This window comes from Lygodium microphyllum, chromosome 21 (assembly GCF_053477565.2).
Source record: "Lygodium microphyllum isolate KBCC chromosome 21, Lygodium_microphyllum_v1.1.10, whole genome shotgun sequence".
NCBI lineage: Eukaryota > Viridiplantae > Streptophyta > Polypodiopsida > Schizaeales > Lygodiaceae > Lygodium > Lygodium microphyllum.
The window spans coordinates 67,387,337-67,531,515 of record NC_141155.1 but is presented as its reverse complement, the minus strand read 5'-3'; the positions used below and the strand labels follow the sequence as shown (position 1 = coordinate 67,531,515).

At 41.3% G+C, this 144,179-nt stretch overlaps 1 protein-coding gene across 1 annotated transcript; it reads left to right on the top strand.

Moving 5' to 3' along the window:
• Window positions 1-33,901: 33,901 nt before the first annotated feature.
• Window positions 33,902-92,267, top strand: LOC148018108 (sm-like protein LSM3A). The gene is made up of 3 exons (XM_087661616.1): window positions 33,902-34,081; window positions 34,157-34,252; window positions 91,858-92,267. Exons 1-3 carry the CDS (start codon window positions 33,965-33,967, stop codon window positions 91,936-91,938), a joined length of 294 nt encoding a protein of 97 aa, XP_087517742.1. The 5' UTR covers window positions 33,902-33,964; the 3' UTR covers window positions 91,939-92,267.
• Window positions 92,268-144,179: the final 51,912 nt, after the last annotated feature.

The following is a 144,179-nucleotide window of genomic DNA, read 5'->3' as shown; positions in this document are numbered from 1 at the left end:
TGCTGTCAAAGACGAGATTGATAAGCTGATGAAAGCGGGATTCATTTACGAAATTGAACACACAGACTGGGTGTCACCCATAGTCATTGTGATGAAGAAGAATGGAAAAATCCGAGTGTGCGTCAATTACAAGAAGGTAAAAGTTGCTACTAAGAGGGACAACTATCCATTGCCATACACTAAGCACATGCTTGAGAGAGTGGTGGGCAAGGAAGCCTACAGTTTTCTGGACGGCTTCTCAGGGTACAACTAGGTGCAGGTGCATCCTGCAGACAGGTACAAGACTGCCTTCGCCACTGAGTGGGGAGTCTTTGCTTACATAATCATGCCCTTCGGCTTAACAAATACCCTTGCCACCTTCCAACGTCTCATGTGCACCATCTTTAAAAACATTCTTTGCAAGGAGTTGGAAGTCTTTGTCGACGACCTCTGTGTTCACTCGACCTGGACCGAACACTTGGACAAACTCCACGCAGTCTTTGAGCGGTGTCGCTTATATCGTCTCTCCTTGAATCCCTTAAAGTGCCAGTTTTGGATAAACCATGGATGCATCTTAGGGCACGTGGTGTCAAAGAACGGCATTGCCACTGACTTTTCGAAAGTCAGGGTTATTGTCGACCTTCCACCCCCAATCAACTACAAGGGAGTTCAATGCTTCCTAGGCCATACAGGGTACTATCGGCGGTTTGTACTAAACTATGCATTAATCGCGAGACCCTTGTGCAAGCTATTGATCGTCTTCAAATGGACCAAGGCATGCCAACAAGCATATGAAGAATTGAAAAAGGCTCTAACCATAGCACCAATTCTACGAGCCTCAGATTGGACCATTACTTTCCACGTGCATATCGATGCTTCTAAATTTGTCGTGGGGGCAGTATTGTGCCAACTTAGCGAACACAACTTAGACTATCCCATGAGCTTTGCTAGCAGACAACTCACTGAGACGGAGATGAACTACTCGATGACAGAAAGAGAAGGGTTAGCCATGGTGTTTGTTGTTGTGAAGAAATTCTGGCATTATCTATTGGCCACACCTTTTACCTTCCTTGTGGACTATCAAACCCTGCTCTATCTAGTAAACAAACCTTGCGCTACAGGACGTATAGCTCGGTGGCTCCTTCTGCTCTTGGAATTTGACTTCTCCATGGTTGTACAAAAAGAAAAACAGCACTACAGGGCTGACCATATGTCGTGCATTCCCACAGGAGAGGCCGCTGGACAAGGCATTATTGACAAATTACCCAACGCCCATCTCTTTACCCTGTCCAATGAGAGAGAATTATTCAAGGCTGATCTAACGCCATATTGGGTGGATGATATAGTCCAAGTGCTGGAACACGGACTACCTGATCGATCGATAGGAAAAGCCCGACTTAGGCGATTAATCCTAAAGATCTAGCCCTATCAGCTGATCATAGGCCGACTCTATAGGCTGGGACATGACAGATTGCTGCGCAGATGCGTATGCGAATATGAGATGCACGATGTGCTCTTAGAAGCACACGGCGGCATTGCTAGAGGGCACTTTAGCGGAGACACGATAGCACGAAAAGTGTTGCAATCTCAACTATGGTGGCCCACGCTTTTTCGCGATGCAACCCGATTCGTCAAGCATTGTGACGAGTGCCAATGGACAAAAGTTCCGATTCGCAAGGACCAGATGGAATTGACCCCTGTTATCGCATGACAACCCTTCGAAAAATGGGGAATTGACTTCATCGAACCCATTAGTCCTGCTGCCCAGTATTCATAGGCCAAGTACATCATTATGGCCACGGACTACCTCACGAAATGGGTAGAGGCAAGAGCGACACGAAAAAATGATGCTAGGATGACTGCCAAGTTCTTATGGGAGCAGGTGATCTCACGATTTGACTGCCCCATCAAACTAGTCAGTGATCAAGGCGGCACGCACTTCATCAACGAAGTGATAGCACATCTCTTGTCCACCTTTCTCATCATCCATCACAAATCCTCGCCATACTACCCTCAGGCAAATGGCCAGGCAAAATCCACGAATAAGATTCTTATAAATGTCTTGACCAAGGTGGTCTCAGTCTCACACAGCGACTGGGACAACAAGCTGATGGCAGCTCTGTGGGCTTACCGCATAGCTTATAAAACGGCTGTCGGTCAATCCCCCTTCAGGCTGACCTATGGAACTGAAGCGGTTCTACCATTAGAATTCTTCGTTTCTAGCTTGAGAATAACACTTCAAGAACAATGGGAAGGGAAGGAGGCATGGACGCAACGCTTGGTCGAACTCGAGCGGCTCTCAAAGACTCGCCTTCTAGCCACCCATGCGCTTATATGTGAGAAGGCACGACGCAAGACTTGGTTTGACAAGCATGTCAAGCAACGCGACTTTGAACATGGCGACTTAGTGCTCCTCTACTCAGTTAAGGGGCACAAGCAAAAAATGAAATTTAGAGGCCTTGGACCTTTCAAGGTTTGTACCATCAGCTGCACAGGAAATGTCGAGCTCGAGACCTTGGATGGTGAGGGCATAGGCTTCTTCAATGGCAGTCGTATCAAGAGGTACTACCCTCCCACCCATCCTTTGCACGAGCCCCCAATGCTAGAATCTCCTGTCAAGATATGGGTGGCCACAATCACAGAGGTTGATGATGAGGATGAGGAAGCCGTAGAGCCCGCATACCTCCATATTACACTCAGGCAAAACAAACATGCGCTTTCAACGCCTTGATCGACGAGGGAGCTGACTTCAATGTCTTAACCCATGATCATTGGACTCAACTTGGCAGACCACAACTTCAATCCACTAATGCAAAATTAAGCCCATATGGGGCCCATTCCTACACACTTCTCGACAAGTGCAGAGCCGCCATTTCTATGGAGTCTGAGGCTGTTCCAATGGTTTTTTACGTGTTGCCAAATGCTAAACATGCAGGCACGGAGTCACTGCTGGGGCGAACTTTCAAAAAGTAGACTCACTGCAATGTTGATTATGGGTCGTAGCGCATCCACCTCGCAATAGGCAACGTTCGCATTGTCATAGCCTTCAGTAAGGGCCGCGCGACCTCATCACTATCCACAACGCCACTGGTAGAAATGTCCGTAACCAACTCCAAGGAGGGGGGTAGTGCGCGACCACCACTGCCCAGATTTCATGAATCATAGGCCGCAATAGCAAGACCTAAAACCCAATAACCTAGATCTCAATGGCAGCCTAAGCAGCCGCAACCGCTACCTAGGAATCATCGTTCCTATCCTCATAAAACCAAAAATGCTAAATCTAAGAGATCAAGACGCAGTCACAATAAGCGTCGCATGATCAAGAAAAAATGGGTTCCTAAAACCCTCTTGCACGCGCAAGGCTACTACGTGGGCAACACTTGGATGTGGATCCCTAAGGCCTACACGGCCAAAGGCGCTACTTGTACGCCGCCCTCAAGCTTGATCAATCCAAGTCCCATAAGCCCTCCAAACCATTCGCCGCAGCGCCCTCCAAAACCACAACCATCCGACCCATCCACGCCTAAACCCAAGGAAGTCACACAAGCCTATCGGCCCAAACAACTGACTCTGTCACATGAGTCATCACCCGACCAAGTCAACCCGGCTCCTCAAAACCACCTTGAATGTAGCAGCCCGTCCATCATGGCTGCCCCTAATCTACCCATAATCCGAGTAACCCAACCCCAGGCTCAAACACAAACCCAACCGCAACTTGTTGTTGCCACCAGCACTAGTTCTAGCAAATCGTTACCGCCCGTCAGCCTTACGCCCTCCTATGAATGCAAATCCTTTTTAGCACTGGCCGTCGACCTCGCAGAGGACACCGGGGATAATGTGGTGGAATGCATTAAACGACTAGACACCACCTTCATGTCGTTAGCACTAAGCTACGATTGCTTGGACTTAGGATTATTGGAGGAACCCTTTGCAACTGAAGTTCAAACCATGCCCTGCTCCTGGGAAACCTTTGAATTTGCATTCGCAAATGCTTCTCGCTCTGGTGCTGAATTGCTCAACATCAAGATATCCAAGGAGCAAGCCATCAAGCAGCACCTCATCACGTCATACGATCAGTGAACCACTTCTGCGATCACTAAGCAAGAAATCACAAAGTTATCAAAGCTCACTGATACCGACTCCCCATTCTTGAAATGTTGGTACACTCTTAGGCTACAATGGGAAGTCGAAGGGTGCCACATAATGGCCAACGCTGAGCAGCGCTGCGCTATCAAAACAACAGAATATGACCCCACATATGTCGCACCAACCTCGTATCGAGTGTTAACCACTCTTCAGGGTCGTCCCATAGAAGAACACATCAAGGGACACCCCTACCTCGACCGCTTGTTGACTGAGGAAGAGTTACACGTTGCTAGCCGTGTCAACTCTGGTGACTTCCTAACAGATGTTCTCACATATATCACACAAGTGGGGATTAAACCCTCTGATCTGGACCGCGACGCTCATTTAGAGTACAACCCCCAATTCTATGATTGGCTCCTTCACAAGTAACTCCTACGCCACCATGCCAAACGCCCTTGCCTTTTTGACCCTCAATCCTAGGAAGGATTATTCTCAAACTGGAAGGGGAGGGGGAATTAGTGAAACACATGAACATATATTATGAAAAACAGGCAAAAAGTTAAAGGCTGAAAATGAAAATCTACAATGATTCTTAATGAATTCATTCAAAAAGCATAGAGTTTCTCTTTTTCAGCAGTCAGCAAATTATTATGTGGAAAGCACTAATGAAAATTTCGGTTTATGGTAGGAACGAAAAATGTCGTAGCAAAACCGAGCCCACCGATTCCCATTCATGGAAGAGGAGAGAACGCAGTACAGCATCACTCTGGAGAGCCGCGCTGACAACCGATTAAAATTTCGAACTATTCATAATATAGAGGGATTAGTGGCCAAAGAAGAGGCGGCCAGGAGAGTCGTGGAAAGCTGCAACTTCAAGAAGTACCTGGAAAGATTCACACAAGAACCCGACCACACGAGCTATGTGGAATTTCTCAGGTCCTACAACGCCGACAACGAATGCGGCACTGTCACAATGGGAAGGGGGCAGAATGCCAAGCAAATATTGGTTTGCCTAACCCTGGCCTTGGTGGAGAAGGCACTAGGACTAGAATCAAAAGTGGAAAAGAAGCAGAAGAGGGATGTGTACGCGATGCTAGGGATGAGAAAGGAGGACGTGCTGACAAACGACGGCATCAGCATCCAAGACATCCCCGATGCAGAGACTAGGTTGCATGCAAAACTCATACATGCGCTCTTTTCTAACTAGCACTACAACGCATTGATGCACTGGGTCAGTGTGCCGATACTGGAGAATATGGCGGCCCATACCCTGCATGAAGTCGACTGGAACGGCTACGTGCGCAAGACCATCGACCAGGCAGCGAGAGCGCTAGCCTTAGGAAGCATGCCCGCAGGAGAAGAATCCCCAGTGTCTAAGGCCACAGAAAGAAAGAAGGCCTCCTCCAAAGCCTCGTTCATCGCCTACAGGATCATCCTAACGGCACTCATCCAGGAGGCCGTGAAAGAGACGCAAGAGGCAGAAGAGGGGGGGGGGGGGAAACACCTGACAGGTCACCCCCTCACCAACACCAGGAGAGGTCCAGTGATAGGAATGAGACCGAGGAAGAAGGGGAAGAACAGAAAATCAAAAAGCAGGTCAAGGAGACCAAGAAAAAGGCAGCACAAAAGAAAAAGAAACAGGATGAAGGCCGCAAGAAGGAGAAGGAAGACTTGGAGAAAGCAAAAAGACAATCCCTCAGGGAGGTTGAGGAGAGAAAAAGGAAGAGGAAGCAGGAAGAAGAAGAAACAACAGAGCAAGTCAGGCGGGCTAAAAAGGCATCAAAGCAAGAGGCTGAAAGGAGAAGAAGAGAAGAGCAGGAGGAAAAAGAGAAGCTAGAGGAAGAATACAAAAAGGCCGAAAAGGAAAGAAAAAGAAGAGTCGCAGAGGAGGAAGAGGAGTTAAGAAGAAAGGAAGAGGAGTACTTGGCCAAGGCTACACGCCGATCCATCGAGCAGCAATGCAGGGCAGATGATCCAGAAGCTTGGAACCAGTTGAGGGAAGAAGAGCCTAGCTCCAATACCATGCAGGCACCAGAACCCGCGCCACTCGCAGTTTCGAAAGAAAAAGGCAAAGCACCCCTCCATCCTATCCCCACCCTCATGGCACCCCCCGCTGAACCCACTATGCTCACCCCTAGCACCCCCACCAGCTTGGAAGTGTCCAACCTGGTGGCCTGGATGCAATACTTCATTAGTAAAGAAATGGCCCAAGGGAAGAGTATGGAAACCATGACCACGGGGCCAAAAAGGCCAGCCACAGATGCAGAATCGAGGCAGGACCAGAAGCGTCCTCGTATGGAGGCCTCAACCACCCCCACCCACGAAACAATGACGCCACCAACCAGTTACGATGAATATGTCGCTGAGCTGCTCTCCCAACTGGAGAGGGCAAAGGAGGAAAAAAGAATAGCGGTGTGGCTGAGTTGGTGACAGAGAAAGAGTCAGTGGCGGCCGTCCAACTAGAGAAAACCCGCGTCATCGCCATTTAGCAACGCCAAATATTTGAACTCAAGCAAGAATTGAAAGCAAAAGAGGACACTGAAGAAAGCTACAAGCAATGACTAGAGGACGAGAATCGAGAGCTTGTGCAAATGCAGTGGGAATACAAGCTCCTCCTGATGCAATATAAGGAACTGGAGGCAAAAACCGCCACCATTGAGTAGATGATGGAGGAACTAAACGCCAAAGAAGAGGAGAGAAGACAAGAGAGGGAGCAATAACGAAAAGAGCAAGAGAACATGAGCAAAGAACTCAGAGCCCAGGAGCAGGAGCTCGTAACCCTGGCACAAAAGCAGGGGGAGAGCATGGAAGGAATGCGCAAAAGGGCCAAGGAATGGGCCACGCAGAACAAGAAGTGGGTAAAGGCACTGGCGCGGTGCCTCGCCTTGGTGGAAAAAGAAAAAATCTTGGTAGAAAGCAAAGCAAATGCTGCCCAAATAGCCTTCACTACCCAGCAATAGGCCTTTCTCAATACACTACTTGACACAATCCAACCTGAGGGAAAGGAGTCGTTGGAGGTGGTGCAGAAGAAACTGAGCATCGCACACAGAGCCTTGCATGCGGGGCTACAGATGCCACCCCAACCTACGGAGGTTAGGCTGGGCTTAGAAGAATAGCAAAAGTACCTGCTATTGGTCGGCCTAACCCCCCAGGAGGCAGATGCACTCGGCTTCGAGGAAGGGGCGCAGCTAGATGACCGGCAGGGGGAGGACACTGACATTGAATTCGTCATAAGAAGAACCAGCAAAAAAATAATCCCACAACCCCCCTTGCCGCGTGATCAGGAATAGCAACAACTCGACCTGCCCCTGGACAGACAAGCCATGCTCAAGGAGCAACGAAGAAAACTAGTGGAAGAAGCCAGAAGGTAGCTGCAAGCCAAGCTAGTCGTGCGGCTATCCACATCCCTCCCACCATGCCCCGATGACCTCCCAACGCAATTCCACGCGGAGCTGGTGATCTGGGAACGGTAGGAAATCAAAAAGGACCCTTTTTCATTCAGTTTCCTTATGCCTAACAGCCTGAGAAGGGTCCTGCCGATTAAAGTAATGGAGGAGGTGATCGCGGCTGGCAGCCGACTGGGCCAAAAATGACTGGAAGACAGGGCAAAGACCCCTACTCTGTGGGGGACAGAGGAAGCAGAGTTTTGGCAGGACAAAGTGTTTGAGGTGCCACACACTGTAAGGGGTTACAATTGCCAACCTCTCTAGAGAAGGCGAATATGCGATATTAACATGCTCGCCTGGATGGCATTTTGCAACACCCTACCCTACGAGAGGAACAACCCCACATTCATGGCATATCCTCGTAGGGTAGGCGTGGATTTTGTGGCCACCCTCCATGGGCGACATGACTTTCCCATCATCTACAATTCCAACGCCACCTCCTTCGAGAATGCGCTCCTTGTTGATTTAGGAAGCCTAACTGACTCCATGACGCACTTTCTCACAGACTTCTCCTCCTGTCCCGATCCCGCCTTTATAACTACATGTAATTACCTTAGGCTTCTTAAACTATTACTCAAGGAAGATCCGGCACTGTAGGAGAATGGCTTGCCCCCCCTCTTTTTTGATCCCAATGCTATTGATAGCTGCGCTATGGCACGCTTAATGATGAGAGCTAGTGTACTCCCCTCCTTTTGCCTAGCCCTCCTAGAGGACATGAGTGACAGCCAATTTACTAGGTGTAATCACCCCTTCCTCTCCACCACCTCTCTTCACATCCACATGAACCTGAACGGGTACATGCAAAGCCACCAATTTTGCACAAATCCATCCGCCCTCCTTCCCACCCTCGTTCAAATGAAGAAGATTAGGCCTGGCTGTCATTCATTCCACTAGTGGCCAAAAAAAAAAGGAGACAAGACACCATCACCCACTTGCAGAAGCACTTACCACCACATGAAGCACGATCACTGCATCTAGGGGCTCTTCAGTTAGGCGTGCCCGGTGGCTTCGGTCGGTCGGCTCCACTCCCAACCCCCTAGCCCTTTTTGCTCCCCCACTTCACGCTTAGGGCACATTAAGCACATGACACACCTAGGGAGGTAACACTCACCTATGGTTAGACCTGTCACCCTAAGCCACTTGCACCTCACCCCCCTTGGCACGAATGGGGTCCTCAAGTGTGGGACATCGCCCAAGCTCCCACCTCCCCATTCCACTAGCACGAGTACAATGCACTAACACGCTAAGATAAACACTCCCCTTAGGCACAGCATCGCACCTTCTCCTTCCAAACATCAGAGAATAACAAACCACTGACTTCAGAGGCCCCATCAACCACACAATGCCCATTTGGCTCCTCTGACAAACAATGTCATAGCTCCTACAAGCACCTAAGTCTCCAAGTGGCCCTCACCATTACACCACTTGGCCAATTGCCTGCCAACCTACAACACAAAAGTGCCATGGGATTGGCACCCGTCTAGGAGGGGGGTATTGTTAACCCCAAATCGAGATGGCCCCAGGTCGAGATGGAGGGAAAAGGAAGAAAAAAAGCAGATAAATATAGAAAAAGAGCAAAGACACGCAAGCGATCTCCAAAGACAAGCCAGGGAAAAAAAGTGAAATTTTAAATGAAGGGCGCCTCAAAAAACTCGGAAAACTCTTGTAAAAGAGTACCAAGCTCCCTCCTATGCCAATTGTAAAATACTAGACGAGTGTAGGCTAGAGGCATAAGACTAGAAGAGGGAAATGGAAAAGACCTTGCCACAAGGGCCGGTCATGTAAAAAAGGGGATGGGTGCCCATGGGATTTTAGGGTTTGTATACATAAAGTTCAAAAAGTGAATGAGAGCTCATTCTTTGGTGTGTGGCAACAAGAGTCTTCTTCTTCTTCTCTTCTCCTCATCTTCTTGCTTCTGTGTGCTCTTGAGAGAGGGAGTGTGAGAGTGTGAGGGAGTGAGTGTGTGAGAGTAGGGATCAAGAGGGTGAAGCTCTTCACCATCTCCTCTCCTCTTCTTCTCTTTTCTTGCGCACGCGACAATGGAGAATGGAGCTTGGAGGTGGAGGAGGCTTGAGGATGCTTGAGCTCGCATCTAGGATCGTGGAGCTACCGGTGTGTGTGAGAGATGAGGCAACTCGTATCAGCATCAAGGTAAGCTCACTATACTCATAGGATCGAGGGCGTGTCAGCTAGGTGAGAGATAGCCATTAGAGCTCGCTTGGAATGCTTGAAACAATAAGCGGTCCGTGGGTCTTGGCCGTTGAGCAAAAGCTCCCACAGCCATCTTGGCTTTAGTACCCAAATCCAAGTATCACCCTCGTGGTAGCCTCGTTCTTGTAATAAGGCCTTGGGAACCCATTGTAGCTTGACCATTCATCGATACCTATGGGTTCTTCTATGCTTCCTAGATTTCGAATATGAGTTTCTAGCCTTGCGAGGTCATGATTGTGCGCTTCTAGGCGGAGGCCCTTGATGTTTAGGCCATTTGAGCTATGATTCCTAGGCCTTAGCTTTGATATTAGTGGTTTGCTGGCTTTTAGGTTCTTCCTTTGTGTGACTTGTGCTTTAACACTTTTTTTATTTTTTCTTGTGCTAAGATTAGCATCTTACCATAGGAACCAAGACTCAATAGGTTGCAAATTATGTCATGTTGATTGATTGTGGCAAATCATCATGCTTCAAGAAAGCAATGGATAGGAAGGATGGCTAGAAATGGCATAAGGCTATGTTGTCATAGATGGAATCTCTTGAGAAGAATGGTACTTGGGACTTGGTGCATTTGCCTAAAGGGTAGAAGATACTACCATGCAAATGGGTTTATAATATGAAAGTCGCTTTTGATTCCTCATCAAAGTACAAAGCACAGCTTTTACCAAAAGGGTACAAGCAGAAACATGTAGTTAATTTTGATGAAATCTTTTCTCCTGTAGTCAAAATGTCTACTTTGCGGACCATCTTGGGCTTGGTTGCATCTAATGATATGGAACTCATGCAAATGGATGTAAAGACTACGTTCTTACATGGTGATCTACATGAGGACATCTATATGCAGCAACCAGAGGGTTTTGTGGTAAAGGAGAAAGAGCAAATGGTATGTAAACTCAAAATGAGTTTGCATGGGCTAAAACAAGCACCTCAAGAGTGGTAACATAAGTTTGATACATTCATGCAATCAAGGCTACAATAAGAGTCAACTGGCTCACCGCTTGTATACCAAGAAGACAAAAGAGATGGCGGATTGATACTCTTGGTTTTGTATGTGGATGATATGCTGATTGCAAGGAGGAATGTTCATGCCTTGGACACCCTGAAGTTAAGCCTCCATAGCAGTTTTGACATGAAGAATCTTGGTGAGGCAGAACATATTCTTGGGATGCAAAAACTCAAGGACGGGTCAAAGGGTCTTCTCTATCTATCATGGTAGGAGTATGTATCCAAGATTTTGTAGTGTTTTAATATGGAGGGAGGGAAGTGATTGGTGTTCCATTGCCTCCATATGTGAAACTTAATGCAAAGGACAACCCTACATTTGATTATGAAAAGGTTGAAATGACCAAAATTCCATATACTTCGGCTATTGGCAGCTTGATATATGCTATGGTTGCTATACGACTTGATATTGCTTTTGCAGTGGGAGTGGTTAGTAGGTACATGGCACACCCTAGCAAAAAACATTGGAAAGTAGTAAAGGGTATCATGAGATACCTTAAGGGCACAAGGGATTTGTACATCTGCTTTGGGTAGCAGAAGGCATATGTGGATGGCTTTACGGATGCATACTATCCTAGTCATTCAAATTGTAGGAAGTCTACTTCAGGGTATGTATTCACCTTCACAGGAGGAGCAATCTTGTGGATATCCAAGGGCTACATAAGTGTGTTGCATTGTCTACTACAGAGGTAGAGTATGTGGATGCCCCTAAGGCATGCAAGGAGGCTTTATGGCTCTCACATCTAGTGGGAGAGCTTGGCATTATAGAGGTTCCTATCCTCCATTGTGATAGTCAAAGTGCTATCATGTTAGCACAGAATCCTATCTTTCATGCAAAGACAAAACGCATACATGTGAAGTATCATTTCATCAGAGAGGTACTTGATAGCAAAAGCATTGAGCTTGTCAAGGTATGTACAGATGATAACCCTGCAAACCTTCTCACGAAGGGTCTTCTAGCAGAGTGGTTTGCTTATTGCTACCAGATGATGAGAGTTGGATACGTATAGATTTTCAACTTTGTACATACTTACACTTAACTTATTCTTTCATTGGCTTCATGCATGTTGCCTTTAGGTGGGAGGCTGTTGAGAATAAAGGGCCACCATGCCTATTCCCACACTAGGTGTGAATTATGCGATATTCACATGTTGCCTTTAGGTGGGAGGTTGTTGGGATACCTATCTAAAATGAATAAGTGGTACACATTGAAGTACCCAAGAAGATAGCTCTCTCTCTCTCTCTCTCTCTCTCTCTCTCTCTCTCTCTCTCTCTCTCTCTCTCTCTCTCTCTCTCTCTCTCTCTCTCTCTCTCTCTCTCTCTCTCTCTCTCTCTCCCATTAAGATACTCTTGAAGCTCCATCAAAGACTAGTCTACAACAAGATAGAATGGAGTAAACATATTTTTTTTAAAATGCAATGGAGCAAATATATCACAACACTTCACTTCCATTTCAATAATGAAACATAGAATATAATGGAGATAAATTATCATAACACTATCATCATCTTTATAAAAGTTAGAAACTAAAGTATCATCAAAATGTATAACTTTGCATGGTTATTAGTTACCATGAAGTCAACAAAACTCTATTTTCTTTTCTTTTCACATTGGCTATGTCATATTCTAGAAGCATTTGCCATGTGCCTAAGCCGTATCCTCTAGATAACATGGAAAATATCTACAATAGTTTTTTTTAACAAAAATAGAAATATCAAGATACACTTCATAAAATGGACTTGTTCACTTACTTGACAAATGGAACATCGCACATCAATGCTTCAACATCATCCCCATCCTTAGTGTCGACATCCATGGCGAAGACTGGATTTGTGTCATAGTATCCATTCACAAAAAGGAACAACTACTTATCATATATCTTATCGTCACTCTCAATTACCATGTAGACATGCCCACTATGCATAGCTACCTTCATGTAAGGTGAAGTTCCACCTCTCCAAGCTCAAGCACACAACCATTAGGAGGGCAAAATGCCTCCATAAATAACAACATATGTGAGGCACTTTTCTTTAATGACCCACTCTTACCATCACACTATGCTTTTAGAGATGAGGGTAAGTAATGGTGGATGACATATTGTGTCAAATCCTCCTTCAATGGCCTATGCTACCATACTACATGATTACCTTTTTTGTAATCAAAGCCACCATTGAAACTCATAAGCAAACAATGTTATTGCATAGTGTTGTACAAATTATTGTTCTCTACGTTTGAATTAGCTTTTATGTTATATTTTGGACTCTTTCTGACCTTATGGAAAGCCATTACATAAAGAACTCAACTCTATGCAAACATACACAATGGTTAGATGCAATATAAATTAAAAAATAGAGCTCATAAGCAAATGAGAAACAAGCAAATCACTTAATTAGTACCTTAAATGAGACTCCATATTTTATTGTGGTTGAATAAGGCTCTAAACACTTCATTGCCCATTGGAGATCTATCTCCAATCCTGCACTTTAAGTGAGCGTCCAATTACCGAAGAATTGAGGCATGGAAAGAATATAATGCCGAGGCTAAACAAGTGATGTATTGATTGTTTGTAGTTATTGAAATAGTATGTTGGGTCATTTTAGAAATGTAGAGAATTTCCATGTAGCTTGGAACATCTTCGAGAATATATTTTCTATAAATACAAATGCCAGAAATATCTAGCTCTAGTAAGAGCTTAACACAGTGAAGGTACAAGAGCACCTTCATCTATCAATGCATCATGCAACTGAGGTATTGACACTGTTGTCTTTTAAACAAATATAGCAAATCTTTAGGCCAACCTTTGGTGGTGAATACTAACTGAGAACAATGTAGAATCCTCACAAGAGTAAGCATGATGTGATCTAAGTTCTTTTGATGCACTTGTAGTCCAAACCATTCAACATCTACAACAAGGTGGCCTTGCTCTTTTTCCTCAATGACAATCTTTGCCCTAATTGGATGCCTCTTCTTCTTCTACTGCATGTTTCGAGATCCATTGGATGGATCAAGATTTGCACTAAACTTGGCTAGGACCTTACCTTTTTGTTTTCTATATTAGGTGGTGATGTTGGGATGTCAAGCTCAACATGAGCTAACACTCATGTACCTAGATGATTGTTTCCACATTCATATCACTGGAGTCGTTGATACCTACATCAATATATCCTTCCAAATGATACTTTACATCTGGATAATAATTAGTCCACCCACCTAAGTTATAGGATATCTACCCGAGTTATATTTCTAGTAAGCATGTTTACACCATGGACAGCATGTGTATTATGTATGTTGTACTCTTTCTTTATTAGTGTGGGTCTTTGGAATGTTGAGCGTCCAAGGTATGGTAAAGTCTCATTATCCGGGTCCATCACATAGGAGAATGCAAAGGCTACTACATTGATTGAATGTCTCAGTAGAAAATTCAAATACATAATAAAAAAAGGTGGTGAAATACATCTATAGTGAAAACTAATGCAACATGGTGTATGACAAGGTGAAGGGAAGGGTCAAAATGGGCACATATATGAAAGCATGTGTAACTCCTCCTTAAACCCTTTTTAGTAAGTTTCATACAAATAGAGCTTCTTTTTTAGGTCAATCTTTATTTTATATTTCCAGTGCTCTATATTTCCTTCTTCTCCTAAATAGTGCCCAAGAGTGGAATAAATAGGCACACAAGGCAAGTGCAACCATAACTTAAGGACACTCAATAGGTGGCAAGGGCCCCATTCAACACCCCAAGCTACAAACCAAGTGACCTAAAGCACTTACTCCTCCTCCTCCTTCTCCTCCTTGTCAGCTCGTCCTTGTTGTTGCTCCAAAACCAATGCAATTAAGCAAACCCAATCTCAGTCCCCCCTACCTTAGCCCCAGTAAGCATAGAATCAACAAGTTGAATGAGGTCTAGCTAGATGAATCCTAGGGCAAAGGCTAAAGAGGAGAAAGAATTATCGTAGACTTCATGGAAATATGCAAGTACTAGAAGAGCGTAGTGATGTTGATCAAGAAAGTGCCCTTCACACATATAATGAAGGAAATTATTTGGTTTTAGGGAGATGAATTTCACATGTAAGGACTAGCACTAGAGGCTATCTAGGAAGCCTTGGAAGCTTACTTTATTAACCTTTTTAAGGATGCATACTTGTGTGCAATTTCATGCCAATTGTATCACTATCATACAAAGAGACATATAATTTGCCAAAAGGCTAAGAAGGGAGAAAAATTAGTGATGCCAGGTGCTTAGAATTTTGAATATATCTATGTACATATGCAAATGCATTTGTTTAAAAATAATGAGAAGAAAGAAAACGCATAAAATTGATACACACACACACACACACACCCAATTTCTTGTTCCCTGTTCCTTTCGTTTTTTATTCTTAATCTATTAAAATAGATCCCCTTGATTTGGGCCGTTTGCTTTGCTTTTGGAAGGGGTGGTAGGGTCTAGTTTTCCTATTTTATTAATTTGGTTTCTTTATTAAAAGAACTAAACTATCCTATCCTCTCTCTCTCTCTCTCTCTCTCTCTCTCTCTCTCTCTCTCTCTCTCTCTCTCTCTCTCTCTCTCTCTCTCTCTCTCTCTCTCTCTCTCTCTCTCTCTCTCTCTCTCTCTCTCTCTCTCTCTCTCTCTCTCTCTCTCTCTCATATTGCCTTCCTCTTCTCTCCCTCTCCTTAGGGTAAGGGGCCAATTAAGTGACGGCCCCTTGAACTAATGCAACAACCTTCCCAATTAACTATAATAAAGTAGGGAATTTAGTGAGTCACACCTTTAAAGTTAATGGCAAAAGCACTAATCAAATTAGTTAGATTTCATCAAAAAAGAAGGTATATGTCTGTCAAAAAATTACCCCCATCCCTGATACAAAAAAATGGGTGAAAAAAGACAACAAAGAGATTTGTTTGCACTCCTACTTTCTCCCTCCTCATCCTCCACTCTCTCCCTTCTACTCCACTTTTCTTCTTCTTCTTCTTCCTCCTACTCTTCCTCCTTTCCACCTCCACCCTCTCTACTCCTCCTCCATCCACCCCTTCTTCCACTGTCCACATCTTCCTCTTCCTGTCTATTTTTACATTTGCATGTGTTCACATGCTACATCATTAGTTACGGGTCTATGAACTTCTTGAAGTGGTTTGTGATGTGCATGTTCTACATTTCTTTTTTTGGTTCACGACAATTTGTGTGTAGTTTGCATGTTAATTTCTATGAATGTTCACATGCAAGTTCATGTGCCTGTCTTTGGGAGTTCTTTTTTATGGTTGTTCACATGCAAGTTACATGTGTTGAATTTTCATGGATGTGTGGTTCTTCACATGTTTTTCTAGTGTTCTACATGTGACCATTCCTCATGGTTTGAATGCCACCATTCATGTGTTGTATTTCGAGTGTGTCCCCTTGTCATGTTCGCTCCTTCATCTTTTTGAGTACCCCCAACTTCCATTTCAAATTCAAAAAATTTAACCAAAACCAAAACACACACACACATACACCCCAAAAAAAGAGCAATATTTATAATTTTTTTAAAAAGGAAACCCTCACACACAATTTAACACCAATACACCAACCAAAAACAACAACAAAACCACAAAACAATCCAATATTGGTTAAATACAAGAAAAAAAGATAAACACAACCAACAACAACAACAACAAACCCAAAAGAAACACATTAAAAACTAATCATGAAACCAATCAAAATAAAAACTTGAAAACCAACAAAGTAAGATAAGAAAACAAAGAAAGAATAACAAAATAAAATAAAAACTAGACCAACAAAACAAAACAACCCCACATCCACACCAACCCACACACCAAAAATAAACATAACAATCCCAATCTTACTTATTTTTCTTTCACAAAGTTAAAAACACAGCATCACGCAAACACCCATCAACTTCCAACACCCAAATATGGGCATGGACATTTGAGACACAATAGCATTTCACTTTTTTCTCCTTCTCTTATTGACCTCCCAATATCTCATCACAAACCTCGTTCCCTATTACCATTAAAATATAAAATCCACACTAACATACACATGACCCACACTCCCCTTTTTTATTTGTGCTTTTATTGGATTATTCTATTTATCATTTTCATATGATCTTCTATTCTATAGTTGATCCATTGTTCTTCTTTTTCATATGACTTCACATGTTTCTTGCAGATTTGTGGGGCATGGTCATCTTTCCATACCATCCGACTATTAGGATGTGTCTCCAGGTTTTTTTTTTTTAAATTCCCACCTCCACTTACATTAACTATAACATACAATTAATTTTTAATCAACTAAACCCTTGTTATTGCACCACGAAATTAACGTAATGCATCATAATAAATTTTAATAACATGAACCAACCATTAATCTTTGTAAAAGGGATTCTCACTATTACATGTGCACTTTGCACTAATAACCACTTAATTGTTAACTTAAAATGGCCCATGCCATTCACTTATACACATGCACACATGTCACAAATACTAAACTATAATTAAAATAAACTCTTATTATCATGATTGCATATGTTATGCGCTATAGGTAATCGAATGATAAGAATAAATTGCATTTTAGAGGCCAACCTAGTCATATATGAGTGGGGGTGGGCTTATTTAATACCAACTCATCTTGCATTAACAAGCTAACTTTAATAAGGAATTGATGGTTAGTTTTTCACCTAAATAAGGAACTCATTTACTTTGTAAGTACTCAATGTACTATACCTTTTGCATGAAGGGATATGTGAATGTGGGTGGGGTTATGTTGCACTATCTTAGTCCCTTTATGTTTATCATGGTAGTCCCTCCTTTGCCCCCGATCCTTTTTTTTGGGGTAAAGGCGCCTCTGCCTAGCCGCCCGTGTATTACTACACTAACAGTAACTGCCTCTGCACACTAAGGTGGCGAGCACCCATCACCGTCGCTTTATTCTTTATTCTTTTAGTGACAGTTTAAATAAAGGAAGGCCCAATCACGCATTGTGACTGTTGGAGTTCCCATTTGCTCTCTCTCTCTCTCTCTCTCTCTCTCTCTCTCTCTCTCTCTCTCTCTCTCTCTCTCTCTCTCTCTCTCTCTCTCTCTCTCTCTCTCTCTCTCTCTCTCTCTCTCTCTCTCTTTCTTGCTTTTGCTCTCCCGCCATAGCTCTTTCAAGCAAACTTTGATCCTTCTCACCTTTCAAATGGTATCAGAGCATGGATTCATGACTACTCGAGCTTGGTTCGTGGTGTCTTCAGCTTCCTATTGATTACCTACACTCATTGGGTCTCCTTCCCGGCAGCCATAACAGACTCTCTTGAGCTCCCGTCACTCCCCGACTTCTCGAGCACCTACCCAACCCCTTTGGGCACCCTCAAGGCATTCCAAAAAAGTTATTTCTTCATTTTCTTTAGGGTTTCATGCTGGTTATAGGTCTACAAGTCTGAGAAGAGAAAGGAGGCAGCACCATTGAAGCTCTAGTGCTCCATATCTTGACATAGGCTTTACTAGGGCATCTCGGGCTTGTTGTGTGCCTTATTTGGCACCCACTTGAGCTTCCTACCACTCTGCCCAGCTCAAAAAATGTGAGCAACAACCCTACGTAGATTTGTACCATTTTTCCAAGTGCATTTACAGCACGTGATCAGTTGTTTGATCTCCTCCAACTCATTCCAGTCATTGGCAGCCTCATTTGGGTTATATGCACTTGGTTTATGCTTGGCATTTGATCCTGAGCCTTAGCATTGACCATTGATGTGATTTACTTTAGGTTTGGGACTGTTATACACAGTGTATTGGCAGCCCACAGTAGTGCTACATTAGCATTTTATGTCTGGACCACTTTGGCATTAACATTGGTTGCTCGGTTGGTCCCGAATGCTCCCCAAATTCTAGGGGAATGTATACCTATGATATGAGATGCTTTTGGGGATGAATTTTCTCAATCATTGACTATTTTACAAAGTACACAGGCGGCCCAAAACAGGGCAGCCCCCTGTCATTACACTTTATGCTCATACTACATAGTCATTTGATGCTCGATCATGTCCGAGGTTGGTGCCTATACATATGGGAAAGTATGCCTATGGTTTTGAGCTTGGATTGAGCCACTGTTTGCTCAATTTTTGACATTTATTTGCTACTGGAATATCTAGGGCTAAAGCTCTTTTGCTTATGTTTGAATATGCCTACTACATTCGGGCTATGTCTTAGATGTATACAGTGATGTAGTGACTCTCGGAGATCGACATAGAGCTTGGATTTGCTCTTGAATCATTGTTTGAGCTTGAGCTCACTTCGCATAGCATTTGGATCTCCATCTTTGATGTACTTATGGCATGTACTTTACTTATGTCTGACCAATCTTAATATGCTTGGCCTATGCCATTACTACATCCCGTTACATTATTTGGAGTTGGATGCTACTGAGCCTTGCTTTGGCTTGATATTTGATTGCCCGGAGCTTACTTTGGCTATTTCTTAGCTTGCCAGAGTCATAGTTTGGATGTACTTGATGTCTATGGATGCTATGTACGGATGCACACGGTCTATATGCTCGTGAGGTCTTATTGATGCTTAATCTTGGATCCTCTGGCACTGGTGCTATCATATGCCCTTGTTGAGCTTCTTTGCTTGATATTTACGGCTTTTGTGCCAGTGGAAGTGTCTCGCTTCATAGACATTGAGCACTCAGATACTTGAGACTAGGATCTTCACTTGGATATTGCATGATTGATATGCCATGGTCCTCACAGATATACTTGGGTTGATTTGGGCTTTGCACTCCCTGAGCATACACCTCTTTGTGTCAGGTCTTACTAGTGTTGTGTACACTTTGCCCTATTACACAGGGGGTGTGTCGGCTTATTGACGGATTCATTTGACATACTTGGGTATTTGCTTGATGTTTGTATGACTATCACATGCTAATTTATGCCTACTTGATGCTGGTTATGCTTTGATAGTTAGTGGTTGACTTAGTGCATTCATTTTGCCTACAGTTTGCTCTCATTGTACACGGCTGTAATTTATTATAGCAAGTAGTTATGCATGGACTGGCGTGGAATTTTCATGCTGAATCATCCTAATTTTATGTACTTTTGATGGTATTTGGTAGGCAGCATCATTAGCTATCAATTCGTGATCATCTTGCCTTGGTTTTGGTGGTATTTTGGCTGTTTACAACAGAAAACAACAAGCAGTTTTGAACTATCTGTACCATTTTGGACTGCAGTATGGCATCTTCTTCCACTGACAGTGCTATCTTCAACATCTCTAAGCTTGATGGTATGAACTATGCCTATTGGAAGAGCCAAGTTTGGTAGGTATTGGTGCAGAAATCTCAGATCAAGCCACTAAGGATACATGGCGAGCAACCTAAAACTATGACTGATGATGAATGGGATGAGCTTGATGAGTTATACAAGTCCACCCTCATCTTGTCTCTCATTGAACAGGAGCATTACAATGTGGTTGAGGAAGCACATAGTGCTTGGCAGCTTTGGGATAAAATTAAGAACCTCTATGACAAGAAAAGTCCAGCAAGTTAGATGTATTGGCTGAAGTAGCTTATGGACCTACGCATGAAGGAGAATATGACAATGTCTTCTCATTTGAGTTAATTCCATGTTACTCTCAAAAACTTGACTTCACAGGGCATTACCTTTAATGATGAGGTTACTCCATTGTTTTTGCTTGGGACTCTAAGTGAGTCATGGGATGCATTCCGCACTGCCTTATGTGCTCCTGCTACTATTTTGAACTTGCCTGATGTAGAGAGTCATGGGATGTATTCCGCACTGCCTTATGTGCTCATTCTACTATTTTGAACTTGCATGATGTAGAGAGTGCTCTTCTGTAGGAAGAGATCGACCGTAAGAACTTGGATGCCTCTCGTGTGTTGCATGCTTTGACTATTAAAGGCAGAGATGGTAATGGAAAGAATGACTATGGGTATGGATGTGGCGGCAGAGACTTGCAAAAGTCTCGGTCTAAGTCGTGGTAAGTCGTGCAGCAAGTCTCCTGGGAGAAATGCTAATGTAACATGTCATCATTGCGGCAAGAAGGGTCATATCCGCCATAGTGTCATGAGTTGCACAATCAGAAGCGCAAAGAGAAGGGGAAAGATAAAGTATAGGAAAAGTCCTCTGATCGCACCATTTGCTTGTGAAATCCAATGTGAAAATCGAGGAGATAAATGTCATGTAGACTGATGACTCCGATGGGGAGTACATACTGCAGCTAGTTCTTGTGATGCTATGCCGTTGACCGAGGTTCACTCTATGTATGCGCAATGCTGGCTTTTGGATTCTGATGCTTCATTTCATGTTACACCATGCCGTGAGTGGTTCCATTCCTACTGCATTGTCTACAGTCAGTTCGCTTGGGTGATGATAGGTCACTAGCTATTGTTGGCATTGGGGATGTATGATTACAGTTCTCCTAGTAGACTAACATGAAATACGCTGTGAACTTTTACATTTTCAGAGAGTTGAAGTTTGTAAGCATTAGGTCCTAGGCTTTTAAGGATCCTATAAGGCCCGCAATACCTTGGGCTAAGCTTTTTAAAATCTCCCAAGGATAAGGAACTCTTCTTGGGTTGTACACTAATGAAAACCATATCCCCCTCCTTGAAGAGCCGCTCTTGCATGTTCAAATCCGCATAAGCCTTCTGCCTATCCTTGGCGACTTTGATGTCTTGCCTAATGGCCTTAACTTGTTCATCCATTTCTTCTAGCATCTTCTTGGAAGCCTCTACCCTTAAAGTAAGATCTGAGAAATTTAATGGAGAACGGCAATCATGCCCATACAATGCTTGGAAAGGTGTCATTTGAATGCTTTGCTGGAAGGAAGCATTGTAGGCGAGAACTCCACCAAGGGTATATATTGGATCCACTTCTTGGATTCGTGACAGCAATATGCTCTAAGCATATCTTTAATCACTTAATTGTTGACCCTTTCTGTTTGGCCATCAGTTTGAGGATGATAGGCCATACTAAAACAGATTTGAGTCCCAATAGCTTCAAATATCCCTCTCCAAGAACGAGATGTGAAAAGGGAGTCTCGATCACTGATGATCCTTTTAGTAGACCCTCAAGTTTGAATATCTCCTTAATGAACAGTTTGGCAATATCTAAAGCCTTATAATTTGTCTTTACTGGGATGAGATGTTCAACCTTGGTGAGCATATCTACTACAACCATAATTGAGTTGTACCCACCTGGAATTAGAGGTAATCCAACAACAAAGTCCATGCTGATAAATTCCCACTTCATCTCAGGAATGTCCAGGGATTGCAGCTTCCCATGCATCGTGACATGCTCTGCCTTGATGCATTGGTAAGACAAACATTCTGTGACATATTTGAGTACATCTCCCTTGAGTCTTTCCCAATGATAGCTCTTCATGACCATGTTAAGAGTCTTAGAATATGCTGGATGACCAAAGAAAGGGGAATCCTAGTAGTACCTTTCCGTTACAGGATGTATGTAATGTACATGTGCTTACAGGCAGTCTTATGTCTACAGGGAAGCTTGATGATGTTGGGTTTCATGTTTCATTTGGGGATTCTGCTTGGAAGATCACATGTGTGCTTGCTAGAGGTGCCAAGGATGGCAGCCTCTATCCTCTTGTAGTTGATGGGTCCTCTATTGACCATGTTTTGTTAGTGGGTTCCATCCCACATGTATCTCTTTTGCATGCCCGTTTGGGCCATATGTCTTTGAAGGGAATGAAAATGCTTTCTGGTATGCAGTACTTACCATCCCTTGACTATTCATGTTTTGATTCGTGTGAGCATTGTCTTTATGGCAAACAAACTAGGAATACGCATAAGAAGTCTGGTCAGACACGCATGGGTGAGCCCTTGGCATTAGTACATTCAGATGTTTGTGGGCCTATGCCCTATCAGTCTATGGGTGATGCAAAGTATTTTGTGACATTTATTGACAATTTTTCGCGTAAAGTCTGGGCTTATCCCATTAAGCTTAAGTCATATGTCTTGGTTGTGTTTCAGAGATGGCTTGCATTAGTTGAGAACCAGAGTGGGCATAGGCTGAAATGTCTTAGGACTGACAATGGGGGAGAATATGTGTCATGTGCCTTTGAGCAACTATGTGACAAGAGGGGTATTAAGCATCAGTTGACCGCCCCCTATACCCCATCCCATAATGTTTGGTTGAGCAGATGAATAGAACCATCCAGGAGCGTGTACATAGTATGCTTAGCCATGCAGGCCTACCACAGAGCTTTTGGGCTAAGGCAATCAATACAGTTGTACATATCATAAATAAATCACCTTCCAATGGTTTGGATTTCTAGGTTGCAGAGGAGATATGGACTAGGAAACCTCCATCTTATGCACATCTACGTGTCTTTGGATGTGAGGCATTCTGCCATGTGTCCAAGGACAAGTGTAGTAAGTTGGATCCTAAGAGTGTCAAATGCATTTTTCTTGGCTATGGAGATGTAGGTGAGATGGGTTACCACCTCAGGGATCCACAGATGCAGAAAGTCATCCACAACCATGATGTAGTCTTCCATGAAGACAAGATGCATAGGCAATCTAAGAAGGTGGTAGAGATACATAGGGTTATATTCCAGGAGGAGCCATGTGCTCCTGCATAGCCAATTGGATAGCCTGTAGTCGTAGTTGGTACACATGGCTAGGGTGTTGGACAGGATGCTAGACATGCAGCAGAGCCTGCAGTGAGATGGTCTACTAGAGCTAGACGTCCACCTAATCGATTTGAGCCCTCAATGCATTATGTCTTGGTTATAGATGCAGGAGAGCCTCTCACCTATGATGAGGCTATGTGTAGGGGTAACAGTCACTCCTAGGAGAGGGCTATGTAGTCTAACATGGACTCCTTGCATAAGAATATGACTTGGGATTTGGTTGCATTGCCTAAGGCAAGAAGGCTTTGCGCCACGCAAATGGGTGTACAAGCTGAAAAGTACCCCTGGGCACCCCAAGTCGGCTTATAAGGCAAGACTTGTTGCTAAGGGTTTTGAACAGGAGCATGGAGTTGACTTTAATGACATCTTTTCTCCTGTGGTCAAGATGACCACCCTTCGCTTGGTTTTGGCCTCAATCGCGCAGCTTGACTTGGACATGTATCAAATGGATGTCAAGGCTACATTCTTGCATGGGGATTTGCATGATGAGATTTACATGGAGCAGCCCAAGGGCTTTGTAGAACCTGGGAGGGAGCACCTAGTGTGCAAGTTGAAGAAAAGTCTTTATGGCTTGAAGCAGGCACCTAGGGAGTGGTATCATAATTTTGATGCCTTTATGCAGTCACAGGGCTATTGTAGGAGTACTATGGATCCGTGTCTTTACATGAAGACAGCCCGTGATGGCACATTGCTTATTTTGGTACTTTATGTGGATGATATGCTGATAGCAGGAAAAGCTCATGATGAGCTGGATGCTCTTAAATCTCAGCTGAAGAAGAGCTTTGAGATGAAGGATTTGGGATAGGCCGCTCACATTCTTGGTACGTGCATTAGCGCGACAGGCATCAGGGACTACTTTACCTCTCACATAGGAAGTATATTCATAAAATCCTTGAGCGTTTCCAAATGCAGGACATGAAGCCTATTGGATGTCCATTGCTTTCTTATGTGAAGATTTCACATGCCGATTGTCTGCAGACTTGTTTGCAGACAGATGAGTAGAGAGTTGAGATGGTCAAGATCCCTTATGCATCAACCATGGGCAATTTGATGTATGCCATGATAGCCACTCGTCCAGATATTGCCTTTGCAGTTGGTGTTGTGGCACGCTATATGGATACACTTGGCAAGAAATATTGGGATGCGGTGAAGGGTATCATGAGATACCTGAAAGGCACAACAAATATGTGTATTTGCTATGACAGGCAGATACAGGAGTTGTGGGGTACATAGACTCCGATTATATAGGACATGCAGATAGTAGGAAGTCCACTTCTGGCTATGTATTCACCTAGGTTGGAGGTGCTATCTCTTGGATGTCCAAGGTTCAGAAGTGTATGGCTCTCTCTACCACTTAGGCTGAGTATGTTGCATCCCCACTGAGGCTTACAAGGAGGCCATATGGTTGGGCCGTTTGGTTCATGACCTTGGGATTGATTCTATACCTACACTGCATTTGGATTCTATGAGTGCTATTCAGTTAGCCACGAATCCGGTCTTCCATGCAAAGACGAAACACATTAAGGTGAGGTATCACTTCATATGTGGGGTCGTGGAGGACAAGTCTATTGACCTTGTCAAGATCTCCACTGACAAAAATCCTACACATCTACTCACACGAAAAGCCTCACTATTGAGCGCTTTGCCTTCCTCAAGAGATTGATGGGCATTGGATGAGATGATGTTTTTCGTCATCCTGTTGTACATGTGTACATTGTATTGTCTTTTTCTTTTCGCTTCTCGCCAAGGCAAATTCGCCTTTAAGTGGGAGGTTGTTGGGGCTCAAGGCACCTCTGCCTAATTGCCCGCGTATTACTACACTAACAGTACCCGGCCACTATACACTGCAGGTGGCAAGCGCCTGTCATCGTCACTTTATTCTTTATTCTTTTAGTGACAGTTTGAATAAAGGAAGGTCAAATCACATATTGTGATTGTTGGAGTTCCCATTTGCTCTCTCTCTCTCTCTCTCTCTCTCTCTCTCTCTCTCTCTCTCTCTCTCTCTTTGAGAGGAACAGAGTCATCAGACAGGAAATATGGCATATTTATATACAGAGGACATGGGTCAGCCCTGCACAGCCACTGCCATCAAAGATGGCACATTATTATACACAGTTCTTGAGTATATCAGAGCAGGGATTCATAGAGATTTCGAGATATATGCAGATCTATATGCCACATCAATTGAGAGTTCTTATTGGACAGCTCAGGGTATCATCACATCAGCTTATGATTGAGAGTGGCAGAGCCAGTGGCATCCCGCGGGAGGAGAGGATATGCCCCCTTTGCAGATCAGAGGTGGAGAGTGAGGAGCATTTTGTTCTCAGATGCCCGGCATACTCAGAGTTGAGATCTAGATACACATTGAGCAGCTCACTTCAGGGATGTATGACTGATATGGATCAGAGATCATTTGGTCGTTTTCTGGGAGAGGCATGGCACATCAGAGAGCAAAGCACACAGCGGATCCTAGTCAGACAGGGGCCCACCCAGACGACTATTACACAATTCTTTCAGACAGACAGAGTGAGAGCTACTGTACCAGCCTCCAGCCAGACCTCCGGGCTCACACTACAGTAGGCTGAGGACCAACGTACCCGACGCCGCACGAGGATCCATGGGTTTCGGACCCCACAGCCACACCGACAGGAGATCCGGAGGATTCTTGATCTACATCGACAGCAGACTGAGATCCGATGACACTCGACACATTGGATCTCAGATCTCCAGTTTGCTCTTTCTCCACCGCCGATGTACCACATCTTGCATCCAGGAGGGATCACCTGCTATTAGCGACTTCGACGACTGCTACTATATCCCAGGATAGTATATCTCCCTGCATCTATTACATATACACATCGCACCACTTTATCACAGCCGACAGTTGTTCCCCTATCACAGCCGACATTTGTTCCCCTTTTGTAGCCATTATCTGGAGTACTAGAGCTACATACGCACATACACATACACGACACTTATCACACTCACAGCACCGTATTTTCAGTTTCCAGTTTTTAGCTTTTCATTCAGCACTTTTATTTTGGACAGTTGGACCTCATCAGTTGTATCACAGTTTGTCTCATAGGCCAGTTTTGGTCTTTAGAAGACGTTAATATAACTTTCTTTCTTTCTTTCTTTCTCTCTCTCTCTCTCTCTTGCTCTTGCTTTCCCGCCATAGCTCTTTCAAGAAAGCTTCGATCCTTCGATCCTTTCACATTCTTCTAGTGTCTAGCCCTATGGTTGTTAGTCTCATTCTATCATGATGAGTGTTTGTGTTTTAGGTTTAGTATGTTTGATTTTCTTTTCTTTATGTGCTTGATTATAGGGTTTTGAGTGCCTATTTGTGTACACAACATGAAGCTATTGGTCGCATATGTGCACAGGTCGTGTCAAATTTCTATTTTTGGTAATATTGTTTTCTTATGGAATATTTTACTAAGTCGTGTCAGTTTGGGTCCTTTATGTAATACTTCTGAGTCTCACTTATTTTGCTTTTTGTAAGATCCCCTATTTTCCTAGTGTTTGTGTGTGGTTTGAATGGCAACCAAGCTCATGGTTTAGCATGTCTCACTCCCTATCCACATTTATTCTTTTCTATTAAAGTCTACAAGACTTTGTAGCCTTACAATTCCCTCCTCTTGATCCTGATCTTTACTATAATCTCTTATCCACCTATAAGCAATAGAGCAATTTGCTATAGTAGAAGCATTTTTACCTCTCCCATGGCAACATTAGCAAGGCTCTTTCCATCCCTATCTCATCCAGTGCCTATTAATGCTCATTTGCTATCTGTTGAGCATATCGTGGCTGGTTTTGAAAATGAGACATTTGATCCTTTGATACCCATTCAATTTCTTAGCAATTCAGAGGTGTCTATGGCTATAATTTCTGATTTTCTCTAAAAGTAGCTCTGTAAGTTCCTTCACGATCAGTTTATACCCACATGAATCATGTCAATGTGTTTGTCTTAGGAGATGTTCACTACTTCTCTTCACATTTTGGATGGCCCTATATTTAATTAGGTCTTGTTTCACTTCACAAAGATGGATCAAAAGGCCAAGTTAGTAATGTTTCTTATGGAGCATTCGTTTAGTGTGTCATTACATTTTCAGCTTCTCCAAGTGGAGCCCATGTTCTAGATCCTTCTCCTCTACAATTGTAATCTCCACCTATAGTTCATTTCTGTCCTATGACATGGGTTACCTTAGATGGTAATGACTCTCAATCATTGGTCATTTGCATGAAGTGTTCTTCCACTGTCCAAGCTATATTAGAGGCAAGTGTCACTTATTGTCTCCATCTTTGTACATAGGAGTCTATAGTTCACTATAGGATAAGGTGGATTCTTTAACTCTCCAATTGAGAAAGGCCTTGGAGGATTTTGCTTCAAAAAAGGCTACTGTGAGTGACATTCATAAATAGATGATCGCATCCGTTGCTATTGTATGGATTCACAAAAGGCTAGTATTTAGGATCTCGAAACTAATTTAGTAGCCTATAAGAAGATGGTATCACCCTCATCCAGGAGCATGATCATGCTCTTTTTGAGATAGTTGGTTTAGCCATACAAAGCCCAGGATTTGTGAAGGTGAAGTTTAGCAATCTTATGATTCTATTTCTTCTTAGAAAAAGGAAATTTAGGAGTAACAGAGCTATATCACTACATTATCAATTCATTTCCCTACTCCTATGATTTCCTTGAGATGGTGCTTCTAATTGATCTTGATAATCTTCAAAGATAGGCTTGTATATGCTTTGATTTTTCCCAAAAGGTGGAACATGTGCAACTACCTATGGATCTCTTTATGAGGATTTTTTGAGCTATTCTATTTTGGTGTCTCCTCCTTGGTCCTTCTAGGTGAAGTATCAATAGCAATGCTATGCCTTTTGTATGTATCTGAGTACTATTGATTAGCTCCTCCCAAGACAAGGATGGATGGGGAAGTCCTTGGTCCAAAAGCACATTTTGTATCCTTTCTATATATCATGGTAACCTTAGCATTCCAAATGATTAGCATACGAATGTATATGTAGGGGATGTTATTCTTCGAGTTGCTCATTCTTTGGAAGTGGCTCTATTGGAGACTCATCAAACGTATATCCAATGTACTTCATGATGTGGTGAACTTTGGTGGTGCATCCCCCTTTGGATGATTCTGTTATGGTCTAGCACCATTGATGAGCTACTTATTATGTTTCAAACATCCAGCCTTTATGAACTACTATCCTTATGCATGTTAATTCTCATCCTCCTTTTTTTTATATTTTCTTTCAATTCTTTAATTACTGTAGCTCTCGTTATCCACCCTAGACTCCCATTTCTACTTACTACTAGATAGCTCACTATTTTGCCCATTATATTATCATTCTTATCTCCCATCTAGATACTATTTCTATTTTACAATTATGCTTGGCCTATCCCTAGTGGATCTTCATGCCTTGATTTTGTCAAGGGTAAGGTGAGACCTATGTTTGTGTTTTGTTGTGCATTGAGACCATAGAGTGTCCGATGAAGTCTGCAAGTAAGATTTTCCTTATGTTTGGCTATAAATCGCTCTAGTTGCTCCATGTATCTCTTTCTTTAAATCACCATTAAGAAAATTAATTCTCACATCCATTTGGTGAACCTCCAAATCAAACTCAATAGCAAAAACTAACAAGACCCGAATACTGGTAAAATGAAAAATAGGTAAAAAAGTTTCTTGATAATCAACTCCTGCAATTTGTGAGAAACCTTTGGCAACTAGCCATGCTTTGATTTTGTCAAATGTTCCATCTTCTTTTTTTAAAGCCTTATAAACCCACTTGCATGTAATAGTAGTATGTCCAAGTGGTAACTCAATTAGAGTACTGATGCAAGAGAGCACAGCAAAGCCCCTGCTCCACATAGAATCATATGATGCTCCTTCCCTATATATTCTATAGCTATCTAATATTTATTTTTTGCATGAGCCTCATGTGAGAGAGGGAATACTTGCATTTGTTTGCAAGATCAATGTCAACAACAAGGCCTTTCACGAAGAAGTTTATGCACGAATATGTTTAAAAACACAAGAGCATGAAATGGGCATTGAAATTGCAGCAATGCATGAAGCCAAATGCATCCCATCCAAACACTTGGGTATTATTGCCACATTAGGTCTAGTTTGTAGTGCTAAGCAAAAACTAGTGCTTATCTTCAAGTACTAGAATGGAAACCATTTACAACAATGGATAGAGGTACTTAAAGGAGATGCATCTAAGCATATATCCAAAGATTTCATAGTGATGCAAGGGAGTCTGCAACAAGTACAAGCTAATATATGCTAATAACCTCTTGTGTAGTATTGAATTTATTCCAAAAAATTATTATACTATGATTTTTATGCATGCAACATTTTATTGCATTTTGGCATAAATGGCAAAGTGTATACTTTTCCCTGGACAATTTGAAAATTTTTAGTAGAAGAGATTGGAGGACAAACTATTACAATGTAGCTCTTGAACGTATTTTGACAAATTCTCCGCCTTATAATAGGCACCAAGAGATGTATAGCATAGCCTTGTCTATTTGGATCAATGAAATGCTTTTTCTAGTGGTATTTAATATTTTAATTTTAGCATTGTCTTTTTTATTATAATTGTTTATATTTTATATTAAAAAAAGATGTAAATCAAAACGTCTTTCACTTAATTTATTAAGTTTAAAATGTCACATATTTGTGTCAATAGAAGCAAGCTTGGTCAACCTTGTCCTCTTCATGTGATCTAGAGGATCTTATTGTACTTTTCTCGAAAGACTCCAAGCTTAAGTACACTTGGCACAACATGCATATAGGACTCACTTGGAGAGGTAGTAGATTAGATAGGTTTTGAACTACACAATGAGTGTGGTGGTTGAATGGAAAAGTTAGATACATGGCTCTAGATGATTACGTGGTATCAAAGCATATATCATTTCTAGTGTCCTTAAAGGCCACTCTTATAGCAAGTAGAAATGTAGGCTGCCTCCATTCCAACTTATTGAATTTTCACCATTCCTATAAATATACAAGCTAGAATATGAGGCACATCTATTGAAGTTTATGCTTTAAAAGAGTGTATCTATCTACTATCAGCATCATGCTCTAAGGGCTTATCTCAACCCGTACATTGCCTTTTTCAACTTATAAAATTTGTTTCTTAGAATTGGGGGACCTCAAACTTTGGTCATTGAGCCACATGCACCTCCTCATTTAGGTCCCTAATCAAGAATGTTGATTTAACTACCATTTAGTAAACTAGCCACTCCTCGTGAGTGACACTGCAAGTATAATGTGAATCTACCATTAACCTTGTAGTTTACCTTCCACATCCACTTGGTATCCATAACCTTTCTCTTCTCTATCGATCCACTAGCTCCCAAGTGTCATTCTTCATTATAATGTCGTACTCATCTTGCATATCTTCTTTCCATGTTGAATCTGCAAGTGCTTCTTCCAAATTTGCTTTCTCCTTAACTTCTCTTATGATACCAACCACCAACAAAGCTATATTGACTATGTGAACATAAGCCTTTCTTTGCTCTATTCTCTAAGACCACCTTGGTCCATGTGCCTTTTCTCAACAATTTTAGGCATACAATTATTTTGATAATAGAGCATCTTTACCAATCATGGTAATGGCTTTTTTGCTCTTTTGATTGCAAGATGATGATCTTTATCCTCACCATTTGAGGATGATGCTTCCTCCTCCTTAAGGATAGGGATAGCTCCTAGAATAGTGGAATGCTTCTTTAGTTGAAGATAAAGTAAATAAACTTGCATTTTCTATTTCATTGTATGTAGTTTCTTATTGAACACCACATCACAACTCTCTATGATCTTCTTTGCCTCTTAGTCATATAATTTATAAGCCTATTGCTCATCACTATAATCGAAGAAGATACATTTTGCACTTTTTGGTTTTAACTTGTTCCTCTTATCCTTTGGAACATGTGCATAACATTCACATCCAACAATTTTGAGGTGTGTTACAAATGGTTTCTTGCCAATGTAGACCTCACAATAAATTTTTCCCTTGAGAGCCTTTGTGTAGCTCTTATTGAGAATGTAGACTATTGTAGTATTAACAAGATTCGACCCAAAACTAGTTATCCAATCCCTTGCTCTTAAGCACACACCTTGCCATTTCCACAATGGTGTGATTTCAATGTTCAACAATACCATTCTATTGAGGTGTCTAAGGTATCATCAATTGATACTTAATCTTGTTGTTCTTGCAAAGGTCTTCAAACCCCTTTGATTGAACTCTCCATTGCTATCTTTTCTAAATTTCTTCACGCTTTTCCATATTTCGTTCTTGATAAGTTTTAGCTATTCTTTAAACTTTCGAAAAGCTTGAGTCTTATCATGAAGAAAATGCACCTACATCTTCCTATTGTAGTCTTTGATAATCAACATAAAATAAGAAGATCTCCTCAAGGCTTGTGTAGGCATTTTATTGCACAAGTTAGCATGCACCAAGTCTAGAGTAACCTTTACTCTGTTCTTGCTTTCTTATAGAAATACATTTCTTTGTTGTTTTTCCATCATAAAAACTTCACATGGTTCCTTCATTTTAGTCTTTCAGGTAGGTGAGCAAGCATACCTTACTTACGCATCTCCATTAACATTGCAAAGCCAATGTGACCAAATATTTTGTGCCAAAGTTTACTTATTCCACACTAGTGGTAGCCATAAGAGCACTTAGCTTATACACGCTATTCCTTTTTTCTCCTTTGCCAATAACTTTTCCAACACTGTCAAGAATTTCTACACCTATCTTGGTGGATCTTACTTCACGGCCAATATCACTTATGGAAGTGACTGATAACACATTTCTCTTATCTTTGGAACATACATCTCACTTAAAAAGATTTTTCATTTCACCATTTGCAACAATAAAGGAAATATTACATATGCTCTCGACATGGCATTTTGCATCATTTTGAACTGTCACAATGATGGATTCTTATATTGGTTGCATAGAACTATATGAATATTTCTTATTGGCCATGTGATGGAAGGCACCACAATCTAATAACTATGAACTAGTAATAGATATTTCTTGCATCAAGGAATGCATTTTCTCAATGATCGCCATGAATAACACTAGCTCTACTTGAGTCATATTGGTTATCTCCTTATCTTTACTTTTTAGGGTGCTATTCTTCTCGTTTTCCTTCTTGACACAATAATCTACAATCATATATCCCTTTCTCTTACAATAGAATCATTCTCCTTGAATCTTTTTCTTACCACCCTCTTTCTTTTTGTCACCATTGGTGGAGGAACCACCTTTAACTTTTATGTTGATAGAGAATGAAACATCTTCACTATTTCTTTCTTCTCAAACTTTAAGCCACAAATCCTCCTCCATTAGTAGTGCGCAAAATCCCTTAAATGTCAAAGCTTGAGATCTCACCCATCGATTGATCTCCCTCATCTCTCTTTGTTATAGCCTTTGTGTTTGGTAGCCCAATCTCTATGGTTGGCGTGTTGCTCTAATCTCCTTAGCTCTCTAGATTTTCACCCCCTGTTGTGTTGATACTATGTGTGTAGTTTTCATTTGCAAGAAGTCAATGAACTACGACTACCTGCCTCCCCTATGTGTCATGCCATGTGCTAATAGTGATGTACTAGATATCTCAATCAAGAACTAGCATAATCGGTGCTAATTCGGTGACTCAATGATTGATTTGAGAGAAAAGTCATCCCTGAAAAGCGTGGGATATTTACCATGAACCCTATTCCAAGCTCAACATTTGCATACATAGTGCCTTTCACTATCTATCTCCATCCAACATAGTCCATAGATCCATTATGCACGAGGGATATGAGTTGTTCTCCTTGTCTTGATCTCAAATCAATAGGACAAGACATTAAGCTAGCCAATGGCAACCCACATTTCATGCGGCATGCATACATCCAAATATCTAGGCCTCACAATACTATTGTCCTCATAAAATGGCCTTTGTAGCAGGACATCTTTGTAGGGAGGGATTGTTGAGGTGAGATCCTTGTGTGGTGTATGTGTAGCTAGTAAAGATCTTGTCGCATGATTAGGTTCCTCTCTAAGTGAGAGAGGTTTATGGAAGGGGAGTCAAGGTTGTGCTAGCTTGATCCATAGAGTGTAGTCCATTCCATAACCTATAAGCCATTACTCAACTTGTGCTGCCTTGATCCACAGAGTGCAGTCCATTCCATAACCTGTACTGGAAGCAACTCTTTTAGGTAGTCTATTTAGATGTATGGACTGCACATTGTGAGAGCACGATGACCCATGGAGTGTGCAAATGGCAGAGTGCATTTTATGGTTTGAAACAAGCATCTAGAGCTTGTATGAGAAAATGCAACAATTGTAAATCCAAGGTTTGGGAGATCCTTCAATAGTTATATGGCATAGATAATAGAATAGACAATATAGATTAGTTCATCTACACATAATATAACTTATTATTTTCGCATCAGGAAAAGAATACAATGCAATTGCCTCGCATAAAGAAGCTTCACATTAGCATATTTTCTTTTGGCATATTTTCAATCAACTATGTTGAAATAGCATTCATTCCTTTTGGTTAAACGCGGGAGAGGAGCAATGGCGACAGAAGAGGACAGTGCCGTTAAGGAGCCTCTGGACCTCATTCGTCTCAGTCTGGACGAGAGGATCTACGTCAAGCTGCGATCTGACAGAGAACTTAGGGGCAAGCTCCATGTACGTCTGCTCTGTCTTTCGCCCTGTTTTCCTTATCGCTTGCGTGCTTTTACTTGATTTTCTGTTGTATGTCAGGCGTACGACCAGCACCTTAACATGATCCTTGGAGACGTAGAAGAGATCATTACCACAGTCGAAATCGATGATGAAACGTATGAAGAGATTGTCAGGGTATGTATGCTTGTAATTTCCGGGAAGAGAAAACCGGAAAGAGAAAATAAGAGAGTATTAGGCCTTCTTCATCTTCTGTTTTGCCTAGAAAAGAAAACAATGCACACATCAATCTCAGGGTTTGCATGCTTGTAATTTCTACGAAGAGAAAATGAGAGATCATTAGGCCTTCCTTCACCTTCTAGAAAGGGAAGTTATTCACAGCAAAAAGGTACTTATGCTGCAGCACCTTACTGTAAAGAAAGCTATGGCTGACGTTTTTTGTATCCCAAGAAGAAAGATATGCACATGTAATTGAAATGTTATTCTCCTCCAGTGTTCACGAAAAATATTTTTCGTAACAGATACAAAAACCTCTAACTCAAATTTTTGCAAGGATTTCGGAATCAAATTACATGTATTTGCCATTTTTATAACTAAAAATTTTCAAAAGTTAAAGGTTTTAAACCTTCTTCTTTCAAGTTTGAAGGTTAAAAAAAAAAAAAATTTGCAATTCACTTTACATTAAACCTCGGTTTTTTGTGAACATTGTTCTCCTCACCTAGCTCAACTTCATCCATAATCTACTGCACTGTTTCCAAGAAGGCAAGAGGAAGTAAATTAGAAGCTTAGATGCCGTATTGTTATAGAAGGAACATTTAGGAAAAGCTTGAGTGCCGTATGGGCACCCTCTATCACATAGGAAATGCAATATTCATTTTACAGGTTTGAATAGAAGGTGGCCCACGCGCATCCGATCTCATTTGGATGAGACTAGGTAAATTTGTCGTGGATAGGTTCACATAAAAGTTGGCCTTGTGCGCCAATCTCTTTTGGATTATATTAGGTTCAATTCATCTGGTCTTGTTTACAAGTTTGTATGCCATTGTTGCCAGTATGCATGTTATTGGTCGGCCATCTTATATTGGCTCAAAGACTTGAAGCACACTTGCCTTTGCTACTTAGGTTTCAAGAATGACTATTAAAGAACAAAAGATCCTTCTTGCTTGTTGTGCTCTTGGTGCTTCAATACTTGAGATAATGCTGATCTCATTTTTCCTTGCTAAATTTTTGTAAAGCAAGTGGCCATTTTGTGCATGTTTTGTCACTTTTGCTTTCAAGCCAATGTCCTTAAAGATCTAACTTGTAGATGTGAGTCGACACAAGCCACACTCCTATAGACAAAAAAAAACACAGAGGGATGTATAACATTAGAATCAATTCGAAACCATAGAGCCAACTAGGCTTTCCCTTGAGTTTAGGACCAACATCATAAGATGCCAAGAGCCATATATTGTCATAGGGGGTGGTATTCCATATCACCAACTGTTGCTATATGGACTTATGAGCCTAGAGTACAAGTGTGGTGATCGTACATGAATCATACATATGAGCTCTTGAGTCCTATCTATAGGACTCCTTAACCACCCTAGCCTAAGGGCGCTCTCATATATAGTCATTGAATGACCCGAGGTTGTGACCAATATCGTAGGTATCTATTGTGGATGTTCAAGGATGTAACACCTATGACTAGGAGGTGAGCTTTGATAACTATTCCTCGATCTTTTCATTCTTGTGAGTATGACTTGTGTTGTGTCGTTTTTACAAGCCAGATCTTGGAGGGTGTTTCACATGATTCATGCAAAAAAAGAGCAAGTTGATGCTTTGACACAAATGAAACACCCTTGAAGCTCCAATATGTACATGTAGACACAACACAAGTTGTACTTAGGTAGGGAAGAGACGTAGATGGAGTGGCGCAAGACTCACCTCTCAACTATGCGGCATAAAGCCAAATGGGATCTCTTGTGAGTCAAGGAGTGGCTATATAATAGGCCATGTTCTTATCTTAGGGGTTGGTAACTTATACCATCCTAGTGTGCTAACATATTGTTTATGGGCCTAGAAACCAATTGTGGTGATAACACAATATGTTACATGAATGGGCCCTCGAGTTCTATTTATAAAACTCCTTAATTGCCCTAGCCTTAGGGAGTTGTTATATCCTTGGAAATCTTGGATGGGTGCCCGTAGCATTGACCATTGACTGTTTGGTCACTTGGTGTGACCACTCCCTAAAAGTAAGGACAGTTTTAGGGTCTTATATGTAAACTGCCCTAGAGCTAGGTAATTGAAGCCAACCTTCCTTTCAGGGAAAGGGTGCTAATGACTTGATTAAACACTCATTACAACAAGCATAAAATTGACATAAATTGAAATAAAATGTTACCAATTGATCTTGGACAATAGAATCCCGATTGGCCCTAAAATTGGCACTGCTTGCGTTATTACTTTAGCTCCTATTAATTATGGATGTAGTACATTGAGATATGACTCCAATCTTTGTCAATTTCCAATATATTTTACTGTAAAAAATGACCAACAAGCCTCTTTATTGATTTGCCCCTTGATCTATTGGCCTCTAATTGACCCTTGGTCAGTCCAAATGAACCCCAAAAGCTAATTGGGATTGTTGACTTATTGAAATCTTTGGCAATTCCTCGAATTTCAAATGTTTGTTTCAAGTAGTAACCCTTTAATTGCTTGGCATGGAAATCAAGATGGTTGCTAAACCCTAATTTTTGTTGTAAATTAGGGCTTTGGCTTCCACCTTCTTTGGCTGGAATCTATTGAAATGGCTGAGAAAAGCCAAGGGAGCGTGTGTAGATGAAAAAAAAAAAGTATAGAGAAAGAAATTTTCGATTTCTATCATGAGAAAGTGCTCAAATTTACTATTGCTCTATAGGAAATGACTGAATGACTGCATCTCATCAACAAGAGCCCCACAAGCAATGGCTTACCCATGTGGATCCCAAAATTGTTGTCAGTTGCCTGTACACAGCCTACAAGGGCTGTCACCTACCTCCAATGGCCTCTTGATTAGTTGATAGCAGCTCTTTGACAATCTTAATCATTGGTAATTGGAAAATTGCAACAGCACTCTCTCCTGTTTCCATCTCCACAATGTTGGAATGAGACTCCAATATTCTCTAATAGCCTCACACTCACTTGCATGGGCAAGTTTTGCCAAGTGGTAGTCTTCTAATTAGAATTTTCATTTATGAAATTAATTTTCAAAACTAAAAAAATCTAAAAATTAATTTAACCCTTTGCCCTTGCCTAGAAAATTAGCATTGCCCATTCATAGTTAAATTGGCTGGTCCATTTCGACTAAGTGGTCTTGAGCATTAATTGACCCTTGAATAGCAATAATTAATCAATTAATGCCTAGTAATAGGGCAGACGAGTAGCAAGGCATATATTGGGTAGCGGCTAGCAACATGGACAAACTAGTTTGACAGCACCTTAGCTAGCTTGCCACATGGTAGATTGCAATTGGCTAAACTTGCTAGTTGGCTTGCTCCATTCTTTGCCTCCTTTTTTGCCTATTTAGGCAGCTTGCATCTTCCATGGTCTTATCATTGTATTTTGTTTGCATGGAGAGTGAGGTTTTGGTGGATTGCATATTGTGACGCATCAGCCCCCTTGTACATGTTTGTCCCAAAATTTTAGTCTTCACCATTCTCATATTTGAGTTCTCTCTTTGTTCCTCTCTCACTTTCTTTTTGCTTCATTTGACTCACTCAGGTTGTGCATCTGCTTCCACAATGTTGCACATGGTATTAGAGAATTGAAGGGCTGATCTTAGGTGGATAGATTTGAAGAGGAGTTTTCAATGCGACAAAGGTGGTGTTTTCAGCATATGAGTGTGAGCAATAGGGGTGTGCACTGCATACCAACCTATAGCTAGAGTGAGTGGAGGTGTGTGTGAATGGAGGAAAATTGTTGTTTTTGTGTGTAAGAACAATGGGAAAAGTGCTAAAAAGGCTGTGTTCTCAGCATTTGGAGTAGATTTTGAGTCTTTGTCATGTCCAATAGTAACATAACCTCAAGATTCGAGTGGAGGAAGTCCTAGTTGCCATCATGGACCACAAGGTTTGCGTCCTACCAACACTTCTCTAGAATCATAAGCTCAATGATGATAACTTCAATATTTGGAAGGTGATGATAGAGGCTATCCTAGAGTCCTATGATATCATGAAGCTTGTAACTGAAGCAATTGATTGTTTGAATGTCAAAGATTCTTCAACCCTTTCTCACTTTGAATAAGTTGTGTCGGAGAAGGCACATGCACATTGGGGCAAAGTGAATGCTTGCATTTATTCATTCATATTCCTCATGCACATTGGCAATCATGGCCCACATAAAGCATATGATACATGCATGATGGATATGGTTGCACACTCTTAGCAACTACACAATATGATGGTGCCTGTGAAGAGGGTGTCAGTGGAGGTGTAGATGTGGACCTTGGATCCGAACTAGTTCTCATCCATGAAGGATCACATCAACAAACTCCAACAATTGTAGATGGAGATTCTCAATGTGCAGAAGGTGATCCCGTCATAGGACATGGTTGTAACTCTTTTGGCATAGCTACCTGCCCACTACAATGGTTTCTATTCTTTTTTGATCACTTCAAGGTGGGCTGATATAATTAAGTGGGAGGAATGAGTTTCCTTGGTATTGGATTTGAAGGATCAATTTAAGCTGTTGTCTCCACCGAGGGGAATTCAGAGGCTTTAACAAGTCAAAATGCGAAGGATAAGAAGAAGGGTAAAGATAAAAAAAAAAGGATGACAAAAGGAGGACTGCACCTGTCACAAGTGTGGCAAGACAGGTCATTGGAAGGACTAATTAGAAAGGAACAAGAAGGAAGACAAGATCTTGATACCTTCAATGCATGTGACCAGATCATGGATAGTGGCACTTCCCACCACATGATCCCCTCCAAAGAAGGCCTTGACCGGTTGTGTTCGATGCAAGATCAAGTCTTTATTGGTGATGGCTCTTCTGTCCCAGTGTGTGGTGTAGGAGAGATTTAGATCATCCTTGATGAATGAGGCGATTCCTTTACATCGAAGGTCTTTTATGTTCTTGGTCTTGGCTTTCGTTTTCTTTTTTTCTAGGAAGATAAGTGGATTAGGACTCCTTGTGGAGCTTGTTGTTGTGTCTTGGATTCTAGATGGCCATGCAAGCATAGTGGATGCTATGGAAAGGAGCAGCATGGTATTTACAATCTCAAGAATACAATGGCTCTACCTTTCTATTTGCTGCTTCTTAGTCTGAGACCGAGTGTTGGCACGCTCAGTTTGGTCGCCTCGACCATGAGTACCTTTAGAAGGCAGCTTGCAAACAAATCTTTTGTGGCTTATGAGAGGTTGGGGTGAGCTAAATGGTCCCAAACCCCTATGCATATTATCCATCAAAGGCAAATAACATTGTGATTCTATGTGTACCAAGGCTTCTCAACAAGCCAGGCTCCCCATGGAGGTGGTCTTTATCAATTTGTGCAGACTAATGCTCCCTCAAAGGGATTAAGTATATCATGTTTATTGTAGATGATTATAATAGGATGACTTGGGTCTTCTTTTTATAGTTGAATTCATAAATCTTCAACTTTTGAGATTGGCTTATCTTCAAGGAAAAAAAAATTGGGAGGATGCTAAAAGCAATCAAAGCCAATAAAGCTGGGGAATTTACCTCCAAGGAAATAGCTTGTTTATGTTTGGAGTTAAGGATGTTAGCAGTGCCATGTGGCAGTTTTGCCATGTGGCAGCAATCGAGGGACTGTCCGACTGCAGTCGGTTGCATTAAATGCAGCTGACCTGCCTATTTTGGCATTTTACGAGGCATTCTTTTCAGCCTTTTAAAGGCTGAGTTTCCAGCAGTTTTGATCACTTGTATCTGACAGATTCCAGCCTGCTGGTGACGGAGATAGCACTCGGGCTGACAGAGATCAAGGTCCTCAAGGCGGAGACATACGCAGATATTCTCTCTGCACCCTTGTATAATTCTGCATTCGGTTGCATTAAATGCAGCTGACCTGCCTATTTTGGCATTTTACGAGGCATTCTTTTCAGCCTTTTAAAGGCTGAGTTTCCAGCAGTTTTGATCACTTGTATCTGACAGATTCCAGCCTGCTGGTGACGGAGATAGCACTCGGGCTGACAGAGATCAAGGTCCTCAAGGCGGAGACATACGCAGATATTCTCTCTGCACCCTTGTATAATTCTGCATTCTTATATAGCATTCTTTATTGCAAATTTTCTGCATTTCATTCTCTCATTCTCTCTTTCTCTCTCTCTCTCTCTCTTTTCTCTCTCCGTTCACTCTTTGTCATGGTCATTCGCTTCCGCATTGCTTCACTCTGACATGGTATTAGAGCATTGAAGGATCGACCTTGGGTGGATCTATTTGAAGAGGAGTTTTCAGCACCACACAAGGTTGCGTTTTCAATGTTCAAGTGTGAGTAGGTGGGCTGCACATCGGAACAAGGCTAAGGCGAGCGTGGGCGTGCGAGAAAAGAGAAGATTTGCTGAAGCTGCTGCTGTTTTTCTACTGTTAGAGAAGGAAGAAGGCTGTATTTTTGCCTTCAAGTGCGGATTTTACCTTTTCATCGCCTCTAGCAGCTAAAGAAGGTTGGGGAATCAAAGAAAAGAGATCTAACAGGCTGAGTTTTCACAGTTAGAGGGGGTTTCTTTTGCGTTTGTGTAGGCATTGCAGGTGAAAATGCTTACAGAGACTGACTTGGAGTTCCAGGCGATCATGGACCGGAAGGTGCTTGTCTTACTGGCTCTTCCATCAGATCAAAAGCTTGATGGCGACAATTACCGTATGTGGCGAGTGATGATGGTGGCCTTATTGGAGTCTTATGATTTGGTGGAGCTTGTGATGGAGATCAATCGGCCCTCGGTGAGAGATGAGTCCAAACTTTCTTCCAGTGCTCGTGTGGAGTTGACCAAAACTCAGTCTCATTGGGACAAATTGAATGCCAGGATTCGTTCTTTTCTCTTTCTGTCTTGTATAACAGCTGTGATAGCCCATGTAGAGCACTTGACGGTGGCTTGAGAGATACAGCTGGAACTTCACTAGATGTACAACCGGATGACCCTTATGAAGAGGGTTTCTTTGGAGGTGCAGATGTAGACCTTGTCTGTGAATGAGTCTTCTTCGCTTCGGGAATACATCAACAAGCTTCAGCAGCTTCAAATGCAGGTTCAAAATGCGGGGAAGTCCATTTTCTCCGAAAACACGGCGATTACTTTATTGTTCTAGTTGCTGCCTCAATTCAATGCTTTTTATTATGCTCTTATTGCTTCAGGGCAAGAGTCGACTCTTCGATGGGAAAAGTTGGTTTCTATGGTCTTGGACTAAGAGGAACAACTGAAGGGATATAATGCTTCCAAATCGGAGGCATTGGTTGGTTAAGCCTCTTAGAAGAAGGGGAAGGACCAAAAGGAGGAGGAGGACAACAAATCCAAGAAGAACAGAGAGAAAGAATTGACATGCCATATTTGTGGTAAGATCGGCCATTGGAAGAAGGATTGCCTCGACAAGGACAAGGACACCAAGAAGAAGGACACAAAGGATTTTGGAGTGGTGGCTGCACCCTCATTAGTTGCTTTTCTACACTCAACGGTCATTGAGGACCCTATATCGAAGACTTCTGATGCTGCGCTAACAGCTCCCCAGGCTTGAGAGTGGATCATGGATAGAGGTGTCTCACGGCACACCTCCTTCGACAGTTGGTGTTGCCCATTTACGACCCTCACATGGGCAGATTCTCATTGGAGACAGCTTTTCTGTGTCTATTGCTGCACGGGGTGAGGTGTAGTTGATTCTAGATGGACGTGGTGGTGCCCACACTTCTGAGGTGTTGCATGTGCCAGGTTTAGGGTATCATTTGCTTTCGGTCCATAAGATTTGTTCTCTTGGTCTCTTGGTCTCTTGGTGGAGTTTGATAGTGATGCTGTTTGAGTTCTTGATCATGGATCGAGGAAGGTTTTCTCTTCAGGGTATGAGGAAAATGGCATCTACAAATTGAAGTCTTCTTGGGTATGAGGAGAATGGCATCTACAAATTGAAGTCTTCTTTCGCTCTCACCTCTCTTCTTCTTACCTCTCAGACACAGTTCAAGCTTTGGCATGCTCGGTTTGGCCACTTGAACTATGAATATTTTTGGAAGGCGTCGCGAGGATTGCTTGTTTGAGGTTTGCCAGACATAGCGGTGAGCCAGCAGCCATGTGTCTCTTGCATTCGTGGAAAACATCATAGGGATGCGATTCCCACCAAAGCTTCGAGGTGGTCTACTTCACCTATAGAGCTTGTATCTATGGATCTTTGTGGCCCGATGAGGACTGAGTCCCTAAAGGGGAGCTTTACTTCATGTTGATCCTAGATGACTATAGCAGGATGATATAGGCCTACATCTTGACACTGAAGTTGGAGGCTTTCTCCCACTTCAAGGATTGGCTTCTCTTTGAGGAGAACTGATCTGGCCAGAGATTGAAGACCTTGTGATCAGACAAGGGTGGTGAATTTGTTTCTAATGAGTTTACTCGTTTTTGTATAGATAGGGGCATTCGCCAGGAGTTTGCTAATATCGATACTCCTTAAGAGAATGGCTTTTTGGAGCGGAAGAACCGAAGTGTGACCGAGATGGCAAGCACCATGATGGAGCACCGACAGACACCTCAGTTTTTGTGGGCTGAGGTAGTGGCTACAGCAGTTCACATCCTCAATCGATCTCCCACTTCGGCTGTTGACAGGATGACACCTTTTGAGGCTTACTTTGAGACTAAGCTTGATGCCTCTTATTTCAAGATCTTTGGGTGTGAGTCGTGACGCCTATGTGCACATCTCGAAGATGCAGTGTGACAAGTTTGAGGCGGCTTCCTGATGATAGGTCTTTGTTGGCTATAGCTCCTAGTTCCAAGGTTATTGCTTGTATGATCTCGTAAAGTGGGATGTCTACACGAGCCGAGATGTGCGGTTCGTGGAAGTTCCGGTCACAGCGGGGGGGTGAGGAGCACCCCGTACTTGGAGATCTAGGGGAGAGTTGGGCTCCCGAGATAGTTCCTTTGGAGCTAGAGTCTCTTGATGAAGATTCTTCCTCAGATTCTTAGTCTTCTTTTCCACCGGACATCCTAGTGGAGATCGCGCCGGTGGATGTATGCTAAGGAGAGATTCAGCCTTCTCCTCGTTGGGCCTGTGACACCCTCCGAGATTCAGGGATCAAGGGGGTCCCTGAGGAGTGGGAACCGCAAGATGGACCGCGGAGGTCACGGAGGCACCAGTCACATACTACAAAGCTTATTTGCTTTAACTACTGTTTGATGTCCCGTGTTATGCAAGATAGAGAGTCTACATTAGTGAAGGAGGCTTTACAGTTGGATCATTGGCCGAAGGCGATGGAAGCCGAGTTGGAGGCTATTGAGCAGAATGGCACTTGGTTCCTTGTGCCTGATTGGTGTTAAATGGGTCTTCAAGACCAAGTACCGGGTCTTCAAGACCAAGTATCATAGTGATGGCTCTTTGGACAAGCACAAGGCTCGCCTTGTTGCTAAAGGTTTTGCACAGTGTCCATGATACTTTTGCCCCTGCCGCTCGCATGGCGACTATTCGTGCTGTTCTTGCCTTGGTTGGCTATAGGAGATGGCCTATTTTTTAGTTAGATGTGAAGTCGGCCTTCTTGAATGGTGATTTGAAGGAGGAGATCTATGTAGAGCAGCCTCTTGGATTTGGTTTTTTCAGATGGGTAGGTTTACAGGTTAAAGAAGGCCTTGTATGGCCTGAAGCAGTCTCGGCATGCTTGGAATGAGAAGATTGACTTGTTTCTCTAAGCCAAGTTGGGATATCGGCGTTCTAGGGCCGATCCACAGCTTTATGTGCACACTTTTGAGGGAGGTCGTGTGTTATTTGTTTTATATGTTGATGACTTGATTATTGCAAGTGCTCATACCCAGATGGTCGAAGAGACAAAGGCAGCCCTACATCAGAAGTTCAAGCTGACTGATTTAAGACTTCTCCATTTCTTTTTGGGTCATGAGATTTTTCAGTCTCAGAGGGGGATTTTCATCTCTTGGCAGAGTTATGTACAGGAGCTCTTGGTGACTTCTGAGATGGAGGATTATATCATTTTGTTTGACAGGCGAGGTCCATTTCTACTCCTATGGATCCGAACTGGAAAGCCACTTCATACACAGATTCTCCTTTGGCGGATGCTACTCGCTACCTCAGCTGATTGGCTCCTTGATTTGGCTCCTCAACACACGGGTTGAGCTATGTTTTGTTGTAGGTCTCTTGGTTGGGTTCATGAGTACGTCTCAACAGGTGCATTGGCAGGCTGCTCAGAGGATACTATGGTATTTGAGGGGGATCTTCGACTTAGGGATTCATTATCCAGCAAGGACAGGTGCTTTTGCTCTTGTTCTTGCAGGTCGGAGTGATTCAGATTGGGCTGGCGATGTGGATCACATGCGGTCTACTATAGGTTATTGTTTTACCTTGGGTGGTGGTGCTATCTCTTGGAGTAGCAAGAAGTAGCCCACGGTAGCCCTATATTTGACTGAGGTAGAGTATAGGACTGCGTCTTCTACCACATGCAAGGTTGTGTGGCAGTTGTTGAAAGAGCTTGGTTGCCCCCAGACCCGTTCTACTATCTTGCGGTGTGACAATGAGAGTTGCATTGCCTTGGCATGGAATCCCGTGTTCCATGCTTGGACGAAGCACATCAAGATCAAATATCACTTCATCAAGGAGAAGCTTCTGGATGCGACCATTGATGTGGAGTACTGTAAGATTGAAGACAATCTTGCAGATTTGTTTACGAAGGCACTTCCCCAAGCTGTGCTTCATCGACATTCTAGATCCTGACATCTGTTGCCTTGTCCAGGATTTGAGAGGGGGTGTTAGCAGTCAACTCCTTGATACGTTAGTAGTGCCACGTGGCAGCAGTCAGGACTGTTTGCGACTGCAGTCGGCTGCATTAAATGCAGCTGCCCATTTTGGCATTTCTTGCCTATTTTGGCATTTTATGAGGCATTCTTTTCAGTCTTTTAAAGGCCGAGTTTCCAGCAGTTTTGATGACTTGTATTTGACAAATTTCAGCCTCTTGGTGACGGAGACAACACTCGGGTTGATAGAGATCGAGGTCCTCAAGGCGGAGACACATGCAGATATTCTCTTTGCACTCGTGTATAATTTTGCATTTTTATACAGCATTCGTCACTGCAGATTTTCTGCGTTTCACTGTCTCTCTCTCTCTCTCCTCTCTTTGTTCACTCTTTGTCATGGTCATTTGCTTCTGCATTGCTTTCACTTTGACATAGGATCCATTAAGAATTTGCCAATACCTATATCAATACTCGGTCCAAGAACGGAGTCTTTGAGTGAAAGTATAAGACAGTGGTTGAGATGGCATGAACTATGCTAGAGCATTAGAAAGTGGCGCAAGTGTGAAGAAATGCTCTAAACATAGAAAATACAAAACCAATTGTACGACAAAATAGAAACAAATAGAACATAGTTAGGGTTAGGGTAACTCAGAGACAATGAACGTAGAGAATATTGAAGTGAATGCCTATTGAAAATACAGCGCTCATGCAACAAACACACTATGTAGTGAACGAATACTAAACCTCGAGGCTTGAACTCTTGCATCTCAAGGACCAAGGCTGAGGTAATGAGTTGGAGAGTGTGTTGTACTTCAAATGGATTGATGGCTAAAAACGTAGGTATGATGACATGGGAGATTGATGGCAGTAAAAATGTAGGTATGATGACATGGCAATCCGAATAGTAGCCATAGATCACAAATGTAGTAGTTCAGCAGGTCGCTAGCTGTAGATGATGTGGCTGATAAGCAAACACAACAAAAATTTGTGTAGGTTGTGTGATGGAGGCTAGATCAAGGGCCTAATGGATTTAGACAACAACGGGCAGCTTCCACTGATATGTCCTTTGTGAACAAGATTGAGATGGAATGGAGGGTAGCATGCATATTTATAGAAAGTTTCGAAACTTGGTAGCGTGAACCATTTTAAAACTCTCTCGAACCACGCACCATTTTAGGGTTTTAATTAATTGAGCATTTGGGGGATGTTTAAGTGGCCAATTCAGCATATAATGCTTATGTTAGCTTAACATCCCCTCTCAAGCCTAAAAATTGAGCGAGAATGGAAGGCCAACCCAAATTTTTGAGTGTTTTAGTTTTTATGGATATCTATTCCAAGGTGTCCCATCCCAAAGTAGCTAGGGCATCGGACAAAGAGTGAACGGTGGAACCAAGACTACAAAGGTGATGGTTATCTAAGGGAGTTCAAGTGGTTACCCCAGAGAGGCCAATGCATCAGACAAAGAGTGTATGTTGGCTGCCCAATGGCCTATCAAGGCGTGCAAAGGGGGATGGAACCATATTGAACTATATGTGTTTTTTTTATTGGTTGGTTGATAATGATTGTTTAAAAAAGGGGAGGTGGTGGTCGATTGAGTGATGGATGGGAGACAAGTAGCTAGACATAAAGGCTTTCACAAAATAAACAGGCTATCCCTACCACTACTGCGTGTCATTGACTAAGACGCGCCCCCCCCTCCCCCTTCCCTCCTCAACACACACCACACCATGTCGCGACGTGCCGCCCCCCCCCTCTCCATGACATCCCCACCCCACCCCCCCCATCCATGACACGACACGACGCGACGCGCCCCCCCATGACATCCCCCCCCCACCCCCCATGACACGACACGATGCGACGCGACGCTACGCGCCCCCCCATGACACGACACGACGCGATGCGCCCCCCCCCTCCCCCTTCCCCCCTCAACACCCGCTCCAACAACCCGCCCGCGCAACATGGCACGTCCTCCCTCCTGAGTGTGTAGCAATCATATGGTGAGTATGTGGAGAGGGGAAAAAAAAAAGAGGTGGGTAAGCTAGTAAGTCAAGCAAGGCAAGCAAGCAAGTAGAGGGAATTGCCTTTGGAGATTGCCATGGAAATGTCGTGAATATGGTGGATCGAGAGTCGACCACTCCAAGGTGACCAAAAAGGGATAAATGCGCATAGGTGCAAGTTTATAAGAACAGAATGCCAGTGCACTAGATTTATGCAAGAGGCAATGCAACTGTGATCATACTCATGCAAAATGCCATGCAACGGTGCCATTTGGACAGTGCCCTTGCAGGGGAATTGTTCACTTGCCCATACGTGCTTTTTCCAATCATGTCATCCTTACAATGTAGATGAAGATACACTGTTAAAAAATGTACAATAAATACAATGCCTAAATCAAAATCTATAAGAATCATCACTGTCACTATTAAGAGAAAAAGCGGCCCCCCTTCTCAAAGTGACTGCCCCCTCTCACCATTGGATAGTGGAAGGAGAAGTAAGCATCCCCTTTGTCCCAAGATGTTGATGTCAATGAGGGAAAGGAGTAGTAACCAAAGAAGAAGAATGAGATACATGTCTAGCTGAAAACGTGTGAAATGAATAGCCTCCAAGGTGGCCTCCAAAGAGACTGACGAATCTTATGAAAGAAGTGTCACCAAAAGATGCAACCATGAGGAGTGCTGAATGAGCCAAGTCTTTGCTTTGAGGTAAGCGGTAGATCGTGTAGAAGCAAATGTCAACTTGCAAAAGGAAGCAAAAACCATTGCGTAAGATCATAAAACATGTAGACCTCAACTTCAATAGAAAGTGCAGGTGGGTGCTATGCATAAATGCTAAAAGACTCCTACTACCAAAAGGTAGGCATACTAAGAATGTAAGAAAGTAAAAGGAGAAATATGCAACCGAAAAGAGAAGACAAACTAGAGTGTGCCCTACAAGGATAAAGTGATGTGTAGGTGGGAAGTGGTAAGAGATCATGGTCAGTATCACAGAGATCTGAAGTAGAGGAAGGCTTCGAAATCTATTGGGAGTCTCTAGAGAAAGTGGGCTCAAGTGCTTCTAGTTGTGTACTTGAAGGAGAGGGCAACTCTGAGCGGAAAGAAGACCCATCAAGTTTGTCCTCAAGAGAGACAACACAAGCCCGAGGATAACTGAAGTCCACAACACTAGGATGGGCAAACATTGCTGATGACAAGTCAAGTGAAGAGGGAGTAGAAGAACCAGCTGCCATGTGAGCAGTGGGCCTACCCTGTCGTCTTGACTGTGAAGGGGGGGTGGAAGTGTCTCATTGGATGTGCTCGAGACGTGAGTCTTGGGTTGGCCTACTCTTAGCCTCTAAACAATACTCCTTGTGAAAGTGACCAGACTTTTGACAATGTTGACAATACCATTTTTTCTTTGGTACTTTCTATCACTCGGGCTTGAGTTTTGATTGGGAAGTTCCATATGACTCACTAGCTTGGGTTGGATTTGGATTTTGATTGGAAGTGTGAGTTTGCTTGCCCTTGTTGCCCCTTTTGAGAAGATGCAACAAAGGGTCCCTCTATGGAGGATGTCCCAAGAAACTGATTGAATAGCTAACAATTAAATTCACAGAACGTGGGCATTTGAGGTTGTGAGATCACATGTTGCACGAAATGGCAATATTTTCTCATCAGCTTATTAAGGAACAATGTAACCTAATTGTTAGGGGACTTAGTGTCAGAGATCATAGCCTGTTTTAGGCAGCTGCACAGTCAGCAGCAGCAGTCGGACCAGCAGCTGCAGTCAGACTGTGCAGTCGGACTGCCACGTGGCAGTCCGACTGCCTGCAGCCATTTTTATTCCTGGCTGCGCCCTATTTTGGCGCCCCGTTCTAGGTGATTTTTCGCCTATTTATTGCTGACGTTTTCAGCAGTCTGGCCATTATTCTCTGTCGCAGATTACAGACCGGTGCCATGCAGATTTCTGTCTCTGTTCACAGATTTCAGACAGCAGACAGTGCAGACTGCAGCAGACTTCGAGGTGGACAGCAGGTCGCATCGTCGAGGTGGAGACACGCAGTCCAGCGCACTGCGCCCGTGTATATCTTTGTATTCAGCATTCTTTATACAGCAGATCTTCAGTGTACACTGTCTCTTTCTCTCCCTTCTCTCTCTGCGTTCTCTCTCTCGCAGTCCTACGCTTCCGCACCGCTGCACTCTGACATGGTATCAGAGCAGTGTTTGAGGGCTGACTGAGCGCAGAATCAACCTGAAGAGGAGTTTCCATCGCGACACAAATTTGCGTTTTTTGCGTTGAAGGGCAGACAGGAGGGCTACGCCTTGGAACAAGGCTGAAACGAGTGTGGGCGCACAGGAAAGGAGTACAGGTGGTGGATTTGCTGCTGTTTACTGCTGTTTGACGCGGAGAAAGTTTGAGTTTTCAACCTAAAAGTGCAGGTTTTGCTTTTTCATCGCCTCCGGCAGGTGAAGAAGCTTCGGGACGCGGAAGAGCCTTAGCAGGCTGAGTTTACCCAGTCAGAGGGGGCTGCTTTTGCGTTTGAGAAGGCATTGCAGGTGAAGATGTCTACAGAGATGGACTTGGAGTTCCAGGCGATTATGGACCGGAAGGTGCCTGTCCTACCGGCTCTTCCTACAGATCAAAAGCTCGACGGCGACAACTACCGCATTTGGCGCGTTATGATGTTGGCCATTCTGGAGTCCTATGATTTGGCGGAGTTGGTACAGGAAGATATTGACCGGCCTTCGGTAAGAGATGAGTCCAAACTCTCTTCCGATGCTCGTGCGGAGTTGGCCAGGGCCCAGTCTCATTGGGACAAACTGAATGCCAGGATTCGATCCTTTCTCTTTCTATCATGCACTACAGCCGTGATCGCTCACATCGAGCACTTGACGGTGGCTCGTGAGATATGGCTGGAGCTTGATCAAATGTACAATCGGATGACCCTGATGAAGAGGGTTTCTTTGGAGATACAGATGCGGACCTTGTCCGTCAATAAGTCTTCTTCGCTAAGGGAACACATTAACAAGCTAAGGCAGCTACAGATGCAGGTTCAGAATGCGGGGAAGCCAATTTCCTCCGAAGACATGGCGATTACACTCTTGTCCCAGTTGCCGCCACGATTCGGTACATTTTACTCTGCCCTTATTGCTTCGGGGCGAGAGTCTACTCTTCGGTGGGAAGAGTTGGTTCCTATGGTCTTGGACCAAGAGGAACAGTTAAAGGAACAGAATGCTTCCAAGACGGAGGCGTTGACAGGTCAAGCCTCTCAGAAGAAGGGGAAGGACCAAAAGAAGAAGAAGGGGGATAACAAGTCCAAGAAGGACAAGGAGAAGGACAAGGACAAAGACTCCACATGCCATATTTGTGGAAAGACTGGCCATTGGAAGAAGGATTGCCCTGACAAAGACTCGAAGGACACCAAGAAGAAGGATACTAAGGATTCTGGAGCGGTGGCTGCACCCTCATCAGCTGCATTTCTACATCTAGTTGTCATTGAGGACGCTTCCCCGAATGCTTCTGATGCTGCGATGGCGGCTTCCCAATCTCGAGAGTGGATTATTGATAGTGGTGCCTCACGGCACATGACTCCTTCATCAGATGGTGTTGCCCAGCTGCGCCCTTCACGTGGGCAGGTTCTCATTGGAGACAGCTCTTCAGTCTCTATTGCAGGTCGGGGTAAGATGCAGCTTATTCCGGATGGACGAGGTGGCACCCATACCTCAGAGGTTTTGCATGTACCAGGATTGGGGTACCATCTCCTTTCAGTCCATAAGATTTGCTCCCTTGGTCTTCTGGTGGAGTTTGACAGTTCTACAGTGCGAGTCCTTGATCGTGAATCGAGGAAGGTTCTATCATCTGGATATGAGGAGAACGGCATTTACAAACTGAAGTCTTCCACTGCCCTCTCTACTCTTCTTCTTACCTCACAGTCACAGTCTGAATTATGGCATGCTAGGTTTGGTCACCTGAACTATGACTATCTTCGGAAGGCGTCACGGGGACAGCTTGTTCGAGGGTTGCCGGATATAGTGGTGAGCCAGCAGCCATGTGTCTCCTGCATAAGGGGGAAGCAGCATAGGGATGCCATTCCCCACACCGCTTCGCGGCGGTCTACTTCACCGATGGAGTTAGTATCTACGGATCTATGTGGCCCTATGAGGAATGAGTCCCTGCGTGGGAGCTCGTACTTCATGCTGATCGTGGATGACTATAGCAGGATGACATGGGCCTACTTTTTGGCACTAAAGTCAGAAGCTTTCTCGCACTTCAAGGATTGGCTTCTCTTTGAGGAGAACCGATCAGGCCGGAAGTTGAAGACCTTGCGATCTGACAAGGGAGGTGAATTTGTGTCTAATGAATTTGCTCGGTTTTGTGCAGATAGAGGAATTCACCAGGAGTTTGCCAATACTAATACTCCTCAAGAAAATGGTATTCTAGAACGGAAGAACCGCAGTGTGATCGAGATGGCGCGCACCATGATGGAGCACCGACAGACCTCTCAGGTTCTGTGGGCCGAGGCTGTGGCTACTGCAGTCCACATCCTTAATCGATCCCCTACTTCGGCCGTGGAAGGGATGACTCCATTTGAGGCTTATTTTGGGACGAAGCCAGATGTTTCTTACTTTCGGGTCTTTGGGTGTGATGCCTATGTTCACATTCCCAAAGCTCACCGTGACAAATTCGAAGCGGCTTCCCGCAAACATGTATTTGTTGGCTACAGCTCCCAGTCCCAAGGCTACCGACTGTATGATCCCGTCAAGCGGGATGTATATACTAGCCGTGATGTGCGGTTTGTGGAGGTTCCGGCTTCTTCAACGGGTGAGGAGCATCCCGTTCTTGGAGATCCAGGGGAGAGTTTGGCTCCTTCTACAGTTCCACTGGAGCCTGTGCCGTTTGATTATGATTCTGTTTCTGACACAGAGTCTACTGTTCCACCGGATCCTTCTGAGGAGTTACCACCGGTGGACATTCCAGAGTCTTCTACTGATGGAGAACGACGAGGGGAGGTTCGGCCTCCTCCTCGCTGGGCCTGTGACACACTCCGTGATTCAGGGATCGAGGGGGTTCCTGAGGAGTGGGGACCGCAAGATGGTCCGCGGCGTTCACGGAGACACCAGGCGCATTCTTCGGAGCTTGTTTGCTCCAATTATTGTTTGATGTCCCGAGTTATGCAGGATCGAGAGCCCACCTCCGTGAAGGAGGCTTTACAGTCCGCCCCATGGAAGAAAGCTATGGAAGCTGAGTTGGAGGCTATTGAGAGGAATGGCACTTGGTCACTTGTGCCACGCCCCCCGAAGAAGAAGGTGATTGGAGTCAAGTGGGTCTTCAAGACCAAATATCTCAGTGATGGTACTTTGGATAAGCACAAGGCTCGCCTTGTTGCTAAGGGTTTTGCCCAGCGCCCAGGGATTGACTGTCATGACACCTTTGCCCCTACAGCTCGTATGGCAACCATTAGAGCTGTTCTTGCTTTGGCTGGCCATAGGAGATGGCCTGTTTATCAGCTGGATGCGAAGTCGGCCTTCCTGAATGGTGATTTGAAGGAGGAGATCTACGTTGAGCAGCCTCCTGGCTTTGGTTCTTCCGATGGGAAAGTCTACAGGTTGAAGAAGGCCCTGTATGGTCTCAAGCAGGCCCCGTGAGCTTGGAACGAGAAGATTGATTTGTTCCTCCAGACTCAGTTGGGATATCGGCGGTCCAAGGCCGATCCGCAGCTGTATGTTCACACTTCCGAGGATGGTTGTGTGCTGTTTGTATTATATGTTGATGATTTGATTGTCACAGGTGATGATGCACAGCAGGTCCAGGAGACAAAGTCAGCTTTACATCGGACGTTCGAGATGACGGATTTGGGGCTACTCCATTTCTTTTTAGGCCATGAGATTTATCAGTCTCAGAGGGGGATCTTTCTCTCCCAACAGAGATATGTACAGGAGCTCTTGGTGTCTTTTGAGATGGAAGACTGTAGGGCCCTCTCTACTCCTATGGATCCGAACTGGAAGGCCACTTCCCACTCAGCTTCTCCTTTGGCGGATGCTTCCCGCTATCGACAGTTGATAGGGTCTTTGATTTGGCTTCTCAACACCAGGGTTGATCTATGTTTTGCTGTTGGGCTCTTGGCAGGGTTCATGAGTGAACCTAAGACGGTACATTGGCAGGCTGCTCAGAGGATACTTCGGTATCTGAGGGGGACGTCTGATTTGGGGATTCATTACCCCGCAGGGACAGATGGGTCAGATCTTGTACTTGCAGGTTGGAGCGACTCGGATTGGGCCGGTGACGTGGACCACAGGCGGTCTACAACAGGTTACTGCTTTACTTTGGGTGCAGGTGTTATTTCTTGGAGTAGCAAGAAGCAGCCCACGGTAGCCCTTTCATCTACTGAGGCGGAGTATCGAGCCGTGTCTTCCACCACATGCGAGGTTGTGTGGCTTCGGAGACTGTTGGAGGAGCTTGGGTGCCCCCAGACTCGTCCTACACTGCTGCGATGTGACAATGAAAGTTGCATTGCCTTGGCGAGAAACCCTGTTTTTCATGCCCGGACGAAGCACATTGAGATCCAGTACCACTTCATCCGAGAAAAGCTTTTGGATGAGACCATCACTGTGGAGTATTGCAAGACGGAGGATAATCTTGCGGATTTGTTTACGAAGGCGCTTCCTCAGGCTCTACTTCGGCAACATTCCAGATCCCTCAGGCTTCTGCCCTGTCCAGGCTCTGAGAGGGGGTGTCAGAGATCATAGCCTGTTTTAGGCAGCTGCACAGTCAGCAGCAGCAGTCGGACCAGCAGCTGCAGTCGGACTGTGCAGTCGGACTGCCACGTGGCAGTCCGACTGCCTGCAGCCATTTTTATTCCTGGCTGCGCCCTATTTTGGCGCCCCGTTCTAGGTGATTTTTCGCCTATTTATTGCTGACGTTTTCAGCAGTCTGGCCATTATTCTCTGTCGCAGATTACAGACCGGTGCCGTGCAGATTTCTGTCTCTGTTCACAGATTTCAGACAGCAGACAGTGCAGACTGCAGCAGACTTCGAGGTGGACAGCAGGTCGCATCGTCGAGGTGGAGACACGCAGTCCAGCGCACTGCGCCCGTGTATATCTTTGTATTCAGCATTCTTTATACAGCAGATCTTCAGTGTACACTGTCTCTTTCTCTCCCTTCTCTCTCTGCGTTCTCTCTCTCTCAGTCCTACGCTTCCGCACCGCTGCACTCTGACACTTAGGTGCCCTAGTGGTTGAGAACTTAGCGAGGAGACACTAGTACTCAGCCAACTTGACTTTCAAGTCATCCTTATTAGTGATTGTGAAGTTTTGCAGCTCATGGTCTAAGATGATGTAACAAGTCGGATCTTGCGCCGCATAGCGATCAACGAGATGGGCCCAACGCTTAAGAGGCAAGGTCAAAGTGTTGGAGTTGAGAGCTTTGATACCATATGAAGAAATGCTCTAAACATAGAAAACACTAAACCAATCATATGACAAAACACAAATTGATAGAACACAATAAGGGTTAGGGTAATTGAGAGACAATAAACATAGAGAATATTGAAGTGAATGTCTAGTGAAAATACAGTGCTCGTGCAGTAAACACATTGCACAGTAAATGAATACTGAACCTTGAACTCATGTGTCTCAAGGACCAAGGCTGAGGTAATGAGCTGGAGAATGTGTCGTATTCCAAACGGATCTCGAAACGCAGCAAGGCAGCCTCCAAGGGTCGAACACCAACAAATGCAACTCAAGTTGGAGAGTGTGTCATGCTCTGAATAGATCTCGAAACATGCAAGGCAACCTTCAAGGGTTGAACACCAGCAAATGCAGGTATGATGTCGTGGTAGGGTGATGACGATAAAAACGTAGGTATAATGACATGGCAATCTAAACATCTGCAGATCACAAATGCAGCAATTTAGTAGGTCTCCGGTTGTACATGATGTGGTTGATCAACAAACACAACAGAAATCGATGTAGATTGCTTGTTGGAGACTAGAAACATGAAGACCCTCAAGGTTTGAACGATCGGTTTGCCACACCCTCACCATTGAATTTCTCAGCATAGAGACTTCTAGCTATGAAGATGTGCTAGGGTTTGCACCATAGAAATAGGAAACTGCCGAAACGGCCCCTCAGCACCTGGAATCGCCATCTTGTGACGAAGCCGTGATGGGACGCGTTGCGAATTGGTGGAACGTTCCCTGTCCCATTTCAAATAGGGAATGCCATGTGGCACCCACTTATCTTCGGCCGGCCGTCGCTCTCTCTCAATCGTCTGCGATTGTGCGTTTTACCCGCTTCTCTTCTGCCTATTGCTCCCCCTCGAGATCGTCTGCCCGTTCCAGCCCCCGCGACCAATCCGCACAGCGCCCCAGTGCTCGTTCCTTGTTGCCCCGTTAGTGGCCAGCTGCCAGTTCCCTTGTCTCTTCCCGCCTTCAACCTCTCTTCTTTCTTCTTCCTTCTCTTCCTTCTCTTCCTTCTCCCTTCTCTTCTTCTTTCTTCTTTCTCTTCACTTCTCCCTTCTCTTCTTCCTTCTTCCTTGGACCTTCTTCCTTCTCTTCCTTCTTCTCCTCTTCTCTTGAGTCTTCCTTCTCCAAATTCCAAGTTCTCCATTCTTCTCCTCTTCTCTTCTTCTTCTCCCTTCTCTTCTTTTCCCTTCTCTCTTGACTCTTGACTCTTGACTCTTGAGCCTTCTCCCTTCTCTCGAGACTCGAGTTCTCACTTCTCTCGAGCCATTTTTATTTCAATTTTCAGCCTAAAATGGCTTCATCTTCGCGCCCCGCTCGTCCTATTCATTGTGGTCATGTAAGGTGAAGTGCATACTTGATACCTTCGATCTTTGGGATCTTGTTTCAGATTCCATCCCCCATCCTAAGGAGAATCCAATAGATGGGACTTCTATGGACTGAGCAGCCTTGTGGGATCGGCTCAACTCTTGAGCCTGATCCTTTCTCTTTATGAGTTTGCAGGATTCTATCCTTGCGCATATTCACAATTTGAAGATTGCGGCGGAAGTGTGGAAGAAGCTTGTGTCTTTGTATCATCAGCACAAGATGTTTGCCCACAAGATTTCCTTTGAGAAAAAGTTTCGGATGCTCGGTCTTGATGATTCCTTCCCTATGAAGGAGCACATCACGAAGATGGAGGACATGAGAGGGGAGCTTGCCTCTCTTGGGCGGATGATATCCTTTGAAGACGTGGTTATGATCCTTTTAACTCAGTTGCCATATCCTCCGTTCAATGTCTTCTACACTAGCCTTATCACATCGAGGACATGCGAGATACTCTTATGGGAGGAGCTTTCAATACTTGTCTTGAAGTATGATGAGCGACTTAGAGAGGTTAGGGCCAGTGGTTTTGGCTCCACCAAGGCCTTTATTGTAGGTACATGTGGAGGAAAGAAGAAGAAGGTGCATGCCAAGGACAAGAAGTAGGAGGACAATAAGGATGAGAAAAAGGAGAAGAAGTTCAAGTGCCCACATTAGCACTCATCCCAAGGAGAAGTGTTGGCAAAAGTATCCCTATTTGAAGCCAAAGGAGAAGGATTTAAAGGATACGAAGGTTGCGTGATGACAACATAATTTGTTTTTGTGTATGTATTTGTGGAGGATACAACTTTTGCTTCTTCCACTTAGGAGAAGCCTTGGCTTGTTGATAGTGGGGCCTCTTCTCATATGACCTACAGATAGGATTGGCTTTAAGATCTAAGTGCTAGAGGGGGCACATCACCATTTGTGACAACTCTACCATTCTCGTTTGAGGAGTGGGGACTATTCCTTTATTGCTAGACATGTAGTTTTCTTTAGCCAGAGTTCTCTATGTACCGGATTTAGATTTTAACTTATTGTTTGTTCATGGTCTTACACGACTTGTCATGCGTGTGGTATTTACATAGGATGTGGTGACAATGGAGGATGCTTCTACAGGTGTCGTTCTTTGGACAAGTTTCCAAGAGGATGGGCTTTATATGCTCACAGCCTTGGCCGTGAGGTCTCCCACGAGCTTAGACTGCTTTGGTATGCTTGCTACGGTTATCTAAATTTTGGTGCTATACGATGGGCTTCTTGGAAGAAGATGGTGGAGGGACTTCTCGATTTTCCTTGTATTCACACTTTGTGCCCCTTTGAGGGGCAAGTAGCATAGGCTGCCACATCCCTAGGTTGCCACTTAGAGGGCTTCTACTCTGCTTGAGTTGGTGCACGCCAACCTTTGTAAACCTATGGGCATGACCTCCCTTGGGAAGGCCAAGTATTTGATGCTGATTATAGATGGCTGCAATCATTATGTATTACGAGGTTATTTCCTAGTGTCAACACTCTCTGATCTTTGTCGACTTTCCTCCCATAGCACGAGAAGTCCTCACCACCCAACTGCGCCTAGGAAGATGCTAGAGAGAGAACGACATTGTGACTCCTCCGCCAGCCGTCATACCCAGGTGAGCTATACTATATTTGAACTCACTTACTTCCTAGGCTCTCCTTAACCCTATACGAGCGTCCAAGGCCCCCGGACGGTCATCTCTCATGTTTGTTTCCTAACAAGTTACACAATAAATGTAACATTTCCTCCCCCTTAAGAATTGGTTTCGTCCTTGAAAGCGATACTTGGGAGGTCCAAATGTAAATTGGGAAACCTTTTTCTTAAAGTACTTACTCGCTTCCATGTTGAGCTTTCTTCTGAACAATCTTTCCATTTCACCAGATGTTCTTGATAAATAGTATGCGTTGTTCGTCTATTACGAACATTTAAAATTCTTTCTGGTTCATGTGGAATAGATTGGTCACCTAATAGCTCCTTAATGTTATCATTTAAAATTAGATTATCCATATCACCCAGCTTCTTTCTTAACTTGCTTACATGAAAAACTGGATGTGTTTTACTACCAGTAGGTAGTTGGAGCTTGTAAGCCTGTTTTCCCACTCTTTTGAGTATTGTGAAAGGACCACAATACCTGGGTGAAAGCTTTGGACATCGTCCCGTTTTCATGGTTTTAGTTTGTTCAGGCACCTTAAGATAGACCAATTTTCCTTTCTCAAAGGAGATGTCTCTTCAGTGAGGATCTACATAAGCTCTAGCTCGATTTTGAGCTTTCTTAATATTTTCTTGAGGAAATTTTAACATACTATTCATATCCTCCAAAAAATCCTTTGCTGCTTGAACCTTTTCCTTGTGCAGTCCTACTGCATGAGGAGCTCTGGGCTGAAACCCATACATTAGCATAAATGGACTATATCCAGTGGAAGAGTGTTTGACACTATTATATGCAAACTCTGCTATCGATAAATACTCTTCCCAATTAGTTTGCCTTTTACTTACATATGTTCTCAATATATCTTTAAGGATTTGGTTAACCCTTTCAGTTTGCCCATCAATTTGCGGATGCTCTGTCGTGCTCATGCTAAGTTTAGTATCCAACTTCCTAAATACAGTGCGCCAAAATTGACTATCAAATTTTCTATCCCGATCAGAAACTATTTTTACCGGAAGTCCATACAATCGGTATATGTTCTCTATGAACAATCTAGCCAATTCTGGTGTTTTAACCTTAGTTGAAGTTGGAATAAACCTAGCCATTTTGGTTAACCTATCCACAATCACCCACACAGAGTCGTGCCCCCTCTGTGTTCTGGGTAATGCGACAATAAAGTCCATGGGGATACTCTCCCATTTTCTCGAAGGAATCTCTAATGGGTGGAGAAGTCCTCCCATTTTCAATCTTTCAGCTTTATTAACCTGGCATTTATTACATTTGACCACATAGTCAAGGACGTCCTTATTCATTCCTGCCCAATGAATATCTTTTAATAAGACTATAAGTCTTATTAACTCCTGTTTGTCCCGCACTAGGGATATCATGACACTCAAAGAGTATCTGGCGCCTTATTTCTTCATCTTTCGGGACACATACCCTATCCTTGCAGAGTAAATAACCATTATCAATGGTAAAATTCTTCCACTTGAATCCCATTTGAGCAACCTCTGATGCTCCATTTCCTTGTAGAACATCCTCAGATGTTCCTTCCTCAGTGGAGGCTCTTCCATTTGGATCCCCATTTTCTATTGCTTCCCAAATGTTGGAATATGCCGGATTAACTTGGCATTTCCCTTTTAAGGATTCAAGCAAATCGGAAGTGAATTGAGTAAAACTCAATTCATTTATGACGGGCATTCTATTGAGTGCATTAGCCACTATATTATACTTTCCTTTTCTATACCTTATCTCATAGTCGAACTCTTGGAGGAGTTCGGCTCATCTGGCTTTACGCCCTTGTAGATTCGGTTGGTCATTAATCCACTTAATGCTTTCATGATCCTACAAGATCAAAAGTTTGGCACCGTACAGATAGTGCTCCATTTCTTCATTGCATGTACTATTGCATACAACTCCCTCTCATAAACGGAATAATTCCGTTTTGCATAGTCTAATTTCTTGCTTTCAAAAGCAACCGGTCGACCCTCTTGTAATAAGACCGCGCCTATTGCCCTGTCACTGGCATCGGCTTCAACCACGAATGGTTTATTGGGATCCACAATTAATAGTATTGGAGTTGTAGCAATAGCTACCTTAAGTTTTTGAAAACTTTCATTTTGGTCTATTCCCTAATTAAAACTCTTCCCTTTCCCTTTAAGTTGGTCTGTCATTGGAACAACTATCTTGGCATAATCTCGAATGAATCTACGATAAACCTAGGAAGATCTGCAGCTCTTCCAGGTTCCTTGGAGATGGCCATTCAATAATTGCCCTTACTTTTTTTGAATCCATCTTGATTCCCTCTTAAAAGATAATATGTCCCAAATATTTGACCTCTTATGCGAAGAATTCACATTTAGTTTTCTTCGCATAAAGGGAATGGGTTCTTAACAATTGGAATACTAACTGTAAGTGTTCCAAATGTTCTTCTCTTGATTTGCTAAAGATCAAGATATCATCCAAGAAGACTACTACAAAGTGTCCTAGATAGGGCCGTAACACACTATTCATCAGCTTCATAAAAGTAGTCGGTGCATTAGTGAGGCCAAAAGGCATCATAAAAAAATCATAATGCCCATATCTAGTACGAAATGCTGTCTTAGGAACATCTTGGGCCTTAATTCTTACTTGGTGATAGCCTGATCTTAAGTCAATCTTTGTGAAGAATTTTGCCCCTTGTAATAGATAAAAAAGATCTTCCATTCTGGGCATAGGAAACTTATTTTTCACCGTTATCTTATTAAGTGCTCTATAATCAACACAAAGTCGCATAGAACCATTTTTTTTCTTTACTAATAAAATTGGCGAAGCCCAAGGTGAAGTACTGGGTTGTATAAACCCTTTATCAAGGTAATCCTTAATTTGTCTTTCGACTTCTTGGTGCTATGTTTCACTTAGCCTATAAGGTGGTTTAGAAACAGGGTGTGTATCCCTATCTATGTCAATTGGGTGATTTGCATCACCCCTATCTGGTGGAAGGCCACTTGGTAAATCAGAAGGAAACACATCTTTAAATTCATCTAACAAACCACTTAATTCATTATTTACATTCAACTCACAAACATAAGAAAATTGTTGCTTTATATTACAAAAAGTAAAAGTGTCATGTACAGGAAGGGACCATAACATATATACCTCACAAGCTTCCTTCTTTATAATCTTCTGAACTTCAAGGGAACACATCAAAGGGTTATTAGATACTTCATGTTCACCTTGAATCACAAAAGTCTTACCATCCCTTTCAAATTCCAGTGTATTATGATAATAACTACGCTTTAAGGATGGTTTTAACCCCCATAGCCACTCCCTCCCTAAAGCAATATCGGCTCTTTCCATATTCATAGTTTGAAAATCAAGCTTATCTTTATATCCTTGGATCTCGATTTTCAAATTGGATACCATTATATCCCATATTTTATTATCCTGACCTTGCATCATACGAACAACATATTGGTGCTTACTCTTTTGTTGGGGAAGTTTCAACTTTTTGACAAAGTGCATAATTTGTGAAGTTGTGGGTGGCAGAGTCATCAATCATGACTCTAACCCTCTTTCCAGCTATCAATCCATGCACTCTAACTAAATCATGTGGCCCGAAAGTAGGCTGCCACATAGAAGTTGACATACAACACAAGTGTTGTACATATTTGTGCAAGACCTCTAAAGATTTATACTTTTCATGCCCCTTTAAATCCAGGGTCTGCACTACATGGATTTGTTTCTCTTTTTCCTTGCCCTTGTCCTTATTCTTTCCTTTATCTTCCCCCTTCTTTCTTTGAGGGCAATTCCAAGCAGCACGATTAGGGGATAGGCAATTGAAACACAGCCTTTCTTTTTTGGTCTTATCAAAGTCATCTTGACTTAACTTCGGCCTTACATATTGTTTCTTTTCAAAGGGTTGTTTCTTACCCTTAAGGAATGGCATTTTTCTTTTGGATTTGCCTACAAATTTTAAGGCTTCAAATTCCTTAGTCTTGGGCTCCGTATGAGTGAGACTAGTGAGTGCACCTGGACGCGTATTGTCTTCATCGATTAATGCAAATTTAATTGCCTCTTCAAGCATCTTAGGTGAACTCCTTTCCACTTTCTTCTTACAGGCCTTATCTAGTCCCCTTATGAATCCTCTTGTCTTTTGAAATTCATCTATTCCTTCCAATTTGAGGATTATCTCACGATACTCCTTAAGATATCTCAGCAAAGGTCTTCCCTTTTGTCTGACAAAATCCCAATCTTTCCAATTTCTTTTCATTTTTTTTCAGGAAGGAATTCTTTCAAAAAGACCGATTCAAATTGAGCCCAAGTTTCAGGTATTTTATTTGCCTCCTTTAAAGTTCTTCACCATTTATATGCCTTTGGCCCCAAGGTTAAACTAGCCTCTAGCGCTTGAAGATGTGGTGGAGTATTCTTTAATTTGTGCAAATCTTCCCATTTTTGGAGGAAGTTAAAGATAGTATCTTTATTTCTGTCTTTTTCCTCCCCATGAAACTGAGAGGGTTTCATATCTTTTAACATTGGGTTGTCCCTCAGTTTTTGATGGGGTTCCCTAGGATCTCGCATAGTTACATACAGATTTTTCGATGAAGATGGAATATCTGAGGTCTCTACCTTATCTTTATCCCTTTCTAGTAATAAGGCTAATTGGGATTTTATTTCGGTGAGTGCTTGAGTTAACAACTCCATTTGAACCCCCTGTGCTTGCACACGAGCTGTTAGATCATCAAATTGTTCTTGTGTAGCAAAAAATTCTTCCTAGTGTTCTTCTTGCATTTCAGTTTCATGGGGATCCACCATAGGGTGGTCCGCGGAACTAGAGCCTTTTGTTACCCCCTCTCTCTCTTTTTCCTCCATCTATACACTGGAATTGGAAAGAAATTGTAAGAAATTTGGAAACAAAGGATGGGACACTTCCTTGTATTTCGTCCACCTAATTTCTATCAGGCAGTGTGACAGTAAACGGGCCGTAAAAGAAGAGATGGAGTTTTCGTGCTTTCCTGTTAGCAGGAAAGTTGGGCTGCCCTGTCACTCTGAAGGCGGAAGAAGGTTTACTGCCGAAAGGGAAGAACGCCGCTGGCCACGTGTTACGGGTCGCTTGAAGTTGGACGACGGCCCAGACGTATTACGGGTCACTTGGAGTCGAGTGATAACCCAGACAAACTTGCTTCTCTTACAGGTCCATGTAGATCAGCTCGTTTACAGGCCCAATGGAATATTTCACTTTGTGTGAACTATGCTCTTATGTCAGAGAATCTTCATGCCAGAGAGCCCAGTACAGTTGAAGAGGCTCTTGTACAAGATATTTGGCTTCAAGCCATGCAGAAGGAGCTCGATTCTATCGAGCGTAATCAAACTTGGGAATTGGTTCTGCATCCCTCGAAGTGGAAAGTGATAGGTGTGAAGTGGGTCTATAAGACCAAGTATATTGCAGATGGTTCATTGGACAAGCACAAAGCTAGGCTTGCAGCCAAGGGTTTTGCTCTTAGAGGTCATTGGACTATTTTGAGACATTTGCACCTAGGGCTTGGATGTCTACTATTCGGGCTATCTTGGCTCTTGCAACCCACCACTGCTAGGCTGTTTATCAGATGGATGTAAAGTCTGCCTTTTTGAATGGTGTCCTTGAGGAGGATGTTTATGTTTCATAGTCTCCAAGTTCTCTTGTGTAGGGGAAGGAGGACCATGTCTACAAATTGTAGAAGGCCCTCTATGGCTTGAAGCAGACTCCTCATGCTTGGTACCAAAGGATTGTTGATTGATTCTTTCTATAGAGTGGCTTTCATTGTAGCTCATGACCCCAACCTATACTTCAATGTTGAGGGTGACAGGCGCGTTTTGATAATCTTATATGTGGATGGTCTTATCATTACAAGGAGCTCTACTCAGATGGTTGATTGTACTCTGGAGATTTTGCAACAAGAGTTTGAAATGACAAATCTTGGGATTTTTCATTTCTTCCTTGGCTTGGAGATCTATTAGATGGTCCATGACTTTTTTATTTAGTAGCATAGGTACATTACTGAACTTCTCTTGGAGTTTGGTATGGTTGATTGTCGGCGTATTTTTTGCCCCATGGACCCAAAGTCCAAACTTTTGGTAGTTGGAGCTCCCCTTACATATGCCACTCATTATAAGTGTCTTGTTGGCTCCCTCATCTGGCTTATTCATATTGGCCAGATGTTTCTTTTGTTGTGGCATTGTTGTCTTCTTTCATGAAGACTCCCACTCAAGAGCATTGGAGAGCAGCCTCGTGCGTTCTTCATTATTTACAGGGGACTTGATCCTGCGGGATCATGCATGGAGAGGGGTTTACTCTCTCTGGTTGGAGTGATTCTGATTGGGCAGGTGATGTGGATTTTCGACGGTCCACTACAAGCTACGCCTTCTCCCTTGGACTAGGAGTTATCTCATGGAGAAGCAAGAAGTAGCCTATTGTGGTCCTTTCTTCTACAGAGGTAAGAGTATTGTGCATTATGTTCTATAGCTATAGAGGCGGTTTGGCTTTGCTGCATGTTGGCGGAGATTGGTTTTTCTCAGCTTGGACCTACAGAGTTGTGTGTCGACAACCGAAGTGCTCTAGCTTTGGTGAAGAACCTTGTGCTTCATGCTCACACGAAGCACAGTGAGGTTCAATATCACTATGTTCGTGAGCGGATCGTGGATTCGGAGTTGGCTGTGGCTTGTTGTCCCACAGAGGATAACATAGCAAATCTCTTTGCAAAGCCTTTGCCCCAGGCTTCTATACTTCATCACATGAAGTTGTCGGGTTTTTAGATACACCTAGGATCTGAGAGGGGGTGTTAGGTTGCCTATGTTAGTCTTGTCAGTCTGTCATCTCTTGGTTGTGAGCTCTTGTCAGAGTCTGATAGAGAGTTGTTGGGTCTCTAGATACTCCTAGGATCTGAGAGGGGGTGTTAGCCTGCCTATGTTAGTCTTGTCAGTTGTCATCTCTTGGTCGTGAGCTCTTGTCAGAGTCTGATAGAGACATAGGAGCTTCACAGTTTAGGTGCATTTTCTTTATTTGTTGGCTTCCTATGTGCATTCCTAGGTGAGTTTTTGCTTTCCATAGTTTGCCTACCCTTGTTAGACATTGTCATTGTCATCTGGGATTTTTCCGGGGTCTTCCCTATTTTTACCATTTTTCTATTCAATGATTAGTGTTTATTGCTGGTCAGCCAGCATTTATGGCCCCTGTAGGAGCAGGTCAGCTAGTTTTTTGGTGTTTTGGCTATTTATAGCCGCATCTCCCATCTGGCACGCGTGTGTATGCACACACACACACACACACACACACACACACTCTCTCTCTCTCTCTCTCTCTCTCTCTCTCCAGTCATTAGTCTTTTGTTTGTTGCAGGTGTATACTTCGACTCTTTGTGTTTGGTGTTGCCATCGTCATCAGCTTGATCTGGTGTCCTCATTGACACTTTGGGCTACTTGTAGGGATTGATCAGTCCATTCCCATTGTATCAACATTCTTCTTCAGTCAATGCAGTATTCTTTCTTTGTCTTTTGCTCTCTCTCTCTCTCTCTCCTCTCTGTGTTTGTGTTTCTCTTTCATCGCGCACTCTCACAAAAACTCGATGTCCCTTGAGGTACTTCTTTAATTTGTATTGCAAATGGATGGAGTACAACTTGTTGGAGTGCGCGGGTAGCGGAAGCATGAAGATTTGCAGCAGAGGAAGTGAGCAGGTGAGTGAGAGTAAGAGTGACGAACTGATTTGGGTGTACCAACAATGTGTTGGTACACAAAGAATAAAATGTATTTATACTTGGGGCCCGTAAGGGTGCATTCACATGTACAACATAACAATACATGTGTAAAATACACGGAGGTGAATAAAGGACCTTTACATCCCAACAACCTCCCACTCAAAGGTCCAGAGTGAACCTTTAACCAACTCCCACTAGTCGTATGCAATGCTCATGCTGAGCCTTGCCTAGACTTTTAGTGAGAACATCTGCAGGGTTGTCCTGTGTTTTGATCTTGGCCAATGTGATTAAACCATCTTCCAGAATCTGTCTGATAAAGTGATATCGCACATCAATATGCTTTGTGCGTGAATGATACATGGCATTCTTAGCCAGATACACAGCACTCTGGCTATCACATCCCAACACTGGAGTACTCATAGACATGCCGAGATCCTCTGCGAGTCTGCTCAACCATATAGCTTCCTTAGATGCTTCAGTAGCTGATATGTATTCAGGTTCAGTAGTACTCAGTGCTACGATGTTCTGCAACCTGGAGCACCAAGAGACGGCCCCTCCAGCAACTGTAAAGACATACCCGCTAGTGGACCTGCGAGTGTCTAAGTCACCTGCCATGTCTGCATCACAATAGCCCTGTAGATTAAGTGCACCTTGCCTATAGCAAATACACTTTCTTTGTGTACCCTTCAAATATCTAAGAATACATTTGACAGCCTCCCAATGTGGTTTGCCAGGATTTGACATAAACCTGCTGACAACTCCCACTGCATGAGCAATGTCTGGACGAGTAGCCACCATAGCATACATAAGAGAGCCACAAGCTGATGCATAAGGGACTCCCTTCATAGCATTGGCTTCCATGTCATCTTTTGGGCTGTTGGCTTTACTAAGCTTAAGGTATGGAGGTAAGGGTACTCCGAGAGGCTTAGCTTCAGCCATGTTAAATCTGTCCAGTACCTTTTCAATGTACTTTTCTTGAGATAAGAACAGCAATTTCTGCGTTCTATCCCTATGAATCCTCATGCCCAATATATGCTCTGCATTCCCCAAATCTTTCATGGAAAAAGCTGATTTCAGCTGATCTTTGAGGGCATCCAAGCTAGTCTTTCTCTTCCCAGCTAGCAACATATCATCCACATATAAAACAAGTATGATTGGGCTGCCATCTGTATCCTTTTTCATATACAAACAATGATCTGCATGGCTGCGTGTAAACCTATGAGAGAGCATAAAAGTGTCAAACTTTTTGTACCACTGCCGTGGTGCTTGTTTCAGCCCATATAAGCTGTGTTTTAGTTTACATACCAACTGCTCTTTTCCAGGAACTACAAAACCCTCGGGCTGTTTCATGTAGATCTCCTCATCAATGTCACCATGCAGAAAAGCTGTTTTCACATCCATTTGGTACAGCTCTAAATCCAATACAGCAGTGAGAGCAAAAAGCACACGTAGTGTGGTCATCTTCATGACAGGTGAGAAGACCTCCTGGAAGTCAATCCCTTCCTTCTGTGCATACCCTTTGGCAACCAATCTTGCCTTGTACTTGGGTTTCCCATCAACTGTCTTTACTTTGTAAACCCATTTGTTTGGAAGAGGCTTTCTTCCTTTGGGCAACGGCACAAGATCCCAAGTATCATTAGCATACAGAGATTTAATCTCTTCCTGCATAGCTAGCTCCCACTTATTGCTGAATTTGCATGACTTAGCCTCTTTATATGTCAGAGGCTCACCCTCATCAGTAAGCATCAGATAATGCAAAGAGGGGTCATACCTATGTGGCTGCCTTCTTAGGCGTGTAGACCTGCGTACCCAATGATCTACATTCTCAGGAATCGGATCTACATCTGGAGGCATGTTATTTTCAGCATTTATTGGCTGGTGTAAGCCATTTTCAGCATGCTGTTCATGCTGTACAGCACCTTCATTTTCATTTCCAGCACCTGCATTTTCATAATCAGCAAGTCTATCTTGCTGTCCATGACCTCCCTGTGCTTCTATTTGCTGTCCATCATCATCTGGCTCAAAGATAACCGGCTGATCATCAGTTTCAGCCTGTGATACACCACCATGAGGCTCATCATTTGAAGTAATAGGTGGTTGCGAATTCTGAAATTTGACCTTTTTCATGTCTTCATCAGAGGCTAAAGTACTTTTCAGCAACTTTGCCTCATTAAACACAACATTACGGCTGCGAACAATTTTCTTGGACTGAGGTAGCCACACTCTATAGCCAAATTCACCCTCATCACCATAGTCCATGAAAATGCCTTTGGTGGATTTCGGGTCAAGTTTATTCCTCAGCTCATCTCTAACATGCACAAAAGCATCACAGCCAAATATTCATAAATGGTCATATGAGGCCGGTTTGCCAGACCAAACCTCCTCAGGGATGCCGTTATTTAAGGACCTGTTTGGAGAGCGGTTGCAAATGTGAACCGCGGTTTTAAGTGCCTCTCCCCAAAATTCATGAGGGAGATTAGCAGTGGACAGCATGCACCGCACTCTCTCACATAGGGTCCTATTGTATCTTTCAGCCACACCATTTGAAGAAGGGCTGTAAGGGGCTGTAAGCTCCCTCTTGATCCCATGCAAGTCACAAAAGGACTTAAATTCATTAGATGTGAACTCACCCCCATTATCGGTTCTCAAGCATTTCAACTTTCTACCTGTTTGAGTGGTCACGAATGCATGAAAAGTTTTAAAAACAGCAAACACCACTTTTCTTTTTCAACAAATAAACCCAAATCTTCCTGGAATAATCATCAATAAAAGAGGCAAAGTATGCAGCACCACCCAACGATTTCAAAGGCATGCTACATACATCAGAATGCACTAAGTCCAAGACATTTGACTTACGGGAGACACCAGAGTAAAAGGAATTTTTCATTTGCTTTCCAAACTGACAGTCATTACAAAAATCAAGTTTAGAGCCTTTTCCATCAACCCTCTTCAAAGAGGTAAGGACATCAAGTCCTTTCTGGCTCATATGGCCTAATCTCTTATGCCATAACTCCAAATGACAGCCAATTTCAGCAACTGCAAGAAACTTGCCATTCAAAGCTTTACAATGCAGACAATACAAAGTGCCCTTCTTGGTTCCTTTAGCAATCAACATGGAACCCCTTTTTAATTTCCATAAACCACCACCAAATAGTGTGGTGTAACCATGCAAGTCAAGCTGTCCAACAGATAGTAAACTCTTCTTGATGCCAAGCACATATTTGACATGTTTCAACACAAGTTCTTGCCCATTATCCAAAGACAAGTGTATAGTGCCAATCCCATCAATGCTGCAAGCATGATTATTTCCAAGGTAAACCTTGCCATAGCAGCCTGCATCAAAAGTAGCAAAGCACTCCAAGCATGGAGTCACATGGAAAGAGGCACCAGAGTCTACAATCCAAGTCTGAGTGACACCATCATCAACTGACAAAAGTGCATCAATCACATCAGCCTTGGTGATCTGCATATCCTGCACGTGACATACAAGGGCATCATAATCCACTGCACATAATACATCAGCCTCTGCATCCGAGAGCTCCTCTATGACAACACTGGAGGCCACATTGGCCTCTTCCTTGCCTTTGCCTGCCTCAGATGCATCTGTCTTTTCCTCTTTCTTCTTTTTGTCTCCTGCATTCTTCTTTCTCTCTTGTTCCTTCTTGTAATACCTGCAATCAGGCTTCTTGTGGCCCTTCCGACCACACTGATAGCATGTAACATCACTCTTTTCTTTTCCTTTGCTCTTGCTCCTACTTCTCTGTCCAACATTTGCATTTTTCTTTTCAGCCCTGCCTCTAACATTATAAGTTGAGTTGCTGCCTCCTCCACTAGACTTACGTCTAATTTCTTCATTCAAGATCGAACCCCTCACACCATCATATGTGAGATTGGGGTTATTACTGAGAGAAACAACCAAAGTCTCCCAAGAGTCAGGCAATGTCATGATAAAAAAGATCGCCCTCAACTTATCATCAAAATCCAAACTTGCATCCTTGAGCTGATTTAAAATGCCAGTAAATGCACTCAAGTGCTCAGCTGCAGGCTTGGACTCATCCAGCCGCATATTCACCAACTTGCGCATTAAATGCACCTGATTAACAGGTGTGGTGATCTCATAGGTAGTTTTTAACTTCTCCCATATTGCATGACCAGTATCTAAACCCTTAATATGTGTCAAAATGTCATCAGTGACACCCATCTTTATATAAGCCACAGCCTTTTTATTGACTTTGGCCCAATCCGCCTCAGACATTTGTGCGGGTTTATCCTTTTGCAAAGCATCCTCACAATCCTTTAAGAACAGTATGCCCTGCATACGATCTTTCCAAAGATCAAAGCCCTGACCATCAAATCGCTTGATTTCCATCAAACTTTTAATGTCAGAACTGGAAGAAGTTGCAGCCATTTTTATCACAAGTATAAGTGTAAATACACTGAACTGCAAGAGCACAAGCTAAATCAGCAAATACACTGCTGTTCTTGCATAACCAGTAATAATCCTCTGCTGTTTTTACATAAACCAGCCACTGCACAGGCAAATAATGCAGAAATTTATCAAATTCTGCATAAAATCCCAAATTTCCAGGTCCAAATGTGCGCAAATGTCAGCCAAACTGACTCAGCTGAGCAAAATTACATCAATACATGAAAAGCCCCAAATTTTCTTGGTCCAATGCCAAGAAATTTTACTCGGATGAGCAAAATTTCAACAAATTTGGAAAAATCCCCAATTTAATTGAGGTCAATGCGCACAATGTCTGCAATTTCTGACATAGATGTCACTGTCAAGCATAAACAGCATCAAATCTGGGAAAAGCCCCAAATTTCCAGGCTCAAATTTGCACAAATCTGAAAACTGTGCTTCCATGCGCGAACCCTCGTCAGTAAGGGGCTGCTTGCAGGAAATTTAAAAAAATGAAGGAAAAATGCCTGAAAAAAGTGACGAATCTGCTGCCGTTGACCAGCCGCCTGTTGTCGTGACCTGGAAACTGCCGCCTGATGCCACGGAAACTGTCGCCAGCCTGTCGCCTGCTGTCGCCTGATCAAACATGACCTGTCCTGTTGCCGCCTGATGAAAAACGACCTGTCGCCTGACTGAATCTACTGTCGCCTGTCAAAAACGACCTGTCCTGCTGCCGCCAGGTCAAAAAACGACCTGTCCTTGCCTGTCAGGTCAAAAACGACCTGTCGCCTGTCAAAAACGACCTATTGATTTCGCGCGAGCGAAACACTGGAGATGTCTCACCCGAACTCCGAGGAGCGCGAGCACCTTAACCGAAGCTCTAATGGAGTGCGTGGGTAGCGGAAGCGTGAAGATTTGCAGCAGAGGAAGTGAGCAGGTGAGTGAGAGTAAGAGTGACGAATTGATTTGGGTGTACCAACAATGTGTTGGTACACAAAGAATAAAATGTATTTATACTTAGGGCCCGTAAGGGTGCATTCACATGTACAACATAACAATACACGTGTAAAATACACAGAGGTGAATAAAGGACCTTTACATCCCAACACAACTTAGATTCTTTAATCTCCTCTACTAATCCAAGTACCTCTTGTTGTCATAAATGACCAACAAGCCTTCAAATCGATTTGCCCCTTGATTTGCTAGGGAATTGACCTTCATCCGTGCTTCTTGGGAAATAAATTAGCCTTAAATTCAATACTGGCTAGTTGGCCTCTTAAATTCTATTGAAATTACACTGGTTTCATCTTTGAAAATTCAAGTCTGAAGCCTTCAAATTTGGGTACGCTTCCCAAGGTGGTTATCAAATCCTACATTTTGTTGTAAATTAGAATTAACAAAAGAGATTCACCAAAATCTCCACCTCCAATGGTTGGATTGCTGTAAAACTTGGAGCAAAGCTGGAAAATGACTTGAGAAAGAGAGAATGTTGTAGAGAGAGTCAGAGATTTCTTGTGAGAATTTGGTGAAATTGAGCTGCTGACCTGGTTTTCCAGCCCCGAATGGATTCACCAAGAGCAAAGGTAGCATCGGAGGTCATAATCTTCACGAGAAAGTACATCACCATATCATCAACTTCACCTAGTCAGGAATATGCAACTGCCTTCACCAAAATGGTCTCCAATGGTTGAGAAATAACCTTAAAAGTAGGCAGCAACAGCCCAACCTCTCTTCCCAACACCTCCAAAATGCAAAAACGAGATTTCCCTCTCCCTTTAGCCCCAATTCAACTTTCCCAACCTTGCATGGATAAGTTTCGCCAAGTGGCAGTCTTCTAAATTGAATTTCCAGCATTATCCAGCCCATTAAATTAATTTTTAGAATATAAAATGTGAAATTTTATTTTGATAATCATTTGTGTGCTTTAAAAAATATATAACCAGCCAACAATTAAATTGGCTAGGTCAATTTATCACGAAAGTGATCTTCACTCATTAGCCCAGAAGTGGCATTAATTGATTAGTTAATGCCAATTCCCTAGTGTCACCACTAGCATTAATGACTAGTAAATGTTTTAGGCCAAGTTTTGACACTTCATACCACCTCGTACCTATCAACCACAACTTATTAGACCTTTTGTCTTTGGCACCAATTGATATCTCGGGGTCTTGGGTCCCACATTGTGAAATAATTGATGTGCACCTATAACCAGCCTTCTCAGAGCGTATGAGTGCACACTTTACCACTTTAATATTAGAGATGGGACACCTTATTGGTCCCAAAACTGGCGTCCCTTGCATTATCTCTTTATCTTATATTGCAAATGAAAGGAGTATAATTGAGATCCTTTGATCTTCTCTGCTAATCCATGTCACGAGGATGTGAAATTTTATTGCTTTGCTTCGTATTTGTTTAAAAGTTAATCAAATGTGCTAATGTGACTTGCACATGTGAGATGCAAGGACATCTCATGATTGATGAAAATAATAGATGGGTTGATCAATTATTTCATAGTGTGGGACTTAGGACCTCGAGATCTCAATTTGTTAAATTTTGGCTTAGACCGATTTATTAGCCGCTAATGTCAGTGGTGACATTGGAGACTAGGCATTAATTAATTAATATCGGTCTAAGAGCTAATAATTACTCACAGATACTTGAAAGACAAATTGGCTTAGCCAATTTAATATTTGGCTAGTGAAATTACATTTTTGAGCACTAAAAAATTATTAAATTATTTTTCAGAATTAATAATCTAACAATTAATTTAATAAGCTAGATAATGGTGAAAAATGAGATTAGAAGGTGCCACTTAGCAAAACTTGCCTATGCAAGTGGGAAAAACGTTTCTAGGGGCTGATCAAAGTCTATTCCAATCATTATGGGAGAGGATGCGGCTGTTAGAGAGCAAGGAGAGGTTATTGATGTGATTTACAGCCACCAGGGTGTGAAGAAATGCTCTAAATGCAAAAATACAAAACCAATTGTACGATAAAGTATAGACTCGTAAACGCAGAACATAGTTAGGGTTAGGGCTAAGGTAACTCAAAGACAGTGAACACAATGAATAATAAAGTGAATGAATAATGAATATACATTGCTCATGCAACAAACATACTATGTAGTGAATATTGAACCTCAAATCCTCTTATCTTGGGGATCAAGGCAGATGTTATGAGTTGTAGAGTGTGTCGTACTTTGAACGGATCCTGAATCACAGCAAAGGTAGTCTCCAAATATCGAACACCAGTAAATGTAGCCAAGGAAGGCTTGATCTGATATAGATGGTAGTGCACAAGAGAGAGAGACTTAAAATGCAAGTACTTAAGGAGAGAGAAAAACTGGGTGACAATTGTTAGGTGCAAATGGAGCCTGTGGAGGAGAGAGAAGATCAAGGCAGCAACCAAAAACTGTAAACGTAGCTTGTGGAGGAGAGAGAAGTTCATGGCGACAACTTCAGACAGTTGGTGTCATAAGGACATGTAAATGTAGCTTGTGGAGGAGGGAAAAGATCAAGGCGATAGCTCCAGATTACTGGTGTCATGAGGACTTGTATTTTTGAAACCTTACTTAACATGTGGATTAAATTTTAATTATATGGTTAAGCAAATGTTGCACATGTGAGGTGTAATTGGGTTTAGAGTAAATTTATGAGCCTGAGATCTGAGGAAATCACAGGAAGTCAAAGGCAAAAGTTGCTATAAGTTGTGCCGCATAGGTATTGGTGGTATGTGGTGTTGCTTGTTGGCATAGGTCATTCATTTGGCCACAAGTATCAGTTGGTGATACTAAAGAAGTGGTGTTTAATGGTATCTAACACCAATCTGATGGTCAAAGATGGCGCAAAGACACTCGGGAATGGAAGTTGCCTAGCCAATTTAATTTTTGGTCAGTAAGATTATTTTTCTAGGTATTGAAATAATTATTAGATTAATTTTTACTATTTAAAGACTGAATATTAATATTTAATTATGAATAATGTTGGAAAAACCATCTGGAAAGGCTGCCACTTGTCAAAAATGCCCATGCAAGACTGAAAAACGTCTTTAGGGCCTAGAGAAAGGCATTTTAGTGCATTCAGCTTGTAAGAGAGAGGAAGGAGATGCTATTGGTTTGATCTGTAGTCATCGGAGGACCTTGTGAGGCAGTGAGGGGCATGAGAAGAAGCATTCTCTCTGATCTCCTAGCTTTTCTATAGCCTTGCTCCGAAGATTACAGCATTGAGATCACTAGAGGTTGAAAAATTGTAAATTTCTCTGTTGTAAACCCTAACATGTAGCAGAAATCAGGGTTTAGTAGTAGCCTCAAGAAGCTCTCTTCTTTTGTCTTGTGTTCAATAGTTTATTTCAGCACATGTTTATGCTTCCATTGCTACACCACTTCTGACATGGTATCAGATTTCAGGATTTGTGTTTCTGCTGTGTTTTCTTGCTGATTTCAGGCTTGTTTTCACCCTTGCTAATCAGGCGGCTGCTGCTTCAACCAGGTGCCCTGTTTTGCTTGCGTTCTTTACTGATGTCCACATTTGTACAGCCAATGCATTCGTTTCAGCTTGCGTTTTGGTGTCTTAGCATCTTCTCCTGGCTGGGCGCTTGCATTATCATGCCGTTTTTACTGTTTTTGGCAGTTTTTGACTGATTTATTGACTTTTTACAGCAGCTTTTACCTTATTTTGATTAGATTTTGGGTTATATTGTATATGAACTCTTGCTTTTTGCAGTCTGTGCTTGTGGTTTGGGTGTGCTCCCTCTCCAAATTCCTTCTTTTCTCTACTTCTCTTCTCAATCCTCTACAGATGACTCCTCCATGTACATCCACTGATGATACGCTCCATGGAGATTCCCGTGAGGCTCTTGTCGTTTCAGAGAGGGGTTTGAAGGCAAAGAAGTCGAAGGCCCAGTGTTACCATTGTGGCAAGAAAGGTCATTTAAGGAGGTATTGCAAAGAGTTAGCAGCTTCCAGGAGAAAAAAGGAGCACAAGATGAAGCGGGATGCGGACTCCTCCGACGAGTCATTATTTGCCTCAGATTCCGACTTAGCTTCTCCGGCCACGGCGGAGTCCAAGGTGCGGAAGAAATCTTATTCTTTTGATCGTGGGAAGGGCTTAGTAGCCCCTTCCTCAGCTGCTTTCTAGTGGTGGTGATGAGGTCATCCCTCATGACTCTCTAGTGTCAGAGAGGGAGTGTGAGAGGGTGGTGAGATGGGGCAGCCGTGCCTCATCTATATTTCTATATAGATGCACAGGATCCAGGGAGGGACATTGTCACAAGACTGTGACAACTATTACCTTTTTGTTGTTAATTTCTTTATTACATAATTTATTTGGTTTTTCTTTTTGGAAGAATCCCTCTTGAAATCCAAATGCCTGAGTTGCATGGCTAGTATGTGAAACGGACAGGAATGTCTAGTGAGTCAAGACTGGACAGTTAAGGTCCAGTACAAGTTTGGAAGAGACTGATGGCACTGTAGATTGACAAGTCTGGAAGAGACTTGTGAAAGTGTATATGGACAAGTGTGTTGAAGAACTAGCCTGGAAGGGACTAGTTCAAAGTGAAGATGGACAAATCTCCAAGAGATTAGTCCATGTGGGATCATTAGTGGAAATTCACTTTTAGTTGAGCTACATTGCAAATTTGGATGTAGCCATAGTCTTCAAAGATGGTCAGAAGACTAGTGGGATGCAATGGAAGCAAGTTCTAAAATTTAGGGAGTTACTATTTTTGGACCCTAGAATCTGTTCGCGTCATTATCTTCGTTTTTTCACGAGGATTAGTCCTTTGGTCTATGTCGAGGTCAAATTTCGCACCGAGGATGGAGAATTTTAGACCGGAAGGCCAGAACGGAAAATATCTTCTAGTGCTGCCACTTGGCACAAATGTGTGCACTTACCTTTTTAAAGAGGGCTGGCGTGCAGTTTTTTGGCTGAGAGGGGCTCATTTGAGAAGGACAGCTGCAGATGGAGAGCTCTTGAGAGCTGGTCTACCTTGTCTATGATGCATAGAGGGCTGGGCTTGCTTCCTACTCTCTCTTTCTCTCCCTGACAGTATGGTTATGGTGCAGAATCAAGGGCCTTACTTCTGATTCAGGTACAGTTGTGTGGAATATGCTGTTTTTGCATGAGGCAAGAGCCTTCTTTCTCCAGGAACAGGGGCAGTTGTTTGCTGTCCCCGAGCAGGAACCGGTGAGGATGGTAACCTCACCAAGCAAATGTTTGAAACAGCACTAAAGCAGTACTGATTCTGGACTGTTTAGAGGTTATTTCAGAGCCCAATTGATGTCAGAATCAAGGGGCACTTGGCCCAGATGATGCAGGACAGTGCAGGGAATAATATGAGCTAAGAACAGGTGTCAGAACAGGTCTGAACCAGTAATTATAGTGGGCTGAACAGTACAGGGAACAGTATTGTAAACAGGTTTCAGAACAGGTCTGAACCAGTAATTACAGCAGGCTGAAATGGTCAATTCTGCACTCCAACCAGAAGATTCAGACTTGGGCAGAGTTTCCCCTCCTGGTCAATCTGATTTGGATCAGTAAATGTATTGTTATGCTGCCAAATTTCACCTAGAATAGGTGAAAGACAGCCCATTCTACTTTCTCTCTTTTTAAAAATAAAGAAATACCGCAAGGGGCGCCTGACTTAGGGGCCAACAGGGTGTCTGTGTGGCAACAGGAGCATTCTAGCTTCTTGTATTTCTTCTTGACTCTGTGTCTTTAAGTTCAGGTAAAGTGGAAGACTGTAAATTGGGTGAAAGCATTTATGTATTTTGGTTGTACACTACCGCCCTTTCTAGTGAACAGGCCGGTTACAGACATCCCTGATGCATTGCCCGAAGTCTGGTAGGTACAAATCTTGGAGCTGGGATTGACATCCAGGTTCATGATGGGTTGGTTCTTTGAAAGAGAGCAGGTGGCTTTTTTCTGGAGCTCACATGAGAGGACACTTTGGCGGTCTGGCCAAAGAAGGGGAATCCATGGCCATTTATGCGCTGCAGCATTGGTGATAGGATGGTCACGTATGCTACAGAGGCATTGTTGACAGACATTGACAGGTGCTATGATCTTCTCTATCTTCAAGAGCTGGTACGATCGACATCGACATCAGGTTCTCTCCGAGGCACCTAGGTGGTGGCTTGCGCACCCACTACTTGGGTATCCATGGTTCTATTATGATGGACATTGTTGTATGCACTATGATGCGACATTCTCATTGTATATTGTATTGTTTCAGATCACCCATGATCTGAGAGAGGGTGTTAGGAGATTAGTTAGCTCATGGTTGAGTCTGTACTTGTGGTATAGTAGGTTGGGCTCAGAGATTATTTAGGCATTTTAGTTGCCATTGTTTATTGTGGTTTAGACATTATTTGCAGCCAGTCGGCCAGCATTTAATGCTGGCCGACCAGTCATATTTTAGGCATTTATTTGGCCTATTTATTGTCAGTCTCCCTCCTACCGACCAATCATATTTTAGGCATTTATTTGGCCTATTTATTGTCAGCCTCCCTCCTCCACATTCATTCATCACTTGACAGTTTCTAGGGAAGAGGGAGCAGGTGCCAGTGCCTCCACAATCGGTGACTCACATTGCTTCTGTACTGTCTCATGTTTTGGTATATGGATTCCATTTCCCGAGCATACATCTGAGTTCTCATTTGTATTGTGTTCTCTTTTTCTCTTCTTTTGTCTTGTGTTCAGCAGTTTATTTCAGCACATGTTTATGCTTTCATTATTGTTGCATCACTTTTGACAGATTGCACCCGAGAGTGAAAGAGAGCCCTTCAGTGATAACATAAAGGCTTGTCTCATTGTGCAGTAGTGCTCATGCAAGAGGACTGCATATCTGAGAGGCAGACAAATCCCTATTCCAGAAAAAGAATTGCTAGTCGTAATCTCTGCTGGTTGAACATATCTGAAGCTTGCACTTGGCAGCAGATTTGTGAAGCCTTGGAATTTAGGACTGTGTATCTATGTTCCACTACATTGCTTCCAACACTTCTTTCACATATGATGGGAGAAGTAACAGTTCGGATTAAGAAAAACAAGGTTGTAGCCATAGCCTATAGGTCGAATGCAGTTCAGTGTGAGTCGGCTTGAGAATACCAAGGGCTTACAGTTAAGCCAATTTTTCCGGCCTACAACTTGTAACATCCCTGTAGCAAGGCAATCATGTCTTACTAGTAGGGGAGGAGAGACGATGCTGAGACGAGGACTAGAAAGAAGGAAAGAACGGTGGACAGCTTTGGGAGCTGCATAGTTGTCTGTGGAACATATCACACTGCAGCTCAACAATTTGTTTTTTTTTTTCATCACTATCTTAAAACATTTAGTGCTTGTAAAGACTTCAAGTAAAAGTATCCTAATCATAAAAAGCCATGTTCTAAAGGAGCTCATCTATGAGCTATAGCTCATGGAGTTTAGACCATAATGATATTGTGAATTGTTGTCATCCTATCATTAGCAGCATCTTGGACATAGTTGTATTGACACAACAAAGAAATACAAAAGTCATTGTCACCTCCATGGATATTCCTTGCTCACTTGCCAAGTTGTTACCATGTACTTGTCCTCATGGGTTGCTACCCATGATGTGTCTTGTAATTAACCTCTTGATACGCCTTCTTTGAAAGCATCATCGAGTTAAGTTATGCTTACATTTGATGATTGTAAGTATGAATAAACTCTGAAGTTGAAGATTCATGGAGAGAGTAGTCATTACGACTTGATTTGGCATTTATGGCTATCGATTTAGCTCTCTTGATTAAGCTTTGGATTTTGTAATCTTGCTTGGATTTGTACTTGGATCTCCCTGCTCCCATCTCACATAGCGTCCTTGCGACGAGTGACTTTCACGAACTTTTGCGTGTATTATTCTGTGCGACACTTTGATGTTCTCCACGAAGGGGATGTGGGCATCAAAGATACGGCTCTCGAAACTTGCAAAAACGAGATTAAGAAAGAGTGGTGGGTTGCATGCCTATTTATAGAAATTTGGAGCCACTCAAATTAGGGTTTTGCATGTGGGACACAACATCTCTCTAGGATTGCATTTCTTTTTAAAATAAAAAGATTTTTCTTATTAATTAAGGGTGTTTTGGGATTGTTTAAGTCAAGCTAGTGCATTTTTACCTTAACATTCCCTCTCTATTCCAAAATTGAGCCATGAGAAATAAGTCTGTAATATAGATTTTATGTTATTTTGAGGTGCCCCATTCTAAAGTAGCCATGGCATCGGGCAAAGGGTACACGTTGGCCACCTAGTGACCTACCAAGACTATAGAGGCGATGTGTATTTTACCAAGGGAGCCCAAGTGATCACTCCACAAAGGCTAGGGCATCGGATCAAGGGTGTGTGTCAGTTGCCCAGGGGTCTACCAAAAGTCTTGCAAAGGCAGATGAAATCAACAATGAACTGTGTTTTTTTTTTTTTTTTTTTTGCTTTTTTGTTTTTTGTTTTTAGAGGACTTTTGGTATGATTTGATCAAAAGATTCAGCATGAAGTGATGGCTTCAAATTAGTTTTCGTCCCATCGAGTCACTATGCCTTGAAGTAGAGCAAAATAAGGATGGATAGCCCCACTACCTTCATAAAACAAGCAATACAATCCCACACACTACTAGGGTAAGTGCCTAGGGATTTCTAAGGGGAGGTGGGTATGTGTGCCAATCTTATGTAGAATATGTAGAGAGAAAGGCAAGACAAGTAAGCAAGTAAGACAAGCAAAGCCAACATACAAGTATAGAAAAAAATTACCTTAGAGATTGCATGTGCAATACTATGAGTATGGTGGATCTAGAGTTGACAACTCCAAGGGTGATTGAAAAGGGATAAATGTGCATAGATGCACATTTACATGAACAAAATGTTGATGCATGGGGTAATGCAAAGGAATATGCAAATTTTCATGTTGATGCAAAATGTGATGCAATGGGTGTCACTTGGACAATGTCCTTGTAGGGGAATTATTCACTTGCTCAAGCGTCCTTTTACAATCATGGCATCCTGACAGTGCGGATGAAGATACAAATGTCCATAAGATACAATGCATAATAAATAAATGTTTGAAAGTGAAAAACTATAAACATCATCATTGTTACTATCAAGAGAAGAAAACCGCTCACTCTCAAACTAGAAGGAGAAGCAAGAGAGAAGCACTCTCTCTCTCTCTGTCAATCTGAAGAAGTAAAGGAGGGTATATCTAAGCCGATCCATGGTAGAAGGTATTGTAGAACTGACCAATTGACCGCCTTGGTCAAAATATTTGCAAGTTGTCACTGGATGGCACAAACTCTAGGTGAATGGTGCCTAGCTCAATCTGCTCTTTGGTAAAGTGGTAATGAATTGCCACGTGTCGTACTCGAGGGGTGATGATAGGATTGTCTGCAAGAGCAATGGCATTCTGGTTGTCCTAATAGACAACAGTAGGCGACTCACAAGAAAACTATAGTGCGGCTAGTAAGTTCCTTAGATAGATGATTTCCATAGTATCGTCAAAGTATAGGAATCGATTAGGCACAGAGATCGAGGCAGACTGTCGTATGCGCAGTGAGAGACATAGAGAGAGAGAGCGAGAGCAAGCAGTGTTGAGTGTGAGCACGTTTTTGATATAATGACGAGAGTATCACTTTAGGTTTTACATTTTATATATATATATATATATATATATATATATATATATATATATATATATATATATATATGAATATATGAAAGTACAATGTGCTAAGGGTGTGTTCACACCCGTGCACATATAGAGGCACGATGATCCTTTATTCCCAACAACCTCTCACCTAAAGGCAATGTGCCTTAAGAGGAGAAAAGAATCAGCTAAGTCTAGGTATGTACAAAGTTGAAATAAATATATCTATCCAACTTCCATCATCTATCGGCAATGAGCAAACCGCTTTGCTAGAAGACCCTTGGTGAGAAGGTCTGCAAGATTATCATCTGTATGCACTTTGACAAGCTCAATGCTCTTGCTGTCAAGTACATCTCTAATGAAGTGGTACTTCACCTGTATGTGCTTTGTCTTTGCATGAAAGATAGGATTCCGTGCTAGCATGATAGCACTCTGACTATCACAATGGAGAACAGGTAACTCTGTGATGCCAAGCTCTCCCACCAGACGTGAAAGCCATAAAGCCTCCTTGCATGCCTCAGTGGCTGCCACATACTCTGCCTTTGTAGTGGACAATGCAACACACTTTTGTAGCTTGGAGATCCAAGAGACTGCTCCTCTTGTGAAAGTAAGCATATACCCAGAAGTGGATTTCCTACAGTCCGCATGGCCAGCATAGTCTGCATCCGTAAAGCCAACAACAGATACCTTCTGCTTTCCAAAGCAGATGCACAATTCCTTTGTGCCTTTGAGGTATCTCATAATACCTTTCACTGCATCCCAATGCTTCTTGCCAGGGGTTGCCATGTATTTGCTAACCACTCCCACTGTAAAGGCGATGTTAGGACATGTAGCAACCATAGCATACATCAAACTGCCAACAGTTGAAGCACATGGTATCTTGGTCATTTCAGCCTTCTCATCATCAGATGTAGGGCTGTCCTCTGCACTAAGTTTCACATATGGAGGCAATGGAACCCCAATTGTTTTCCCCCCTCCATATTGAAACACTGCAAAACTTTGGAGATATACTCCTGCTGAGATAGATAGAGTAAGCCTTTCGATCTTTCTCTGAGTATTTGCATGCCAAGAATGTGATTTGCATCACCAAGATCCTCCATGTCAAAGCTGCCGTGAAGACTTTGCTTCAGTGAGTCCAAGGCATGAGTATCCCTGCCAACAATCAGCATGTCATCAACATACAAAACCAAGATAATCAGGCTGCCATCTGTTGCCTTCTTGGTGTACAAGCAGTGATCAACTTGACTTCTATGAAAGCCTTGGGACTGCACGAATGTATCAAATTTATGATACCATTCTCTTGGTGCTTGTTTCAGCCCATACAAACTCCTTTTGAGTTTACATACAAATTTTTCCTTCCCTTGTTCAACAAAACCTTCAGGCTGCTGCATATATATGCCTTCATGCAAATCACCATGTAAAAACGCAATCTTTACATCCATTTGTATGAGCTCCATATCCTCAACTGCAACCAAGTCCAAAATGGTTCTCAATGTAGTTATCTTGACTACAGGAGAGAAAATCTCATCAAAGTCAATTCCATGCTCTTGCTTGTACCCTTTTGCAACCAATCTTGCTTTGTACTTTGGTGAGGAACCAGAAGTGACCTTCATCTTGTAAACCCATTTGCATGGAAGGGTTTTTTGCCCTTTAGGCAACTGCACCAAGTCCCAAGTGCAATTTTTTGAAAGAGATTTCATCTCTCACAGCGTGGCTTTATACCATTTCTTGCTGTCTTGTCTGTCCATTGCTTCCTTGAAGCAAGACGGTTCACCAGAGTCTGTCAACATGACATAATCAGCCACATTAATTGCACCAGGAACAAACCTGTGAGGTTTTCTAGTAGCCCTAGACGATCTCCTAACCCAATGGTCATTGTTTGCTGGCTGTTCCTGCAAATTTCCATTTTCAGCATGCTGTCCTGGCATTTCAGCCTGCAAATCAGCATTAACAGCTTGCTGTCCTGGCTGTTCCTGCACATGTAATGGCTCATTTTCATGGGCAATAGCTGGCTGATCATTTTCAGCATCATTTTCCGTATTTACAGGTTCGTTTACAACAGGTATTTGCTGCTGTACAGCGGGCACATTTTGCTGTCCAAAAGGGTATTTCTTCTCGGAATACAATCCTACGGACCTCCTCAGTCTTTTCGGGTTGTTTGTGCATGCGATCTTCTCGGAAGATAACATCATTGCTGCGTACTATTTTTCTTTTCTCGGGATCCCATAATCTATATCCCATTTCACCCTTGTCACTATATTCTTAGGAAAATGCATTTACAAGACTTTGGCTTAAGTTTGTTGCGTTCTTCTTTACGAATGCGCACAAAAGCCTCGTAGCCAAACACTTTCAGGTGAGTATATGAAGGTGGCTTACCCGACACGCTTCTTGAGGGATTCCCTCTCTCCCCAAAGACCTGTTCAGGGACTGATTAATTAAGTAATCAACTGTCATAATAGCCTCTGCCCAAAAGCCAGGAGGTAATGCAGCATGAGAACATAGTACAGATTTTATCTTGTATGGTCCGATTCATACACTATGAAACTCCATTTTGGGGTGGATTATGAGGGGCAGTGAGCTCTCTCTTTATCCCTTTGCTGTCACAAAATGCCTGAAAGGCCTTGGACACATATTTTCCACCATTGTCAGAGCGAAGACACTTAAGTGTCTTATCAGTTTGATTTTCAATCAATGCCAAGAATTTTTGAAACTTGTCAAGCACTTCGTCCTTGCTACGAATAGAGTAAACCCATACCTGTTGTGTAGCATCATCGACAAAGGTGACAAAGTATTTCTTTCCCCCTAAAGATAACCTTGACATTTGACATACATCGGATTGCACTAACTCTAGAGGGGAAGATTTCAACGAAAGAGACTTCTTATGAGACGTCTGTGCATGTTTACCATAAACACAATGATCACAATGCTCAAAATGAGCATAACGAAGACAAGGTAAGTAACCCAAACAAGAAAACACTTTTATTTCAGTTTGACTCATGTGTCCCAACTGGCCATGCCACAAAGAAACACTTGGCTGCTCGGTCACGCCAACAACATGGTCACACACACTAGATACATGGAGAGAATACAAGCCTCAAGGTATCACTTTTACAACCTGTGGCAATCCCTCTAGATCCCTTACAGATCTTCCATTTCCCATCACCAAAGGTGGTATGAAATCCATTGTCATTTAGTTTCCTTGTGCTAATCAAGCTCTTCTTGAGTTGAGGTACATGCCGTACATGCTGAAGTGTAAAGACAGAACCATGTTGAAACTGCAACTGCACACTGCCGATATTTGCAATGTCACATGCATAGTTGTCCCCAAGATGGACAACACCATGTTAACCCCTTGTATAGTCAGAAAACCACTCACGATGAGGGGTGACATGAAAGGAAGCACCTGAATCTAGAATCCAAGTGCGCATGTCATCATGCAAGAACGTAGCCTTAAATTCTTCATTAAACAGGAACTTCAAGGCAACTAGTTGGCTGAAAATGGAGTTAAACTCACTCAAGTGAGTAGACATTGTTGTACCTTCTTTCATACGCAAATCCATAAGCTTTTTTAGCCAGTGAACTTTGCTTGCGGCACTCTTCTGGGCATATGGTTCTTCCACTCGAGTCCGAATAGCATAGGCAGAATCCAAACCTTCAATGTTAAACAACAAGGTATCAGAAATCGATAACTCGATGGTTGAGCGTGCAAGCTCATTTAACTCATCCCAGTCTTCCTGTTCCATATTTGCGGGCTTTGCCCCTTTGGTCTTAATCGGCCTTGCTTGCTTCTTCTGCAACAAGATATTATAGCACTGTTTTTGCTAGACTGCAAAGTTATGTGCTCCTTCAAGCTTCTTAATGTGCATGAGATGACTGTTGTCATTGTTGCCAGCCATGATTTTCAGCCCAAATATGACCAAAAAATTCAGCAATGCAGGCCCAAATTGTCACAGAAGTGACCAATGTACAAACAAGTACCAACCAGCAATAAATAACCACGTAAAAGCAGAAATTTCAGATCTGTAAATAAATTTTCAGAAGCACTAAACCTTGTGCTACAGCACTCCACAACTGATTACAGCTGTTCCAAGGACAAATACATCACATTACATGAGAAGTCCCAAATTTTAGCTGCAATTTCTGTTGTACATGCACCCACGGGCACAAAATTTGACACGCATGATCAAAAGCCCCAAAATTTTTGTGCTCAAAGCATCAACCATACATCTGCACTGTGTTTGACATGCATAGAATAGGCCAATTTTGCCAAAATAGAGCAATTTTAGCAAAACCCCCAAATTTTTCCAAGTGCTAGGTGTCCAAATTTCATGGAATTAAACCCGCATGTACATAACATGACTAAATGGCGCACAAATTTCACCCAAACAGCAAAAGCCCCAAATTGCACGGGGTCCAATGTGCATCAGTGCTGAGAAATTAGGTAAATTTCAGCCCAATTCTTGCATGTACATGTAAAGCCCCTAATGTTGGAGGCAAAATGTCACAAATTCTTGCAATTTCTGAGACAAATATCACTGTTGTGTCTTGCTCGTATCAAATCTGGACAAATCCCCAAATTTTTGGCGCAAATCTGCCCAAAATTCTGAACTGTGCTTATACGCACGTACGTCCGTCAGTGAGCAAAGGGCTTACTTGCAGGGAACCTTTGAAGCATTAAAAATTTTGCAAAAGAAAAGTGACAAATCTGCCCTGTTTACAGCTGCCAGCCCGTCGCCTGCTCGCGTGACCTGCTCGTGACATGAAAAACGATGTTTTGACCTGCGCCTGAAGTGCGTGACTTGTGCTGGTCATTTTTCCTTGAGCTCGACTTGTGTTGGTCGCTCTTTCTTGAGCTCGACTTGCTGCACACTATCCTAATCTGCCACATGTGTCCTGTTCTGCGACCTGTGACACTCTTGGGAAGCGCAAACGCTGTAACCAAGAGCTCTGATACCAGTTTGAAGTGGGCGATGCGCAGTGGTGATGCAATGTCCGGTGATGAAACGTGAGCAAGAGTAGAGAGTGAGAGTTAGAGAGAGAGATGCACGATGTTCTTGGGTACAATTTTGTGTGTGTGTATCTCTTTAGGTTTTAGATAGATATATATGAAAGTATAAATGTGCTAAGAGTGTGTTCACACCCGTGCATATATAAAAGGCATGATGGCCCTTTATTCCCAACAATGACAGCAGTTTCAGGGCTGTTTCAACCAAACAAACATCATATTTGATGTGTTCCACCAATGGAGACAACTTTCATGGTTGTCTAGACAGGGCAATAGTTGATTGCTTCCATTTTCTTGCGATGAAAGTCTGAATTTTCTCTCTATTTAGCATTCTCTCTCATTCTACAGCCATTTCCTAGCCTTGCGCCGAAGATCTTAGCATTCTAATCCTTGGAAATTGAGACTTTGTATTTTTCTCTCCTGTAAGCTCTAATTTACAGCAGAAATCAGGATTCGACAACAACTTCGGGAAGTGTGCTAGGAGATTGAAGCCTCAAGACTTGAATATTTAGGGCCGAGAATTAATTCTTGGCAAGATTCAAGTGAGGGACCAGTGAACATTCGAATTTGGGGAAAATTTCATTTCCCAAGGAGTTGTTGAAGGGCAAGTGCCCAAGCAAATCGATTTGAGGACTTACTAGGTCATTATTGACAGCAAGGGGCATTTGGATTGTGAAAAGATTGAAAGAAATCCCATTGTATTCGAATTCAATTGCAATTAAAGATAAAGAAATACCAAAAGGGGCATCGGTTTTCCGGCCAAGTTGATGTCCAATGTCCAAGATTGATTGGTAAATGTTTATGTTTCAGCATTTCAATAATTATTGTTTTTTGTAATTAAGTTATAATTAGGTTATTATCACTCCTCTATGGAAGGAAGGCCGGTGAAACCGGTTTGTTCACTGGAAAGGGCGGTAGTGTATAACCAAAATATATAAATGCTTTCACCCAATTGATAGTCACCCACTTTACCTAAACTTAAAGACACAGGATCAAGAAGAAATACAGGAAGCTAGAATGCTCTTGTTGCATCACAGACACCCTATTGGCCCCTAAGTCAGGCGCCCCTTGCGGTATTTCTTTATTTTTAAAAAGAGAGAAAATACAATGAGCTGTCTTTCACCTATTCTGGGTGAAATTTGGCAGCATAACAGCACATTTATTGATCCAAATCAAGTTGACCAGGAGGGAAAACTCTACCCAAGTCTGAAACTTCTGGTTGGAGTGCAGAATAACCATTTCAGCCTGCTGTGATTACTGGTTCAGACCTGTTTTGAAACCTGTTTTCAGTCCATATTGTTCCCCGCATTGTTCTGCATCATCTGTGCCAAGTGCCCCTTCATTCTGACATCAATTGGGCTCTGAAATAACCTCTGAACAGTCCAGAATCAGTACTGGTTTAGTGCTGTTTCCGACACTTGCTTGGTGAGGTTACCACCCTCACCTATTCCTGCTTGTGTGCAGTAAACAACTGCTCCTGTTCCTAGAGAAAGGAGGCTCTTGCCTCATGCAAAAACAACATATTCCCACACAACTGTACATGAATCAGAAGAAAGGCCCTTGATTCTGAAGCATAACCATACTGTCCGAGCGAGAGAGAGAGAGAGAGAGAGAGAGAGAGAGAGAGAGAGAGTAGGAAGCAAGCCCAGCCCTCTTTGCATCATAGACAAGGTAGGCCAGCTCTCAAGAGCTCTCCATCTGCAGCTGTTCATCACAAATGAGCCCCTTTCAGCCCAAAAACTGCACGCTAGCCCCTCTTTAAGAGGTAAGTGCACAAATTTGTGCCAAGTGGCAGCATTGGAAGATATTTCCCGTTCCAGCCGGTCTAAAATTCTCCATCCTCGGTTCAAAATTTGACCTCGGCATAGACCAGAGGATTAATCCTTGTGCAAAAACGAAGATAATGACGCGAATAGATTCTGGGGTCCGAAAATAGTAAAACCCTAAATTTTAGGAGTTGCTTCCATTGCATCCCCACAAGTCTTCTGACCATCTTTGCAGACTATAGCTACATCCAAATTTGTAATGTAGCTCAACTGAAAGTGAATTTCCACTGATGACCCCACATGGATCAATCTCTTAAGGATTTGTCCCTCTTCACTTTGAACTAGTATCTTCCAGGCTAGTTCTTCAACACACTTGTCCATATACACTTTCACAAGTCTCTTCCAGACTTGTCAATCGACAGTGCCAGTCTCTTCCAGACTTATACTGGACCTTAACTGTCCAGTCTTGACTCACTAGACATTCCTGTCTGTTTCACATACTGGCCATGCAACTCAGGTGTTTAGATTTCAAGAGGGATCCTTTCAAAAAGAACCAAATAAAATATGTAATAAAGAAATCAACAAAAAGGTAGTAGTTGTCACAATTTGGTGACAGCCGGTTTCACAAATTTGAGCCGATCACGCTTACTAAAGTGCAACTAATCTTCAGGCCTGTCATGGGGCTTTTGTAGCCCATATAGTCCCTTAATCACAACCAAGAGCATAGGGCATAGGCAAAAATTCCTTCTCTATTGGCCACAATATTCTCTGCAAGCAGAACACCTTTGTGACAGCCATAGCCAGATTTGCTTCAAGCTCACTTTTCTTCATTTTACCCTCTTCTAAATGCTTTTGGACTACTGGAACCAAAGGTAAACATTCTATTACTAGTCTTAAGATTGATCCTTACGGACTAAAAATGGAAGAAGGAGAATTTTTGATAATTGTAGTTAATAAGATAAAGAGTTTGAAGACCCAACTATCCAATGTTGGAGAACCAGTTAAAGGCTTAGGTGCAATTGCTTTATTACTAAAAAGCATGCCATCTAATTTTGACCAAAGAATCAAAATTCTCAAAGAGGAGCCAATAGCAAGTCTAGAGAGGATGATGAATTTTCTCTTAGAAGAAAATAGCATGGGACTTGCATCCTATGGTCGAGAATTAGCATGTATAGTCAAGATGAAGAAGATAGATCGTACAAGCATTGCAAAAGGAAATTCCAGATTTTTGTTGTGTCTTAGAATTTTAGTTTGATTTGGGGAGTGAGTGCCACCTAGCCAACTTTGTTCTTTTCAGCTTGTTTTTGAGCTAGGGAGGGTGTTGAAACATGTCCCTTTTAACAGGCTCATATGAACAAACTCTTAGTTGGAGATAAAATTGTGGCCTCATTGCATATGTAATAATGTGATACTTGAATGATATCATCTATGATATTACCCCCGTCACCTCACCTCCTTACATTTACTATATAAGAGGCATTAGTGTACCTCACTTGGGAATCTCACTGCATATGTATTGAGTGACATTTGTATGAGCTCCAACATCAGTATGAGATTGATTTTCTATGATTCTATCATTCTTGGCTCAAACTTTCTCATTTGATTGACATTTGCTTTGCATTTAATCTTATCCATTTATCTCATGGCTATCTTTGAGTTCCAGCTTCCTTAGGTGGTGTAGTATGACATGTGATTTGAATGTACTATCATTTTTCCAACACAGTATGCACGGGAGTCAGGGTAGTTTCCAATGGAAGAGAAACACAAACCCGGAGAGAGAAGGGAAGAGTCTGAAATGAATGCAGAGAAAGGAAGGAATAGAATGCTGAATACAATGCAGACTGATCGGTCCTTGCATGGAACCCAAGGCATCAGTGAGAGCACTGGATCAGGTTGATGAGAGAGAGACTGCAGGTTGAATGCATGGAGAGAGAGAGAGAGAGAGAGAGAGAGAGAGAGAGAGAGAGAGAGAGAGAGAGAGACTTTTACGAAAAAAAAAAGAGAGAGAGAGAGAGAAGGGGGGGTGTGGGCTGATAATGTGTGTGGCAACAGCAGGGTGGCTGCTTTAAATACTCTGCTTTAAATAGCAGCCAGCATGAAAACAGGCCAGCTAGCATAGTTGGCAGCATTTAATGCTGGCCGATTGGTCTCAAAAAGCTGCCGCCAGCCTGTCCTAGTGTGAACATGGCTAGTAAGTGGCTAAAAACTGAAATGCACTGGAACTGGATCACTGTTTGGCAGTGTGAACTCTCTCAGGTATCTCTGATTTCAGCATTTCATAGAGCAGGTTGGACCAATCATTTTCACCACTTATGGGCAACAAGTCAGCCAGTTTTTTGTTCTCTGCCACCAATCAATCACCTATATTCTCTCACTCGTCGCTTGCATTGTCAACATTCTTTTACCACATTCCTGCACTCTAATTGATGCAATCCAATGAAGGAGCCAACCGTAGCAACCTTGTTTTGTGCATTTTGATCAGTGCAGTTTTGTTCTTTCTCTCTTCCCATTCACTTCGCCTCTCTTCCTTTCTCCTTGTTCATGATCTGCCTTTCTTGTGCACTCTTCATGGTATCATTGCCAAAGGAGAGGAACTAGAGCTCCTACGAAGAGTGAACTTCATCAAATTGTTGTGATTAACACTAGAGTGCACCGTTCACAGCTTTGCATGGTCATTTGACTGCCAGGTGACATCAAAATGCAACATTTCTGAGAGTGGGTGGAACGTAAATATGAGAAAGATCAAGAGGATTGCAAAAGTGATGATTGGAATGTGAAGACCAGTGTTATGACTTGATCTTGGGAAGACCATCACAATTGTGCAAATTGAGAGGATTGCTGCGAAGACCATATAGATCTGTGATGTAGGCATTGGTGTGGACCTTGATCAGCCTCCTTCCTGCCCACCATCCCTTCAGGTTTCTACCCTTGGTGGCTCCAGGGGCCCTCATCTTACTGTTATGGCACCTTTATACGAATGCTTGTTCTTCCTTCCTTGCTCGAGAAGATAAAATTGGATGGTTCCAACTACTTGTAGTCACGGAAGGTGGAGAGCATCCTCAATATTATTGACTTTCGGAGTTTGCTACCTTATTGGGGGGAGTAGGGATGCTATGAACTCATCGAGTAGCATATTAATTTTTAATACTTTGTTACAAAATATATTTCAAGTTAGATAATAATAATAAATAAATTATACTAATCAAATGTCCGTTTTGAGAAACTATTGTTATTTTATTATGACGTTTCTTGAAGAAATATAAGCAAGAGGAATTATGAACATTAGCTCGGGGGTTTTAACTTGGTAAATGCCACATACCAGGGTCAACCATCAATGCAAATTGTACCTTTGCCTAGCCATGCTATTCAGGGCTTAGCTGCTCTTCATGGAAGGCTCTTTTGGGAAACAATTGTAGGGCATAGGAGCATTTGGGCCCATCGTGATGCCTTGCAATATGTACAGGGTCTTTGTGGTGGTGGGAACTTCACAGAGTTGTTGCTCTTCAAAACTCAATATCTTGGCATCAAGGGAGGAGAATTGGGAGGCAATGAGCATGGCTCTTACTGTACCTCCACTTGTGGAGATCTTGCGTCTGGTGAAGGACAATCCTCGTGCCTACGAACTATAGACTCCTGCTTTTGGAGAAGACTTTTGCTACTCTTTCACCCCCCTCCAGGAGTTCACCACCATGGTCATCCCGGTACCTGCACATCCCTGTTCTAAGCAGATACTGCATCTGCCTGTCTATCTAGCTAAATCATGATAATCGCTCAGGCTAGCTGAGTGGCCCCCAGAAGGTGGCAGTTCCCCAGCACACAAACCATAGTAACATGGGACGGGGAATGGGAATGGGGACGGGGACGGGGATGGGGAACGGGAACGGGGTTGGGTAAAGGACTGTCCCGGGGACGGGGGAAAAAACGGCAATTAAAAAGTTTTTTTAGTATTTAAAATCACACTTAATCTACTGTAAGAGAGGAACATTTGAAGGACACATTTGCACCAAATAGAAGAAAATAGAGCATTATATAGGAAACATTGGCAAGAGCATGGCGGAAATGGCCGTTAGCAGCCAAACAGTCAAAAAATTTTTTTCCCTCAAAAATGGCACAACGGCTCCCTGGGCCGTCCCCAGTTGGCGTCCTTGACACACTTGTGTTCCGGGAATGCGTCCCCGCTTGGCTCACCGGCGTCCACACTTGGAGACGGGGCGTCCATCCGTTCCGGAACGTCCCCGCCCGGTCCCGTCCTTGGGACTGCGTCCCCCCGTCCCACGCTGCCGTCCCCTCCGTCCCCTGTTACTATGACACAAACTGACTTGTAGCTAGTGATGCGCCTCTATTTTCCCTAGGGGGTGCATTCCCTACTATTTTTTTATAGTGAGAGCAAAGTAGCACGAACAAGCTGAGGACCTTCCTGCACTTGACATGTAGCTGCCATGAACTTTTACACGAGGAGAGATGATAAAGGGGTTGGAAAGGTGAACACTGGCCCTGTTTTTACTGCAGTGAGGTGAGATTCCAGGCTGGGATTCTCTCATGGTACAATTTGATGACCTAATAATCTGAGCCAACTGCTTTTATCTACAGATAATACTCCTTAGCTTGAGTAACTTCAAAATCTCTATTGCATTGTACTCAATCAGTCCTTGATGTCAAAGGGTTTCACAAGCATTGTACTCAATCAGTCCTTCATGTCAAAGAGTTTCACAAGCATCTGTTAGAAGTGTGAAGGTTCAGCGACGTTACAAGAACAGTGTGAAAATATATGTCATCTATTGCTTAGAGCAAAGGCAATTGTAGCATTACAAGAACAATGTGAAAATGCATGTTGTGTATTTCTTAGAGCAATTCACAGCAGCTTACACATGTACAGGACTATTTCTTTTCCAGGCCTCTGTCTAATACATTTTTATCTTTGCAGACAAGCAAACGGCAAATCCCATTTTTGTTCGTTCGTGGAGATGGTGTCATTTTGGTTTCTCCACCTCTACGAACATCATGATATGTTCTGAGGATGCTCTTGAGTGTCTGAAAAGGGAGCTAAGCTCATAATCCATTGTCTTCTGGTCTTCTGGAGAAAGAACATGAAAGGGAAGGGGGGGTTGCATAAATTTTTGGCATTTCCTCCCTTCAGTGTGGTTTTAAAGAAGGCAAAAAAAAAAAGTATGAGTCCCAGCTGAGAGATCTATCACAAATTTCACCAACCAGATTTCTGTCTACCGTGCCATTTGTCTGCAAAACCTTTTTTTACGAAGTACCATCCGCATTGCTGCTTCACTTTGTAAAAATATGAAAACGAAATTACTGTCACAATTATCAGCTTTTACTGAACTCTAGTAATCTCTCAAGTATATGATTAGTATTATCCCAAGTAGAAGTATTCTCATTGGTGAGAAAGCAGTTTGTTTGAGTGGTCTCTGTAATTTGCTGACCCATCTTGCATTTGAGTTGGGATTATAAAAGATAAACAAACAGTATGGAGGTTGTGGTGGGATGAAAGTATGTCCAGCAGAATATAGCTAGATTTGCATTGGATATCATGAATCATTAGCTTAAGATCTTTCTTTGAGGCTCCTTTTTGAGATCTTACCTTTGAGGTGTGCGTGTGGATAGGTGGGTTAGTTGAAAGGAACGAGGGTGTCTGCTAATCAGTGCATGTGTCTTGAAATTTTGCAGTGCAAATGCAGGTAGGAGCTGGCTGGGCTGATTGCTTTTGTCTTTTGACAAGTTATTCAGCTGCTGACAGTTCAAAAAGTATGTTTTGATTCTGAGAAATCTCTCAAATTGGCAGTATCTTTTAAAAAATGGGACAATTATCACATTATTGCTGTCCTAGTATGCCTTCTATGTCACAAGGCAAATGCATGTAGAAGCTGGCTGCACTGATTGCTTTCGTCTTTTAACAAGTTATTCAGCTGCAGACACTTAAAATGAGAAAGCTCTCAAGTTGGCATTATCTCGATAAAAATGGGATAATTATCACAGTATTGACGTTCTTCTAGTATGCCTTCTATACATGATGTGGCTTTAACAACATGTCTTTGGATGGGCCACTTACATGGAAAGCTTTTTGCGTCAAAGGATGTTGGTGGATTAGGAAAGGAAAGAGGTAATTGGATTGCCCTTACACAACAAATAGAAATCAAATATCATATAACAATTCGAAAGTACTTAATGCTTGGGCTAAGTGCATTCTTGCATGGATCAATCTAAGGAATGTCCAATGATAGACTATAGCATAAGCATTCTTCTATGTTCCTTAAGAGGAGGTTATGTTTTTTTAAAATTGACAAGGTTGCTAATATTCCAACAATTATTGGTAGTCTCAAGAAAGAGTATTGAAGGTTCATGATATTCATGTTATGCTAGAAACTATTTACATTTTTGAGTAGAAAACTTGATCAGGAGCTTAATGTTAGTTTTCTTGCATGGAAAAAGGAATTGTAGGATAGCTTATGCATCTCATCTTATGCAAAAAGGTACACAAGGGTTTCCTTGAATGGTGTCGCATTGTTTTGATATTGATTGGATGGTGCCATGATATGCTAGGTCTTGATATATTATTTTAAGTTTTGTTTATTTTTTGGTAGACAATTGCACGACAATAATATACTTGAAGTCGTAATATTTGTAGTTAGCAATGTGATTCCTATTACTAATCATGAGGAGAATGTGATTCCTATTGGTGTTGACTTTAAATTGATTTGTATAAAGAAAAACCTTGGGACGGATGGGCTAACAAAAATATAGATGTGGGGATGATATCAAGGCAATCCAAAGGAGGATCATGAAGTTTTTTACAAAGTAGCCTATATATGTGTGTGTGTGCATGTGTGCGCACACAACTCAATCTTTCATTGAAGGTCAATTTCCTTGTTTTTTTGGTAAGTTAAACATGAAAAGTATGTATATATTAATATTATCAACAAAAGTTTTATAGCTTCCATAGGAAAAGAACAAGCTATTAGGTCAAAATTACATAGCTTTCTCAAGTATTTTAGATGTAGATCTAAGTGGATTGTCTTTGAGGCATTTAATAAGAGCTATAGTCTTGCAAGCATCTTATAAGCAAAGAAGCAATCACCAAAACTAGGCTTGATTCAGCCAAATGAGACTTTGTTTTTGGTTTTTCATATCTCTCTTTAGACAGTCGAATTACTTTATCAAAATACTCAAACTTATCATCAGCAAATTTTCTTTGATCTCTTGATAAAACTGTTGGGGTAAAAGGCCCTTGGATTTGCATGTGTACAATGAACATCCATATTCTTTATTCATATATATGAGATAGTGCAATAAGTCTATTATATCATTCTTGACAGCACTTACATTGTGTGTTATTCTCTTTCGCATCCTCCTCTTCTTTTCCATTGCCATTGCATCCTCTTCAATTGGTATCAGAGTGGGTCTTTCACGAGCGCTTCTCAGTCTCTTCTCGGCATTGACATGAGGTATGGGAGTTCTTCTCTCACTTAGTTTTCAGCTCACAGGTATAGCAGGGTTTGGAAGAGCAAGGCCGACCATATATTCACTCGTTGGAGCTTGTTTCTACTTTCCCTTGACTTAAGCTTTTGTAGGTTGTTTGGGCATACTCTAGGCATCCATTGGGACTTGTCTTGTCTCCCTCCACATTGGTTTTGTACAAAAACGTGATGTTGTAATGATTTAGCATTTTGCATCATTTTTCAGACCTATCTACAACTCAACCATCATTTGAAGCAATCCCTCATCAATAGGGCACTTGGACATGGCTTTTTGAGTTCCTTGGCACTTGATTTTAATATTGACCTTGGTCTTCAAGCTTGGCATTGAGCATTGATGTGATTTACTTCAGATTTGCGATTGTTATACACAGCTTACAAGCAATCCATAGCAGTGCTACATTAGCATTTTATGTTTGGATCACTTTGGCATTGACATTGGTTGTCCGGTTGGTCTCGAATGCTCAATGAATGCTTAGGGAATGTATGCCTATGATGTGAGATGCTTTTGGGATTGAATTTGCTCAGTCATTGACTATTTTACACAGTCCACAGGTAACCCAAAACAGGGCAGTCTCTTGTCATTACATTTTATGCTTATGTTACATGGTCATTTGATGTCCAATTATGTTCCGTTGATGCCTATATATATGGGAATGTATGCCTATGGTTTGCCTATCGATTTGAGCTTGGTTTAAGCACTGATTTACTCAGTTTACAGAGGTTATTTGCTATTGGAATATATAGGGGTGAAGCTATTTATGCTACAGTTGGGTTATGTCTATTGGTCACGAGGTGCTCCCTGCTATTTGGGGTTATGTATTGATGTATTTAGATGATGCCACATGGTTCTTTTTGCTCTCGGAATGCTTTTGAGTAGTAAGTAGAGCTCAATTATATGGTTCACTGTCATTTTTTATTTACAGTTGGCATTCCACTTATGATTGCTTATGTCTAGGTTACCCATGTGGATTTATGTCGTGGATGCTTTTGGGTTCGGTTGTAGTATGGTAGATGTTTGGGCTTGATAAGACTTGCATTTTAGGAGTTTTGTGGAGCAGTTGGACATTGATTTGGATTTTTTTGTTACGGCCTTGGATGATACTTAGCCTTATGCTTCGATGGATTGGATCCCTAGATGTTTGGTTTATGCAGACATGTATTGAGCAGTGTTGCTTCCTTGTCTTGGTAGTTGGTTATTGAGCAGTGATTGCTCATTGATGCTTGGATTTATTACATGATACTTGGTTGATTAGTGGGCTTTACGGTGCTTGGGCTATAGTTATGGCTTTCTTGCTCCCTGTTGTCTAGCTTCTATGCTAATTGGGCTCTTGTTGCCCGTCCATGTTAGAGAGTAGATGCTATGTATGCTTACCCGTCTATGCACATGGTATATTGTTGTATACCATATAGAGCCACTTGTATGGATGATGTTGTACAGGTGTTTGGGATTCTCTTAGAGCTTGACTCTTGCAGGATGCTTTGCTACTTATCGGTCTTTACTTGACTTGGATGTTCCTAGGTGGCATGATATACTATAGAGCTATGTGTATGCGTGTGGTTATGGACTGATTTCATGGTTGAATACCATATGCTCTTATGACAGATGTCTTATGCTTTATCGTATTGTGGTTGGTTATGTCATGCAGTTGGCTATGACTCTTCTTCATGTGGGAGCTTTTGCATCCTTGGTTGATGCCTTTATGTCCTCTCGTCCTTTGAGGTTTCATGAGCCTTTGCAACATGCTTCTACTATTGATGTACTTGGAGATGATTGTCTTTATGAGCAGGTTCCCTCCGTTGGGATAACCCTCGACTCCTTGAGCTCTGTAGATGCTATGGATAGCCCTATTCATGATGACTTGGATTCCTTGTCATCTTCTACAGATTCTTCAGTTACAGATGTTGTATGCTTCCATTGTGGAAAGCTTGGGCATGTCAAAAGAAAATGCTTTAGACGAATTAGAGAGTAGCAGAAACAGAGACGAACTCGACATGAGCAGAGAGTCAGCAATGTAGCAGGTGTTACCACTCTTTCTAGTGGTGAGGTACATGCAGTTACCCATAATGATGTAGTTGAGCATGCCCTCCTGTCATCTAGTTTCCCTACAGCTTAATTGCTCAATGATCAGGTCTATGTCTTTGATTGGCTTTGCTGGATTCTTCAGTCTCTTGTCATGTTACCCCTCATAGAGTATGGTTCTCTTCTTACAGGGAGGTTGGCAGATGTATTGATTTGGGCCTTGAGCATACTCATGCTATTGTTGGTACAGGGGACATACACCTAGATTTGCCTAATGGGACTTCTCTTATGCTCATGGATGTTTTACATGTTCCCATGCTCAGTAAAAGCTCGATTTCTATTAGTTAGTTGCATGATGCAGGTTACTTTGTTTCTCTTCAGGATAGGTCATGGAAGATCTGTCGTACCTTGCTTGGTTTTGGCTAGAGGTTCTCAAGTTGGTTCTCATTACCCAGTGCATGTCTCTCATGTGGGAGATTCTATGGTTGCAGTTATCCGGATACCACATGCATTGTTATGTCATTATCGCCTAGGCCATATGCACCACAGATAGATGGAGATATTGTCTCGTTTAGATTAATTGCTGCCTCTTATGTCACATGCAGGTCTTGATGCTTACCTTGATTTTTCTTATGGTCCTTGCAGAGTCCCTTTGGCTCATGGCGATCATAAGAGACATGATCCTCTAGATCTTGTCCATTGTATAGTTTATGGACCTATGTCTACCCAGTCACTTGGTGGAGCGTTGTACTTTATGACCGTGGATCATGCTACCCACCGTGTTTGGACTTTTCCCTTGGTACGGATTGAGGATGTCGGAGTTATGCTTGAAAGCTTTATGGATTCTACTGGTTGCACGTCTAGGTGCTTGCAAATGGATTATGAGAGTCATGCTATCTCTCCCAGCTTTTAGTCCTATTGTCAGCAGACTGGCATTGATTTCCTATGTCCACAGTATTACAGGATTGCTCATGGCATGTGCCTGACTCTACAGGTAAATGTTGCTTCTATGCTTACCATAGCTATGCTATCTTATGGCTTTTGGGTTGAGGCCCTTATGACAGCAGTCTATTTGCTTAATAGGACACTCTGTCTGACTTTGGATGGTATTACACCACATAAGGCATGGAGTGGCATGAGACCCTCCTATGATTACTTGAGGATGTTTGGTTGCCAGGCGTTTGAATGTATGCCAGATATGCCTATGTCATGCAGATGTATCCTCCTTGGTTATGGAGATGGTGACTTTCAAGCTTACATGTTATGGGATTTGGATGCCCAACAGGTTATATGCTACAGCCGTATGTCAGTCTTCCGCTTTGCTAAGGCCGCATACTATCTTGAGACCCTGTCTGACGTGTCCAAGATGCTGTCCCTTCTTCTATGATTGACTTTGGAGAGTCTATGTGCTCTCGGCTGTCTCCTATGCACCACACTGATGCTATGCGCTACTCTGATGCTTATGCATTACAGCCTTGCACTCATGAGTTGTACTTGCTTCATGAGAAGCATTCTTGGATTGCTCTGCTGTATGGAGTTATGGGATCACTTATCTCCTAGATGTCATGGACTCGGGGATGCTTGACCCTTCTTTCACAAAGGTTCTTGCTTATTGCATAGCTTGCTTTTCGATTGGGCGTTGGGTGAGTTGTCATGATTCCTCACCTTGTCTCTTTTTCTTTTTTCTTTTTTGTTTTTTAACTCCCTGGCCCATTGGCCTTTTAGTGGGAGGTTGTTGGGGTAAAAGGCCCTCTTGTCCGTGTATAGTGATCGCCCATATTCTTTATTCAGATATATGAGATAGTGCAATAATGCTTTCATATCATTCTTGATAGCATCTACATTGTGTGTGCTCTTCTCTTCCGCATCTTCCTCTTCTCCTTCTCCACTGCCATTGCATCCCCTTCAAAAACTTGTATGGCCCCAAAAGCATATGCTTTTGAAGGTTTAACCAAAGCGGTTTAACAATAACACATGAAACAAATGCATAATCTCTATCTTTTTTTTTACATGGGGGACATAATGGAGACTTTCTTATATTTTAGTTTTTGTTTACTAGAAAGCTTATTCATCAATATGCTTTAGGTTAGCAAGTTGAGTCTTAGTGTGGAGTAGCACACCACTCTCTTGACCCTCCCCTTCTAGATTCCATAGGATCAATAGTTAGATGCTTTAAAAATGAAGTTTGGATTTTTTACCATAAAGTTTGATTAGACTTCAACTTGACAAGATGCTTGCCTTTGTGATTAGCCCAATACTATAGTTGATTATTATGTTTTAGATAGTATAGGAGGTGGGCCACTCTTAAGCTTCTCGAAAATAAATTGCACTTAGTTTTTCCCTTTCATAGTGAGCTTGAATCCTTTTACAATTCTATTTGCATTCCTAATGTAAAGTGCAAAAACATCTTAAATGGCTAGCCACTTTTTAGATCCTCCTTTCATCCAACAAGTGATGGAAAATATCTTATTGATATGAAGGGGAATAATCCTATATTGGAATGCCTATTGATTGAGCCATATAATAGATGCTAGGGAATACTCACCTTTAAGGCCAAGCTTGCCTTTCCAAATGAGGCCCTTAGTGATGGACTTCCAAAATTTTATTAGATTCTAAGCCATTGTCAAATCAGGGGTCTTCACTCTTCAGGAAGGGATAGTTAATCTAAGGAGATATAGGTCTAAGCGGACAACTGGGAGGTGAAACCAAAATTCAGCTAGTATCTCATGATTATGGTCCAAGTTAGTTATCAAAGAGCCACTTGGAAGGCTGAAATTTAGCGAGAGAACTTTGACCCGAATTTCCTCAAGACCAAGTCCACCATCCTTGTTTGTGGTAACTTGTGCAACAACATGCAATTAGGACTATATTTATCTTGCTATTCAAGGAAATCCTCAACATTTTTCAAGAGGAAGCAAAACCTCACAAACAAAATCCACAACAAGACACTGAATAAAACACCTCGAAATCTTCTAGTAAGAGAAAACTCCCTCCTTCAATCTTAGCTTTAAGATGACTATATTGTTTAGAATATTCAATTGCATCTTGCATACATCTCTACCAACAAAGATTGGGGTAAGAAACACCCTTGCAATAGCCTTAACTTTGAGTTGATGATATTGTTTAGAATATTTAATTACATCTTGTATGTTTAGAATATTTAATTACATCTTGTATGTTTAGAATATTTAATTACACCTTGTATACATCTCTGCCACACCAAAGACTCAAATAAGAAACACCCTTTGCAATAGCACACCATTGTCCTTTAACATTCACAAAATACACACAATCTTGCAAAAAGGAAATGCCTAATTTGGAAGGTGAAGGAACACTATTAGATTTTGGAGCACAAACAATCTGGGCTGCCATCATAATTAAGAGGATAGATAGAGGCAAGTACTTTAGAGGGTACATAGAATTGCCTTTTTTGCATGAAGCCACCACACATCATGTGTGGCATAAATCCTATCCAAACATGCTATCCACCATGTTTGGTCAGAATGATGATTATGCCAAGTGAAGGGGATTTGTCATCTATATTATAGCATTATTTTGCTTGTGGCTTTGGGAGACATTGAACCTCCAGAGGGCCTCCCGAACCTACATAATATCCCAAACCTTTCCCCCTCTCTCTTGCCCTCACTTCCCCCTCTTAAATCAAATATTTTTTCTTAAAAAAACGTGTCTTTCTTCACTTTTCTAATCAAAGGTTTTAAATTTTTGAAACCAATATTAAAATTTAAATAAATAAATAAATAGAGAGAGAGAGAGAGAGAGAGAGAGAGAGAGAGAGAGAGAGAGAGAGAGAGAGAGAGAGAGAGAGAGAGAGAGAGAGAGAGAGAGAGAGAGAGAGAGAGAGAGAGAGAGAGAGAGAGAGAGAGAGAGAGAGAGAGAGAGAGAGAGAGAGAGAGACTCACAATGTGGAAACTCCAACAGTGACAATGTGTGACCCACCTTTCCTTTATTCATCTGTTACTAAAAGAATAAAGAATAAAGTGACGGTGGTGGTTGCCCGCCGCCTGTAGTGTGCAGGCACAGGTATACATGGGCGGCTAGGCGGAGGTGCCTTTACCCCTAACAACTTCCCACTTAAAGGCAAATCTGTCCCAATGAGGAGTGAAAAAGAAAAAGAAAATACAATACAACATGAACACATGTACAACAAGATGAGGAAAGACGTCATCTCATCCCATGCCTATCAATCTCTTGAGGAAGGCAAAGCACTTCGTAGAGAGGCTTTTGGTGAGCAGATCCGTAGGATTTTGGTGAGTCGAGATCTTGACAAGGTCAACAGACTTGCCTCAATGACCCCACATATGAAGTGATACCTCACCTCAATGTGTTTTATCTTCGCATGGAGTGCTAATTGAATATCACTCATAGAATCTGAATGCAGTGTAGGGATACCATCAATATTAAGGTCATGAACCAAACGGCCTAACCATATGTCCTCCTTGCTGGTCAAGGCAAGGTTGGGGGGGTAGTCAAGGACCCCTAGGAGATCCCTCTTGAAGGGAAAAGTCACCGGTAGAGTGTAGGTGTCATAAGAAGTAAGAGGACATATCTGCCCTGCTTCACAAAACATATGGACTGAAGTGAAAGAACCAAAGAGAGCTCTAATACCTCTCAAGGAATGCCTTGAGGGTGCCCAAATGGGCCGGGTAGGTGCTCGGGAAGCCGGAGCTCGAAGGAGTCAAATATGGCTGCCAAGAGTAAGAACCAATGGTGTAGGGATTCGAATGAATGTTGAAGGAGTCAGGACCAAGCTCAAAAGCTCAAGCAACCATGCTCTAATACCAGTTGAAAGGTGAGAAGGATGGAAGCGGGGAATGCTATGGTGGGAGAGCAAGAGCAAGAGAGAGAGAGACCCACAATCTAAGAACTCCAACTATTACAATAGGCTTAATAGAAGGCATCTCTCTTTTGCTTGCAATATGGATTGAGCTAGAGCCTAGAACCATAGTGATATTTGGAGTAATGCCCCACATCGTACGTTATCCTTCATAACACTTCTTGTAGGGGAATCTTGAGTAGAGTAACCTAACTCAATGACATGCATCTATGAAGGGAGAAAATTTCACATTGACATACAACTTGATCCCATTAGCATCATAGACTCTCAATATATTAGCTGGGTCTTTTTCTTTGATCCCACTATATACATGCTCTCTTGTTAGAGCATGTTACACCATATGAGTTTTTAGGTGCACCTAGAACTTTCCCAAACGTCTTCATGATGGCATACACTTAGCCTTTGATCTAAGTAGTGAGAGAGGGGAATAAGCTGCAAACCATGGGTTAACATGTACATAAGCACCCTTACATCAAAAAACACTACTACAAAGTACAGACTCCCTCTTAGTAGAAGATGTAAGTAGAGAAAACAAAAAACATTTTTCTATAAACATAAATTGATGTAGAGTGGCCTTGGATTCATATGAGAAAGCCACCTCTTAAACTCTTGTTCATGAGGAACTCGAGAGGAAGTATAAAAATACCCCTTCCATGATATACAATGTATAACACTGCTTGATTCAAGGTAGAGAAAATGCTACAGAGGCTTAAAGTACATTTTTCCCACCATTGGCATAATAAGGCCTTGATCCTATCATTAAAAGACACACAAATCAACACATAGAGCTTTCTCCACCTTGAGCATGTTGAATTGTTTGATAGGGACCATGATGGCATTTTGAGTTTTTGACACCACATGCCAGCAACCTTGTAAGCTTGATGCCCCATGCATCAAACTTCCTAACTTTGGACACCACTTGTGTCAAGAGCCTAGTTTGGTTTAGGTACCCTTTCTTGCCACATGACCTTAGGTACCCTTTCTTGCTACATGCCCTTTTGCCATGCAATAGAGTTCTTGACAGTTTTCTACTTGAGCAATAGTTTTTCCTGCCTGCTTTCACCTTCTTTGTGCTCCAATATCACTTTTGAGCAATGCACTAACTTTTTCTACTTTTTTTTGAGATTAAGTTTATTTTGGGCTCTAGATTACATCTTGTGCGTTATGGATTTACAAGATTTAGATCCACCTAGGATAACATACTTAAATTGTGATGATAGTTAACTTGCAACATATTATGCACAACACAAAACAAAAGATGATAAATTTCATTGGGATTATATTTCTCTAGCTTTGAAATCTTTGGGCTTTGGATAAAAGTTGATTAAGATAATTTATCCTTGGAAGTTTTTTATAGTGTTCTACAAGTGCAAGGTTCCCTTTGATCCCTTCACATTTCACCCTTGCAACTTATCTTTATTGTGTGCACTTAAAGAATGATTTGGTGAGAATGGGTATTTTTAAGTCTTAAATGCTCATTACAAGAATCTTGGGGTCTAGTAATCTAAAATAAATTTGAGATGTGGAAATGTTTTGCATGGGGGTGGATCTTAGTAATTGCAATAATTTCATTGCCTCTTCATGTTATTCTGCTTGTTCTGAATTGGTTGGAAGCATAGTTACAAGAAGTTACAATCTCTTCCATTGTGTAATTTCTTCTTGGGACACAAGGGAAAAAACTTTTTCACTGCATCAATTGGAGTTAAGTTTCCACATGCAAAGAGCTTGGCAAGGGTGGATTTCTTAATAAGAAGTTAACACTTGCATGCAATAAGACTCAAGCTTTTACTTTCTACTATTAAGCAAGCACAACTTTGGGCTTTGGTATTTATGGATCTAATCACATCTTAAACTTGCATCATCCTACTCTTTTAACATTATAGTCATTTGACCCATTGCTTTTTGATGCAAGTAAACATGTCAAAGTTGGTGAATCTTTGAATGTAATTATTTTGAAGACTTGACTACAATGGATTATAGTGCTTTCCTCACATGATGGATGTTGGGCATGCTTATCTACCCTCTAAATTGAGAAAAGATACATAGACATTAGTTATGAATAGTTTGTCTACCACGGTCTCATTGTCTAAGGGAGGTTTCAATCTTTGTCAATGGATGCAAGGACTAATGTGGGACTTTGAAATTTTTGATATTAAAGTGCAATTAATCTAGGTAGAATTGACTTCTAGATTATTGATGGCTTTGAGGTTAAACTCAACTACAAGAGAATGGTACGATGAGATCTTATTATATGTAGCAATGAGGATTTGGTTGATTTTTTAAACTTGAAAAGGGCAATAGTTTGTTGGAATACTTGGACTCAAAGAAAAAAGGTTGCTACGATATTAGGGACTTTATTTGGTTAATAAACTTGATAATTGCCCTTAAAATTCATGTAAGAAAGGAGCATTATCTACAAGTTCCTAAGATTTTATGAAACTCTTAATGATTGTGTTTCTTTTTTGTAAAGTTACCTCTTCTATTGTGTTGTTTATAGTTCCAATGGCCTTAAATGTGGCTTACCAAAAGTTAAATGTAAATTTCGAATTTCTATTAAAAATAATACTTTAGGGCATACCATGTAAACATAATATTTCTTTCACAAATAATTTGTCTATATTTAAACCAGAACCAATCTTTTTCATTGGAAAGAAATCAGCCATTTTTGAGAGTTTATCCACTATCACAAGGATAGTGTCATATCCTTCCTTATAAATAAGCAACTTTGTGATAAAATCCATAGATATGGATTCCCACTTTTTGTTAGGTATATCCAATAGTTGCGTTTTTTCAGGCATGCATTTTTGTTCAATTTTGACTTGTTGACACTGCAAACATGTCCTCACATATGTTCTAATTTTCTTCATCATTCTGGGTTAAAAGAATGACTTCTTGACTTTGTTCTAAGGCTTTGAAAATCTAGAATGAGTAGAGAAAGGAAAATCATGACATTCCTTAAGAATTTCTTTCTTGAATTTTGAGGTAGCAGGGATACACAAATGATTTAAATAATAAAGATTCCCCTTAAGCACATGAAATTTTCTAGCATACAAATTTCCCAGTTTTTCATTTAGGGGCAACAAGATTTTAGAATACATGGGTTCATCTTGCACTTCCAAGTTGCACATCATCAATCAAGTCTATTTGTATAATAGATAAACTATTACACACAGGTTTATGACTTAAAGCATTAGCAACATTGTTTTTCTTTACAAATACATGTTTGATATCAAAGTCCTGGAAGCCCCTGTTCACACCTGTGGACTGACAGAACCAGATTCTAGCAAACAATTGGCAACACGCAGTCTATAAGCAAGATTATGTTCTTGGAACACGACAGTGATATCAAATTTCGCAATCGCAAAGGAGAGATACTACAAAAGCCAAATTAAAAAAAAAACCCTCGTAAACTCGACTTTGAGCTACGCTCATCCCTTTAACAAGGTTTCGAGTGTGTGAGGTCTTTTGGAATTTTGCAGGATGTTCGATCAAACCATGGAAGATTTTATGGCTGAAGGTGACCTACCCGAACCAACGATGGAGCAAAAACTCGATTTGATTATGATGCAGCTTCAAGAGGAACGAAGAGCACGACAAACCTTGCAAGCTCAATTGGCCAATCTGCAACGATCTACCGCCGATCAAGATGGATCGCAACCTGAAGATCTTATATGACATATGATCGATGCAACACTTGAAGCGCAATCTATTTGGAAAGAAACAAAGATAAGTAAACGAAACTTCAAATTTTGTACTTTCAATGGATCACGCGATGGAAAGACTGTACTTGCTTTTATCAGTCAATTTGATGATTATTTCCATGAAGAATCATATAACACAATATTAGTGAGTTTGGGAATCTTCCAATTTTCATTTTTTGAATAGTAAAAAGGTGGCACCCAGATAACATGCCCATAAGTTTCTCAAAACGATATGATGTGACCTATCATTGGAAAGCGCTTGAAAAATGGAATCTATTGAGCTATAGAGCGTTCCACTTGGAGTTATAGTGTTCAAGTTATGACAAATCCGAAGAGTTCGTGGGCGTGCGATGGATGGACTGCCTAAGCCAATCCACCACTTGGAAGGTACTACCCAATCTATATCGTCAATCCCAGAGGAGATAGATAGGCTTCGAGACTTACCTACAATCTTGGAGCTTGAGATGGAGGCAATGATCGATGCATTGATTCCCATGGATGCTAAGATTTCTAATGCGCTTAGAGAGGAAGCATCCATACCATTATATGATGGGTGTCGAGTATCTCACCTGAAGACACTGCTTGCACTCCTAAGTGTGCAAGCAAAATACGAGTGGAGCAATGCGAGTGTGATCGAGTTGATCATGTACCTTGTACATACGCTTCGTTGATTTCTTTTCGGCACTATCATTAAAAACATTTGTGCTTTTTCAAGGTGTTTTATGTTTTTTTTCAGGTATTGAAGTATCATATATTACCACTGTGAATACCATGCCTGAGTCTCATGATTTTTTTCAGGTTACTCGATTGCATAGTCAATAGATCGGTGTCGTTTTGAGATGATGTTGATAAATCATGGCCATCTTGAGCCTATGTAAATCTTGAAACAGGTCCCCACAATAGAGTAGGATAATGTCCAATCCCAAACTGATTGCAAAGAGGAGCATTAGTCTTCAGAGCACAATAAACATTTACCAAGATGACAATGCCAGGATGTGTAAAAGGAAGAGGGATAGTGGTGTTTGCATAGCAAGTCTCCTCCATCTCCACAAAGAGTGCAAGCGTTAGTTGTAGCATTACTCCACTTAAATGTCCATAATATGAACATATATCCTTTTAGCTTTCATGGACTGCTAAATATTGTTCTAATTTTGCATATGAAGAGTCATATCATCTGCACTGGAAACATCCAAATTTTGTTAAGTCCTCGAGTCTTCTTCATGTGATCCATTTTTCCATGAATTGGGTCCTATCAAGAACATGCTTTAGAAAAGAACTTTGTGTCTGATCACTCATGCAGTTTGCAAATTTGAGTCCATGATTTGCAATCAATCAAGCGATGTTCCACACAAAAAATTATGAATGCATTGAGGAATTTGTGTCTAGCCTTTCTATATTTGCTTGTGCATCATGCAAATGCAAACACAAAAAAAACACACAACGAAAAATAAACTTATAATGACGCTGACTTAAGAGTCCAAAATCTTGGCAAAAAATTCCGCCCTTAGGTTTGCAATGGTAGACGCACAACGTCACGACATCCTCCCCCTCCAAACCTGCACATCCTCTGAATGGGCCACAACTACCCATCCTCATCATCGCCAAGCTTGACGGTCAATACAATCTCTTCATCTTCTGCAAAAGCATCTTCAATGTCCACATCTTCATCTTCATCCTCTCTTGGCTCAAGTCCATCGTAAATCGCATCATCCAACTCCACAACTGCATAGGTTGTAGCATCTCTTCTCTTGAAGAGTTTGATTCTCTTCCCTATAATCGGAATCCGCAAGGGCATACCATCAAGTTCTGCTAAGGAATATGTAGCATTGTCATAGACATAGTGCACTAGATAGGGTCCAAACCATCGTCTAGAAACCTTGCGGATAGCACTATACTGGTTTTCTAGACTGTTGTCATAGACCAACACCCAATCTCCCTCTTTAATCTCTTGCCTTCTCGATTATATGCCGAAGTCAAAGCAAGTTTGATGCCAAGGCGAGAGAAAAACTCTCTAGCCTCATCATCATCCAACTCACCTCTATCTGCAATAATTTTCCCAATACATCCATACTTGCAAATAACATCTTCTAATAAAAACTTACAACCCACTGAAGTAGATTTCGTTTATAATGCTCTTCCTTCCACTTGATTTGTGAGATCTTCTCGCACCAAAACAATGTACCACATTTGCCATAAACCAATAGGCATAATAATCAAATCAAGAACCCACTTGTAATGAATACATAGTGGGTAGGTAGGATGAAGCTCATCTCTATGCCTCACTGAAGAGAACAACTGACAATCAAGGCATGTCTCAAAACAAACTGTGAGATATCTCTATGCATGCCTCTCCACCAATAGCGCTCTTTGATCTTCTCATAGGTCACCCATATAGCTCGATGTCGAGCCCAAAGACTTTCATGGAATCTTTCATGATATGCACCTGTGAAGCTCTATCACCACAAACAACTCTCAATGGCTGTCCTCCTCACTTTCGTGGATGTTTCCAAAGTAGCCCACTTCGCAAGAACCATAAGCTTTTCTTCTAATCTTTTGGAAGTTTTTCTTCTAAATAATCTTTTCTTCTAAGCTTTTCTTCCAAACATTCCATTCATCATATGGGCAATCGAATTAGTAGCTCCTTATGGAAGCGTACACATTCAAACAAGGCCTAAGGGTGTCTTTATCGTAGTCAAATCTCTGCTCTCAAGGGCAAGCTGAAACTTATCATATCCGAAATAAAGATTACCAAGTGAATAGATAGCACATCCAGCAAAAGCCTCAGCAAAATCATCCATAATAGGTCATACACCAACATTTCGAATAATGACCTTGTTTACTGGCTGTAGGTCTTGTATGAATCTGAGTGTCCCATTCTTCTTAGGAAATGTGAACCACCTATTGGAATATGGAGCTGAAGATGGCTCTAGAATTCCCATCCTGATCCGCTCATTCAAGAGCTCTACCAATTTGGGCCAGTGGGCCCTCGGCACAGGAATAGGCCGTAGATTCCATGGGACATGCAGAATGGTAAAAATGACCATAGGCGTCGCAACCCTAGGATCAATGCATCCAATCTCATGTGGAAAGAAAGCAAAATCTTTTTCATGCTTGCATAACATCTCTTCAAAACATCTTACCTCTTCAAGAAGTAGAAAATCTTCAGTTCCAATCTTCATCTCTTTCAATGTCTCAGCTCAAAACTTATATCCAATAACTGTAGGATCTCTTTCAATGTCTCAGCTCAAAACTTATATCCAATAACTGTAGGATCTCGCAAAGGAGGTTGCATAGCAACTCTCCTAATCATCTCATCACTATCCAAAGATAACAGTCCTGCAACTGGTCTAACATTCTTATCAACTATCTTATATTTTGTCTGAACTCTGGCTTCATTGCTACAATCTGCAAATTTCAACCCTTGTTGAAAATACCCTAGTAAACACAAATTTTGATGTGTATAAACAGCAACACCCAAATCTTTTTGCTGAAATATGTCAACAAGTAATACTTTTTGCCGAGAATCCTTAGCACCCAATTTCTTTTGAAGCATGAAATCAGTAATCTCACAATACATCGCCAGAGAATGGACCTGTAAGACATATGATAACTCTTGATTGTTAGCATTTAGCAATACCGAAAGTTCTTCCATGGTATCTGAGCATGAATGGCCATCATAGAGACCATCTATTTGGTCTTCTTCCTACAAAACACCTGCAATCATCAATTCTTTTTCTTTTCTTTTTACATATTTCCTGGAAGCTCTAGGCATATCAGAAATATGTTGAAAACACAAAGTACTTTCAGTGGATACAACATAAACACATGAGGAAAAACTGTCGCTGCCAGGAGGCGAGAGCTTTCCCTAACTTGTACCACCATCTCTCGCAAGACAATGGTATCTAGCAAAAGTTTGACTCTCCTGCTGGAAGAGCAGAATCCCTCAAAGAATCCAGATTTCTCTTATGATTGATGCAAACAATCATGAATTAGACAGCTCTCTTCCCATCCTTGCTTCGGATCCATGCATAGGTAGACCCATTGCGTCCAAAACTTTAGTGTCCATCCGAGACTTAGCAATAAATGGCTGCCCCAAAATAATAGGATAAGAACAAGATTTTTGTATATATAAATGATAAGACTCTCCCACATATCCAATAGAAATCTTCAGATTTGGACAAGGAGCATATAAATCTCTTGCAGTGTTATTGGCCGCACGCATGCGCCGACCATGATCCACATCAACTGGCCATCTACCAGTCTCATATAAACCTTGCATGATTACATTAATCTCAGAACCATGATACGAAAGAGCAACACAAGGAGTCTCAGTCTCACGAAGGTTGACAACAGTCTCTGTAGTCACACGAGCCCAGTGACTATGAGAAAAATGGCTACAAGGCACCAATCTAGGCGCATCTTCGCTCTCATCATACTATACGGGCTGAAGTAAAGGATGAAGAGACTTCTTGGATTGCATACATAGAGCTCCATCTGTAGACTCCTCAAAAATCTCCTCTTCTGAATCAATCTCCTCAATTTGCAACCCATAGAGAATAACCTCGGCAATAGCTAAAGCCTCTCGATGGATCATATCTTGCATTGGCTCTTCAATAATTTTCCGTTTTCTTTTTATGATGTCATAATAACATCATGAAACTCTCTTTTGGCAATCCCCAAGAATTCTCCAAGTGTAAATTCAATTTTGCAATTAAGAATTTGATCCTCGAGTACATTTTTCAAGTTTGTGGATGTCTTGATATAGGATAACAACTTGAATCCAGGTTGCTTTTTTAGCTTTGAATCCTTTGTCTTTGGGGCCTTTTGGTCTTCTTGTACTTTTGGCTTTTGCACATTGGCCATACTCTGCTCCCGTCTTGAAGAAGAAGGCTAAAGAACTGGCTCACTCCTCCTAGTTGCCTTCTTCGATCCTTCAGGTTGATCATTGTCTCTTTTGCGCTTCTCTTCAACAAGTGCTTCAAATCCTTGAGATTTTGCAATATAAGCATAGATAGAGAAGACATATACGCGATCATTCCATCCAGTCCCTTTTCTAATTGCATCTCTTATGAATGAAAGTTCAGATGATGAAGCTTTACCTTTCTTTTAAGCATGCAGTGCATAGGACCATAAATGAGACTTATCTTTCGGCAACTGTTCCAATTGAAGACCATAGGTAGTAGCTTCTCTTGCCTCCTCTTGCTTCACATAAGAAGAACGTAAGAGAGATTTCTCCAATAATTTCTTCATACCTCCTTTGTCAAAATTTGTTTTAAGCAGTTGCTCTTTACCTCTGAAACATATCATCATGTCCTTCCAAACCACCAACTTTAGTCTTTTCGCCTCTTCAAAGCCTTGACAGTCCTTCTGCTCATAGTCTGGACTATCACACCATATATAACGGCGAATATGATCATTTCTAGAAGAATTCATAGGAGTGGAGGAGGATGGCATAGAAGTTGGAGCTAGGTTAAGTGGTTGTTGTTCTCTTTCGGTCATCTTAATTTGAAGATCTTTCAAGTTCTTTGAAATTTCCTCCACCATGTCTTCGACAGCTAGTTTGGCAGATGGTCTAACAACCATGTCTGCAGGAATAGGCATAGGCATAGGCATAGGCATAGAAGTAGGCATAGACATGGGATGAGAAGTAGGAGAAGAAATGGAAGGAGCAATAGGAGAAGTGGAGGTAGGAGAAGACATCGCTAGAGGTGTTTGCATACTATTGTGTAGGCGAGCCTTCCACCTTCGCCTCTTCGTTAATGTGGAAACTGCATCAACAACATCTTGCCAATCCATCTTCAATCCCATAGGCTACATATGGTCTTCAAGAAGCTCCCCCACTCGTCCTGAAGTGCAGGATCAGTCTCCTGCAAGAATAACTCTACTTTCTTTGAGTTTAGAGCTCCTTGCTCAAGTGCATCCAACTGGTTGTGGTTCTTCAAACTCGTGCAATAACTCAAAAGCAACAAGACCTTTATTGGGCTGATAGACCCATTCTCTGAATGTCTTCCGTGTAGCAATACCATAATCCTCCAGGAAATATTCATCTTTGAGTGCCTTCTTGAAGAAATTCCAGTTCGAATCTTGCACAAATAAATCAGACACTCTAACCTGCAAAGCACACTACAAGAGAAAGGCCCTATAGACACGCACTATACACGGGAAATAGCAGGCACGTTTATCAGCGTGTTTATTAGCACCTCTATTGGCGCTAGTATATAGATGCAAAAAACGCGTCTATATACCCGCGTTTTTAAACACGCTTATAGATACAAAAATAAACACAGATTTTTCATTTCTCATAAAGTCCCTAAATATGATTAAACATCTTAACAGCTAGTATTTTTTAGAATACATTACCAACTTTACTTCTTTGTGGTCTAATATAGCTTACCCAATTGTACTTCTTTGTGCATCTTGGTGCATTGTTCTTTGGATGTGCGCATTTAATTCTAATACTATAACACAAAAAATGTTATATTTATCACAAAAGTAAACGGCTCTTAATTAATATTTTAGTTGTTTCTGAGTATTACAAATATATATCCAATCATTCAAAGCTAATTATATGCTACAATGAATGATCAATCTCATCTTCAATGAGATCGGCCCTTGCTAGACTATCTACCTCTAGGTCTATGTTACCAATAGGCAATGAAACAAATAAGTCTATCCCACTGTGAGATGTATTGCTATGCTCAATTTCTTCATCATCATCTGCAACCATATTGTTATCTTCTTCTGCGCTTCCTTGAACATCCTCGCGGGGATCATCTTGCACTGCATCATGTATATCATTGATCATGGCATCATCAAGTACATAATCATTGATTGTTGGATTGTCATCAACTATCTCTATATTGGTAGCATTGCCATATATTGGTTTTGAACGATTAGATATGGGGATGACGTGCCACCATCGGTTATTGTTTACCATTGGGTGATACACAACCTACATTTAAAAAACAAAAAGTAATCAACTTAGATATTTATTGTATTTTGAGAATGTATCAAGAAGTAATATATATGAAAATAAATAGCTTCTAATATACCTGCTCGCATTGTTGAGGTAGTATAAATGTGTCATTCTTGCCTTGGTGAAATTTTGTAGAGTCAATGACTACAAAACCACTTGGATGACGTCTAATTGTGCAATGCTCACCCGTTGTTACTAATTCTTTAAACCATTTCACATCTAGTACATATATAAAAAAATGCCTAAAGTCAAGCTTTAAAATATCTTGGATCAAGCCACAATAACCTTCCATGGTGCCATCGGTATCCTGGAAGTTTGCAAGGATACCACAATCCTGGGTATTTCTCTTATCATCTATACATTGAGTTCGAAAATGTTTGCCTTCACACCAAATAGCATTGAACAATGTGCACTAGCAGTACATTGTTGAGATCATATTAATGATTTAGTTAAAGATAAAACATGTGAAATTATTATATCATATATAACTAAAGATAATTTAATTATAAGTATGTCTCACCTTTGATAAGCAACCTCGTGCGTATTCCCACTCCTCTTGCGATATATCCATCGCCTCCTCTTTTTTCATCTTCTCCATTTCTTCATGTAGCCAATCTATATCAATATGATGTGGAAGCGCACTTAAATATTCTGGATATGGGACATTACATCCATGTCTAGCACGAAATGCTTGCCTTTCACTTACTCTTCTCGCCCTTGCTTCTTTATATAGTGTCACCCATTTTCTCATTACTTCGCTGTTAAGCACACAAAATATATTTAACTTACGAAGTTTCTCTTTCATTAGCACTTTGCTTCTTCCTTTTCCTTGAGGTATTATAGAGGTCATCCTCAAATCTTCATCATCTTTCCATAGTCGTGGTAAAAAGGGGTCCACTTTAGTAAGATATTCAGAGATTTATACAAGGGATGTTTGCACTAACCAACCCTCAGCTATACTTCCCTTGGGCCGTGCATTTTGCCTTACAAAATCTTTTAGGGTCATAAAGCGCTCTAGAAAAAACATCCACCTTGCATAAACTACCCCACAAATTGCGATCTCATCAATCAGATGTATGAGTAAGTGTACTTGAGTAGTCAAAATGGAGCGAGGAAAAGTTTCTTCTACCAAACAAACCACCTCAATGGACAATACTCGAGCCTCTTGCAACGTATTTGGATCGATTTCCTTCAAACTCACAAGTCTACCAACATGCAATTGAGAACGATGATTAGTTTTATCCATAAATTCAAGCGGGTTTACTACATGATGTACGTAATATGTAAACTAAAAAATAAGTATAATGTATACATACCTCACGAGCTCACCCATCTTGTAAATGATATCACGCACATCTTTCAAAACACAATGGGATATGCTAGTAGGAAGGATGAACTGTATGTAAATATTCATACATGGTTAATTAGTCTACATAGTTACTTCACTAATTAATATATTTATGGCTATGAAAATCCTTACCTGAATCATTTTGTGCCAATCGTGAGACTTCAAACCGGATAGTTGCTCCACACCTCTTTTCTTTTTCTTTATGAAGGCTCCCTTGAGGCATCTCATATATCCTATGGGAGTTCGAAAGCTACATATCTGCTGTGGGACTGCAAAGCCCGAGTGGTTAGATGCAGACGACTGGCGCTGACTGAGGGAGGAGGCTACAGATTTGCCAGGACGTTGGAGTCAGCAGCGGGAGGTAGTGAGGGCACGACTCGAGGCCGGAGTGGTCCATCATCTTGGGAGTGGTGGCCACAGGACATATTTGGAGGACTTTGTAAGTTTCTCTTTTGTCTTGCTTGTTTGTTTTTTTGAAATATTCTTTGTACTGACAATCATGTTTCTAACAGTTAGCATTTTGTTTTCTTTGCAGCACTCCATTACAATTCGCGATCCGCCAGGCCTTGAGACTCGATATGCAGAGAGGCATGGTCTCAATGCATTGATCGACTGATTGTATAGACGCGCAGGCCCTGTATGTCACTCATCTTTCTTGTCCATAGTTACCATGAGATATTTGAATGCATTATTGTATGGTGGATTGATGTGTTGTTTCTTTTTCTGCAGAATCCGTTCGATGCTCCTTTGCGGCGGGACGAGCTTTCGGGCGACGAGGATTTGTAGCTCGCCCTTGGATCCTTGGAGCTCACACACCTTTAGTTTTTAGTCGCCTAATCTATGTAGATATTTTCTATGTATTAGTGATATCCTTTCATGATTGTACCAATCACATTTTATGCGATCATGTATTTATTTCATGTATCAGTTTTATCATTTCAGTATACATTCTTTTTGTTTGCAAGCGCTTTGTATGCAGTAGTGCAGAAACTATTTTGTATGGCTCTCATACAGCACACAGTGCCATATGTGACAGGGCAACTTGCTGCACTGCCACAATTTTTTTTTTCCCTGTTACCGTCGCTATTTGCGTCGCAAATTTACTGCTCGCGTCGCTATTGGCGTCGCTATGTGTGTCGCAAATAGCGACGCATATAGCGACGCCAATAGCGACGATTCTATGGCGTCGTCAATAACGACGCTTTTTGTGACGACGGGGGCAAATTTTGTTGTTTGTATTTTTGTCGCTTTAAACGTCGGTATAAGGTCTATATATTTTAGTGGTGGCCACAAAAAGGATGTTGCAATGATGGCTAGCCATAGAAATGGATGCATCCATTCCATTCATTACTATATTCTCGCCCTTCTTTAATCATCCATAAAGTTTATGTGTTTGTTTTTATTTGTATATCCTCAGAATAGCGTGAACCAAGTTAATTAGTACCCAACTAGAACGAAATAAATTTCTACGATATAATTATGCTTTTTCTAAAATCAAGCAACTTATTTTACATTTTTAAGGTTCAATTTTGAAATTTTCTTCAAATTAAAAGGATCTGATATCAAATTTTCCAACTATCTTTATTAATAATTGACTTTTATAAATTATAGTCAATATTTTACGATTTTCTTAATTTATTATTGTCTTTTTCAAATTAATGAAAAAATAAAATTTTCTAATGAGTTCGTAAATTTTTATATCCTCAATTTTCGTTGATATATCTCAAATATAATCCTAAACTTTGATAAATTTTAAATTAAAAATTTCCAATTTTCTTAACTTAAATCATGAATCATTGATTTATATACACACGTCTGTGCACAAAGGGGGGAAAAAAAGAGTCGAATAAAAAATGAGAAAGTATTTTAAACAACATCTTATCTTAGAACCTTTGGCTTAAATGGGTCCTCTTGGGGGAGAGGCCCGCTATCAACAACGACTCCTCAGATCTCCTCACAAAGTCAGCAAGGGGCCTCCCCTATCTCGCACCATGCTCAAGGGGCCTCCCCTATCTCACACCATGCCCGAGTTACAAGTGCATGCCTCGCCCCTTATATAAAAAATGAATGCACCTATATAGGAAGTAGTAGTCACTCCAGAGTTGTGGTGGCTTCTACTTCTTGTATAGGTGCACATATAAGCAACCTCATAGTATACCTACAAAGCCATTACCCTTACCTCTCCTCTCTTCCCCTCTTTTTCAAAAAGAAAGCAGAAAATTAAGTTTTAAAAAATTACACTAAGTTGATGAATATCTTCCCTTCTTGTAATCTTAAATAAAAAATGAAAAACCCTCCTTATATAATACATAGAAAATAGTTTCTCCTTATTGAATCCCCATATAAAGAAGAAAGTCCTCTCTATAAAGGAAGGCTCTCCCTTCACATTTTTACCTGAGCTGTAGGAAAATGAGTCAGATACTTACAGGTTGTATACATCACTAAATACCTAAGCTGCAACTATGGCAAATGCTCAAGGCACTGACAATATCACTCAAATTGTGGGAGAAAAGCTGGATAACAAAAATTTTTCTTTATGGAAGTTCCATATGATGGTTGGAGGAGGTTATTGGGACTTATGTACAGGTGATGAGACTGAACCTGAAATACATGAAAGAAATCCAACAAATGATCAGAAAAGGGCTCATAAGCTATGGGCTGAGAGAGCATGCAAGGTGTTACATTGGTTTTCCTTATGTATATCAGATGCTATGGTCATACAGATTACTGGATGCAGTTCTCCAAAGGATGCATGGAACATACTCACGAAGAATTATGGAAATATAACACATGCAATAAAGATTTAGCTAAAGAAACAATTCAATAACATGTCTAGGAATGGCAGAAGCTAAAGCAACAATTCAATAACATGTCTAGGAATGGCAAAAGCATTCAGGCCTACACTACAGAGATCAAGAACATAACAGATCAGCTTGCCACCATTGGATCTTCAGTGTTCAAGGATGATATGATTGCAATGACGTTGAATGGACTTGGCAAAAAGTATAAATCGTTTGATACGTCTATTTCTGTGAGATTTGAATCCCCTAATTGGGATGAGTTGATTGCCTTGCTACTACATGAGGAAGTTAAGATACAGGTTCTAGTACGTCTCAAAGAAGAGACACTATTCTTTACTCTAGCTAGCGTGGTAGAGGCGGAAGAGGCCGTGGCTCTTTTTGAGTAGACATGCGAAATGCTTATAGACAACATTAGTAGAATGCATGGCATGGCACAAATACACAGGGCCAGCGTGGATCTGGCAGCTTTTGAGGCAAGGGGAGATCACCCCATGGTAGAGGTGGTGGATCTGGTTCATGGTAGTCAAATGATTAGTCAAACAGAGATAAGGATTGTCATTACTGTGGAAAATATGGACACATTGAAAAGGATTGTTACAAGAAGCAGGGAGATATAAAGGCAAAGGGCAAACAACATGGGCACTATGCATCTTCTGGTGGTGCTCATGATGATCAGGTTGACAAATTGTTTGCCATGGAGTATGTGTTTAAGAATGCATCTAGGTAGAATAGAGATGAGAGATGGTACATTGATTCAGGGGCTTCAAATCATATGACACCCCATGGAGAATGGTTTAACAAGATGGTTGCAGGTTCACATGGTTATGTGTGTACTGGGGATGACACCCAACATGACATTCAGCACACATGAATTGTTCTGTTGTTGATTCCTGATGGCAAGAAAAAGAGCTTGCATGATGTACTACATGTACCTACAATAACCAATAATCTTTTGTTAGTTGGACAGAGGGCATAACAAAATCTACAGGTGAGATTTAATAGAGATGGATGCTTTGTTGAAGAATATGGAAATGGCTACAAATTGATTGCTAGAGGCCGAAGAGATGGCATAATGTTTACTCTTGATGTGTCAATTCCAGGATTGAAAGCAGCCATGTTTGCACATGATGATGGTGCTATACGGGATGTTGAGATATGGCATAAGTGGATTGGCCATGTGAATGTACAAAAGCTAAAATCTATGTAGCAGAAGGAGATTGTGTTTGGACTGCCTAAGCTCAAGTATCATGACTTTGGACATGTATGTGATGTATGTCAGTTTGGAAAGCAAGCACGGTTTCCATTTATGAGACATGTATGGAATAGCTCACGACCCTTGCAGTTTGGTACATTCACATGTATGGGGTCCATCTCATAATGCTTCATTTGGTGGTGCTCATTACTATGTATCCTTCATTGATGATTTCAACAGCAATATATACTTGGCTTTACATACTGAAACATAAGGATGATGTGTTTGATGCATTCAAGGACTTCAAGAAGCATGTTGAAAATGAGTTGAGCTGTAAAATTTCATGTCTTAGATCTGATGGAGGTGGAGAATATGTCTCTAATTACTTTGACAGGTCCCTTGCTAAACATGGGATCAGAAGAGAGTTAACTTGCAGCTATACACCACAGCAAAATGGTGTAGTAGAAAGAAAAAATAGGGTACTAATGGAATCGGCAAGAGCTATGTTGAATGAGAAGAGTTTGCCAAATGGTTATTGGGCTAAAGCAGTAGTGACTGCTATCTATGTGTTGAATAGAACCCCTACAACAGGGATTCATGATGTAACTCCATATGAGAGGCTATATGGTCATAAACCTGACATTTCACACTTGAAGGTCTTTGGTAGCATTACATATGTGCATGTTCCTGATCAAAATAGGAAGAAATTGGATCCTAAAGCTGTCAAGAGTGTGTTCCTTGGTTATGCACAAGATCGGAAAGTTTACAAGTGTTATGTATCATCTACACATGAGGACATTAATTAGTAGAGATGTTGTTTTTGATGAGCTGGCCTCGTGGTATGGTAATCCTGTTGCAGTGGCTACTGATGGATCAATCAACACTAGTACTACTGAAAATACACCTACAATGAGTACATCTATGAGTGGTCCTATAGGTGATGGGTCACCTATAGTAAGTCCTTGGTTAGGACGCTTGTGGAGTCGTACTCCTACGTCCACTGACACAGATATGTCAGTGAGGGGGATATTGGATAAGGGAAAAGAAAGGATGCTTGAGAATGTGACAGGTCCACTTACAACAGGTTATGAGTTGCCTAGCAGTGTTAGCTTGGATAGTGAGTTGGGGATTCCATATATTATGATGCCTAGAGCAAGGCAGAGTCGTTTTGTACTGCCTCATGAGAGGCAAGGTCAGAGTGAGCCATAGTTATGGAGATATGAGAGAGTTAGAAAACTAGTTGATAGGTTTACATACACTAGTTATTCAGCCTGCCATTATGCATATATGGCTAGTGTGATAGGTTACAAAGAACCTAGAAAGTTTGATGATGCAGTTACAGATGATAATTGGTGTGCTGCCATGGATGAGGAATATGTAGCCCTGGTTGAAAATGAGACATGGGAATTGGTTGAGTTGCATGAAGGCAAAGTCCCCATTGGTTGCAAATGGGTGTACAAGGTTAAGTGCAAGTGAGATGGTTTGTTAGAACACTATAAGGCCAGGCTGGTTACAAAAGGGTATGCGCAACAGTATGGCCTTGATTATGAGGAGACTTTCACTCCGGTGGCTAAAATGGCAATAGTTAGAACCGTCATTGCTTTGGCAGCATGTAAAGGCTAGAAATTATGGAAAATGCATGTCAAGAATTCTTTCTTGAACAATGATTTTGTTGCAGAAGTATATATGGAGCAACTTGAAGGCTATGTTCACTCGAACTTTTCTTACACATGTATGTAAGTTGAAAAAGACTTTGTATGGACTAAACTAGGCACCCAGAGCATGGAATGCTGGATCAACAGTTATTTACAACAACATGGATTTAGGTTGGGTGATACAGATCACAATCTGTTCACGAAGAAGACAGATCATGAATATGTGTTTCTAGTGGTTTATGTAGATGATCTTATCATCACTGGAGATGATGAAGAGGGCATTGCTGAAATTAAATCATGTTTACAGGATGAATTCAGAGTCAAAGATCTTGGTGAACTAAAGTATTTTCTTGGGATTGAGGTAGTCTCTACGCTTCAAGGTATATGGATGCTATAGAAGTAGTATGCTCATGACATGTTACAGAAGTATGGTATGGTTGAATGCAAGCCTATGGAGATACCTCTTGATCAGAATGTGAAGTTGCAGATTGATGTTGGGAATGACATAGAGAATGTGACCATGTATTGATAGATGGTAGGCAGCTTGATATACTTGACTATTACCCATCTCGACTTATGTTATGTAGTGGGGATGATTAGTCAGTTCATGCAGAAGCCTCGCAAACCACATTTAGATAGAGCTAGGAGGATCATGAGATATATAAAGGGTACTATAGATTATGGGTTTCTTTATGCATATGGAAAATCCCTTGACTTAACACGGTTTATTGATGCTGATTGGGATGGTTGTGCCTATGATAGGAGGTCAACCAGTGGTTATGCATTTGGATTGGGAAGCAGTATGATCAATTGGCAGAGTAAGAAACAGCCTATTGTTGCATTGTCTAGTATAGAAGCTGAGTATAGAGGAGATGCCTTAGCGGCTTGTGAAGCAGTTTGGTTGATGAAATTGCTGAAAGACTTGGGAATACAGATGGAAAGCAGAGCGAGATTGCATTGTGATAATGTTAGTAGTGTTATGTTGGCTAGCAATCATGTCTACCATGCTAGGTCCAAACATATTGAGGTTTACTACCATTTCATCAGAGAAATGGTTCTTACAAGGCAGATTGACTTGATTCATGTGAAGACTGAAAGCCAGGTAGCAGACATATTTACCAAGTCACTTGGTAAAGAAAAGTTCATTTATTTCAGGCAGCTACTTGGAGTTTATCAGATGGTTTGAGCTTGAGGGGGAGTGTTAGAATATCAAGCTCCCATTACTCTTCAATCAATCTATCTTTATGTGTGTGATTGACATTAGCTGGATACAGCTGTACACGTCTGTAACATTCAATAAGTCGGTGTAGTTAGTGACTTAACCATAGTTAGTCTTGGTTAGTCATACCTATGTGTATATGTCTCTTTCAATTAGTATGATGGAAGAATAATGGAAGAAGAACAACAATGAGCTGAGGATCATCTTCCACTCCACTCTCTCTCCCTCTCTTTCAACAATTAGCACAAAGTAGAAACTTAGTGGAAGATTGACTAAAAATAAGGTAGAAAAGATGTCACTTGTTGTTGCCAACACAAAACATTGTATTCCTTTGCATTGGACTACATCTACACTAACAATGTTGGATTGGATTGTAGATGTATTTGGAACTTTTGCTTATGATGAAGAGCCTAGGCTTCATTGCTTGAGCAAGCCTAACAATTCACGAACAAAAAATAGCTAATGAATGATTGTGTATAATGGAGTGTGGCAACCCTTTGTGTGCTTGTGATGATAGCCGCAAGTATCAGATAACTTAGCATGGGCCTTTTGTTAAGGTGGTTGTTGTTTGGCACCCAACCAAGGGTTGGGGATTGCATAGTGAATAGCTCATTGCAAGAGGTTATTTTATGATGTGAATATGCACATTTGTTCTAGCTGTATTAGAGAGAGATAGCATATCTTCTACTTGATGTGATTATGTTGTTTGTATCTATGAACATTTGCAGGCTTATGGTATCAATTTGTAAGTTTTCAGCAATGCAAACACTTTCAAAATTTCTTAATATGAGCTAATTGTGTTATTTTTGTAGCTAAGCCCTTAACCATTGCAAAAGCTAAAGGTAGACAAGCTTTATATGATGCAAGGCAATAAAATGAGAAGAATTTTGTACATGCTTTTCTTGTAATTAAGGAGCACCTACCATCAGGTCAAACATGCCTCTGTTGGAATTTGTATGCAATAAATTTTGGAAATGTATAAGGTTTATATGCTTATGATGGAGGTAATCTTTTTCTATGCTTGATTTGACAAACTAGTACTATTGTTTTGAGGCTAGTGTTTTCTGCTTAGCAAAGATAGAATGGAAGGAGAGGAGATGGCATTCAATTATGGAGAGGCTTAAGATAATGTACAAACCCATTTGTGCTATTGTGGTAGAGTTTAGGGGAGTCTCAAAGTATTTTTGTTTGAATAAATATATTGGCAAGTTCTTTGTCCCTTTCTAAATGAAGCTTATATAATAACTTGTATATTGTTGCAATGTTCAAGGGAAATACTTGCTTTGGAATAGTTTTGGCATGTTTGGTATACCTTGCATCAAATGTGGCAATTCCATGTGGAAAGATTTCAGTTGAGCATCCTCTACTTGCCGAAACTTGTATCTAGGAGTGATTTACTTTTTTTTAATGATGTGATTGAACGGTGGTTTGTTTAGGAGTATCTTTGTAATTATTTATATCATTTTTAGGATGGCAAATCAGGATGTAATATGGCTATAAATTGCAAAATAATCCCACTTCTCATAATGAAGGAATTGTAGAGATTGTATCATGTACTAGTTTTGCAGTGCCATTGAGATTTATGAGTGAATGCATTTCTAGCTAACAACCTTATTGCAATTTCTTGTAGTTTATGATAATTAGCAAGTTTTATTTTAGAGAACAAGTCTAGAGCTTTGACATGTGTACCTAAAAATTTAACCAAATAATGCAACTTTAGGGTGTATTCCAAAACTAGTTTTTTCTCTTTCTACCATTACCATATTGATGACACATTGATGATGACTATGATTTGTCTTGGATGTGTGTTTGTTGATCTGAGAAAGACTGTATGTTATCAATGGTGTGTATGTTCACGTGACAATGTATATTTCTATTGTCTTACCAACTACTTTTCTTCTCTACAATTGCTAGATAATTTGGTAGGGCACAATGATGGTTTGTTCAAAAGAGCTAAATTGAAGGCTTTGGTGTCCATTCATGGAAAAGAGGTAATCCAAACCTACTATGTCTTAACTTTTTCTCTAGAACTCACTCTTAAAGTACTCTCAACAAATTACTCTATTTCTTTTTTATATTTGACATGTTTCATGCTTGTTGGCATCTTAAGCCACGATGGTTACTTTCATACGGATACTGCATCTTTTTCCATATTTAAGTTTAACTTCACAAGTATCTTACATTTCCCCACCTTTTGTGGAACTTTAATAGATTTCACAATAGGCAATGACACCCATTGAGTTACCCTTCTCACTTGATATTGATTCAAACTTGGACTGGTATTTTCCCCTCTTTCCATCCAACAATTCTTTCTGGACAAAATCTCAGAGAGAAAGTGATAGTACTCACAAATTTTCTTGATGCATATGATTTGGTTTTTTGTGTACTAGCAGATAATAAGTGCAACACAACATGTGGGCCTACAACTTTAGGATGATCATCTCATTCTCTTGAAAAATTTTGGATGTGTTTCCAAATTGTGGCTGACAATTCGTTTTGTCATGATTACATGCGACCATGTTTTGCTACCTAGTCTGGAATCACAGAGAAAGTTAACAAGCAAATAAGTTCATAGATTTATTGGCATTTATGGTCATGAGTGTATAAATATGGGGGTATTCTAGTGGTCTCCATTGCCAAGTTGATGTAACAACCTTCAACTTGCCCTTGTATCTAGTCCTACTTTACATTGATTGATTTTTCCAATTTCTTTCTGTATCTTGCACCATCTACTTCAAAATTTCCTCATAGGTCTAGCTAATCATGTTTGCCTCCATTGTGGAGGTTATTATTCAGGGTGTCTTTGCACCTTGTGGACTTTCTCATGGCGACAATTGATCCTAGAGTGAAAATACAATTCTAGTAAAGAGCACTAGCTAAATAGTCAACTAGCCTACAAACTCAAAGGAGTACAACTATTGGATGCAATTCAACATTAGTGTTTGTTGAAATTTTCCAATAATCTTGGTTCTAGTAAATACCATTAGAGGAGGTGAGAAAGCTGCATGGGGGGAGCTATTTTTCACATCAAAGTACATGACCCATGGTTCAATAGATTTTAGTAGACACATGATTACTTAAGTTCTCTAGGAGAGACATAACAATTAGACCTTGAACTTTCTCTAGGATTCATGGGTTTTATGTGGATCACAAAGGACTTCCCTATCTACCCAATCTATGAGCATGGCATGAGATAGAGGATTAGAGATTGGAAGGTTTTATGTGGAGGTAGTGGAAAGGATCATTCGTTTGGGCAATATTTTAGTGAACCGATGGGTCCAGGAGCGGAGCATCGTAATCACACAATGGAGGCAGGAACCTGTGGACTACAGGCAAGATAAGGTCTATTAGGTTCCCAAAACAATTTGAGGCTACAAGGTGTAGCCAAAGTGGTGGAGGAGGATTTGGGACACCAATCTTGATGCATAGATGGCCTTCTACGATACACTACTAGAAGAAAGGAATGATCCTATCTACATGCCCTACCCTTGTAGACATGAAGTGGATTATGATAGGGGGGTGCATGGTAGATACGACTTCCTGAAGATCTACAATGTCAATGCAGCAACTCCGAAAGAATGCATGACCTTTAAAGCAGGGTACTTGCACCCATCCATCAATCACTTCCTCGAGGATTTCTCTTCTGGCCCGAACCCAGCCTTCATAACCACCTGTAACTACCTTAGGACCATTATGTTTTTACTTAACCAAAAGCCAATCACTAAGGAAGCCCACCTTCCCCCACTCTTTTTTGACATTACCCTAGGAATAGATAGCTGCGCTATGGCTAGGCTCATGATGAGAGCAACCTTGATTTGCTATTTTTGTATGAAGATCCTTGAGGACATGAGAGATAGCCGCTTCACGAGGTGCAATAATCCTTTCTTGTCAACCATACCTCTTAATACAAAGGCTAGTATCAAGGAATACTTGCAAAGCCGTGCCTTTTTGACTAAGTCCCTAAGACCACCTTGCGAATCATCCAAGGAAGATCAAGGCACAGCCTAAGCACACCCCTGTATTAGAATGCCAGTTGTAATCATCTAATTGAAAAAAAAAGATAAGAAAGGGAAAAAAAAGAAAAAATGAAACATTGGATCCCTTGACATATCATGAGTGCCGCAATCAATGCACCTAGGGTTTTTATACCTAGGCCCGTTTCCCACTGCACATGCTTAGGGCACATCAAGGGCAGGACATTTCCAAGACCTATCTCCTTGAGCGACACACTGCACTTACAACCATGCACGAACTAGGTCCTCAAGTGTGGGGCACCACTAAGGGCTTGCCCAGACCCATCTTCCAGTTCCATAAGCATGTGCACCACGTACTACACGGTAAGGCAGACACACCCCTTATGAAGTGCACAACTTTGTCTTGCAGGTTAAGAGCATGTCGCATCAAGGACACGGCACAATGAGGGAAACCCATCCAATAACATCTTCAACCTCGAGGACAGGTCCATCATCTTTGGCTTCTCCAAGGAGGATCCGCCCAAGACCGTTTTTTAATCAAGGGTAGATCCACCCATGGCCAACCTTAAGAAGGGGGTTTGCCTTAACATCATCGTCAATTTCAAAGGCAGACCTCCACCACAACTAGCTTCCCAGATGTACTCCAACACCATCTTTAATTCCAAGCATGAATCCCTCCAACACATCCTCAACCAGGGCTTGTGTACAAACTCAAAAAGCCACCCGACTACCCCATCACCACTGTCCAACTCACCATCTAGCAGTGCCATGGGACTGGCACTCGGCTAGGAGGCGGGTAATGTTTACTACAGAGTAGAGAAAGCGGAAAAAGAGGCATCAAGAGGAAAAGTGCAAGGTGGAAAAAAATAAAAAGGCGCCTCACAAGGGAACTGACCTGGAAAAAATCCAAAAGCATGGGAACAACCAGCAAGAGTCCAAGGCGCAACCATGGAAGCTACAAAGGAGCCAAAAGCAAGAAGGCACACCTCTAAATATAAAGGCATAGCCAAAATCTTTATAAAAGAGCGCCAAGCTCCCTCCTGTGCAATTTGTAACCATGGACATGCAGTAGGACTAAGTTAGGAAGTTAGGGCAAAGGGAAAAAGGGCCTAGGCCATGATTGGCCATGTAAAGGGGATGACCACCCAAGGGAAAGAGGGCATGTATGTAAGCCAAAAAGTTAATGGAAACTCTCATTCTTGGTGTGTGGCAAAAAGCTTCTTCTTCTTCTTCTCTTCTTCTTGCCTTCTTGTTTGTGCTTGAGTGAGGGAGTGTGAGAGAGTGATGGAGTGAGTGTGTGAGAGTGAGGGATCGAGGAGTAGAAGCTCCCCATCTCCTCTCTTCCTCTTCTCTTGTCTTGTGCGGCTATGGAGGATGGAGCTTGACAGAGAGGGATTGAGGTTGCTTGAACTTGCCTCAAGGATCGTGGAGCTATCGGTGTGCAACAAAGAGGAGGGTACTCGATTGAGCATCAAGGTAAGCTCAATACACCCCATAGGTAGGGAGAGTGCGTCGGCTATGTGAGAGGTAGCCATGGCCGCTCGGCTTGAAACGCTTGACCAATAAGTAGTCCAAAGGTCTTGGGGGTTAAGTGAGAGAGCTCCCTTCACTTTAGCATGAGTTTCTATGTCCTTTTTCCCCATCAAATTTCAGAGTTTTTATATGTTTGACAAGGAATGTCTTCTCTCGTAGTTTGATAGGATCAATGATAGGTGGAATGTAATGGGATTGAAAATACATAAGAACTAGTTTATTGCATGTTTATAAAGTTTTCTCACATTTCAAATTAAGATTTTATTTAAGGACTATATTTTTTGCATAATTTAAATAGAAAAGAAACATCTTTTATTCATTTTTTTAGTAGTCGGAGATATTAATAGTATTATTGATAAGATGGAGGTTTTAGGATTCTCTATTTGGAGGCAAGATTGAAGCAACCTTCTTTATAATAATTATTGTGGTGAGAGTGACCTAAAATCGCAACTCTACTAGCTTGGATTACTTTGGTTACTTTGTCATAATGTAATAGTTTAGATGGGCTTGCCATTGTCATGTAAAAAGAGTTGGATTAACCCTAGACTCTTCAAGAAGAAATATCTTAATGACTTTCAGATCTTCCATCCATTGTAGCCTTTCATGTTAGTGTGAATGTAGGGAAGACAATCGGCATCAATGAAGTAGTATACTATATTTCTTATCCATCTTCTTTTATGATACAATGGGAAAGGATTATAAAGTCAGTCGAGAAAGTGCATGAACTGATCTCTCCATGCGAAGTCTAAGGAGTGTATAGTTGATGTAAACATGGTTCAAAACCCAAGGAAATGGTTCCAAGCTTCGTCATTCTAGCACAATTTCATCAAAGATTGTTGGTAAAATAAATCATAAGAACTTCTTAATTTGATTCTTATCTAACCTCAATAATTTGCAAACAATATTTAACCTTTGCTATGATACTAAGTGTGATGTTCCTATCTAATGAACATTGATAGCACATACTTTAGTAGCCTCTCAAGAAGTAATCAAGATCACTATTGTCTAAAACTCCTTAGTATAATTGAGCATTTGGCTTGAACTACTTGAATCTATCAATGCGACTATCTTACCTCTATGTGTGTGTGTGTGTGTGTATGTGTGATGAATTAGTAGTGCTCTTAGAGTAATGATGATATCAAGGCTTTATATATCCTTAATGCTTGCTCCACCTCCTAACATGATTTTTCCCTTCATGTTCAAGCTTTATGGTGTTCTGAATCATAATTGCATTGATGATTTTGAATAGTGATGCTTTTGGAATACTTTCTAGAGGAGCACGAATGACATGGATAAGTAAGATTGATGTATGTGATGAGTAGGATTATGATAACCCAATGGTTCTTTTTAGAATAATAATCAAATGATTATATGACTTTGATGTTGGTGCAATGGTGAGAATAGAGTGGGTAACGTTTTAATTGATGATGTAGTGATGATCATGTAGTCAATGATTAGACAAAGCACATGACTCATGTGATAGAAGCTTTTAAGCTTTTCTCCCAACCAAACAAGAAAACTAAGGTTAGTCCATTACACTAAATATCATAAGTGATACTTTAGTGGTCATATAAGGATCATAATGACCACTAACATGCTAAGTGTAGACATGCAATCCCATCTAACCAGGTGCTCCATCATCAATGCCTATATGTATTGAGCTTGCCATCTCAACAAAATTTGATCATGCTAGCTCAGGGATGCTAATCCATATTCCCTAGAATACTCCCCCCATCCATTTAACCGTTTCAAAAAAAGGAAATAGGACATATCTGTTCTTTGAATTAGTAATGGCTTGTTTAAAGGTCACAAGCATAAACAATAGCAACCATAACCTAAAACATTTTGTACAAAAAGAGCCTTTTCAGATTAGTAATTAATGCAATAGTAATTCAAAGTCCATGAACACTTTCATATAGTCAACTCAAGCTAAATCATGTCTTTATTATTGAGAATTTGGTTGAAACCTGATTCCATTTGGACTCTTTTTTTTGCATCATAGCTTCACTTGGGTGCCATTAGTGGACTTTAGAGTGCATGTAAGAATAAGAGAACTATTAAATGCCTTTCATAAGATAGGTGCATATGTTGAATTCCTTGGTTGGATGGATGAAGTAGCATCAAGTCTCATGCTTAAAATGTTGTGATGTTGAGGTCTACATGAGCTAGCATCTACTATGTGCCTTGGTGATGTGGCACGATATTATTCATTGGCATACTAAGTGACTGACATGAGGATACACCAGTGAGTCTACAGGTGGACTACACCCATGTAGTCCATCTTTGGTTATGGCACATTTATTGTGCTACCTCTTCCTTTCTTAGCAGGTTCTCACTTAGTGACCACGTGTACATACCTTGTGTACTTTCATATTAATATTTTATAATGTTCATGTTGTAGACTTAGTTATTTTGTTGTACACACAAAACAATAGAGTACACCTAGAGGTGATGTCATCTTCTTGCCTCTTGAGCAAAACTCTTCAAAATACATAGGAGAAGAAGATTAATTATCCATTATTAAGACTAGGAATTTTCCCCCCATTCACATAAACTCAAATCTTGGGTTTATATTACAATAATCCACATATACTTAAGAGTCATCATCTAGAACTAATCTCATCAAACAAGAACTACACTTTCTCACACAAATTGTTGTGCAAAATGCAATTTTGATATCCAACAGATGTACATTCCAATTATGTGAGCTATTGATGCATAAATGCTACAAATTATTTTCATACAAACAAGTGAAAGTAAAGGTATCATAAAAGTCATTGCCTTTCTATTGAGCATAACCCTTTGCCACAAGTCAAGTCTTATAACAATCAACATTGCAATCTAGCTTACTCTTCAACTTGTAAAGCCACTAATGGGCTTTTTGCCATGAGATAGTCACATAAGAACCAAGTAGAATTTTTAATAGTAGCATCAATTATTCAAATTGTATAGAGACCATCTAGTTTTTTTGGAATTTTGTGCCTATCCAAAAGAAATATGTGCATCCTTATCATAGACTAAAAACATTCAATGCATACCAAATCTAATGCATAAGGGGTAGTATAACTAGACAAAGGTGCATCCAATTTACTATCATGTAATGTTTGAACCAACTATTTTGGTATAATCATGGACTGCTCAATCTCTACTTTCTCATTAGAAACATCACATTTGCATAAAAAATATACCAATATATGGATTCATGAGAAAAAGGCTTGAAAAATACATCATTTAGTGCTTCATATGATTACAAACCATTGAAATGAGGCAAAAAGTATCAAATATGTCTTGTGAGTATACATCCATCACTTGGTAGATCAAAGTAAAGAGTGAATAACAACTATATTTGCCTATTCTACCATAGTAAAAAAAGGGCAATAGCCAACATAGAAATCTAACCTGAATACTCATAAATCAACCCATAGATTCTTGAATCACAAAATGCTAGAAAATAATAATAAATATTCTTCAAGAAAATGGTACATAAATTTAGATTACATTTTAAACAAAAGGAAATGCTATCATGAAAATAATATAGTCTACATTCTTTTTGAATGAGAAAATGATAGAAAAAAAATCAATTTTCAAGAAACTGGTACTTGATTTTAGGTTGCATCATAGACAACCAAGAACAATCACTATACTAAATTCACTGGTCACATGTTTTCTGAGTGAAGAAACCATAGTAAGCGACATTAGTTTTTTAGGAGATAGCAATAGACATTTAAGTTATGGCCTCAAAAATCCTAATGGGGTGCCATCCAAAAGGATTTTGACTACATATCAAAGGTAAATCCAAAAAGATGCATACAAGGAAGGAGTTACAACCAAGACATCTACCCTTCACATGACTTCATATGACATTCAAGGGCTATTTCATACATAGTAAATAAGCCATCTACATGCAAACTAAGGTTAAGAGTGTAACTCAAGCCTCAACACCCGGCATAGCTTGGTGGATGGCTACATCATAGCAATGACATGAACCCACATATCCCTTCATCCAAAATGAATAATGGTGTAACCATTTCAAAGGAACATGCCATGGCTAGGAATCCCTTAAGTACATTGACATCCATAGAGTATGATAGAGAATGAATATATAGAGCCATGAATAAATAACTAAATTACTACTCTAATGAAAAAGAGTAATTGCATTGATGAAAAAATATATTGATGATGCTCTAGCATCTGCATCATAAGAGATATTGGCAATGTATCGCACAACTTGATTCTTGAACAAAAAATAACGTCACCAAAGAAATTTGTAATATAATCCAAGAAAACCTGTAAAAGAAAACAATACAAAATTTGTCATGAAGGAAAATACAACATTAATATTTGCACCTTGGATTAATTCCAGCCTTTGTAAATTCAGCCCTAGCCTATGTGTACATGTGTGAACAGCCCTTAAGTTTGGAAAGAGGGTTAGAATAAAAGAGACTAGAGGCTAAAGGCAAGACATCTTTTGATCATTCAATAATCTTGGCTTTACCATTTTCTTGGAGTTAGCTTCTTCTTAGCCTATGAAGCACTCAGCCATGGCCGTCATGTATTCTTGAATCCCCAACCATTAATACATGATGAGGATGTCTTGGTGCAATAGATTTGTTAATTCTTTGTTGTAGCTTAGCTAATTTTCAATTTCAGTTAGATTTCATTCCATGGTTGATTGCTTTCTTACATTGGTATCAGAGCATGTGTCTTTGATCCTTGGTTACATCAATTTTCATGGTTATGATCTTGCTGGGGAGGTCTTAATCATGGAGGAGTTGGTTACATCAAGACTTGATTGATCTGTCATCATGGAAGTCTATGTCTAGTTATCTGGAGATGATTTACATAGAACCGTGGTTAGATCTGAAGTAACTGTCACAAACAGTGGTCAAGAAGATGGTTTTTGTTATGCATGATGGAGGATCTTGGCAATATCCATTGGATAATGGAGCTTCAGGGCTAATTTGACAGGTCGTCATCAAATTTTACCCCATTTTGAAGGCTTATGGACCAAAAGAGGGTTAGACATGGCTGGGGGACACTTTAACTGTGGTTACTTTTGAGAAGGAAGGGTTTCTTCTTCTCTTTCCTCTTTCCTTCAAGCTTCCCTACAAACTGCCATGGACATTTCTTCTCAGATCTTCTTCCCATGACCTCTAGTGCTCAAATGGCTTATGTAAGAATTTTGTATGGGTCTCGAGCTACCTATTGAATACCTATATGCTTCATATCCATCTCATTTTCATCACGTGCTATAAGAGGACATATTGCAGCAGTTTGCGTTGTTTTTTTTACAGCCCCCCCCTCTTGATCAACAAAACATGATGCATTTGGAGATTATACTCTTCATAGGATGATCAAATGGAGTGCAACTATGGAGTATACATCATCTTCTACTTGATCTTTCACTCTTTTTGAAGATGGGAGCTTTCTCAAACCCTAGGTATGGAGCTTTATGACAGTTTTGGACAGCACTAAAATTTCTCAAATTTCTTCATCAAGATCAAAGGGTTTTTGCTCTATTATACTCCCTGAGGCTTCTACATACATCCTAGTACCAACATTGATTGATCTTGAAGCTTGAAGCTTTGATGGAGCATGGATATGGAGATTGCAAATCCTATGCATAACAGTTTGGGACAGCATCAAAGATTCCTGAAATTTTTGAAGCAAATCATGGGGCTTTTGTGGGCAAAGCATCTCTGAAGCTTCCTCAACCATTTCCCCTCAAGAATCCATCTACATTGGACCGACATTGAAGGAGATTGAAGCCAATGGAGGTCTAGGTATTCAATGGACAGCATGAAGCTTTTATGCCATTAAATTTTGGCATTCCCTCTCAAATTTCGGGATCTCTTGGACACATTGAAGCCTTCTTTATTACCTATTGCAACCTACTTCAAGTAGAGAAGGTAATCGGTCTTCATCAACCCTCATTTGGAGCAAATTGGAGCATTCATGGAGTCATGGAGCTCTCATGGGATTAATGAAGCTGAAGCTTATCAAGAAAGGGATTATTCTTGAAGATTGAAGATCTCTTGGACTGATTTTAGAAGGATTATCAAGCTCAACTCACCTATGTCAAGCATTATGGATTGAAGGTCATTCCATCAACATTACTCTTCTCCAATCAATCAAATGAGGTACTCTAATCACTCTTAATTTCTCTTTACATCCAATTGCTGATCTCATTTCCAATTGTTGAAGAGAAATAAGAGGATTAATGAAGCTTTCATTCATAGCTTAATGCATTACATGAAGCCTATAGGTTATGTCAGTCATTGTCTTTACTAAACCTCTTCAATTTACTGAAATGGCCATCTCTAAATGTCTCAAACTCTTCCATAATGAATGAGCATTACCCATCTACTTTCATTCACTGAAATCAGTAATTTCTTGAGCTTCATTACTCAATATTTATTGCCTAACCCTGACATGAAATTGATTGCCTATTTTGCCTCTTGATCATAAGAAAATCATTACCCAATTGGTAAGTGAGAAAAGCTTTGTAAGCAGTGAGTCACTGCTGAGGTAAATACCTCTCCATTTCTCATTTACATTTCAGCCTTTTCAATTCCAATCTTGCATATCATGAAAGGGCAAATGAAAGGCAATTGTATTTCCTTCCTATTCCATGCATATCATACTGATTTTTAGAGCTAGAATTCACTTGCCATGTACATGCCCACGAGGAAAAGTGGATGCCGGGCGAGTTGGTAGGACAAAAGAGAGGTGACCCTCCCCTACCGACGAGGACCCTGAAGGGGAGAGCAACCCGGCCCGAGAGGGAACTTTGCAAACCCCTCGGGTCTCGGATCCCACGCATTTTCAAGTTTAGGTGCAGGTACAAATCTCAAAGGCACTTGAAATCAGCCTACAGCATGAGTTTATGGGCAGTGAGTTCTTGAGATATTGGAAAATGTATGGTACTCATGAATGTACGGCAAATGTATGAAGACATATGGCTAAAGTAAAATGTATGCATCCTATGGTAAAGACACTATGGTTCAGCATTAAAGTTTGGGACACAGTATGTATGCATACCCTCATTAAAGATTGCAGTCTACATTGAGTTAGACAGCCATTTTACTGATTACAGAGGTCATTTTCAGTATGGGCAGATGTATGAGACTTTCCTACAGGGTTATGAAGTTGGTACATGCTTGGTATTGATGGTACAAGTCATTAATTGACTAGAACAGGGTATTCACTGCCTGCAGGAATTTTCAGACATCAACAGAAAATCCCTTACAGAAATTTTTGTACTCATCCATTTTCTGCACTTGATAGCTCTTGGATAGAGGACTCTTCAAGCTTCGAACAGAGCCAAAGACCTCGTAATTTGGAGCTCTAGAAGTGAAGATAATCAAGTTTTTCTACTGCAGGAAATTCAGGACAGAAATCAACCCATGGCTAGGAATAAGAAGAGAGACCCTATTTTGGATACTATCAATGAAGAATTGAAGGAATATCAACAGGAAAGGGGTGAACATCAACAGGAAAGGGGTGAACATGACACTTCTCAAGATGCCATTTACCGAATGCATTATGAGAACGAAGAGGTCGATGCAAGTTCCACCCACTCCCCTACCAATCAACCCATAGAGATGTCTCATATCTCAATGAATTCAAACAGTTTTCAACAATTGTCAAATGACATAAAGGATATGAAATCAGGCTTCGAGGGTATGAGGTTGGGTATTGACAAGCTTGTAGCACTTCTTGGTGAGAAAATGTTGCCTACAGCTGGTCTTAATGTCCCACATCCTCATATGGCTGAAGAACCACCTAAACCACCTACTCCTAAGGTGGTAGGTCAATTTGAAGTTGGAGAGTCATCTAAAGCTAAGGATTTTGTTCAGCCCACTTCACTTCAGCCACAATTCCATCAACAAAAGGGTCACTTTCAGCCACATGGGCAAGATCCTCAAGAGAAAGTGCAAACAAACTCAAAGCATGATGAAGACATCCATGGGTGCAACTCTTTCTACAAGCAATTTTCCCCTCAAGCAAATGTTGGTGGCTATGAGCAAGGGCATGTTAATTCAGCCCCAAATGCTTATGGACAGCCACAACATAATTTCTCTACTCAAGTGCAGCCCAATAGGCCAAGTCCCATGTCAAATCATGGTTGGAATCAGCAAAATAATGGGTAGCAACCACCTTTCAACTCACCTATGCATGGACAACCTCAAGGGTACCATGGACAACCTCCCAATGTGAGCAACACATACTTTCAGCCTCAAGGACATTATTTCCAGCCACAAAGTCATGGTATGCATTATGGACAGCAAACTCCTTATGCACAAGGGCATGGAAATAATGAATATCCTAGGCAAGGATCTTTTGGCAATTCTTTTGGGCCACAACACCATAGTGGGCAGCAGCACCATAATGGACAACCTCCTCAATACGAGAGAGAGTACAAGGAGAAAATAATTATCTCAAACTTCAAGGGAGAGAACCCTTCACCCACCGAGTTGGAGGAGTGGTTTGACAAGGAGATGCATTTTTCCCTTTACCCAAGGCCCGAGAATGCCAAAGTAAAATTTGCAGCCCTTCATCTAGAAGGCTATGCTCACACTTGGTGGAGATATATGGCGAGGATGGGACATGACTTCTTGTCTTGGGATGCATTGAAAAATGCTATGATTGAAGTCTTTGTTTCCCCTATTGAAAAAGAGCGGTTAGAGAAGAAGTGGTATGCACTTGAGCAACGTGGTCTCTCGGTTAGAGAGTACTCAAATCAGTTTTTGAACCTTTCGATGTATGTTCATGGGGTCTCCGATAGTGCCAAGTTGAATAAATACATATTTGGTTTGGAACCTATTCTTTCTTCCGAAGTTGGAGCCATGAATTCTACATCCCTACAAGCTGCCATTCAATTGGTTGAACGTTATGGGCAGAAATACAAGGGTTTTCAGCCAAAAACAGGGCATTCTTTTCAGCCTACGCAGTTCCCAAGGACATCAGGCCATTATGGGCATGCTAAAACTGATTTTTAGCATATTGGGAAGCCATCAAATACTTTCAGCAATACCTACAACAAGATACCCACTTTTCCTACTGTTTTTGGGTCAAAACAAAGCAGTAATTTCAGACCTAATGCTGAAAATAGATTTGATGGAAAGAGAACTGATATAACTGTCAAAACTTCAGCCCCAACTCAAGGCAAACATGTATCGAATGACAAGCTCAAAGATATGTATGCTAAAGGACTATGCTACAAATGTGGAGAGAAATGGTCACCCGATCATAAGTCCAAATGCAAGGCCAAAAATATGAAGATTAGCATGATCATCGAGGATGATTCCGATGTTGAATCTATTGAAGGAAGCTTGACTCAGCTTGATGTCACAACAACTCAAGAAGAGGTGCATGAAAATGAAGAGAATGTCCATGATGAGTTCTATGATCCGATGGATGGGTTTCCTTTCGACCCGGGCTGTCATTATTTGGATGATGCATGGACTAATTTACATCCATCGCTATGTGCCATATCAAGTGATGCATGGAGTGGTTCAAGAGGGGATAATACCCTACGCCTTAAAGGTCAAATCAAGGGAAGGACCGCTGATATACTCATTGATACGGGAAGTACACATAGCTTCATTAATGCTAAGTCACTCAATGGGCTGAAATTGAATACGCATGAAATGCCTACATCACTCAAAATCCAAGTGGCAAATGGAAATTTTGAGAAGAGCAATCAATGCTGTCCAAATGTACCTATCACCTTTTCCCCATTGTGCACTACATCGGTGAGCCTAATTGCATTAGAAATGGGTCCAATTGATATAATACTTGGCTGCAATTGGTTGAAATCTTTGGGCAGATTTACCATGGATCTCAACAACATGGAAATGGAGTTTAAATGGTGTGGACAACAAGTAACACTACATGGAGTTGAAAAGAAAAGAATGGAGATGATCAGCCCCAAGAAGGCTAAGAAAGAGATAAATGCAAAGGCATGTATGTTCACCATTCTTCTTTCCAAGATTGAAGAGGATCAGCCCTCTTCTCCTACCAACAATATGGACCCATGTCTTTGTAAATTGCTGAAAGAATATGATGATATTTTCCAGCCACCTACCTCTCTTCCTCCCAAAAGAGAAGTGGATCATCCCATTGACTTGCTGCCCAATACAAAGCTCATCAACAAACCACCATATCGCCTCTCCAAAGTGGAAAGAGAAGAGGTAGAATGCCAAGTCAAAGAGCTTTTGGAAATGGGTCTCATTAAGGCAAGCCAATCACCTTTTGCTTCTCCAGTCCTTCTTGTGAAGAAGAAAGATGGCTCCTTTCGAATGTGCATCGATTACCGCGATCTCAACAAGGTCACTATCAAGAATAGGTATCCAATACCTAGAATAGATGATCTCTTAGATGAATTGAAGGATGCCAAGGTGTTCTCCAAAATTGACTTGAGATCGGGATATCATCAAATACGCATGAAGGAAGGGGATGAATTTAAAACAGCCTTCAGGACAGAGAGGGGTCTTTACCAGTTTATGGTTATGCCTTTTGGGTTATCAAATGCTCCAGCCACATTCCAGTCTCTCATGAATAAGATACTTCAGCCATTGCTCTTTAAAACAGTTTTGGTATTCTTTGATGACATTTTGATCTATAGCAAGAATAAAGAAGACCATTTGCAGCATGTAAAAGAGGTCTTTGGCATATTGAGGATACACAAACTGTTTGCCAAGGCCACTAAATGCTCTTTTATGACAAAGGAAGTTGAGTACTTGGGTCATATAGTGGGAGAAGATGGAATCAAAGTGGATCCTAAGAAGGTTCAGTGCGTCAAAGAATGGCCTACGCCAACCAATGCCACTTCATTAAGAGGATTCCTTGGTTTGTCATCCTTTTACCGATGGTTTATGAAGAACTATGCTCATGTTGCAGCTCCTCTTACTGATCGGCTGAAAAAGGAGGCCTTCTTTTGGGATGAGATCGCTGACAAGAGCTTTAATGAGCTGAAGCAATTGCTTGTTTCAGCACCCATACTAGTTTGCACTGACTTCTCTAAGACTTTTACCATTTATGCAGATGCCAGTGGTAGAGGTTTGGGGGCAGTTTTGGTACAGGAGCATGGTGTCATTGCATTTGAGAGTAGAAAATTTGATGACAAAGAGAGAGAGATGCATATTTATGAGCAGGAGATGCTTGCTATCTTACATGCAATCAAGAAATGGCACCACTACCTCTATGGGACACACTTCAAAGTCAAAAGCGATCATAGGGTCTTGAGATATTTTCTCTCGCAGCCCAATCTTTCTCCCAAGCAAAAGAGATGGTTGGCCACTTTGCAATCATATGATTTTGAAATATCATACATGGCTGGCAAGGATAATGTGGTGGCTGATGCGTTATCAAGAATGTGGGCATGCAGTCTATCTACTGTGTCTACCATCTATAAGGATTGGATTGAAGACATTCAAGAGGAATATGTGCTTGATGAGCATGCTGCCCATATTTTACAGAAATTACAGCAAGGGTGTGATGCTGAATTTCCTAATTTTAAAGTGCATAATGGCCTCTTATGGTTTAAGGGTAAAGTGTACTTGATTCCCAGCAGTAAATTCAAGCTGAAGGTGCTTCAAGAGATGCATTCATCGCCAATGGCTGGTCACTTGGGCCTTTTCAAGACGTTTGATAGAGTTCATCAAAGCTTCTATTGGAAAGGTCTATGGAAAGATGTTAAAGAGTATGTATCTCAGTGCTTGGAGTGTCAGCAAAATAAGGATTCCACTCTATTACCAGCCGGCTTACTTCAGCCTTTACCCATACCTACGGGCAAATGGACAGATATTTCCATGGATTTCATAACGGGATTACCTACTACCAGTCATGGATGGAATAGTATCTATGTGGTAGTTGATAGATTGACCAAATCAACCCACTTTATCCCAACTAAAGTCCAATTTTCAGCAAGGCAAGTTGCCGAGCAATTTATGGAAGGTGTGTTCAAACTACATGGTATGCCTATGAGAATAGTATCAGACCGTGATTCGAAGTTTATGGGCAACTTCTGGAAAAGTCTATTCTCATCTATGGGTACTTTCCTCACTCCTAGCACGGCCTATCACCCTCAGACTGATGGGCAAACAGAGAGAGTCAATCATTGGGTGGAAGTGTACCTTAGGCATTATTGTCATGACACACAAGTTTCATGGGATCGTTGGATCCACCTTGCTGAATTTTGCTATAATAACACGCACCACATGAGCATTGGGATGTCTCCATTTGAAGCTCTTTATGGGTATAAAGTCCAACTTCCATCAGTTTTATTCCATGAAGACATCAACCCACAAGCAAAGGAAGAGTTGGAAAGAATGGAGTTGCTCATGAGGCAATGCAAGGACAGCATAAGGAAAGCACAAGAGGTAATGAAGGTCTATGCAGATGAGAAAAGAAGACATTTAGACTTCAAGGTTGGAGATTGGGTATTTCTCAAAGTGCCCAAGACGCATTATCCTTCATTAAAGAGTGGGAACAATAAGCTTGCTCATAGGTTTTATGGGCCATACTTGATCTTGGATAAAATTGGAGAGCTTGCTTATAAACTTCAGCTACCATATTCTACTAGAATACATGATATATTCCATGTTTCACAGCTGAAGAAGTATGTTGGGCCCGATGTACAAGTATTGGAAGAGTTACCACCATTGGATGAGGCAAGACTGATCATATATGAACCTGAAAGCATTATTGGAAAGAGAGAGAAAGTTCTCAGAAATCGTACTCTCATTGAATATCTCATTAAGTGGAAGAATTTGCCCATTGAAGAGTCTTCTTGGCAACCATCCACTTATGTCAGTAACTTTCCTTGGTTATTACAGGATGATATATGATGCAGTATGCAGTGACTGTGCAGAGACAGCTTGCTGTATGAAATTTCTGCAGACAATAAAACTGTCCTGACTTCATCAAAATTTGATTTTGATGTTATGAGCTGATGATTGGGAGTGTATACTTCATTTCTACACCTCATACGCCTCATTTGGACCAATATATCAAAAGTTATGGCAGTTTTAATGAATCAGCCCTGTTTGGACAGCAGCTAGTTTTCTCACGGTTTGGCATGCAAAAAGGTCTTCTTTTCATGGACAGTGCTTTCTTATCACTTGGAAGATGAATGGGCATGATTACTATCATCCTTGACTTGGATTTAGTCCATTACTTCTTGGTTTTGAGGACAAAACCATCTTCAGGACGGGATGGTTTGTCATGAAGGAAAATACAACATTAATATTTGCACCTTGGATTAATTCCAGCCTTTGTAAATTCAGCCCTAGCCTATGTGTACATGTGTGAACAGCCCTTAAGTTTGGAAAGAGGGTTAGAATAAAAGGGACTAGAGGCCAAAGGCAAGACATATTTTGATCATTCAATAATCTTGGCTTTACCATTTTCTTGGAGTGAGCTTCTTCTTAGCCTATGAAGCACTCAGCCATGGTCGTCATGTATTCTTGAATCCCCAACCATTAATACATGATGAGGATGTCTTGGTGCAATAGATTTGTTAATTCTTTGTTGTAGCTTAGTTAATTTTCAATTTTAGTTAGATTTCATTCCATGGTTGATTGCTTTCTTACAAAATTGCATCTGCATCTACATCATATTCTTCCACAACTTTAATCTACATCATGTCATGTGCAATGCATTGCTTAGTATTGATCCACATTGATAGAACCTATATTTGTTGATTTTTAGGTTCTTGAAACTTTTGATCTTCAAGTTGTTCTTGCAATTGCTGTTTTTGAGATTGAAGTAGCACTTTTTGCTACATATCCTGCATTTTAAAGTACTAAAACACTTCCCATTATTGTTGCAAGAACTTAGGTTGTTATTTTAGGAATTTAGGGTTCTACAATCTATCCTGTAAATCTGATACTATTAGCAAACTTGAACACTCTTGAATGATTAAAATTTGATGGAAAATTGAAAATTCATCCAAGAAGTTGTACATTTGATGTCTCACAATATCATCAAAAAGAGAATTTGTGAATGAGATTGGAAGCATATAAAAAATTATTGTTACATTTAGCTTTTGCTTTTGTATGATTGGTTTGGCATTCTTCTTCAAGTTAGTTCTATGTGACAAACCATTGGATCAAGCCCTCTCATATCTGTGTAATCCCAAGCAAATTTATCTTGAAACTCCCTACACAACTTGATGAGATCTTTCTTGAATGCCTCCTCAACATATATTATTACTTTGATGGGTTTAGTCTCTCCTTCCTCATTCAAATTGACCTCTTGTACTTCATCCTTCACCTCTCTTGCAAACCTTCTCATAGTGTGTCCATATCATTGCTTAGTCTGAATAATAACCTTTTGTCTTTTCTCATCATGCACATCTGAGGTGTCCATACATTGAGCTTCCTCAATTTCTCGATTTTAATATTTTTCCTACTTTTTAAATTTAGGATGAATAGTTCTAGGGTCCTAAACCACTCTATACTCCTCACTTCTTAACCTGTCTTGAAATTCAGACCACTCCTGACTTGCACCAGGATCTTCAAGATAATATCATGACTTGTTTTTATCTACATGTTGAATAGTTTTCTATTTAAGGACTCCATTTTCAATGTTTTTGGGCTGCTCCTCATACCCTTGAATAATGTTTCCCACACCTATTTCAAACACTAGTACTATGGATGAATTTTCCTGAAGAAATAACTCCTCCTCATCACCCTCTACTTCATCTACCAAACTAATTATTTTTTGCAATAGATCCTTAGGAATAACATCTTGACTTGGAACATAAGAAAATGCTAATTGAGTATGCAAATTAGCAATTTCATTATCCTTCTCTGAAACAAATTCCGCAAGAGCATGAATAAACTCAAAGCAATGTGAAACTTGTGATTCCATTACATTCTTGACATGAGAAACCTCTTGTTGAAGCAAAGCTTTCTCTTATTGAAGCCAATTGATAACACATAAAGCCTCAACTACTACAATTTGTGATGTATTTCTTTTCTTTTTCAACCATCTCAATTGAAGATTGATCCATAGAGCATATCCCTTGTAAATCTTCATGAAAACCACACAAACTGATTGATTTCTATAAATCTTGATATTCAACATGCTATTGTAAACCTGAATATTGCTAAGAATTGATAACTTGCTACCCTAAACCTTGCTACTTTGAAAACTGTTCATATAGGCAATCGATTAGAAAGTTTATAGTAGCATAAACTTGTTAAATTTCTTCAGGATAAATAGTACAATGTCCTAAAATAATATTCAACATGCTAAAAATATAGGTATCTTGAAAAAATACATTCGAAAATGATACATTTTGAACTACAGATAATGGAATTTCAAGTAATTGCAAAGCATCTTTATTGAAATGTGATTCCCTTGTTGTATTATTCTTCTCAAAACTAGTAAGAGAACAAAGAAAACCATCCATATTAGCATCTTCATTGAGAAAATCATAATCCTCATGCTTTTCATTGTAACAAGCGGGATACACACTGACTAGGGTTTAGACACCCCATCACACTAACCAGGGTATATAAGGTGTAAGAGCCCCAGATTAGGGCAACCAGTTATTATCAAGATCATACTCTTCACCTTCATCTCCAGCTTCCACGGCTTCCTCCTTCCTTCTCTCCTCTTTTCTCTCTTTCTATCTCTTCTTCTAGTCTTTTTCCTTCTTCTTCTTACTCTCTTTCTCTCTCCTCATTTCTTCTTCTCTCTCCTCTCAACTTCTTTCATTACAAGTGGTATCAAAGCTTTAGGCTTTGGTCTTTTTCTCCTTTCCCTTTTCTTCCTTTTCAAATCCCAAAAAACCTAGTTAGTCATAGGTACAGGTACAACAAGAAGGACTGCAGTTAACTTCAACTTTTTGGAGCAAGTAGGAGCTATGGCTGGAGACTTAGACATATCTGGAGGTAAAATGGTTAAAATAGCAGGTTGTCACTTCTTTTCATGCAAATTTTAAGGGTTCCAGGCTAAGTTTAGAGTCCCAGGAGTTGGAAGAGGGCAAAACCTCAGTTACTTTTTTCCCCAGTCCTCTCTCTCTCTCTTCTCTTGCAAGCTGCCATGGTTGCCACCCCAAAGAAACCCCAAAATCTAGCCTGAGAGTGCTCCCCAACATCAACCAACCCTAGAACATCATCCATGACCCCTCAAGCTACTGATCAAGTAGTGGACTAGGGGAGTTGTTGCCCAAAAGGCCTACAAGACAACCCCTGGAATTTGCGGCGCATTTTGCGATGGCTGCCCTACCCTCACCCAACCCTCCTGCCATTCCTCCACTGATGCCTGGCCAGTCCTTGCCACTCCTAGGCATTGATTCAGCTTACCTCTCTCTTCCCCCTTGGCACTTTTGATCTTGGGATTCAACCTTCAAGGTGGACAATAGCTGGACTATTTGACACAGTTTGGGGCAGCCATGGTTCTTCAAGCTGAAGCCATCCCTAACCCTGAGAGCTCAAACCCCATAAGCCCTTCAGCCCGTGAATGAATCCTCTCACCCGGATGAAGATATGGAGTTCAGCATGCATGGAAGCTTTGTGGGCAGCCATGAAAGCTTCACTTGAAGCTTCCCATTCTTGAAGCTCAAGCTCGGGCACAAGCGCGGGAGCCTTCCTCATCACTAGGAGCATTCAAATGCTGAAACATTCTTCCACGGATGCCCCAACCAACCAGACTTGATCGATGATTCATGCTTCAATAGTTCTCCCAAGCATTAAAGAGGTATGCCAATCTGATCTTAATCTCTCAATTTAGCCACTTGCTGAGCTTAATCCATTGTTGAAGACATTTAAGATTGGATAGGTTTAATAGTTCAATCCTCTTCATGTGCATGTGTCCTCTTCCTGAAATTTTTTGTAATGGCTGACATTAACCCCCATTTGGTCTTGTGATCTTGGATGAACCCAAAATGACTAATAACCATTGTAAATTGGGTAAGTAGTAGCCAATGAGTCACTAGACTGCCAAGGTAACCCCTACCCCAACCTTTGTCATTCCTTGCATCTCATGAAAAGACCAAATGTCTTATTTCCAATGCATTTCAGTCTTTGTATAGAAGTAGCCTATCTAACAAATATACACATATTTTATTGACCATCAAGAAGCAATCATGATCACTATCTTTCAAAACTCCTTAGAATAACCAAACGTTCGTAATCTTAGAATTACTTGAGTCTACACTAAAGGGAAAGCTCTTCCTCAACCCCCACAAGGATCAACATGAAAACCAAGATCTAATATAAAATACTATGGTCTTCTATTGACCATAGCATCAGCTTCTGAGGTGATTGTATTGCTATCATCCCTCAGATTAAAGTAGACCATTTTCACACTTGGTTCAAAGAGAGTGAGAAATGAGAGGAAACGATGTGCATAAAACCCTCTAACCATGAGGTAGATTCTCAACTTTGGCACTAATTGGATTCTAAGATGACACACTAGGATAGTCATAATATTTAGCCCTTCCTGGATTTGCCTAATCTAGCATTCAAGGTATAACGAAAGCCTCTCAGTTAACCAAGACCACCTTTCCATTGGAAAGATCCATTGGGAATCTAACCATCCACTTACTCTACGAGTATTTTTAGTTATCTAATTATCTAAACATGCTTTAGCTTAACATATAAAAATAGCTTCATTACTTAATTCATTAAACAATGTTCTTTCACATAAATTAGGCATTAACATAAATACAATGGAAAAAATGCTTTTGTATTATAAATGTTTATCTAAATATTATTATATTCCTTGCAATAACTATTCCAATCCATACCCATACTTCACTCAAAGGCCAAAATAAACCCACCAAATCCCGACCACCCACAACCAGCATCAAGGGCTTCTAGGAGATCCACACAAGCTCACATGGGATAGGTTAGTCCTAGCATGCTAAAGGAATTACAGCCACAGCCATCTTGGCTCCTTGGCACCTCCTAACCTACAATGAGTCCCTACAAAGAGACCTCTCATATTCAGTGTTGATCCTAGCATCCCAAGTGGTTATTCAATTCCCTTGGTGTAGAGCTAGTGCAACTATCCTTGGGGGAGGCCTAGTGTACTCAAACATAATTTGAACCTACATTTAGGCATTCTTTTTAGAAATCACAAGCATTTCAAACATTCTTTTTTTGCAACAAGTAGTATGACAAGTGCTCTTGTGCATAAGTGTCCATTTAGGTTGCTCTGAGTTTATAAGCATAGGTTCCATGGGTTTAAGTCATGCTCTTTGGTCTCTTGTTGGATTATCTTGCTTTAAGAAAAACAATGATGTATCTATTCAAGCATTGAGTGTTTATCCCTAGAAAATAAACTATATTATATTTGTGTTTTAACCTAAGCAAGGTACTTGTTAAACATACATATTAGTCATTTTGTGCTAATATCTTTATTAATTTCATTTATGAGATAGCTACATCATATATTTAAAATTCTCACAATGAATTATCTAAACCCATCATTCATCTCACTAGTGTAAAATATCCAATTTGTTT

Bases quoted from the DNA above. Each gene is read 5' to 3' on its own strand.
- LOC148018108 (XM_087661616.1), top strand. From the start codon at position 33,965: ATGGCGACAGAAGAGGACAGTGCCGTTAAGGAGCCTCTGGACCTCATT. The intron at 34,082-34,156 runs GTACGTCTGCTC...GTTGTATGTCAG, and splicing joins AACTTAGGGGCAAGCTCCAT to GCGTACGACCAGCACCTTAA. The intron at 34,253-91,857 runs GTATGTATGCTT...TTATCTTTGCAG, and splicing joins CGTATGAAGAGATTGTCAGG to ACAAGCAAACGGCAAATCCC.